Source organism: Pezoporus occidentalis, unplaced genomic scaffold (genome assembly GCF_034315485.1).
Source record: "Pezoporus occidentalis ecotype Australia unplaced genomic scaffold, CSIRO_AGI_Poc_V1 ctg155, whole genome shotgun sequence".
Taxonomy (NCBI): Eukaryota; Metazoa; Chordata; class Aves; order Psittaciformes; family Psittacidae; genus Pezoporus; species Pezoporus occidentalis.
Window position 1 is genome coordinate 602,785 of NW_026913372.1, and position 142,218 is coordinate 745,002.

At 44.3% G+C, this 142,218-nt stretch overlaps 2 protein-coding genes across 8 annotated transcripts; one reads left to right on the forward strand and one right to left on the reverse strand.

Moving 5' to 3' along the window:
• Window positions 1–1,771: 1,771 nt before the first annotated feature.
• Window positions 1,772–46,434, forward strand: SGPL1 (sphingosine-1-phosphate lyase 1). 4 transcript variants are annotated; one of them, XM_062611621.1, is made up of 14 exons: window positions 1,772–2,046; window positions 23,579–23,744; window positions 25,720–25,787; window positions 27,615–27,762; window positions 29,345–29,424; window positions 30,924–31,052; window positions 37,959–38,047; window positions 38,919–39,024; window positions 39,504–39,602; window positions 40,684–40,833; window positions 41,090–41,328; window positions 41,947–42,093; window positions 43,136–43,256; window positions 43,357–46,434. In XM_062611621.1, the coding sequence occupies exons 1-14, from the start codon at window positions 1,969–1,971 to the stop codon at window positions 43,495–43,497; spliced, it is 1,761 nt and encodes a 586-aa protein (XP_062467605.1). In that variant the 5' UTR covers window positions 1,772–1,968; the 3' UTR covers window positions 43,498–46,434. The 4 variants fall into 4 exon arrangements, with proteins under 4 accessions (XP_062467605.1, XP_062467607.1, XP_062467609.1 ...); XM_062611623.1 differs by lacking the exon at window positions 1,772–2,046 and adding an exon at window positions 14,844–15,048; XM_062611625.1 differs by lacking the exon at window positions 1,772–2,046 and adding an exon at window positions 17,877–18,013.
• Window positions 26,376–52,163, reverse strand: PCBD1 (pterin-4 alpha-carbinolamine dehydratase 1). 4 transcript variants are annotated; one of them, XR_009963407.1, is made up of 5 exons: window positions 52,002–52,163; window positions 48,914–49,045; window positions 48,479–48,559; window positions 26,791–27,668; window positions 26,376–26,514 (listed from the first exon to the last, which is right to left on the reverse strand). XR_009963407.1 is itself a non-coding variant. In XM_062611628.1 (4 exons), exons 1-4 carry the CDS (start codon window positions 52,146–52,148, stop codon window positions 27,660–27,662), a joined length of 369 nt encoding a protein of 122 aa, XP_062467612.1. In that variant the 5' UTR covers window positions 52,149–52,163; the 3' UTR covers window positions 26,376–27,659. The 4 variants fall into 4 exon arrangements, 3 of the variants coding, with proteins under 3 accessions (XP_062467612.1, XP_062467610.1, XP_062467611.1); XM_062611628.1 differs by having other exon boundaries at window positions 26,376–27,668; XM_062611626.1 differs by lacking the exons at window positions 26,376–26,514; window positions 26,791–27,668 and adding an exon at window positions 39,226–40,098.
• Window positions 52,164–142,218: the final 90,055 nt, after the last annotated feature.

Below are 142,218 nucleotides of genomic sequence, written 5' to 3' on the forward strand. Positions count from 1 at the left end.
TTTGCCTAGATGAAAGCAGGATGGAGCCAATGAGGACTGCTGCATCTTGCATCAAAGCCCATTGATTGCAAGCCTCAACCTGTGCGTGTTTCCAGGGGACTTTCAGGTGTAGATTCTCATAAAAAATGTCTAGTGGAAATAATGAGACCCAAACACTCCTTACCCAGGGGAATACCAGTACAGGCGGCCAGTCTCTAGGCTTGGAGACTGTACTGGGGTCTGAACTGGGGAGCCCACTCTACCATCTGAGGGTTTTCCAAACACAGCTGTTGTCTAGCTGAAGAGTTTCCAGCTCTTGATCACCCTGGGGCAGATGGGAAGGTGGAAGGAAAGACTCCCTAAGGGCTCTGTTCCTTTCCCATTTTTTGCATGTGATCTTTACTTGCACATCCACTCCAGCCTCTTATTCAGGAGTTTTTAGGAAAGACCTGGAAGCAAGTAGAAAAACAAAACAACAAAACCACTGATAAAATATGCAGATAGCCCGGAGGAGGAAGCAGGAGATAACAGAGTACATAACAGGCCTCAGGGGTAAATCTTTACTGGGTGACTCAGCGGCAAAGAGCAAAGGCAAAGGGAAGAGAATGCAGGCTGCATCTCCAGCACAGTGGAAGAGTTGTTCTCCTGAGGGATACCGCAGTTGCTGCTAAGGAAGACATCCCACAGCAGGTCCCCTTAGCAGTGAGAATGATTCACCATGGAGCAAACTATAAAGGGAGCTATGGGATGCTCCATTCCTTTGTAGCCTCAAAGCCAGAAGAATGGCTTTGCTGCAAGATATTCAGCAATGCAAGAACAACTAGGTGAAATTCTTCAGCTCTGACAAACACGGCAGATGATACGTTATAATAACCTGCAATGACTATACACCCCATTTGATGCCATTCATTTTTCTACTATGGACTGGAAGCTTGTGTAAGCAGATCCTGGTGTCTGCCTGTCTGTCTGTCACAGCCACCGCAGCTCCAGTTCTTTTCCAGCCACTCCAATCTCTTTTCCTTACCACAAACTCTTGCTGCTAGAAAGGGAAGACAGCTTGCCCTCCGCCAAGTGTCATGTCATGCTTTGGTCCTCATTTTCAAAGGTCTCTCAGCTTCTGCTCAAGTCACTTCACTCTTACTCTATGTCAGCTTTCCCATGCTCTTGTGGTCCTCGTTGTCTTTCGTCTGCAGCTGCTGATAAATCCTGGTCCGCTCTGGAGTGTCAGCTCTGCTGTGTGCTGAGGCAGGATCGGGCTCATGATTCAAGGCGGAAACGACTGCGTCAAACCAGTTCTTGGTTTGGCTCAAGCCCCTTCATTTTTGTTGCTAGAGGCATTGGCTTTGAGTAGTGAAGGCAGGTTTCCAATGCCAAGGGGAAGGGGTTCTCAGGGCTTCAGAGACTAAAAGTTTGTACATGATAAAGGGATGCATATTGCTGTTTCTAAATAGTCATGCAGGTGTGCCTGATGGGGGCTTCCTTAGTGCTTTTCTAATTCTAGTGCTTATAAATCTGTGCAGACTCTCTTCCTGCTAAAAGCCATGCTTTAATACAGAGGGAGCCTTCCCTGCAGTATCTGTGAGAGGGGGAGGAGCAGGTATGGCCCAGGTACTCTGCGGTTGTATGGGACATACTGGCCAGGAGAATCCACCCACAGGGCCAAGTGTGTCCAGTGTAAAGCTGAGGGCCTTAATGGCCCTAAGGAGGCTCACCTGGGGCCTCCATCCTCACCCACAGGCATATTTAAACTCAGCCTCCAAGTTAGATGGGCTTTTCAAACTGTGAGGTGGTATGGATATTTGTTCTTTTTGTCCTCTGTTTGCTGCTCTTGGACAGTACTTGAACCTGCTTCACGTGCTTGCTGTGTTGGGGAGTGCTGATGAAGACTTTTGTGAGGATCCAGCCTCAGATGCTTCTAGACAGACCTTGTTGGTGGGGGTGCTATATGTACTGGGTCACCCTAGAGCATCGCTCTGCATTGTATGGACTATGTATTCTCCAATAAGTTGCTGTTGTTCCCAAAATGTCTGCCTTTTCCTCCTGCTTCTACTTTCACAGGTCCCTAAGGTAGGTGAGATGTATCCTGTGACTTTGTTGTGTAATAATTTTTTGTTGGGCCAGCTGAAGTCTCACTCTGCCCCTCAAGTTCATCATATCAATGCAATGCGATATTAGGAGTTTGGGGACTTTTTGTTTTGTTTTTTAGGTTTTGGGTTTATTTTTATTTTTTAGAAGACAAACTGTTCAGGAAATGATGTAAATTCCTGCAGAGCAGCCTGTTGCATGTCCTGTGAGCAGGGACTGGAAAGTGTCTAGTTTTACCTGTTTAAAAAGCAAACAAGACTCAAAATAAAGTGGAAAAATTTGTGCTCAGGTAGCAACACTAAATATTTGCCTCTGAAATGTTTGGAGCTATTTTATTTGTGAATTTGTCTTACTTTCTGATACAGCTCTTGTCTTGGCCCAGCCCTTTTAAAAACAGTTCACACAAGTTGGGCCTGTTTCCCAGTTAAGTCTCTTATGTAGGCTTCCTTTTCTATCTTCTGAGAGCCGTGTATGAAGATCTGACTTTGAGGAGCCCATCCTGCTCCTTTTGCTCAAGCAACTGGCCTTGCAGTTTTTTTCATCTCCTTCTGTAACTCTGGTTTTGGACTTTGACACTGATGGGATTCCTTGGGTTAGTGCAAAGCACTTGTTGAAATGAAAAATATCCAAGAACTTTTCCTTTTTTAAGGTTATAATGCTTTCTGCAAGTCCTTGAGTCATGACCATATTTGTTAAAAAACAACAGTACAAAAGCACATACGTTTCCCCCTCCTGGCCCCTTGTATTCCATCTTCTTTCTGCATGGTTCATTAGTTTGCAATCTCAACAATTGCTAGGGAAACCTTTCTAATCTTGTCAATTGGCAATGCAACTGCTTTTTAATTTAGTTTTAAAATAGGTTTTTAAGTCACACTATGCCTATGCTATTGATTTGAATTCTTGATTTAGTAAGTTGCTGCTTAACAAGATCTTTGCTGTGCTTCTTTAATGCCTTTCTCCAAGGGTCAAATAATAATATTCACAGAGAGGGAAGAAGTGTTGCCCAGTGGTTGTTTATAAATGTAGTGTATTAAGCTAAGTTTCTTTAAAAGCCATTTTGTGTAACTTGCATTCAGTGAAATTAAAGCACTTGAATTACTTGGGAAAATGATCCATTTAGGATAGATCCACACAGTGAACTGTGGACAGATGCTGTTCACCTGATGTGGATGGCAAGCATGTCCTTTGATCAACAGAGGGCCAGTCTCCCCAAGAAATATCTCTTTTGAGCTAAACCCAGCAATGTAGAGGAAACGCAGAAGCTGTACAAGGTGGTGTGCTGTACACATGAAACCCTACTGATGTGTCTGATGTTCAGTTATTTCGGATCCAGCTGCAAACTGTGGAGGGGATGAGCTCCCTTATTGTTGGTTGGGTGGTACAGCCAGATCACTTCTGGTTCTGCTTAAATTCAGGGTAAAAAGAGAAAAAAAAATCTCAGAGGTGCCTCAAGTGAAAGAAGAGAACAGAAAGTTCGGAGCGTCACTGGCACAGTAATTGATTCTTCAGTGTCCCTGTTTCTAGTAAAACTATATATTCAACATAACTTTTTCACCACAGTGTTTTGGGATAAACACTGTAGAAAAACCTGACAATCTGGCTGCTGCTTCCCCTGTTCGATATTAGTGGCTAGTTTTCTTCATTTGCATGCTTTATTCTTGCTTGTCATCAGATGGTTTCCTGAACTGAGGTCCTTTGAAACGCTCAAGCTTTCAGAAGGTCAAAAGCCTTGCTTTGAGAGAACTTGAGGCTTTTTTGATGACATAGCAATAACTTTATTGAAAATCTTTAAAACATTGTGTACCTTTCCAGCACAATGGTGTGGTCACTTCTTACTTTGACATGAGGGGAGCAGATTGCTCTTGAGTGAGATCTGCTGGGAGCTCCTTTGCTCTGTGGATAGCTTTCTGCAAATGCTGGAGGTCATTTCATTGCATGTAGTCCCTGCAACCTGATAAGGAGGTGCTGGCATTGGGCTTGCAGAAGTAGGAGTATCTGGAGGGCATAAAAAGCTTCATGTCACTATGCATTCAAGTCAGTTATGTGGCCATTAATTTTTCGATGTACATGGTACCATCAACAATGTCTTTGTTTATGTGTTGAGATGTAACTGCCAGTCTCCTCTTGGTGCTGGTATCAGATTACTTTGAGCACCCTGATGTGGAAAGCAAGGTATTCTATTTACCAGGGTAATTGAAGCTGGCTGGATAAGAGCAGGCTCCACTAACAAAGACAAAGTGGCTAGAAAAGCCAGTGCTGAGGTCATCTTCCAGCTGCTCATAATCTCTGCTGCCACCAACAGCATGGCTGTCTTGCATAGTGAGGGTAAGGGAGAAAGTAATGGTTGGTCCAAGGGGGTCTTGTTCTTTAACTGACTTTCCTCAGACATAAAGAAATCATGGAGGCTTTCATGACTGATGTGTGTATCATGTTACTCATCAAACCACTGCTGTGCTCTGGTGTTGGATGTGGCTCTGAGAGAGCCAGAACTTGCTTACAATTAAAATGATGCTTGACAAGCCTCATATGCAGCTGAAAAATCTCTTGTTTCTCTCTCTGGAAGAGGGATGTGAGCATGAGGCATTAGGCCAATGCTTGCTGCATTTTATTTACATTCTTAGAATTAAACAAGGGGTTGATAAGATTGATAAGGAATATATGACTTAAGAGCTTGTTAGACAGCAACCTCTAAACTCTTTGAGTGATTTAAAGAACAGTAGGGTATGAAGACTGTTTTCCAGTGTGAGATTAGAGTAATCAATAATAACATGCTCACTGACATGAAAGTTGCTTCTTAAAAGCAATTTATCATTCATTGAAATGCAGGAGCATTTGCGTTTGACGAAGCCCCAGTGGAAGGATGGAGAATATTCCTGTCTGATTTCTCCCCCTTGTTGTGCCAGCAAGAGCAATCAATCATATTTAAGGAAGTGTTTTTTCCTCTGTAATCACCTGTAGTTTGAGGGGAAACAGTATCCAGGAGCATTAATTATTTAATCCGCATTTCTTCCTCTATGTGTGAGATTTGCGCATTGTGCCGGGGAGTGGGGCCAATAAAATTTCTGGGCTGCGTACTGGGCCTCGGAGGTCGAGTGATTCCTCTTTTCTCATGACGAGGTTAACACTCGGAGAATCAGCTCCCTCTGCGGTCAAAAGAGGGAGGTACACCTTCCTTCCCGAGGCATTTCCAGGTTATGCTCTTCGAGTTGGGTGTTCTCTGTTCAGTAGCTGAAGTCTTGTCTCTTCCTGAAATTGCGGTGTAAATCCCCGTCAAGCTGGTAAGTCTCCCAGCTGTATGGGCTCAGAACTGAACCATGTGCTTGGGCCAATACACCTACCATGATGTGACTAGAGTGCAAAGAGTGTTTGCAAATGAATGAACAATGATGAGGACTGGTATGGAAACAGTGTTCTGCCTTAAAAGACAATAGACCATGAAATGCTTTTGTATTGCACTGAAAATCTGGCAAGAAATGGAGGTGCTCAACCATGTTAGGCACGCTTCTCTGCAGCCTGTGTAGGAGCTGCTGGAGGTGGGATGAGGCTAATGCAGAGGAACTTTAAGTACACTCAGGAGCCTGTGTGGATTTGCTGCAGTTATGAGGTTATGATTTACCAGATTTAAATGGACCCCTTAAAGAATTGCAGAGGGATGTGGAGATAGGATTTTGGGTTTACATCCGCAGCTGCTGAGCGAGCATGGATTTAGATGCTTCTTAGCAGGGCTGTATGGCATTATGTGGGCAGCAGTTACTTCTCCATTGTTTTGGAGGCTTAAATTAAAATGCTCAGGAGCTTGATCACCTCTGAGCTGCTCTGTTGTGAGCAGGAGAGGAAGTGACACCTTGGAAAGCAACACAGTTTATTCATGACTGGGAAGATCCTACTGCTGAATCTTCTCCATCAGCTGCAGATAATACTGCTCCTATCTTGGACAGTTCAGTGAAGCGGGATAAATCCAGGCTGTGGTTTCTGTGCCACAGAGATAGCAAGGAGCAATTATACAGTCTTCTCAGGCTAATTCCCACCATGGGGCTGTTGAGAGTAGTTTGCTGTCATTGGACTTTGGAAGGGGACTGTAAGTGGTATTACATGTTTACAGACCAAGTATAGCGGTTGCAGCCGTGGCTGTGTTATGGGAGTGGGGCCCTTATGAGACTTGGAGATAAAATAATGTGCAGGTAACAGAAGGCTGTTTTCCAAAACAGGGACTACTGTTATAAATATGGGGCTGGTAGCTGACTTCCAGGTACCCATCTTGCTCTATGTTGTTTTGTGGGGGTTTCATCATGCTGACGCTCAATTTTCTGTGTAATATGGGACAGTCAACATTTTATTTCCCTGTTACTGAGTATATTTGGTGTCAGCATGTGAGAGGAGAGTAACAAATGTGGAAATCCTGGCATATACATGATGTGAGAGAATTTTGGCTCTGTTTGGGAAAAGCATGGCTTTTAATTTCTGCTTGTGTTCCTTGCAAAATGCTGGGGTTTCTGTGTTCATGGCAGAGGTCATTGCTTCTTTCTCCCCTGCCTCCAGAATGAAGCTAGAAAGTTGGGTGATGGTTTTTATTTTTTTTTTTTTTATTTTTTTTGCACTAACAAGAAGCTCTGAAGAAATTGGTGGTAAAAAAATTGCAGCACAAAAAGAGCAAGCTGAAATAACAAATGTTACTACAGCCACCATGAAGCCAGGACCATGAGGTACTTGTTGCAGTAATCCAAATCTGGTTGGAAAGGTGCCTCTGGCAGGAAGCAGTGCCTCTGCCTAGTTCTTGGCAAGCAGGATTGTCTTCAAATTCAGACAGCTGCTGCTGGAAAAGTGTTAGAAGCTGTCTCATTGTGGTCTAATTGTCCAGCAACAGCCTGTATTGCTTTCCAGCCTGGACTGAACTTCTTCTACCAATGAGTGGGAAGGCATTTGTACTCAAATACTGTAATATTTATAGGACTAATTCAGTCTGGTGGTAACATGGTTGCCATTACACTGGGAATTGTCATCTTGATTTTACAAGTCTGGTTTACTTTTAAAGTTTATTTTGCAATTCTCAAGACCATCACCTGATTGTAACAATATTGAAAAGAAAAAAACCCAACCAAATTTTCTGTCGTGATGCTACAAATGCTTGGATGCCTGACCAAACCAGTGTACAGTAGGATATGGTAATTTGTGGAATTGCTCCAAACTGGGCTGGATCCTGGTGCTCAGGGTGGTGAAGTGTCAAAGTGCTTATGTAAGCACCAACTGTTAAGACAGCTGCAAGCATGAGGATCTCTCCCAGACCTTGTCTGATGTGTCTTTGCATATAGCCTGTACTATGCAATTAAACCAGAATGTGATATAGTGATTCCCTAAGCTGTTTGAAGGACATAGTGCTGGGAAGCATCTCACAAATAACTCGAACATCTGAACTCTTGCAGCTGTGGAAGAAAGCCTAGGGTCATAACTTGAGCTCTGCCAGCTCCTGAGTGTCTCTAACCAGCTCCACATCGAGACCTGAGGACCAGCAGGGAGCCATGAGAGGAGAAGAGGGGATTTGTTAGGTAAAGTTTCCAGATGATATTTTTTTGTTCTGTGGGTGTTTCAGGTCTTGTTGTTGCCTTGAAGAGGTGACAGTAATAAAGTAGCTATGCAAAAAGCAACCCTCCTGCTTTGGGTGACGACTCTTTCAGCTCTTTGCACCTAGAGCACCCTTAATAGAAAGGGCAACAATGTGATACCTAAAGGCATCTGAGAATCCCTGGGCCTGCCTCCTAGCAGCAATAAAGACTTTAATTTTTTTGGTATATCTCAGTGCATGTTTAGAGGCTTTCTTGGAGCAGAAGAAAAGGGATTTATGGTAAAATCACATGCATGCAAATGCACTAGAAGGTAGTGCTTATGTTGTTTGGTCTATTTTATCCTTTATGACACTGATCTTTAATAAATCCAGTGCCTTTGGAAATAAGTGTGTGTCTTGAGCGTGGCAACTGTCACACCTATAGAGATCAGAGGGACGCAAAATCAGACACAGAATCAGGACAGGAACAAAGTCAGAGTCCCAGAGCAATAATGGTAAAGGGAGGGACAGGCTGGGGAGGACTGGAGGATGCCACTAGGATGTGCCTGGAGTGCTGCCATGGGGTGCTGCTTCCTAGCTGATCCCAAACATGTCACCCTTGGGTGCTAACTGGAGCAGGTGTCCTTCTAGCAGAACTGTCCTTTGGAAAGCAAAACCTGAAATGCTCTTGCCATAAACATTGTTGGAAGTGTCTGGGCTGAGAGTGCTGGGGTCAGCTCTTGCAAGAAACCCTCAGGCTGTCCAGAAAGTGTATATGTTGCAATCTGCTCTTGGATTATTCAAGGAGTTTAATATTTCCTGTTTTCAGCCTGTGGTAGATGGTGTCTAATGCTGATGGCTCTGCACCTGATAGGATTTTTATTTTATTTTATTTTTTTTGGAAAAGCAACAAAGATTTCTACTGGGGACCTGCGGGTGGTGCTGTACAACCGGACAGGAAAGGGGGGGAAATAACCCCCTGAGCAGTTGGTTGGTCTTTCTTTTTTCTTTTATTCCTAGAAAACTGCACCTCTTTGTCCGAGTTGCTATTTCCCAATCTTGTGGTGCAGTCACTAAACTAAGTCATTTCCTAAGTTTTGTGAGGGGGTGGGGTGGGGTGTGTAGGTATTATACTGTGCTCTTTAACTTCTGTAGAGTTTATGTAAACCCAGAGCTTTGTGTTTCTTTCTTAATACATACACAAAATGCATAACATAAATATTATTTTCCCAAGAGCTCTTATTTTAGCACTTTGAGTAGCTTCTGTCCTGAGCAACTTGGAAACAAGAAAAGAACTAGGATTCCTTTTAATTCCACCATTTTGGTGTAATTTTCTGAAGATGAGAACCTATGCCTGCCAAATAGGAATACTGCACAGTTGATTCAGGAACCAAGCCCATATGTGCACTATTTAAAGTTGCATCAGCGAAGATAACAGGAAAGAACTTTGTTAGTGTAGAAAATAGCTACTGTTCTTGATCTGTTTAGTTATAAATCAAACAGACTGGAAAATTCTAAGTTAACCAGACATAATGTTTTTTTTATGCACACCCATGTTATGCTTTCATTGTGAGAGTCCTTTGAGCTCGTTTATTTTTATATTGCCTTTTAAAAGTCTGTTCCTCTGATAGGTTTGAGTTTTCTTCCAGTCCTCATCCCTCAAAGGTGCATTCATGTGTTTAATTTTATGCACTGTAAATTTTATTAAGCTTGTGCAGTACTTGATTTAAGGCTTAGAGCATCTGTTCAAGACTAGACTTGCTTCTAGATCTTCAGGGTAAGCTGGGGGAAGGAAGCTCCTGTTGATGGAAGTCTAAATAACCACATTTCCATGGAGCAGTAAGGCTCAGCTTTTGCAACACATTGCACCCATGTGTGTATTGACGTTGCATGCAACATGGCAAACATATCTTACAGGGGCACTGATGCAGTTTTTCCTGGGGCAGTCTGGGGTTGTAAACAGCCTACATCTGGGCTGTTCTTATAACAGCATCTTGCAGTTGAGTTAGTGTCCCATGTAATATGGATGTGAGTAGTCAGCTCAGAGCATGCTTTGCTGCAATACATCCCACTCAGTCTTTGCAAAATAAAGATAATTCTTGTTTGCAAAAGCTGATCAATGAGTACATGAATTGGGATCTTATATGATGGGTTGTGCCCCAGCAGCCACTTGGCTGATCAGGCTGGGTTTGCACATGCTGTGGCCATCTGCCTGATGTGAGCCATGGAGCAGTGGAAGGGAAAGGGGGAGAAAATTTTCCCCTTTACCACCAAATCAATCTTATCCTCTGCTTTCCCAGACTTGTACAGAATCACACTAACAAAATAGACTAAATGACAGGAGAAGTGTAATTTTGGCTGTGTTAACATCATGAATGATGTTAACATTTTGACAGAAGTATGGGTCTTGATCCTCACAAATCACTTGTGGGGAACACTACATTTATTTAGTTTTGCTGCTTCTACTTTTGGCTCCTAAATAATGGCCATTTTCTTAATTATTTGATTCACTACATCACCAGGGTTGGAGATTACCTGCATTGCTGATGAGTACAGACTGCATGTGCTCTGTACTAGTTATGGACACTTCTGTGGTGCATAACTAGTCCAAGTGATACTGCTCTCTTTGTTGATCAGGCAGGGGGGTCAGTATCTCCCTCAGTACCGGTGGTATCTCCTTCCTGGGTCTTTTACATCCTCCAAACAAGCAATGGAATGTGGTCAGTAGACTGTATCACAATTTAAGCCTCAGATAAAACAACATTAGCAGGTGCCTCATGTGACTAATTCTATTGACACTGCTTTTATGCTTCAGAGGCATGTCCTCTTGAAACCAAACAAAACAGCAGCTCCATGCTCCTGCTGCACAACTGTGAACTCCAGATCCTCATGTGAACTTGTTTACAATCCTTTCCGGCAGGGTTGGGTCCTAGGCTGTGTGGTTTTTCTCAGTTGCATGCTCTGGATTCCTGGCTGTGAAGCACAGAGGGTTTAGTCAGTGCAGTGGGGTGGAGGAACATTTGGAGGTCCAGATCTGCTGACTTAACAGCTACTTGGTTCTCTTGGTGTGGCTGGCAGCTGCTACCCACTTCCCAGCATTGCATACTGTGGTCTTCAGTCAATCAGTAGGGAATGCATGGAAAGGAAATGAGTCTGGGGTGAGACACAATGTGCACATCGTGATCTATTCTAGGAAGCCAATGTGTTTCTCATTTTCATCTCTTACAAGCCACGGCTGGCTGGAGCACAGATTGTAATTCCTGGCTGTTGCTGAAGTAGGGAGCAGTACTTCTTGTAGGAGCACAGGCTTATTGCACTTTCCTTTATGTCTGAGAATTACAGCTGAAGGCTTGCTAATGGCTTACCTATTGATTTATTTCTTACAGTGGTGTTGGTGATATGCTTAGGTGGCAAAGTTAAACTGCTTGTAAATGACAAATATGAATGATCATAAGTCCTATGGAATAAGTAATTCAGTCTCTAAAAGAAGACCTGATTGGATGTAGATCAAGAACCTTAAATCTACATCAAATCCCATTACTTCTCCCCGTCTTTTAAAGGTTAGCCCATACCTTTTCTTTAGGATTGCCAGATCTAAGGAAAATGGGGTTGAATAGGTAGCGCTGTTGTTACCTTAAACTACCTCAAGAATGCAGTGTCCTTTTAAAATCATCATACAGATTTAAATCTGTGCTTTTCTTTATGCCTTGTGTGGGTGTCTCATCAATGCAAGTTAAAGATGGGATGCTGCTGACACCTGAACTGAGAGGTGATTGCTCCTCTCAGAAGCTTGCAGCTTCTTTTGTCCTGTCCCTCCCAGCCAATTGATTGCTGCTAGCTTGAAGGAGTGAGCAGGCAAAGCTGTGGCTGAGGGAAGGGTTTTTGTGGTTTTTTTGTTGTGGTTTTTTTTTTTTTACACTTAGAAAGTCACTATAATCCCCTCTTCACATTACTTTGTGGAAGGAAGAAAAAGCCCTAATTTTTCTTCATACTCAGCTGCTTTCAGACTTGACTTTTGCATCAGCCCTTGAACTGATTGATCCTGCTGGATTGGTCTCAATGACATCTCATCCCTTATAAATATGTAACTTGTAATACCCCCACACAATGTAATGCTAACAGCCCTGCTGGCATTGGAAAACCAGGACTCATTTGTTTTGTCATTTTGTTTTGTTTTGTTTTTTTTTTGTTGTTGTTTGTTTTTTAACTCTCCAGCCCCTTTTCCAAGGCAGCATTTAAAGAAGGGTATGAGAGCTCTGTTTTAGCCTGGGGAATGCTGGCAGCCATCTTGGTTGGCAGAATGGAAGTGTCCAGACTGCAGCTCTGTGGGAGAGGTCCTTTTGGCATTCCTAGGAGACTACAAGTGCTAAGAGGGATCATCCTCCAGCAAACCTACTCTCTTGGCCTTAGCCTGTATGAGGCTTCAAGTCAGCTCAGGCCATGCAAGTGACCTGGCTGTCCTGTTCCTCAGCCCCAGGATCCTCTTCCCAGCACTTCTTGGGTGCCAGCAGCAGCAGACATAGAAGACCAGGGCCAGGATCTCAGGCAATGGCTGGCTGCTCCTGGGAAAGGCGACTCCCTTTTCTGTGCGAGAGCAACTGCTTTGGCATGGCCACAACACTAATCCTGCCGCCCATGAAGAGAAGACAAGTTACTTTAATGGTTTTGTTCTGAATAGTGGCAAGAACCATTTCTACCTGGGCTGTGTGATGGACCAGAGGAAAACAGAAGCCTTCATTTAAATGAATATGGAAAACCTAATCTCTGTGGAGTAAGTCTCTCAATTTCAAGATAGGTTCTTAACTCTGATGTAAAGCTATGAAGAAGCTGTGGTCCTTTGTAATGCGCTTTAAGGAAGTGGCTCTATCTTTTGAGGGTTTCAAATTGTTATTACTGTAATGGAAAGGCTGTTGCAGAACCTCAGTTCTCATGGCTACAAACCCTCTTAATAGTTCTGAGCTTAAATGGGTTCAGGGCCAACCTGCATCCATTTGTTCTTGTGCCATTATTGTCCTTTCACTCAAATGACTCCTCTCCCTCCTTGGTGTCTCTTCCTCCATCACCCATGTATTTATAGTGGGATACAGTATTCCCTTCTACCTCTGCTTTTAGAGATATTAAACAAACCAAGCTCTCTGTTTCCTGGCATTATGTGAAGGTGTGTAAAGATTAGCAAGGCTTGAAATGATTTATCCTAAGAGGCTTTTTTTTTCAGGGTTGAAGGAACAAACAAGATTTCCTTTCACACACTTGAGAGGAAGATACTACGTAGACATAAATATTTAGGATATTTTCCAAATAGCAACATTTTCTGGAAGTTTGGGGACCTCAGTGCTTGTTGCAGAGGTTGTTCCAATTGGAAAAGACAGCTCATTCGGGGTTATCTCAAATAGAAGCTTTCTTGCAAGCACATGGGAAGAAGACCTACTTTGTGAGAGTGACAGTGGGTTAGTAACAGGTCTGTTTGTTCCCTTTGATATCAAAAAGAACATCGACATCTAGGGATACTTCTAAAAACAATCCCACGAGGGCAGGTTTTTTGAGACAGCTATTCCCTGGTGACTTATGTAAGATGCCATCTTCTGCAAGGACACAGCTTGGATGGCATGGTGACAGCCAACATTACCAGCTACCACTTGTAATGAAGCAGAGTTAAATATTTGTGCTACAGATGTCAAGAGTGGATACTTGTATACCCATTTCAAAACATTGTAAAAACAAAAGCGTTGGGAGGTTAAGTGCAAAGAGCTTGAACAGCCACACCTGAATATGTGCAGGAGAATGTACAGGTTTATAACTTTTGAAACAAAGCTGTGCTCTGGAGTGACCAGAAATCTTCAGCTTGTTTTAATGAACCTAATGCCTTAATATGTTTGGAAGCTTGCAGTAAAAGGTGCATCTCAAACGCTTTATTATGGATACAATGGGTGTCAAATAACTGCCAGCTTCAATTAAACTCTGGCAAACACATGCCTGATTATTAAACAAATTGAAGTTCACACTCAAACTAGACTGCTCTCCAAGATCTCCTGTGTAGGCCTGGGTGAAGATGGGCACTTTCTCCTGCTGCTATCTCCAAGGAGAAGGGGCAGTTGCTCCAGGTAATGCACCAGGCTGGTGGCAGAGATACCACTTTGTGGCACACTGAACTGCAGTTCCTCCACGCATTAATTTTTGGGCTGGAAACAAGCCAGATACTACTGTCATATTTGTCCAATTTGCACCACTTATCAACAATCAGAGAATCCACTTCTGTGCCCTGAAAACACACCCCTACTTGAAGCTAGGTTGCTTTGCTGTCACTGCACAAGGGACTACTTATTTGAAATGCTTCCCTTTCTTTTTGCCACTGCCCATCTCTCCCTCCTTCCAGGTTGCTTTTGGTCCCCCAAAGGCAACCTGCTGCCTCCATGCTGTCCTGCCTTGGGGTGTGCTCCCTGAGCTGTTGATCATTGCATGTGTATGAGAAGTGTCTAAGGAGCTGGGGTTTGTCTAGTTTGAAGAAAAGGAGGTGACCTCATGGATGTCTACAGTTTCCTGAGAAGGGGACACAGAGAGAGGGGTGCTGATATCTTCTCCCTGTCATCCAGTGATAGCACATGACATGTGGGAATAGTTCAAGGCTGCATCAGAGGAGGTTCAGCCTTGACATTAGGAAATATTCCTTTACCCAGAGGGGTGGTCAAACACTGAAGCAGGTTTCCTTGAGTTGATGTCCCAAGCCTGTTAGTGTTTAAGAGGCATTTGGAATGATGCCCTTAGCATGCTTTAACATTTCATCAACCCTGAAGTGGCCAGGCAGTTGGACTAGATAATCACACAGGTTTCCTTTAACTGGAACTACTCTAGTAATCGTTGCTTACCATGATTTAATTGCCCTTTGGATGTCTGCCAGTTGCTATTTGCCCTGGATTCCTAAAAATTGCTGTGCTTGTAGGAGGCTGGTCCCAAACAGCTGTTTCCTTGTTGTGTTTGAAACCCAGCCTTTGTTTTATGGGATCACAACTGATCCTGGTCATTTATGGAGGATGCAGTTCCTTAGACCTGGTGGTCAACTCCAGGCAGGGACGAGGGAGACCCTATAAATTGCCTTTATTATTTTTGCCCTTTTCCAGGCTTTTAAGTGGGAAGTTAAAAGACAGCATTTCCCTCTGCTGCAGCACTGATTTGCCACCTTTAACCTGAGGGAGCGGCTTCTCTCCCGGCCTCCATCCCGGCTTCCCCAGGCTACCGTGCCTCCTGCCTGCCGCTTCCCGTTTCGCGCTGCTCCGCCCTTTCGGCGGGAGCGCGCCCTGCCCGCGGCGCGCCCAGCAGGGGGAGCTGTCGTGCGGGAGCGGCGGGGAGGTGCCGGGCAATCTCGGTACCGGGCAGGGAGGAGCGGGGCAGGGCCAGGACCCTGCGAGGCGGAGGCCAAGGAGGAGGCAGTGGCAGTGGCAGCAGCGATGGTGAGCGGGGAGAGCGGGGTCGTGGGTCCCTGGGTCGGCCGGCGAACAGAGGGGTCAGAGACAGGGGTGCGCGGCGCGGTCTGCTCTGTCCCGGCCTTCAGGCAGTGAGGCCGGGGCCTTGCCCGGCGGGGTGGACCGGGGGATCTCAGGAGCCGTCTGGCCAAGCTTGGCTGTCGGCGGGGGCTCCCCCTTCCTGTTTCCCTCCCGTAGAAGCATCCTCGCCCCGGACCCCCGCCGGCGCTGCGAAGCCCGTGCTGTGCCCCTAACCGGGGAGGGGGTCCCTTTTGCAGGCCTACTAGCCGTGCAGTGCTTTCCTTGTTTTCCACAGGTGTCTAGTTTCAGGGCAGGGAGGGTTAGAAATGGTATTTTCGGCTGTGTCTGTGGGTTTACTTCTTCAGAGTCGGGTAAAAACTGTATTTTCTGCTTGTTCTGGATTTTGGGGAAGGTGTCTGAGCTCTGCTAAAAGTTATGTGGCTAATAGAGACCTTGTTCCATTTTTTTTTTTTTTTTTGCTTGTTTGGTGGTTTTTTTTTTATTATTTTTGGTGGTGGTGGGTTTTTTGTTTTGGTTTTTTTTTTTTTTTTTGGCTAGAAGTAGCAGCGAAGCAAACTCTTCAGATGCAACAGGGATTACCTGAGATATAGTTGGCTCCGGCATGCAGTGGTATGGTATGTGTTTTCTGACACCTCAAACCTGGAAGGTGTGGTACCCTTGGAAGGTACCTTGAAATCGTGGCTGCTACTGGGTGGTAGATAAAATTGCATAATCTCTGGCCAACTGCCTTTTCCCACTCAGTCACGGGGATCAGCTGTCCATGACTAAACACTCAAGTGCTGCTTCCTCTTCCCACTCTGGAATGGAGCTGTGCCCAGCCAGTGGGTCACCACCTCCATGTGGGGGACAAAGGCAGGGCCCACACCATTCCTTGTGTCTGTCAGCATGGGTAGCATGAGAGAGCATCGTAAGCTTGCATGGCTTGCGTTTCGGTTGCTTTCAGCTGCCAAAAGTTAGCTCTTTTGGAACTGAGTAAATACTGCACACCTTGTACACGGTGTGGTCTAGACTGGCCTGGGGTTGCTGGAAGCGTGCTGTGTGGTCAGGCTGTTCTCGCCTTAGTCACTCTGTGCCAAGGCTTTGCAGAGAAAACGGCTGCTTACTGTCTGGAAGACCTGCACAGGTCTGCTGTTTTATTTGTTAGACTAGACAGTAGCTACTGCACAGTGTTCCTCACGTTTGGAAAGCTACTGCGGTTGGCTGTATACTCGGGGACCAAAGCTTTCTCTGGACAAACACTGCATCACAGTTTTTACAAAATTATGATATTACTCTGAGATCCTTCTGTGACCTTAGCAATATGGGTTGCAAGGCACAGGAAATTTTCTTACCTAGATGAAGAAAAATCTTGCATCTCCCATGTAGTGTGCACTTCCAACCTACTAAGGGTTTGCCATCCTCTTGCTACCTTTAAAAGTTAGAGATGACATCTCCTGCTAACCTGAGGTTCTGCTGAGGTGATGCTTTGTTCCTTGCTTTTGATTTCTCCAGTTCATGTTTCCCCTGTTTGGTGGTAAGATAAACCTAATCACAGCATTTATTGTTGCATGTGGTTTGACTGGTGTGGCAGTGATCAAAACCTTGCTGTGACTAAGTTGGCAAAAGGGAATCAATAGAGCCCATTTTCATGAGTAAGGATTTTGAAGTTGCTGCTTGTCTCTTCTGCCAAACATACTGTTCTGGAAATAGTTCCAGTCAGATCTCCTCCTGCCCCAGCAGTATCCCACCACAGACCTACATGCAGTGCGGGTTGTTTCAGAAGGCCTGATCTGTTCTTTGGTTTTTGGAAATGGAGTGTTGCATTTTTGACCTAGAACTGTTGCTGTCATTCTCTGTATCCTAAATAAGCAAAGACATTCCCTTTCAAGTATTAGCAGACCTTCTTCTGGAGCATTTAGTACTGAAATCTCTTTGTATACTGGCTAAATGTCTATGTCCTTTAGTGGTTAGTGTAGCAATAGGGGCTTTGAAGTACATTTTGATACTGTCCTAAGAGCATGATGTGTAACTGAGATTTGGGGTCTGTCCACTGATGCAGGTGTGTTGGTCTCTTTGCAGTGGGTTATGGTGATTGTAATATAATTTTCTTTATTCTTTTTTAGGAATTGTTTGTGTTTCCTAGAAATTTACAGGTAAAAGTCACTTGGAAGCCCTTGTGTTCTGAGCATTTCAGTTTCCTTTGCGCCTCCTAGCTCACTGCAAGCCATCCATGAACAGCATGTGAGTAGGTGTCACAGAGACCAAAGGGTTTTTTGTGTTGGTGTTGTTAAGATAGTCTTTGAGGATCCTGCACTGTGGTTAGAGTTACCCAAGATTTGGGCCCTTAATGTCTAACAGCAATGTTCAGTTTGTGCTGATACTAGGGGCTTTGTTGGAGGCTTACATAACCCTGGTAGGAAACTGTGCCAGGTTTTGGTGCTGTCTTTGTTTGCAGATGCCAGTTCCTAGAACAATTGCCATGCTATCGTCTGCTTTCAGGCAGCTCCTGCCAAGACTTTGTCTTTTAATGCTGTGTGTACCTCTGAATGGCACTGAGCTACTTGTAAAATGTTTCAAATAGATACCCATTTTGTTTTCCAGTAGGCATGCAGAAAGGGCTGTGTGATCTGCATCTGAGAGGATGCCAGGTGGAGGAATAAACAAATATGTCCAGATGAGTCGTGGCACACGGGGAGCTGAGCCCTCCTTTTATCCTAATTATTGTGGATGCTGAGAGAGGACGTTTCCTCACAGAAACTGCACCTTCTTGGAGCCAGTTACCCACAAAGCGATCTGTAATGAGTTCATGTAGGGCATCTATTGAGTGAATCCAGTCTCTTACAAGATTTACAAGATCTGTGCTACCTGGAGCGTGCCTAGACGTTTGCAGAAACTTTGCTTTTATGCATTTGTTGAGTGAGCAAAGTGAACAGTAGATAACATCTTGTGCGTGGTTTTGGTTAAATGAAATTTGAAATAGCACCTAATTTTGGTGTCCTTTGAGCTGTTGTAAAACTACAAGCTTTCAGTCAGCCTTTCCCATCTTGTTTCAGTAATTTTACATTCCTTCTCTTCAGCGGAAGCTGGGATGCTGCTGCTCTTACTCTGAGCTGCTGCCTTGTTTGTTTTTGCGCTTAAGCTGTAATTAGCCGTTGTCTAGCCACTCCCCTTGTACTTTCAGGGCTGGTGGGATAGTATGTACATTCGTTTCAGATACTGTATATGGCCAAAAAGCCCCAATGAAAGCTGTCCCTCTGGGTGGGGGGAGGGGGAGGGAAACATTTCAGTATGGCGGTGGTGGAAATAAAATAAAACGCAGAAGAAACTGGTGGTTACAGGAAGCTGTGGTAAGACGAGCGTGACCTGAGCATGTTTTTGTGTCATGTAATTCAGCCCATACACCTACAGGTTCGTGTTTCTTGATTTCTGAGAGATCATGTGGCTGAATTTGTTCTGTGTGCCCATGTCCTTTGGTGAGGGGGGCAGCACACATTCTGAACCTTGAGCTGTAATTAGGACCTGACTAACAAATATTCTTTGCCTGGTGCTTATGTAAAGGTATTTGTCATACTAGGGGTGGTAGGGAGGGATGGAGGAGCAGATTCATTACTGGGGTGCGAATCAAAACACTGTAGGCACATGCAGCAAATAGCACCATCTGAAGCTGAGGTGGCATTGCTCAATCCCCTTCCCTCCCTCTCCTGTAGGAAGCTGGCTGGCTGAAGGCTGCAAGTCCAGTACTTACCTGCGGCTAGACCAGTTATGCAGCGTAGTTAGGCTGGCCAGACATGCCTTTTGTGGCCAGAGCAGGCACAGGAAACAAGGTGTTAGCTAAGGCACAGCTAATTGAAGTCTTCCTTCTTCTTACGGGCAGAATAAATAAATGAAGTTGCTGTGTCTTTGCTCGTTTTGTGTGGTTTATTTTCAGTCAGGAGGTGTTGTCCTAGGAAAAACTTGTTGCGTTGGAGCACGTGCCTTAATTATAGTGGCAATACCTGTATTCCATGTGTTATCGTAATCAGAGCAGACCTACCTCATGCAGTTGCTCTCTGCTTGTTTTACTATGTGCTGAATTGTGTGTTATGCTGGCTCATTCATCAGCTCTGTTGAAAGGAGAAAAAACAAATGGCAAATACAAACATTAAGGTTTGGGCATGGAAAGGTGGTCAGAGGGTCTCTGGTTTGGTAAAATGTGGATTCAGGCGAAAGGTGAGGATGAGGTTTGATCTTAGCAGTTCCTACTTGCACAGTGAACCTAAGACTTATTCTAGTGCTTAAAATAAACTTTCCTTTAAGAGCTACTTTTATTCTGTGTCCCACTTTAAATGCTCTTTGGGGAGAAGGAGGATTCTGCTGATAAAACCTTTTTTCTACTCTTCCCACAGATAAATGGTGGTTCTACTTTACAGTGTCAGAAACAGGAGGCACTTGTAACAAAAGCGTCAGGTCGTCCGGTTTACTCTTTCTCTCCCTGTCTCTTCCTAAAACTCGAATCTGAGGAAATGCTGTTCCGGCAAAACTGTAAACTGTGCTTTCATTAGCTTTGGCCTTCTCCCCTCCCCCCTCTCTTCTGTCATCTGGGACAGAAAGCATTACTGCAGTTAATTTGTCCTCTTTTGTTGTGGCGTAAGTGCTATCCCTGGATCATCAGCTAGCTAATGGCTTTTAGAAATAAAGTACTGAGGATGTATTCCTAATCTGTGGAGCTAAAAATTCAGTATGTAAACTGCTTGGGTTGCCACGTCATTAATATCTGTACAAATGAACAGTGTAGGTCCTAATGATAGCAATTAGTATTTTATCTGATACCTGGCTAAGTCTTGATCCTCTGAGAATTAAAAACAAATCCTCCAGTGGAGTTTGTTTCTCCCATCTCTCTTAAATCGGGCTTTTAAACTGTTGCTAAAATAATCCTGTGTCTTGTGAAGCTTTTGTGTGGGGAAGTTTCTTTTAAAGAAATAAAACCAATTTATCTGCTCAGCTGTAATGGGAAGGGAAACCTTTTATTTTTTGATGCCTTCACATGAAAGCAGATTATTGTCTTACATGAAATTCTGTCCTGTAGATAGGCTTAAAATCAGGCCAGCTTGTTTTCTTTAGTCCATCTGGAAAGCAGTAACAGCAGGGGCAAATGAATGGTATAATCCTGCATTGCTGAAAGAGCATCTTTTGTTACTGCAAGTGATGAATGCTTCTTTTGGCTGAAGTTGATCAGAAAAAAAATCCACCTGTTTTTTACTCTGTTATGAGCAGCTTCCTCTAGGGCTGTTCATCTTTTAAAGCCTTGGCTGAACATAAGCTTTAAAAAGAAGGAAGTGGTGTTGGGCCACAGCAGTGAGGCTGCAGTTACATGTTGCTGGATGTAATAAAACCAGGATACATTCACAAGCAGCCTTCTAAATGTCCTCTAGTTTCTCTAGGATTAAGTTAGTAATTCAGAAGGTAGATACTTGCTAGATACTTTGGGACAAAGAGGCACTTTAAAAACAGAGTGCATAGTTAGGAAGCTGAGAAATTGTATTTCACCTATTGGCATGGTCTTCCAGGTAATTTTTTTTTTTTTTAATTTTTTTTTGTTAATCCCTCCTTTTTAGTATTCTCCTAAATTGATCAATCTCATCCTTAGACTCTTGTATGAAAAGGCTGAAGAAGGAGAAAGTGAGAAATACAGAGAAAACTTTACCCCGTCAAAATGTATTCTTTGTGGAGTGATCTCATTGTTTTTTAAAGCAAGAAGGGCAAAGAAATTCTTCAGTGGCTTAGAACTAACATAGTGAAGATCTCTTATTTGTTCAAAAACTTGGAGGTATCACAGAGCTGCTATATGTCAGTGCTGGTGTGCATGCTTCTTGCTTGAAGTACACTTAAGGTAAAATACTTTGTCTTGCATCTCAGTAATGGAAAAGTGAGTGAAAGCAGAGCACAGTGCCTTGTATGTGGTGGGCTAAGAGCAGAAAGGTGGATATTGCTCATTCATCTGTGATGTCTTTATGCACCTGAGCCTTTTTTTGCTGGTAATGTGGCTGAGAATGTATTTTCATGCAGAAGCACTCTGGGGTTACACAGATGTTCCATCTGCACTTTGCTTGGTGTCACCTGAAGTTCATAGTCAAGCAGCCTGAATTTACAGACCAGAGCACTGCTTTGATGTGCTCTTGGAAAGGAAAGAACAGGAGGACCTTTCTGGTGGGTTTGCTTATACCTGTGACAGGATGCAAGATGTGCCACTGGTATTGGTTGTATCTATAAAAACAAGCTTATTTTTAACTCCTGTCTTAGTGGAGAGATGGTGTGCTGAAGAGTGCAGTGGTTTCAGCGGGGATTGTGTGATTTAACAGCAAAGTCTGTAGCTGGCTAGGGTCTTCTGTCCAGAGCTTTCTCTGTGACTGAGATCAGTCTCTTGCCAGATTTATTTATTGTATTGTAACTTGACCATTGACTTAAGTGACTGCTGTCTAAAAGGCTATGTTCCATTTTGATTTTGAGGTTATAGCTTATAGTATCCTCCACCTTCAGGAAAAAGAAAGCACAACCCACTTAATATTTGATGCTGCAGCATTTTCTTCCCATCAGTTGAGAACAGTTATTGAGACACATTAGTTTCCATCCTTTAAGTGCTGAATGATATCCTGGCATTAGCTCCTATGCAGTGAACCAAAGATGTTGTTGGTTAAACACTCCTTTCCAGGGATTTTTCAAAGAAGATTGTGCAAACTCGATGAAACTTAAGTACCACCTCTGGTTAGTTGGAAAAGGTAGCTCTTCCCTTAAATTCTAGGGTTAGATCAACTTTGTGGTGACTGGATTGAAGTACTGGAATTAGCTAGGACATTGCCTAATTGCAGTGGTTTATGTGGCTGCCTTGTTTTCAAGGCTGAAGTAGCTGGTGTGTATTCTTGAATTGCCCTTTGCCAAGTGGATGGGTGCTGATTTGGCTTCTCATAGCTGGGTGCTGCTTCTCATTGAGCAGACCTGTTTTTGCCCAGTTCAGTCTGTGTCCCTTCAGCCTGTCCTGGGACATGGGTGATATTAGTCCTCTGTGATGTGTTGACACTGTTGTTTTGCTGAGATTTTTTAGCTTTATGATTGGGTTGCTTAAATATTTTTGAACTTTCTCACATTATATGCATTTTACAGCTTTTCAAAAGTAGTGAATATTCATTAGTATTGGGGTTTTGTAAGGAATCCTGCCTTCTGTTGATTATTTGGAAGAACTTTTTTTTTTAAGGCTGTTTGTAGCCTCTCCAGTTGTATTAGAATAACATGGCACCTCTAAAGGTGACCTTAAAAAAAAACACAAAACAACAAAAAAACCCAACAAAAAAGTGAAATCTGTAAAGGGTCCTGAGAAGGAAAGTTTTAGCAGCTTTTAATTTAGTGATTTATTTATAGCAGTCTTTGCAAGTTGCTCTGACCCCACCAAGAGTGTGACAACATAGGTATCAAGGGTGTATTCCTTCTAAGGTTTATTAACAAATCTTTTGAGAAGACCCCGTGTACTTTCTGTGGCATTTGGAAGGTGAAACTTTGTAGTATTGGAGATCCCTCTCAGAAAGCTTCCCAGCAAAGCTAGGCTTGATGGTAGGTTAAAAGGGAAGAAGGGTTTGGAGGAGTGCTCTGGGGGTGGCTGAAAGAGCTTTAAAAAAAGGGAAGTAACATGCACAAGCTTTTGTCTGTAAAATGCAGCAACCCGAATACTTATTTTTGGTCATAGCTCCAAATAAGGTGTGGTTGCATTCTCTCTAGAAAACTTTTTCCAGAGAATTGCACTGAAGACCCCCATTTTGGGGGAAACAGCCTTTTTTTCCCCTTATGCTCTGTTGTGAGACTCAAGAGAGTGTGCTTTGAAGCTATTAATGAGGTACTTGGGCTTTGTCCCGACTGTAACTGCAAATTTGACATTGTAGTTTCTATTGCATCATAGTCTTCTGTTATGTGTGTTATTTATTTATTTATTTATTTTTGGCAGCAGCAGTGTTTGTTTCTTTGGTCTTCCCTTTGCATGGAAAATAATAATTAGATCTTAACCTTAAGGAGTTGCTGAGTACTTGCATCTTTAAGAATCCAGCCCTAGACAGGTAACAGACCTGTTTTGGTGGTACCTGATGAATGGTGACTGCTTTCTGACTGGTGTATTGCAGTAGTTAAGCCTTCACTTACCACCTGATAATTCTTAGGAAAAAAACATTAACAGTTGCTTCTCTTCATCATGGTAAGATCTTATGATGAGTCTTGGGACTGTGAAGCTTGCATTTTTCTTATCTGCCCTTTGCATTTCTCTCTGAATATAAGAAGTGTATTTTTATCAGTGGCTCTTGGCTGGAAGTGAGTGCCAACTATTTCCTAACCTGTTCTGCTTACAGGAATTAAGGAAAGCATGGGGGCTGCATACAGAAAAGCATCTCTTTAACTGATGCTAGACTCACAGACCTTTTTCATGCCCTGTTTGAGTGCATTTGAATTTTTCTCAGTATCATTCTCATTTTGCTTTACACAGGATGCCCTTACTCCATACAAGGAAATCCTCCAGATGTACTGGGAGAAAGCAACAGGCTTTGTGAATGCCCAGTGTGATGGACTTGAGCCCTGGCAACTGATTGGGTTGACGCTTTCTTCTACACTTATAAGTGTGTGGCTGCATGGCTTTCTCTTCCAGTCTGAAAGTAAGTATTTGAAATGGGGTATTATGTTTGGAGGGAAGTAAGAGGGGGAACAGAGTTGTTCCTAAGTAGTAGAAGGAAAGAAGGTGGAACAAGGCCAACGCTTGTTAGAACAGACCTTCTGCTGTCAACTAGTATCAACAAAAACCTCTTCCAAATTAAGGTCAAAGCCTGTCTGATCAATGAAACACCCCCATTCCTTTAGGGGGTGTGGTAGGCCAGCCGGCATGTGCCTGCATCTCCTTCCCTTCCTCTTGTCTTCCTTTTGCGTTTGGCTAAACCATTTACTTGTTGCAACACTTTCTTCTTGCTCCAAACCTGGGGAATTTATGAGAGCTGGGTTCTTGTGAACTTAGTCATACATGCAAAGTGTCTAGGAGTCATAAGTACAAAGCGTCTACAGAACTCTTGCTCTTGACTGCTTCCCTTCCTGCTGGAGGAGAAGGTGTGGTTTTGATTTAGTGTTGAAGGCATGCTTCATCCTCAGGATCTTCAAGATAATTGCATCTGGTGGTGGTGTGTGGATTCTTCACATCCCTGGAGCATTTACCTGTTTTGAGTGATTTCTGATATTGACAACTCTTCAAGTGTGATCTGTTTTGATGAGCCTACAGTTTTCTCTGGCTGTGTGATGGTCAGAGATAACTACTTTGCCCTCAGAGGAGAACATGGTGCCTTTCAGTTCTTGCACGCCTAAGGGTTACACTCCGATAGCAGTTTGTTAAAAACAGAAGTTTTCAACTTGATGTTTACTCCTGTGCCTCTCTGTTCCTTAACCAGCCTTTTTAATTTTAAGGATGGGAGTAACTAAATAGTGAGAAAATCTATGAAAGAGACAAAATCATATGAAGCTTTTGCTCAGTGCAGGACTAAGTTAGCTTCTTGGCTAGTATTTGTACTGCTGCGCAGTATTTTTAAAGTGTTGACTAGGTGCTAGAAGATTGGATTAGATTGTCTGAATTTTTCAGGAGTTTGCAGTCTTCTCGCTGTGGAAGTTCTTAATAAAACTGTGCACACTGAAATACGCAATAGAAATGTTACTGTCAGAATGTTAATGAGTATTTGCTACAGAATGTGCCGCACTGCAATTACTGCTCTTACGTAGCATTTCAAAATATATAGGAAGTGTGTGTGGGAAATATACATAAAATTGCAAAGTCCTAAAGTGGTCAATTTTTAAAGTTTGCTTACTTATTTCTTGGTATAAGCGTCCTGTAACTGCTGCTGCTTAATTGAAATGCCTGTAGGACTCAAAATGCATTTTTGGTGGCTATAAAGTATCTGTGTCGTCCTGATTTCATTCCTGCCTTTTGACCTAGCCTAGGGTTTGCTGGTGTTTGTCATCAGTGGCTTCTCTCATTCTAGTATGTGGGCTGTGGTGGAATTTCTGCTCTTCCCTTTGTTCTGTCCCCTTCCCCCGAGTTGCCTCGCATTGCATCATGTGTTTCCAGTATTGGATGGCCAGACACCAGCCAGATCCTTGTCACATTATGGCTGAAGTACTGTTTCCTCCTTTGTTCTGGGACCCTCATGTTGCTGAGTGTTTTTGTGTTACAGTACTATTCTTGTTTGAAGAGGCAGAAAATAACTTCAACCGGTATTTTCCTTTTTTTTTTGCTGGAGAACTTCATTTTAGCAAATTGTAAAATCTGTCTCTTTCCTGTAAAATTCCACATGTGGATGTAAGTTCCCTTGTTAGTAAAAAAACTGAGTCAAATTATTGTTTCCCATAGGTGGCTGCTGTTCTGCAAGCCAGATGTTTCTTTAGCATGGTCCACTTCTGAACCTCTCTCTTTGCTATGCTCATCTGTCTCACCATGTCCTCTTGGTCACTGCGTTATTTTAACTTGGATCAGAAATACCGAGCCTGTGTCATGGGCTGTATCTGAAGTATTGTGGTCTAAATCTGTTTTTTTTTTTGTTGTTGTTGTTGTTTCGTGAGTCATCTTAGGTTAATTTCTGACTCTTTGTTTTTCAGGTTTAGCATCCCGAGCTAAAAAACAGTTCTTTAAACTACTGAGAAAAATGCCATTTGTCGGGGCTATAGTGAGTATTTGAACTACTTCTCTTAATATTATCCCAGGTCCTTGTTTCAGCCTGCTTAACTTTCTCAGAGAACTTAGAGTTCTGCATCTTTTTTGTCATGTTACTGTGATTACAGTGATCTGAGGATATAGATCTGCTGCTGCCACCCGGTTTAATGCAAGATATAATTTCTACCTAGTCTTTTTGTCATAGTATCATTCTCATAAATAGGCGTGCTACTTTTTTTTTTAAACAAACAGTCAGTGAATGTGGTTACAGAATTTTCTAGTAACATTTCCTTGTTGTTTTAATTTTTAGAAAATTATTTTAACAATGAATGAAGGGGACAGGATTGAACTCAATTTGTTGTTTCTGGAACTGTCTTATTCTTGAGCAAGTGTGAGTTAGCCAGGTGTCTGTTGTGCAACATGGAAGGACAATTTTTTTAATCAGATGACTGGCGTGATTAGTTTAGAGCTCAGATACCTATTAGCAATACTTAGGATTATAGTTCAAGGTTATTGGTAGTTCTTGTAATCCTTAAAACAAGACAAACTTTAATGTTTGGGAGATGGGATTTTTTTTTTTGCATAAAAACTACAAAATGAGCATGTTTTAGCATGTTAATGATTTAATGATTGAGAAATACACAGCTTGGTTTACCTAGTAAATGCTGGTATCATACTTGATTGTGCTTCTTTCTGCTTGATGTGTTGCCATATTTACGCATTGAATCAGGGGGTCAGATCTGTTAGAGGCAATTTTGTCAAATGAGGGTAGCAAAGAGGAACATTTTCCTTTGGCTCTGGACACAGAAGTGGTTGTCAAGTTTTTTCTCCAGCCCTCTGAAAGGGACTTGCATCCCCTCTTTATGTCTTATCAAGTGCTCCATCTTTCACCTTCTGACTTGAGCAGCCTTTGATCAGATGAATTAATGAATTGTTCTCTTCTGCTTGTATTTTTGTCTGCCTGTTAGAAAAGTTCTGGGCCCCTTGTAAGCAATCCCTATTTTGTTCAGACTTACCTTCCAACCCCTAGAGCTGTTAAGCTGTCCTGTGCCAGACGACTCCTGGTGTGCCCTATCTCTGTACTCTTCCTGCTCTTTGGTAGGCTGATACCTGATAACCTCTCAGTTGCTTACAGAAGGCCTTGGCTTTGAGGCATTCCAATGTCCAAAAGTCTTTAAAGCTGATAATATCTCAATCCCTGTGTTGCCTGGAAGAAGAATCTCAACTTTGGAATGTGTTATGAGAAGAAGTCTGGGCCTCCTGAATGTAAGGTGGGGGTGGGAAGAAAGAAATCTCCTGTGTAGTGGAGATTTCTTTATTGCTTTTATTTTCACAAGTTTCTAAATATGTGTGGTGTCCTGTCTCTGCTCCCTCCCAGCTTTTTGCACCTCTTCTCACTGGCAGAGCATGAGAGACTCAACAGTCCTTGATCAGAGTAAGCATTACTTAGCAACAACTAAAAATCAGTGTGTTATCAGAATTGTTCTCATGTTAAAGCCAAAACACAGCACTGCACCAGCTACTAGGAAGAAGATTAACTCTATCCCAGCTGAAACCAGCTACCATTCCCACAGGGAATTCCCAGGGTGGTTTAGAGACTAGTGTATGCCAGTTTGCTATTCTAGTCAGCTTGTTTTTGGAGGGAGAGGTTGGTAGGAAGGGGAAGTTGAACTGTGTAGCTGTGAAGTCTGCTATGCTTTTTGCTCATAGAGATGAAAAAGTTCCTGTCTGTTCCTCTCGATAGTATGGATGTAGCTAGGGAGTTCAATCTTGCATGCATTCAACAATTATTTATAATATGTCCAGTGCCTTTGTTGATAGTATTTTCCTTTCTTTGTAGATTCAAAAGAAGATTGATGAAGCCTTGAATGATGTCACTTCCAGTTTATCCTTCCTGAAAGATGAAAAGGATTATATCAAAGCACTGCCGGAACAAGGCATGAGTCAGCCTGAAGTACTGAAGAAGATGAAAGAGTACAGCTCAAAAGGTATGAATGTGAGTCTCTACTGCAGCAGAGGTGGGTCTGTTTCATAGCTCTGACATTAGGCTTACTTCTTAAATGAGTTCTAATGACTCCTGCTCATGGTTTAATCGTAAATATTTCTTCCCTGATGTTCTTTGCTTGCAAATTTTTGTCTCTTTTCTTTCTGGAAATAGTATTCATGACTTCTAATACTGCACTTGGGTATTTACATTGAAATTCTGTTCTTACCCCAAGAATACTAGACTCATGATGGGAGGAAGTTACTTGGATGTATTTTTGATTAAGTTTCTGAGGAGTTGCCTTGATGTTTGACTTTACCAGAAACGTGTTTTCTGTGAAGCTCCAGGGAATACTCACAATTAAAAACCCCCCAAACAAACCAACCCAACCAACAAACTTCCAAGTAGGAGTTTTAGGGAATTTCCAAGACTGTCTCTCTTAATCAAAGTCACAATGGTTTGCACCTAAAAAGCCATTTAAGGAAGGCAGAGTCATTATGTTCTTCTAGCTTCATAAGCAGTCTGCAACTTGAGTTGCCTCACTCATGTAAATACCTCCACACCAGTTTATGTACCTGTTACTCCCAATAAGCAAATTTGGGTGATTTGCTGTACAGAGAAGATATGACTGCCCTGCTCCTATTCAAAATTTGAGAAATATCTTCAATTTTCTGCTAGAACAGTGCATCTACTCCAAATTCAGAAACCATTTTGTAGTGAAGTATCCTATAACAACTTCCTTCTTTTCTACTTTTATGTAGCATCTGTCTGCTTTTTCCCTCAAATCATTATTTCCTTCCTTCACCTGGTTCTTTCCTTTTTAATTTTCCCATGTCCCCCCCCTTCCCAGACACTCCCCTTTGAAAGCTCCTTAGAAATGAGGGTTGGATTGTGACTATATTCACATTGTATATGCTTGTGAAGCTGATGCCCTTGAGTTTTATAAAGGCTAACAGTTAGGAGAGGGGAGCAAATAACCAAACAAGTGGAAATACACTGCTGGGGTGTTTGGAGGTAGAAAGCTACTTGTTTTAAGTAAAATCACATTGGACAGGGGGCTGAAGCACGTTTCAACAGTGTGTTGCTGATGCTGTTCCATCCAGCTGCTCTCATTTGTTAAAGCTTCAGCATCATATCATTTTAGGTGAAATTTGAGGTGCTCAGCACTGTAGGTTTTAGCAGTGCAAGCTTGGCCTTCCCATCTCTTCTCAGCTTACAGTGGTGATGGGTGCTCTTTGAAAGTGTCTTTAGCTTTAGCCAAATTAGAGTTCAGTTGGTTGGACAGCAGTTTGGGGAGACTAAATGGGTATTAAGTGGATTACGTATTAATATAACTGCTTGCTGCAGCGAGATGTTTATGTTTTCTTTAGTCATCATTTATTTGCAGTTTGCTAAGTTCATGGGATATGTGATGCCAGAGGCTTAGTGTCACACACATCTATCTGTGTGGCACAAAAATTATACTTGTTCCTCATCAGAAATATCTCAAAAGCTGAATCCTCATCTTCAGAGGGGACTTCTCTGTGCAATTCTATGTGCTTTCTGCGAATGGCTGTGTTTCCAAGCAGTGTGGTGTTCTCTTTCAGGAGATGTACATTGGCAGGATGGGAAAGTCTCTGGGACTGTGTACAGTGGTGAAGAAAAACTCACCCATCTGCTAGTGAAGGTAAAGTGCAAACGGTATAACTGCATCTTTGAAGATATCCTTAGAGTTTTCAGGGTGACTGGAAACTCCTCAACACTGTTGCAGCATCTTTCAAAATAAATAGGGAAGAGCTGAAACTAAGACTGCTGAAATGTAAAGACAGAGCCTAGGACAAATGTAGGTGGAAGGTGAATTTAGGGGTATTAAGCAAAGCATTTAGGCAGGGTAAACCTGGGCAAGTGACTGTCTCTGAGAAAATAAAGATAACTGGAATCAAATCAGATGAGATGTAAAAGGTACAAAGCTGGTAACAAGTGAACTGGAAACTGGTTCTGACTTTCTAACTCGGGGAATGGTGGAAGGCATAGAATTGCCATAGATCAACTTCAGCCTTTACTGTGGGCTGAGTTGAAAGTGTCTTTGGCTGTCCTGTTACTGGGAGGCTGTGGAACCCTTGGACTGGAACAACTTCACTAAGCAATACTAAATTCCTCTTGGTTTAAGCAAAATACAAGTTTGAAAAATGTTTTTTGGCATTACAATGTGATCAAAATCATCCAACAATGGAGCACTGGCATGCTTCAGTGGTGTCTTTGTTAGGTCTGTTTACCTACTCGGGAACTTTTTCCTTTGAGAAGGTTGGAAAATAACCTAAACAGCCCAAAGGTCTGTTTTCAAATATATCTACTTCAAGAGGGGGTTTTGCTAGCAAGGGAAGTCTAGCCTTCTTGCTCCTGGGAAAGCTTTTATAACAGCTGTAAAGAGTGCTGTTTGGTGGTGGCTATTGCTGTTTTCTTCTGTGTGTTGACATTTTCTTTGCCACTTCTGGGGAAACATGAAGTTCAGAGCAGCCTTTCTAGGGGGGCCTCAGCTTGGATGGAATGTTGTGGAAACATTCCCTCTCTGCTGATTATTCGCTGGTTTATTCTTCTGTATTTCTTTTAACATCCCTGCAGTCACTTTTTGATCTTGACTGCAGGAGGTCGGAACTGGTCTGTTCCAGCCTTATCCTGTGAGTCCACAGTTGCAGAACAAGCATGAAATACTGGTTTCCACAGCCACTTTTGTTGTGGTGTGGGTGGGCATTTGTGCTTTTCTAGCTGCTTCAGAATTCTCCTTTAATAGTAAACTTGAAAACTGGTTCTTCAAAGTAACTTTTTGGCCTGCCTTTCCTAAAGAAATCATAGGGTGCATTTTGTGTTCTTTTTAGAAAACAGATCAATGGTTAAACCTGTCTTTAAAACAAGAAATGTTGCTGTGTTACAGAATCACTCCAGAGGTCAGAATGCCCTAGAAAAACAAATGTTTTTTTTTTTTTTTTTTCCCCCAACCCCTCAGCTGTAGCTTCCCGGCTTGTGGTATTTACTTGCAACAGGAGTTAAGTCCAAAGAGATCTGCAGTATTGTTATAACTAAATGCAGCTAATTTGCTTATACAGTGCATATAGTAAATTCTCAAATCTGCACTGATAATCCAGTGCTTCATCTGCAAGGCTAACTTTCTGTCTTTGTTTTCTGGAGGTGTATGAAGAGTTTGCCTGGAGTAATCCTCTCCATCCGGATATATTCCCTGGTTTGAGGAAGATGGAAGCAGAAGTAGTGAGGGTTGCCTGTACACTCTTCAATGGCGGCCCCAACTCTTGTGGTGCTGTAAGTAGCCAGTCTTCATGTGTCCCCTGAACATTTTGGATATTTCTGACTTTAAGTGCAAATACGCCTTCTGATATTCAGTCTAGGTGAAGGTCAGGCTTGTCCTGGTATATGCTATGCCAATGTAGTTGTATGGAAGACAACTGATAATTGCTCCTCTTGGTGAAGCTTTATGAGAGACTATTTAACTCGAGGAACTAGTTCTCTGGACAAGACTTATCTACTTCAGCCTTTTTTTTGCACTCTTAAATGATACAGGCTTGATGGCAGTTGGGAAAAGAGAGCTAGTGTGATGTAGCCTGTCTGGTTGTCAAGGATGGATGGTGAACAGAGCAGTGTCATTTTGAGTAGCTCCCCTCAGTTTCAATCTCTGAACTGGAAATCTGTGAGCCTGCCAGAATGCTTAGATTGAGGACAAGGCTAGCTGGTTGGCTGGCTAGTCACCAACAGCTCCAAGTGTTGGTGATCAAGCAGGCATGGCATTGTCATCTGTCCAGCTGGAAAGCTGACTTTCCAGGCTTACGTTTACGTGGCCTTTCAGTGTATGATGGTGGAAACCCGTTTTAAAGCCTTAATAGTGTCCATAGCAAGAGTCCAGGTGGGTGTTTATAAACTGATGTTTTCAGAGTTGGTCAACGAGCAAAAGATGTGAAGTTGCATGGTGAATTATTGTTATGAAAATAAGCTATGGCTTCTTATGCTTCTCTCTCTCTTGCCCTATCTTTTTAGTAAGGATCCCCAATTCCTTAGGCCAAATTTCCTCCCTGTTTATGTGGTGTGGGGGTCAGTGAGATCTTATCTCCTAGCATGGTGGGCAGGTGCAGCTGGCATACAAACAAGCTGCTTAATAACTTGTGAAGTAGTTCTGTTTGTGAGAAGAATCCAGACAATACTTTTCAGAGACTGGGTGTGAGGTGATTGCTGTCTGTACATATGTGAGGGAGGGAGGCCAGCAATGGCTGAAAATCAGTGTGGGAAGGGTGCTGACACAAGAGCTTATGAGGTGAACTGGCCTTGAATGGCCTTAACCTGACAGTTGGAGTCTTAGTTGTGTTAAGGAGATAAGTACTGGAGTACCATTGTAGTAAGTGTAGCTCAACCAAACTCCAACTGGATTGAAGATGAAACTTGACTGTACAGTGAGTGTAAAATGTGATTTGCCTTTGATAGCAGGAGGTTGCATCCTGTGGCCTAACTTGTCCTCCTAGGATTGTATTCCTTGTATTACCTTCAAGTTTAGAGAAGGAATGTGCCTTTTGCTTATGAAAAGCATTTAAGCTCACCTCATCTCCTTCCTGGCTTGCAGTGCTGAGAATACTGGTGAGATTATCCTTGGAGTGGGGAAGAGGCTGTGTCTCAAGCTGTTGAACTTTATCAGCAGCTGAGATGTCAATTGATACAACAGTCAGATAGCTCTGTGACACTTATTGCATGCTTGGAGGACTTTGCTTGCTGAAGCCTGCAACGTGTGTGTGTGCAGTTTCTGTTACGTAAAGCATGTGTTGTAAATGCGTCAGCCTTGGCCTTGTGTGCTCTTTCGCTGAAATCTAAAAGTAGAATTGTCTAAGAGGGGAAGTTCAGAATTGGTAAAAAACTGCTCCAGAACACTAAGACGGTGATCACAGTTAACATGATACCTCCACAGATGCTCTCTGGGGAATCCAGCTTTTCCCTGTCTTCCCCTCACTCTGGAGGATCATGACATAAAGCTATGGTTAAGATTCAAACAGAAGCAAAGTAAACAGATGAACATGCAGCCTGTGGCAGTTACATTCTAGTTGGTTGAACAGTCAAATCTGCATGATGTGAGGGAGGATTGAAAAGCTGATTGGCCGGAAACAGAAGATTATTTTTTACCTAATTGCATACCCTATTGCAATACCGTAATTGCATCCCTGTGATTATCTTGTCCGGATGAGTCGCTCCAGTGGACTTTTTGTCTTCCTCCCACGTTACCCTTCCTGACTGTGAAGTGTCCAGAGTTGCTACTCATTGATTGGAGAGATGTGGGTGAATATGTGGAGGTCACATGCTCTTCAAGTATCTGGGCTCAAAGAATTCTCTTATTTTCTTCTCCCCAAACAGAATTAACATTTCAGAATTACTTCTGGAGGCTGAGACAGTTACAAAGTCATTTTAAAAGAGGGTTGGTTTTTTTTCAGATTGATGCTATGCTTTCTGTCTCTGGAAGGCCCTGCTGTGGCTAGTTGCTCAGACTTCCATAGTTAAGCTTCAGTAACCAGTGAGGCTGTAAAACAGAGAAGATGGCTTAAACCAGGGAGGGCACAATGCTGTGATTTATCTTTATCTTCAAACTGATCTCTTCAGGAGGTGCTGCTGGCTTTTTCTGCTGAGAATGCTCCTTGTTTACTCAATTCAACTCTTACAGTGATGAAAACCAAGACAAATGTTTGGGGTGTTCTTTCCTGAATTTCATCACTGTCATCTCTGAGAAGCAGTGCATCTTAGTGCCAGATCCCCATCCACCGGATTTACTAATCTGATTTAAGCAGCTGGGACTGCTTGTCCAATTTTGCTGGTGCCTGGTGCTGGTCCCTGAAGGCAGATGGAGCTTGTTGGTGTTTCTGAAGAATGTATGTGTGGCTGTGCTATGTGGAAAACACCAAAAGTTTTTGTCTGTGCTTCTGAGTGAGGCAGTTTCACTTCCTTTGTGCTCTGATTTCCACACCGTGTTGCAAACCAGCATTTTTTGGTCTTATACTCTGCTGCTGTCTGGGAAAAACAGCAGTGACACGTTTGTGCTGTTCCCAGGGCTTTCAACAGCCTGGGGACCTCTGTGTGGTCCTGCTCTGTGTCATGCGGGCATCTTCCTAGGCAGGATCTCTGGAGAGCAGTCCCCTTACTTCCTCTTTGAAGGTTTTCAGTGTGTTTAATAAATGTTAAAATGAAACATGCCTTTTTAGATTTCTGAATGTTAAATCAGATGAGCAGCTTGCATTATTTACAGGAGTTGCCTTTATCTGAAACGTGGGGGCTATGATTCTCCTTCATTTAAACGTGGGCATAAAACTGCTAACAATGCCCTTGTGGTGAGGGTTGTGCTGGCATGTCTTTTGCCTTAAATTGCATGGAGAGATGTTCCACGTTTTAAGCAGTTTTTAAAAGTAATCATTTTCAGCAGTGGATGGATGCTTCCTATTTCTCAGTAATTGCTACTTTTGTTCTTGCTTTTAATCATGTTACAAGAGAGCAAAGAGGCGGGCATTGGTGATTTTCAGTGCCCAGGAGATTCTAATCATATTCTTGAGATGATTTGAAAGGACTAATTAATCGCAGCAAGTAGAGGAGGAATGGAGGAGTTTGTTCTTGTCTGATGTGTGCATATGTTCCTGTTCACAAGGTGCTTTGTTTTGCAGTGCTGTGGATTTCCCTTCTAATTTGGGGAGAACTCATCACTTTTATGCAAGCTTCAATGATTTGCTTTTTTAGTAGATTTTTGAACTTAAAAGGAAATGGCAGCTTTGAAGTTCAGGGAAATGTGGTGGGGGAATAAGGGGTGTGCACACGTGTGTAGTTGATGTTGGTTTCTCTGAATTCTTCTTTGTACTTACTCTGCAGCTGAAAATGAGAGAGGAGGCAAAATCAGCAAATGCAAACCTAAGCCTCTTGTAGAAACCATCTTGTCTCTTTCCCCCTAAACTCTGGGGCTTCCAAACTTTGTTGTAGTTCTGGCTGCACATGTGAAGTAGGGCTTTAACAATGCAGTGTGAGTGATGTGTCTTGGGGGGGTTTATACTCTGCAGATGTGTCAAGTTTTATCTGTAGTGATGAGTGGGTCACCTTGAGAGAGACAACTAGTGGAATTTACAACCTGCAGGTTTACAGAGGTTTTATGCAAGTCTGTCACTACGTTATGACCGTGCAGTGAATTGTGGTATATTTTTACTCCAGTGCTACCTTAGAAACAAATTGTAGTTTGCTTTCTTATTCATGGGGTAAAATACTGTGAAATTTTTGGTAAGCTTTGTCTCCAGGGTCTGAATGGATGTGTTTCCTAAGTTGAAAATACAAGAAAAAATTAGAGACCATGGACTAAAGTGGTTTCTTTACATCTGACAGTCTGACAGTGATATGCAAGTGGCATGGCCAAAGAAATCCCTGAACAGAGACTGTAGCTCTTATTGCTGGTTTGATGTCTTATTGATGGTTTGATGCAACAGAAGGGTTATACTGAGTTTAGAAAGCAGGAGAGATATTTTTCCATAGAACCATAGAACACCAGGTTGGAAGGGACCTCAAGGATCATCTGGTCCAACCGTTAACCGTTAGTGTATAACTAATCCTAGAATCACAGACTGCTTTGGGTTGAAGGGACTTTAAAGCTCATCCAGTTCCAAGCCCTGTCCAACCTGGCCTTGAGCACTGCCAGGGATTTCCCTGTGCTTTCTCCTTCACTCTCCCATTTGGAAAATAATAAATAAATCAGGAACAAAAGGAAGTCTGCTTCCCTTTTCCGTACAGTTTGCCTGGCTTTTGAAGATAGTGCAGGGTTAGAAAGCTGTTTGAAACAGTGCCTGTTTCCAGCCCCTTCTCCCTATGGCATCGCTTGAGCCTGTGGACTTTCATTTAGAGGAGAGAAAAAAATACTAGTGCGAGCCATTGGCGGGTGCTGAATCACTGCATGTTGGCCAGCTGCCGGTGCGCTGCAGGCTGTGGAGAAACTCCATCCCGTGACAGTGATTCAAGCCCTGGCTATAACTGAAAGAGTTTGCTGTTGAGAGCTAGGCTGACAAAGCCTCCTGTAAAGGAGCAGGCTCTTTCTCTGCAGGTATAAACCGCATAGACCAAAAGTGGTTTTGCTGCTCTAGCTACACCAAAGGTGCTGCTATAGATCAAGCTGCTCTGGCATACCTACTGTGGTGGAGACTGATGTTGGTACCAATATGGTGATTTTTGGCCAGTTAAGGAAGCTGATTTGGCTGAAAGTTAGGTTGGATTCAGTGGATTTTCGGAAGTCTGAATGAGCTTTCTTTGTGGTCATCTGCATGCCTGTCTTTGTGCCTGGGCATTCAGTAATGTGAATACCAAGATCCCCAAATCATGCCTAGCAAAGTTTTCATGATCATTGCAAAATTTTAAGCAATTTTGCAAGCAGTGTTATGAGTATGTAATAAACTCATTTTTCTTCTCCCACCTGGCAGTAGAAGGGCAATCACACCAGCTGGATTTTTTTCCCCAAAGGTAGTAGCTGACAACGTTGCAGATCTTTTCATGGGAAGGTGGAGAAGTGAGTGACTGTCCTGGTTTAAGTGACACAGCCCATAAAACTCTTAGGACATTGTGTTCCTGCTGCCATCTATTTCCTTCACAATAAATGCAACGATTTCTTCATCCAGTGTCAGGCTCTGTGAGGGTTTATCTGCAACAGCTGTTGCTTTTAAACTACCATAAAAGCAGAAATTGTCTGTGGTGTGACAGTCACTTTCACACTGCCTGTGGTGGCAGCTGTTGCTAGCTTGCATCATGTTAGGAACAAATGTGGCAGGCCTTTTTGTGTGCTTGTGAACTTTGTTCCTTATATCTGTACTTAATGTTTAGTCATTCTCATGCAGTCACACTTCTCCTTTGCATTTTAGGGATTTGCAGCTATGTCAGCTGGGAAAAAAAGCCCAAAGGAAAACCCAGACTAGCAGATGTCTTGAGGCATGCAAATGTGATCCTTTTTTATGTTTATTTTTTGGGGAGAAGAGGTTAAAAGGGGAAATTGCAGTTGGTTTAGCAGATATTGGGATCAAAATTAATCCTCTGTAAGTGCTGTAAGTAGCTTTTGATTCCTCTTTTTCACTTGAACTTCTGTATATCTGTTCCAGGTACCCCTAGTGCTCAAGCTATGGCTTGCCCATCATTGCAGTTGGTCAGTCCTGCAGGCTGCTTCTAAAAACCAACCTCACATTTTACTAGGTTAAAATTTTACCTTGGAAGGTTTATGCTCACACAATTTTCTGTCCCCTGCATGTCAGAACTTGTAAAGGCTTGCCAAGAAACAGTCCTCCCACTCGAGGAATTTCTTCCTGTGAGGAGTTTTTTTTATTTGTTTGCAAGAGCTCTTGAGTTCTAGCTTGCAACAGTAAACTTGATCAAATGGCTTATATGTGTACCTTCCTCTCTTCCACCTCCTGATGTAAAACTCCTTATTCTCCTATGGTCAGGGTAAAGAGGGCTGGGAAAGCACAGATGGTGGGTTGTGTGCGTACTGAGGGACTTGCTCAGGAGAGTAATGCAGAAATTCCTTCTGGTGTAAAATTTCTTGGGTCCTTGAGAGCTTAGAAGCTCTGACCTGGTGTGACCAGACCTGTGCTGGCCTCCGCAGAGAGAAGGTTGGAGGGAACTCTCTGCTCTGCAGTGTTGCAGGTTCTGGAAAGGTTTTGTGGCTCAGGAGCAGAGCCAACCCTGAGCTGGCTCTGTGCCCCAGCATGGCACTGCTCCAGACCTAATAAACCCTGCTGGACTTCAGTTGACTAATACAGAATCAACTTTGTTTTTTTTTCCATATGCATGGCATAATTAATCTGTAATCCAGACAAACAATCCCCAGGTAATCAAGAGCTAAGTATGTACTGGCAGTTTCGTGAGGTGTGGTCGTGTTTGCCAGCTAGTGATTGTGCAGCATGATCCCCTCTTGTTAGGCTTTTGAGTTGAATTTTGTTTGTTTGCTTTCCCTTTTTTCCTTCACCTTTAAATAGAAGAGTCAACATTTACTTAAATGTGCACTTTCAAGCTGAATGTCACAAAACTACCTTGAGCTGTTCAGCGGCTTCTGCTGCCCTTGAAAAACCTGAGTTGTCCTGTGCATCTCTTGCCTCTGAAGCATCTCTGGACAGTGATGCTGTGACGGCATCCATGTAAGTGGTTGTTTTTCTTCTTTGCTTCTTTTTTTTACAACAGATGACATCTGGAGGGACTGAGAGCATTCTGATGGCCTGCAAGGCATACAGAGACCTGGCTTATGAGAGAGGCATCAAACAGCCAGAAATGTGAGCAATAACTCTGCATCTTGCTTTTTGCTTTGGGGGCTTGTGGGATTTACTGTTCTGAGTTGAGGTGGCTGCTAGACTTTAATAATCCTTCATTTCATAGCTCATTACCATCTCCTCCTTGTCTATCTGTGTCTGAAGGAGAGAAACCTGAGTCAAAAGAGCTAGTACAGAAGCACAGGAAACTAAACAGCCTGGGAGACATGTATGTTGCGGGGGGGGGCTGCAGTAGCTATTCTGTGCAGATGTATTTTGGCAATACCTTTTGATATGAGCTGCTCTGGACAAAGCCTGCTCATATCAGCTTTGGGCCCCTCTTGAGCAGAGATTGACAGGCCCTTTGAAGTGTTTAAGGGTTTGGATTTATTCAGTTCAAAGAAGGTTTAGCCTGAAGACTCCAGGACTAAAGTTGGGGCTGGTTGGAGCTGAAAGGAAGAATTGTGCTAATCATTACACTGCTAATAAAGGGTTTGCTCTCTCTAATGTCCTTCTTTTTTTCTATACAGTGCATAAAAGAAATGTTTCTCTGTTAATTGCTTATGAGAGGAAAATATAAAAAGAGATGAAACGCTACGGTGTTCATCTTCTGTTGAATTCCTGCAGTTCTTTTCTTCCCTCTCTAAAACTTTAATGCTATTAAAGGCCCTGATAAGGTATGATAGCTCAGAAAATGAGAGAGTATTTTCCCCAACTTTTTGCATTTTTTGGTCTATATGATTTCGAGCCAGTTGAAACATGCAGTTGGGCTGTTTGTGACACGTCTATCACACACAAATATCTACAGGTTGAATTTTTTTGGTTTTCCCCCTTCTGTTCACAGTAAAGCTTAGGTGCTGCCTGTGTTGACACATGCAATCTGTTACTTTTCTAGATTGGTCCCAGTGAGTGCTCATGCGGCATTTGACAAAGCAGCACACTACTTCGGACTGAAGTTGATTCACATACCGTTGACCAAGGCTATGGAAGTGGATGTTCAGGTATTGTTTTAGGCAGCACAGCACTCTTTCTGTGGGAAATTAGCATTGGCATTGTATAGCAAATAGCAAGAAATCTACCTATCCAGGGAGCAAGTCAGTGGATAGAGAGGAATTAATGTTTCCTGGGAATAAAAATGCAGGATTAAGTACTTGTCATTGCAGATAATGTTTTGTTTGAAATAGTGGGATGTAAACCATCTCTTTATCCTGTGTGATTCATATAGAATCCAATAATTTATGTATTTCAGAAATAGCCCCAAATTTCTGATGTGGCAGAACAAAAGTGTTCTAGTATTTCCAAGTGGATGAGTTAAATGACTCAGTTGATACCTACTGATTCTGGTAGCTCATTGCTTTGCTTTTTACAGGCTTTTGTGCGTTGGTTTTTAAGACCAGACGCTGCATGTTTTCACTTTTTATCTTTTTTGGCAGGCACTTGGTAAATGGAATATGAGCATCTTCTCTCTTTAAATCTTCAGGCAATGAGGAGAGCTATCTCAAAGAACACAGCCATGCTGGTTTGTTCCGCTCCCCAGTTCCCTCATGGAATCATGGACCCAATTGAAGAGGTGGCAGAGGTATGGCACCCCTGGGACTTCTGGGTGCTATAGCAATAAACCCAGCTTCTCCTGTACAAGAGCATCAGGGGTGTTCCAGGATGTTAACCAGTGAATCTGGTGGGAGGAGCAGGCTGCCTGGGAGAGTAGTATTATTGTTCTCAGGTCAGGTGTTAACCAACAGCAGCATACATAGGACACAGTTTGGAGTGAGGATGAATATAGGACTTTTTTTTTCCCACCCTTAATTGTTGTGAAAAGGCGAGCTCTAAATACCAGATATTACCTCTGGGCATTGTTGTAAAGCTGTTTGCATGGGACTGGATTTTGGACTTGAGCTGGTGCATTTGGTGTGTCATAGCAAGGCAAAGCAGCAAGTCTTTTGCACATGCTTTGTCTCTGAACTCTCAAGTCTGACATAAATGTCTTCTGTAACTGAAGGTATATATTGTGTATGTGGCTTATTGCTCTGATGCACCCACTGTGAAACCAGCTGGAAGGGCTCATTCTTTGCTACCTGAAAGGAAATAACAGCAAAACAGTTCTGAAATGAAATAATAGCAAAATAGTCCACCTAGTAGAAAGGCTTTGATTTACACCCTACTGGTCATAGCAAACTTGGCACAGAAGTCTAAGGGATGCATGGAGGGAGTAGAAGTCACAGGGCTGGGATCTTATATTACAAACATGCCTCTTGATTTTTCTCTCCATGCTCCAGTTATTTATTTTGTATGTAACCAGCCAGGGCCTCTGACCTTCTTTTCTTTCTGGATCACACCATTACACTTTATTGCAGATATTCAGACCACATTGTCACATCCCTTTGGCAAATACAGCAAACTGCCAGAATGAGATGTTCTTTTTCCTCTTGCTGGCAATCTTCACATATGTGGAAGGCAGGAGAAGGTATCCCACAAGTAGCCAGCCCTTCAAGATCTCCTATCCTCAATGGCTAGAGAGTGGCATGATGCTCCCAAACAATCCAGGAAACATTTAATTGTGAATGCAGAGTACCTTTTGGTGACTGGAGTTTGGGTGCCCTAACCACGTCGTTTTCTTGCCTATTGCATGTTACTCACTAGAGTCTCTTGTTCGCACACAGCTTGCAGTGAAGTACAAAATCCCCTTCCATGTTGATGCCTGCCTGGGTGGTTTTCTCATTGCTTTCATGGACAAGGCGGGGTTCCCTCTAAAGCATCCATTTGACTTCCGCGTAAAAGGTGTGACCAGTATTTCTGCTGATACCCACAAGGTAAGAAGTGGGGAGAAAGGTCTTCCAGTGCTTTCACTTTTGGGGAGTGATTCCCAGTGCCATCCCTGCCTTTAGGCACATTTCTGCTCTGCTATGTGGAGAGGTACTGAAGTGCAGGGGTAGGGGCTGCTCTATTCAGGTGCTTTGTGCAATAACCTAGAGTACAAATGGGATCTTGGTGACTGCATGCGGTGAGTGCTTAAATGTGTTCCTGTGCCCTCTTCCTGCTTTTTAATGCTTTCTGTGCCCCTTGCAGTATGGTTATGCTCCCAAGGGTTCTTCAGTGGTGTTGTACAGCGACAAGAAGTACAGGAGCTACCAGTTCTTTATAGCACCCGACTGGCAAGGGGGCATATACGCCTCGCCCTCCGTGGCAGGCTCCAGGCCTGGTGGAATCATAGCTGCATGCTGGGCAACTCTGATGCACATAGGAGAATCGGGTTACGTAGAAGCTACGAAGAGGATCATTAAAACGGCTCGATTCATCGAATCAGAGTATGTGCGTGCCTTAGTGTTTTGATTGTACTGTTTAACCCTGTTCTGGACTCCTTCACCCAAACTGCATTTATTTCATGCAACTTTTCCCTGGAGCAGTAATAACGCCTTGCCTGCTAGGTAGGGATCTACTGGGCAGTTACGGGAGAAGATGCTTTTTTTTATTCCTGGGTGTTGCCCTGTGCCAGATAACTGTGAGGCACAGAGAGGAAGGGTGCAGGCATCTTTATTTAGCTGGCTTTGCTTCTAGCATTTCTTCTCCCTCAGCCATAACTAAGGGGGAGTCTGGATGACAAAAGAAGGGTTATGCTCTCTTGTTGGGATGCTTGTGTTGCTGTGTGAGCTGATAAGCTGTTTTTCTCTGCTATGATGTCTTCTCTTGCCTCTGTTTTCTGTCTTTTCCATTTCTTCCTGATTTTTCTTGATTTTAGGGCCTGTAATGACCTGAATCCTCTTGCCAGTCCCAGTGGCCTGGGATGGTTGCATGGTTTTTTGGTTTGAATGTGCTGTCATCTATTGCTTTCTGTAGCTTTTCCCTTAGGGCTCCAGAGAGATGGACAGAATGTCTTTTCCCTCTAACCCTGGTCAGTCATTTCTTTTCTCCTTTTTCTTTTCAAGGTTGAGAAAAATTGACAGCATCTTCATTCTTGGGAAGCCCGAGGTGTCTGTCCTCTCCATCGGTTCAGACACTTTTGACATTTATCGATTATCCAATTTCTTAGCTGCAAAAGGATGGAACTTAAATGTCCTACAGTTTCCATCAAGGTGAGTTTGTGGAGACCAGTGGAGTGATGTGCGTAGCCAGGATATGCAAGATGGTCATTTTCAGGCCATGTAGGTGTTGTGACTTGCTGAGTGGTGTTGTCTGTATCTGATAAATTGTTGTCCAAATCTGATAAACTCCCTCTATAGAGGAGGAGGAATTACTTTTGTAATTGCTGATGTATAGCAGTTACTGCAGTGAGGATAAGGCAGTGGTAATTTTAATGAGCCTGGCAGAGGGCAGATCTGAGGCTTGCTTTCTATTTGTCTAGTACAAGCAGAAAAATATAAATAGCCAGGGTGTTACCTCATGTTAGGTAACTGAAGGCTTGTAGATGTATTTATTTTTAGTATCTTCCTGCGCTGCCCACTGAAGATGAAGGTACTTGAAAGAACAGTGAAAGACTGATCATTTTCAGTGATCTTTCCATTTCCAGCTTGGTGTGAAATGAATGTTTTCAAATGAGACTTTCCTTAAGTAGGTAATTGGTTTTTCTGTGGGTGAAAGAGGCCAGTGATCTCAGATGTGGCTGCACTGAAAAAAATTTTGGATTTCAGTTAGCGTGAGGTGAAGCCTAGAGAGCCTGAAGCAATAGCTCAGAGGTGTAAGTAGCCCTGTTACTTCTGGTGGATGCTAACTTCCATGCTGTGCGTGGCTGATGGCTTATCTAAACTGGAGAGGAAGGGGAGGGAAACAAGGGCAAGGATTACTGTGCTGGCAGGCAGCTGCATTTTTCTCACTGGAAGTACCTGGAATGAGAAAATTATAGGCCTTTAACCCTGTATGTTGAAGTCAGGAAGGAAAGGAGGAGTTGCCATTCTGCAAAAGAGCTGAACTTTACACTGGCAAGTGTTTTGCAGGGATTTCTTTTAATTGGAAGGGAGTCCTCCCTTCTCCATCTTCTCCCATTATACCGCTGAAATGCTGTTTTAAGGAGATACACAGTTGTTGCTGGCTAGGGAAAGACTAAATTGCTGTCAGTTGCTCAGAAAATGTGGAGCTGTACATAACTTAAAATGGTTAATCTCTCCTCTGCCTGCCCAGCATTCATCTCTGCATTACGCAGTTGCACACAAAGCCTGGTGTTGCTGAACAGTTCCTGAAAGATGTCAAAGACAGCATTGAGGACATCATGAAGGATCCCAATGCCAAGACCACAGGGATGGTAAGGAGGCCAGCCATAGAGTATGAGAGTATGTTTGGGTGAGCATGTTTCTCTGATGGCATTAACGATCCTATGTAACAACCTTCTCTTTTCTGCTTAGGGAGCCATCTATGGAATGGCTCAGTCCGTCCCAGACAGGAGCTTGGTAGCGGAGATTTCTCAGGCATACTTGGATGGTCTCTACAGCACGGATGTTCCTTGCAGTGAAAAGCACATGAATGGCTCCCCCAGCCACCGCTGACTGTACAGCATCAATTGGTACCTTGCCAACTAGCACTGGGGTGGTTCTGAAGGTTTCCTAGGGGAAGAGATTGCAGTAAACCTTTGTTCCTACAATTACAGGTCTCACGGTGGCTTGATCTTGGAAACTTCCCCATCTTAGTCTGTGTTGAAATCTGCATCATTTTCATGCCCGACTTTAGTTTTAGGGCTTTTCCTCCATTCCCCCTGCCTATTTTCAACGTAACTATTGATAGTAAATCAAAAGTCCATTCCACAACTCCAAATTCCTCAGGTATTCTGCATGTCACTTCATTCCTTGCTGTTTCTTCTTCCACAGACCTGGTATTCAGCCGATGACCAGCCAGGTGTTAGATTTGAGTTCTCATGTTGTGTTCCAAAGCTTCAATCTTCTCTGAAGTTAAAGGCAGAAAGTAAATTGAAAATTTTGTTTTCTTTCGAGTATTCCTTCAAGCTACTGCATTTAACAGACTGTGCTGGGAGCCTTTATAGCTGTTATAATGCAGAGCCAATAAATTGGCAAAGGAGAGATGGTCATGTACTCTTTTTGAAATCCCCTCTAGAGATCTCAGACTGCAATCAATATCTGCTGAGGGGGGAAAAGTACGCAACACAAAATCCTTTTATGGAATCTCTTGGTTTACAGAACATCAGAAATAGAAACCAAGCAGGTAGTGTAAGGAGGGGAACTAGATGGTACTGAAAATCCTGGTACATAGTTAACTGGTTTGCTTCCCTGTCTCCTCTGGAAGACATGCATTTGCCACCTGGAGTGCTATTGTACCTTGCACAATTCTGGAGGGATATGCAAACCAGTGATTTCACTGTTCATAACTTGAAGGTTTTGCACTATCTCACAAAGCTGTAGTAGTCAGGCCCTGGCATGTGTCATGGCTCTGGACTTCATGTGCAAACAGATGACGCCAAAGCTGACGTTTTTTTTACCATGATCTTTTAGTATAAAAAAGTGACTTTTGTAATAGTAGTAATCTCTGCTCTTTGCACTGATTCTTTTAAGGCACATTCTCAAAAGGGCATTCACCATTGTGCCTTGATGCTTCTCTGGCTTTTTTTGTGGGATGCCAGGGAGGGTTTGAAGGTTCAGCTGTTGACCACAACCTTCGCTGTGGTCATTTTCTTATGGTACTATACTGAATAAAACCTCAAAGGCAGACTGGCCTCAGAGAACGTTCTTGTTTATAAGGTAGAATATTAGTTGTATTGAGCCAAATCCCTTCACAGTATTATAAAGGTGCTTGTATAGCTCCGAGAGGTAGATGTTAGATAGGATGCAGCAAGTGGGAAGCATTCAAGCCTTGGGCATGTGACTTACGCTTCCTATTTTTCTTCACTGTTTTTATGGTGAGAGAGTTTTTCCCAGTGCAGCTTGTGAGGCAGTTTGTGGCCTTAAGGACAAGCTGGAAAGAGTCTCTGTGTTATTAAATGGCAGTAGAGTTACTGCTGCAGGGCTTTCCCATGTGTTTCCTCTCAGCTTTTTGCATGCTACAGGGAGTTTCCCAGGCAGAGTTCACCACTTGGGAGAAGACTTCACGCCACGTTTGCACAGACTTGTGCAGGGTGTCTGAAGGCATTTGTCTCTCTGCAGTAGTGGGCTTGTTAGCCGAAACCTGACCCTTGCTGGCTTAACATAGCTGAAGCACACACTGGTACAATAGTTATACCTAATGAAAAGGTTACTAAGTTTACTTAACAAGTCTCTGCTCAAACCAGTGCAGCTTTGGGCCCAGTGACTGTGGGAAGAATACTTGGTTTTTAACAGGTTTGTTCTCCGGGCTAGGAGACAAAAGTATTTTGGCCATCTGCCCTTAAATTGGTGACTTGTTGAGCCCTTCTGAAAACATCTCATTTGAATTGCCTGATAGTCTCTTGATGGTGTTACCAGCTCTGGCAGTCAGCGTTTATGTTGGACCTATTTATTCTATTAATGTTTTGCTAATGTGACCATTACTGCATCCTGAGTTTGCAGTACTTTGGAGACAGTCTTAAGTGTCTGGCTACTGTGATGGTTCCCTTTTGAACTGAGATTTAAAAAACAGAACAAAAAGGGAGGTACTTTTTTTGTTTCTGCTTTAAAAGAAAGTGGATGGACTGGGCTAGGTGAAGGAGAGAGAAAACCTCTCTTCCCCGGTTGCATCCTCCTCCAAGGAATTAGGTGGATCTAACAGATCAGTGCTCCATTTCACATTTTCAGATGTATTTGAAGATGTTATTTGTAAATCAATGTATTCTATTCTGGGCTTCACTTGTAATATTTGTGGGTTTAATTGTTTTATGTGTATTCTATACTGTAAATGTAATCTTCTGATCAGGAATAGGCTACTGTAATTTACCGGTGTGTAGTCTTTATTCATCCTTGTCATCTACCATGTAATCTACATCTCCTTTATCATGCGAAGTGGTCTTGGAAAAATGGTGTGATTAAAAGATTGTATAATTATTTAAAAGACAAAAAAAGAATTTTATGGACTGGGTTATGATCTGAAACTGGATGATACTTTAGACCTGGAGGGGATTTTCGTGACTATTAATTCCTGTGAGATTTCTGACCTTCAGGTGCTCGAGTGAGACACTTAATCTGTGCTTTTACAAAGCGCTCCCAAGCGATTTGCGTGCTCCTAGGTACTAGACTGAAGAATATCCAATGGGATGGACCAAGAAGAGATGTATGTCTTCATGCCATGGATTTCATCTGCACTTTTCTGATGACTTCGGGAGAGGGGAGTGGAAAGGTTGTGTACGACACAATAATATCTTGCCCAGTAAATACACATTGACTTTTTAATGAACAAATGGGATGAGTTCATCTGATGGCAGTATTCTGTATTGCTCTAATTTGCCACTGTAAAACTTTAGGCTGAAATAGATGAAGAGATTGTGAAAATGGGCCTAGTTTGTATTAAAATGAAGCATTTAGTTATTTAGGCTCATTGAACTCTTTGTTTTTCTGTTTCGATGCTCATTTGAAAGAATGGAGACCTACTGCTCCTGGTCTTTGCTCATGCAGTCTAGTCTGTTGCAGGGAGAGCAGTTTATGAATGTTACAAACTCTGCCTGAGGACTACTTTTTCATTCTGTTAAGATACGGGTGATGTTCATGGCTACATCTTACGTGATGTTTAAAGATGCTAGAAATTGTCATTTAAGAGCTATGATTTTCTCTTAATACTTTATAGAACTTTAAAGGGTTAAAAAAAAAGACCAAAATCAAACACCAACAAACCTCTGCTGGGGCTTTGTAGCATTTTTCCTAGATGGTTCTACTTAAAGCAGCTACTGCTGGTTTCATAGCAAACTGTTCCTGTTGTACCAGAAACACAGAGATTTGGCTGCAGACTCCTTGAATGTAGTGATCATTGTTACTGGAGTAAAGATCTTACACCACTAAATCCACCTACAACCTTTTTGGGAGGTATCCCACCATAAGCAGCCCCTGGCTCCTTGCTATGCTGCTTTCATTCCTTTTGGTTGTGCCTTCCCTGTTTTTGTGCCTTGGCTATGGTACACTTCTGACTTCAGCACATGCAGTTTTTATCTGATCTGCTCTGGCTTTGATAATCTTATTCTCTTTCAGATCCCGTTCACTTTGAGGTGTAAGCCTGTGAAGGCACATGTCATTTCCCTGTGTTGCTTCATCAAGCTTTTTCCTGGCAGAAGCACCTTGAGAGCAGTCAGGACAGTACCTTCCTTGGGAAAACCTGTTGGCATAATTTTGACAGTGAGGCCTCATTCCAAACTGACATTGGGTTAACTAAGACATTTATTGTAAACATTTTTTAGTTGGTATCCTACTAAAGGCCAGTTACAACAGGGGTGAGATCACATGCCTGCTTATAATACTGCTAGAGAGAGGTTACAGTAATAACCAAATTGCACATCACATTTGCTGGTATGTTACAAAGAAACCAAAGGGTTCATGTACCATGTTTTGGGTGGAAAGCATATTCCAGCAGGTAAGAAGAAATAACACGGAAAGTGGCTAGATGGCATCAGGCACTGGAAAGATTTACTGGTGCAATTGTGTAACATGACTCCAGGTAAAAGGGCAGGTATGCTGAAAGCCCCAGAGGCTCAACAGCTTGCAGGCTGGTGGGGCTCAGCTAACGAAGGGTTTAAGAATGGAAGTGGCAAGATCAGAGATGGATATGTGCACAGTGCCCAAGAAGTGCCTTCCTTCATCTGAGCTGTGGCGTAGTGTTAGGCAGTCTGGATCCAGGAACTAGCTTGGAAGTGGGGGAAAGCTCTAGGTGCAGTTGTCTAGGTGAGATACGGGTTGTGGCAGCGGCACAGTTGATTTTTGGCTTTGTGTGTCTCTCTGGTCAGGAGAGGGATGCTGCAACCTGCTCAATGAAGCTGGCCAAGTTGATGTCTCGCTCCGATAAGCCTCCACACTCGTGGGTGCTCAAGGTGATGTGAACCTAAACCAGACAGACAGACCGACAAGTGTTGCTGGCAGAAAGAGCAGGAATGGTTTTCCCCAGCACTACAGACAGTTTGCACCTGATAGGCACATAAGGCTATTACTTTCTCTAGGCTTGTTTGCAAAATTTCCTGGGGTAGATAGAAAGAGGTGGTCTGGCACTTTGCCTGGTTTTCTCCTTCCTACAGCTCAACCTGGCCACAAGCTGTCACTGCCACCCCTGCCTTGGTCACAGCACCCGCCTATGCCCACTTTATAACTCACTCTTTCTTCAAAAACATTTCCCCTTGCTGCTGCTTCTGATACTGATTTAAAAACCATAACCCTGGTGCTGGCACCGAGGCAGCTACTGCTCAGCTGGACACATAAAAAGAGGAGGAGGAAAGGATCTGTTAAGTGACAGCTGTAGGCTGTCTGTGATATGTGAAGGGAATAGCATCTGACAGAAAAGGTCCCATTGAAGAGGACTTGCTGCTGGTTTATGCCGCAAAAAAGGATGTGCTCCCTGCAGATCTCCATTTCCCTCACCATCCCTGTTTCTTACCTTATTGTACACGTTGAACCATTCAGGGTGGTGATCGAGTTTTTCTGCCTGTAGAGCCACTCTGGTCATGAAGCCAAAGGCCTGCCCAGTGGAGTAAGAAGAAAAGCTAGCTCTGAACCTGGCAATATATCGTTTTTCACCCCATTACTGTTAATTTTACACCACGTTTCTAGGGAACCTAACCAAATAGAAGGCCTGGGATTTTCTGTATCTTTGCTAGTGTTTTCTATGGATTTTCCCCTTTTGGGGAAGCTTTTCCCAGAGATATCGTGCTGGTCAAGCACTTTGGTGTCTTGGGCAGTTTATATTGCTCAGTCATTACATTTCAGGAGAAACACAGAGGGGTTTCTTTTGCTGAGCCTTGCAGATGGAACTCCCTGCTCTGCAAACCAGGTGTCCCACTTTGTGAAATCTGCATACAACTGATGCTCATACCCGGTTGAAGTCCTTGAAGTGAAACTCTTTGAAGATGGCGTCTCTGCCTTCCACCTCGTTCCACCCCACAGCTCTCAGGTTTGGCAGCAGCTGCTCCCTCTCCTCTGTGCTCAGCCTGTGGGCTTTTCCTGCCTGACACCATAGAAAGGAAAGGGAAGAGGAGAAGATCAGTGTGGCAGAGGAAGTGAATGTTCAAAGCAGCAAGGCATCCCATTGATCAGGGAGTTACGGGTCCATGGAGGCAGCTGCAGGCTGGGTGGGTGGGTTAGTGTCTGTGTAGACCTGAACTGGTAGGTACTCATGACAGGGGATATCAGTGCTGTCCTCTGTTCCCTACCCTGGGTACACAGGTCAAGGGCAGTCCGACTTGCCACTTTTGTCCTCTAACCTGCAACACCTACCACTTTACTAGTATAAATGTGGATTCATTATAACCTGAGGTACTAAGAATGATAGCTGTGTAAGGTTAAGCTCCCGAATACATTACATAGAATTTTATGAAAAGAAAACCTGAAACGGCAATGGTTCAAGAACTAAGAATGGTTTGCATTTAAGGTTTGTGAAGTACCTTCTTAAAGCAGGAGGGCTTTATTTGCAGGTCGTCTGCACTGGAAGCTTGCTTTAGAGGAGAAAGAAGTGGTGTGAATCAGAGAGATGAGTCACGCTAAATTGGAGTTCAGCTCCTTTTCCTTTTCAATCTCCCTTACATTACGATGGAGTTTAAGAGGCTGTTTCTGTCTATAAGTAACAAAGGGCAGAGGGAAGGATTGTGATTTAGCATTGTCTTCTGCTCTTGGGCAGAACTGCTGTTATTTGGTTTTTTTTAAAGGGAAGGGGGGGATAAGGAAAGTTCAGTTCTTCGTCTTGGGAAGTGAATATAAGCAAAGATAAAACTAAAATAGAGTTCTTGGTGATGGGAGCTGACTGAGCCAGTGTATCTTTCAGCTCAGTAGGGAAGGAGTGAGCACAGAGGGCTGTTGCTCTACGTGACAGGTTATGTTCTGATAATTAAAATTCTTTCCTAGTGGGTGATCTGATCTTTCAAGTTGGTGAGGATTGTTGTTTCTCAGTGACAATGACCAACACACTGTTTCTGGTGGGTGTTTGGTCAGCAGCCCCTTGAGATGCTTGCTTGGGCATTGGTGCTCAGAAGTAGCATCTTAAGCAGCTGAGCAATTAAGGCAAATAGTCCTTTCCTATAGTATGCCTACTCATAGGCTGTACAAAACCAGAGGCAGCCACGGAGCTGATGTTTTTGTGGGTGTTTTTTTGGTTTTGCATGTTTTGGGGAAGACTGGAAAGATTATGTCCTATTCCAGTGTTATTGGATCTGCTAAAACATGGATCAGGCTGTGTGGGTGCCTAACTGCATAGCTGTGACCCCTATGCTTAAAGCTGTGAGCTGCAGAGCACGTCATGAAATGGGAAGTGCCAAGGTGTACGCTGAACCTTAGCTCAGGAGTGGCTGGAGGTGGGATGGTTCCTGTCCCCCTGGCATCGTAGCTGCATGCCTGTTCTCTTGCATAATGTCTGGGGAAAGCCTTCCTCACCTGCTCATACTCTGGCCTTGCTGGTAGCATTCAAACCACCCTGTGCTGCCCTTCAGTTTGTGCAGTGTTTTGGATGGCCCCCTGCCAGACCCCAGGTTCACCACCTCCCCACTAATGTCAATCCCGTCCCTTCCCGAGCTCTGGGTTTGGAGGGAAGGTAGTGAGTAAACATGGCTTAGTGCAATAAACTCTCAGCCGTTGCCCTTCTGTGCTGATGGTGTGATAAGCCGGGCGCAGGTAGCTTAGCAACTGGATAACGTGGGGAAGAAGGCTGGCTCTGCATGGGGCCACCGGCAGGGGGGCACCCGTGGGGGCTGCTCTGGGGGACTGTGCTGGGAATGGTGTAGGGACTATGACAGGTTTTGGAACCAGGGGCTGAGACCTCCTGCTTGTGTATTGGTACTGAAGAGAGGAAAGGCTATGTAAAGCCAGAGCTGTTGCTTGCCTGAAGTGGATGGATATGGATGCAGGTGGCTGGGTTCCAAGCCAGCCTTTCCCAGACAGAGCAAGAAACCAGGCTGCTTGGGAGGGACGTGGTTTAATTGTCCTCTGAACCCTTTTCTGCGGTTGCGACTATATGGGAGGACAGGCCCCAGGGCTTTTTCCAGGTCCAGCTCCTCTCTGAGAGCCTAGCACCAGTGGGAGGCGGGGCCACGCTGAGGTTTGGCCAACAGACCACACAAAAGCCACCTCCTCTGGCTGTGTCTTCTGATGACAAACTGCCTGGAGCACCCTCCATCCCATCCCCTTCCCCTCTTCTTTGCCCCAGCACCCCATTGGCCAGCCTGCTGGTTTTATCGGTGTGGCATTTAACTGCTTTCATGTGCACGTACTCCTTTAAAACACACTATTCTCATTAGGGAAATTTAATTATTTTGTTTTCTTTTGCTGGCTCTTAACTGCCAAGGCATTGGGATTTTTTGTTTTGTTTTTTTTACCAGCAGGAAACCAGTAGATGGATTGTGCAACTGATGGAAAGGAACCAGCACTGGAAACTGGGAGAGCTTTGGGTTTTCTGGAGATGAAACAACCCTCTCTGCCCAAACTAGTACCTTCCCTTTTAAGGGTGACTTGTCACCTAGAAGAAGGTAAAGGGGGCAGCCCTGGTGCGAGCAGGAGCTGCAGGCCGGGCTGGAACAAGGTATGCCACAAGCCCCAATGTCTTTTGCTCTTGTCCCCTCTGCACTGCTGTGAAGAAGCTGGTTTCCAGCTGTCCAGGGTGGATTGGACAGGCTGTGCAGATGGAGCACATGCCATGCAGAATTTGAGCAGGGGTCACACTGGCAGAGCTGCCTTGCGGGCGAACCCTTTCCCTCCCTCTTGCAGAGGCACGGAGCCTGGAGAGCGCTGGCTTCGGTCATTCAACGGCAGCAGCCGGCGGAGCTGACTGTTACTTATTAACCACAGCGCAGAGCTCTGCTCCCTTCTCCCTTTCCTCCTGCCTCTTCTCAGAGGCCGCAGCTGCTGCTCGAACCTTCCTGCCCCGTCCTTTCCCGCTGCCTGCAAAGCACCGGCCGGAGTTCCCAGCATCGACTTACCATGGCCCGTGGGTGTCTGCGGCCTCCGTCCGCGGTCCGGGCTGGGTGCTGCACGCAGAGCCGTAGCCCGGTGGTGCCGCGGCTTCTCCGGGGTGGCGGGAGGCGTGGCGAGGGGGCCGGGTCTACCCACGCCGAACCGCTGCCCATGCCTGCCCAAGCGCTGCCCTGCAGCCGCCACCCGCCGGCGGGGCCGTGGGGCTTGGGGGGGGTGTGTGTGTAAACCTAGGTGTCTCTGGAGCGGGGATGTGTCCACCCCGAGCCACCCGCCCTTCTCCTGCAGGGTCACTGTTTTCACCTGTTGAACGAGGAAAAGGCGGAACGGGATGGAGAGGGGCAGTGAGAACTGGGGCACCGCTGGATGCTGCTGGCAACACGTGGTGAATGTGACAAGCATACATGTGTGCCTCCCCGCCCTTTGAGGTCTGTGCGGTGGTAATCACAGGCTGCCGGCTGCACTGATTGAGGACAGCCTGGTTTGTGTTTCAGAGCTAGGGTAATGGGGGGAGTGTGTGCAGGACAGCACTCCTGAGCATTTTTAAGGTGCTTTCTGCTGTTACTGACGGAACCATGTCTGCATGGATGCCGTGTGCTGCTCCCTGGCCTGTTTCTGTGGATTTGTGCCCATGTCCCATAGCTCATCATGTGCTAAACCCACTTGTGTGACAGGCAATTTTCTAGTGTTGTCAACAATTCTGTACTGTGCTGATATACATGGTAGCTAAAAATTCAGCATCTTGCTATACCCTCATGGCTTTTTTTTTTTTTTTTTTTTTTTTACCCTTGAAGCAACTGATTCTGGATTATTTTTTAATATAGTGTGACATGCATGCCTTGTATATACTCTAGTGCACATTTTGTTTTCTACTGTTCGGGTTCACGTGTGCCACTGAGATGATTTGTTTCTCCAGCAGGTGAGTTGGAGGGAAGGAAATTACTCCTTTCCTTTTTTTTCCCCTCTATAGATTTGCTTGTGATGGTAATGAAAAGGAAAATGAGCATCTTTTGTATCCTGGGAGACCGTGAGTGTCTGTCCAGGGAGAAAAGACTTGGAGAGCAATGCAGCACCTGGGAAGAAAATAATTGTGTGCAGATATGAAGCTGGAAGCTTTGATATGGATGAAAAGAAAGGTGTACTACATGGTTGCCAGCAATGAAATTGGGAAGTGGGTTTGTTTGTAATGGTGGGAAAGGCCAGCAGAATATTTCCTTGGCATAAGTTTAAATTGCCAGGCCTGGCACTTTCATCAACACAACTCAGCAGAAGTGCCCTTGTAAATAATGGAATAAGCAGAGGTAAAGGAAGGCAGTGTTGCTGTGAAGTTGCAGGTGGAGATACGGGGGTTGCACATAACAGCCATGGTCAGGGGCTCTGAGCTACAGTTTTCTCAAGAAAGTGCAGTGAGAGTTTTGGTGGTGACGTGTCAGGGCCTTGAATGCACCTTGGCTAGATGACAGTGCTGCTGCTGGCCTCCTCCTCTCCCTTGAGACCAGGGAGGAAGCAAATGCTCCATCTCTTATGGTATCCTGCTTTCTCTCTGCTGGATTTTGTTCCAGCACAGCTGGGAGCCAGTCCTGCTTACCTTGCCAATACATGTGCTGCCAGTACAGAACAACTGACAGACACCTCAGCTCATTAGAGGTAAGAATTTCTGTGGTTGAAGCGATTAATTATACTGATTACTTAGCTCCTTTGTTAATGGCATTTGCTTTCCTAGGTTATAAATCAAGCCTTAACTGCCAACCGTACATGTGAGAGATCTCTGATGTGCTTTTGCTGAGAGTGTCAACAGGGCAGTTGAGATTTTTCCTTGGACTGTGGTGTGAAATTGTGTCGAGGGGATTCTTTCGCTGACTTAACTCCTGAACTTCTCTCTAAGTGCAGAAACTCCCCCTCTGCCCAGCTTTAATTTCTCTTTTTGGGATGGGACCCTTTAGATGTGCTTTTAGTGAATAACTGAGTGATGTTGGTCAAGGTGTTTACTCAGGGCAGGTTGCAGCCCCTCTGTAAGGGGCATGTATTTCCTAGGAGCAGATTTTTGCTCTTTTTTAACCTCCTTTTTTGTCTAGTCAAGAGCTGTGCTTCTTTTGGCAAGGTCAAACTGACATGCATGCATTACTGTTACATACCTGCAAGGGCTCCTGTGTGTTTGAAGGGAGCTCTCATATGACTTGCTTACTATTATTTTTATTTAGCCAGTAAATTTTCAACAAAATGTATCTGACCCTGAAGGCTGCTTTGGTTAAGAGCTGTGTACTGTCTCCCATCTCAAGATCTGCCTTTTGAATTCCACCCCCTTTCTCATTTCACGCTCCCTGAAACATTTTGATGGTCCCTTTGAGGGAACAGGGATGCTAGCTTCCTTCCGTGAGAGTGCTGGCTGCAACGGGTGACTGCTTGCAATCACTGAAGAGATGTGGAGAGTGTGGGCCTTGCTGCAGGGGGAGGGAAGCTACCTGCAGGAGCCCATGATTCTGCAACACAGCAAGAAGTGTTGCTTGGGTTTGGTTTTATTCTCCTTTCCTGCTTCTCCTACCCCCAGCCCTCTCCATAGTCTGTGTTGGCTCCTCACTTGAAAGTATTAAAAATGTGCTCAGTGCCATCATCCCACAAGTGTGCTTTTCCAGACATCCCTGGAAACCCATGGGGTTTAGCATTAGCATGGTTCAAGTCATGGTAAATTCACTCTGAGTTTGCTTCCTGCACCCTCTCACGAGGCTAATGGGATTAACCAGCCAAGTGGTAGCTCCTGACATCTCTTCTGCTGCAATGCAAGTTTGCGTTGGAGCAACTGTTAGCAGAGCTGCTGCCTCAGCAGCAGGATGTTTGCTTATGACACTGGCAGAAGGAGTCTTTATCACAAGCAAGGTGCGTTACAGGGCTAGGTGTTTGGTTTATGTTGTGCTTTGGAAGAAGGGTGGGTGTCCTCCAGCACTACATGGGAGAGGCTTGTCTGTCATGTCTGGGAGCAACCCAGCAGGGGGTTGCTAAGTAGAAAACACATCATGTGAAGATCTGGGCTGTGAAAGTAGGTGAAGGTAGGAAAAGGGAGGAGCTGCTTTTGTGCTTGCTCTGTTCTTGCATTTCCCAGCTCCACTTCTGGTTGCCGCTGGGGACAGGGTGTGAACTAGATCCTATGTCAGTATGTCCCTGCTCCTTAAAGACCTTTGGAAAACCCTGGGTGTACTGGTTGTTTTTTTTTCCATTTAACTACTGTGTTTGGCTCTTTTTCAGGTCTGGCACATTCTGCCATTCCCTATTCCCTCCATTCAGGAGGGAGAAGGGCTTCCTATGCTTCACCTCTCTTCCCTTAATGGGGAGATGCAGGGCCAGAGAATTGTTAGTAACCCATGAGATGTGGGAACAGATTTTTGCCTGGTGGGTACTGAATTGTCCATGTATTTATGGCTTTGAGGTTGCTCCTCTGATGAGACTGAAACTCATGTTGTAGGCAGGGGGGAACAACTGCAGAGTCAGCAGGAAAACAATTAAACAGCTGCCTTGCCCCAGGAATTCACCAGGAATATGTTTTCGGAGTTTGCATCCATACTAAATGCATTTGAACAACTAGCTTGGGGACAGGGTCACAATCCCCTGGTGAACCTCAGCCCCCACAAAGGGTTTTTTTAAGCCAGGGTGGGCCAAACTCTTTCATCATTGACTACTTGCTGCTATCTGAAGCATTGCTCTTGTGGCACAATAGATTTAATTAAAGAGTTTGTTTAGCACTGGAAGGGATTTATGGCAGTTGTGACAAGTTTAAGTTGACAAAAGGGCCCAATAAAGAGAGATGAATTGTTAATTATTCCTGTGTGAGACTTCCTCTTGTAGCATCATTTTATCACAGTCACTGAGGGCTGGGAATTGGCCTCAACACAGTGAACAAAATAAATTGGAGGCTGGTAGAAATTTGAGCTTCTGTGGTCTGCTCAGATAAGGAGCCTTGATGTCAGGTAATGTGCAGTGGCATAACCATTTTAAATGTGTAGAAAACGTGGATATCAAAGTGGAAGATGACTGTGTGCAAGATGGTGGAATATCATAGTATCTAGGAGTGGAGAAATGTTGTGCTGAAGGGATGTTTCCCAGAGGAGTCCAAAGTACCTGAGCGCACATTGCCATGGGTGCCTTCTCCTGTGTCATACTGGTGCAGGAAGAGACAGCCCTTTGCTAACTAATGCACAAAGAAGCCTGGCATGAATTAAATTTAAAAACTCCAGAGCTGGACCAGAATAATCCTGTTTTGACTCAGTGTTTGTCCTTGAAACCAAGTGGCATGACAAAAACAAGGGCCAGAGGTGCTGGCAGCTAATGTACTCCTCTGTCGCAAGTGATGTCCTTCAGGTCCCTGGGAGTTTGCTCCATGGTCCGTTGCAGATGGTGGTGAGATCATGCAGTTTGCTGCCCTGACAAGGCTGCTCAGTTCCCTGCAACAGGATGCATTCGCCCTTGTGGGAGGGTAATGTGTCAAAACTGCCTTCTCCCCACCCCTTGTTTTGTCCAGTCTGTTGATGGATTAATCCTGTAACTCGGCTTCCCTGGGCACAGCTGGAGCCTGGTGCAAGGGAAGCTTAATGTATTCAGTTTGTTTCCTGACTTTCAGTCCCAATTTGAGTTTCTCTGCTAAACAGGTTGGATTTTCCTGCAAATTTGCAAGGGTTGCTGAGGGTAAGTATCTTGACAGATTTGAAAACCTTTCTCCCATCTTAAAGAGCGAGTTTTGCTCCTTGTTTGTGCAGAAGAGTTTGGTTCTGCATTCAGAGGCTGCTGTACAGCCACGTCTTGTCACTAGGGGTCAGGAAAATGCTGATAAATGGGACAGTTCCCTGAAACCAGAGCTCCTGGCAGGAGGGCACATGGTTGAGGGTCTTGGAAACCCGTCTGATCCTAAAATCCAGGAGTGATTGCTGACATGATCAGCTCTGCTGAAGAGTGGTAGTGCTCAGCAAAACGGCTCAGAGAAGGTAGAGAAGCTTATGGGCATACAAGCCCTTCTGATCAAACTAGAAACAGGAGGCTTCAGAGCCAAATGAGCTGAAAACACTTGCTGAGAGACTAGTGAAGTATTTAACACGTGTTGTTGCTTTATGAGGAAAGAGTGACTGTAATGTACAGGAAATGATGACAGGTGAGTGGAGAAAAAAAACGTGCCAACCAGTGATTTCCTTGGAGACAGGGATGGGTAATTGGCCATGGCATATGGTGAGGCTGCTAGAGGGGTCAGTGGCATGGCAAGGAGGGGAGAGATGAAATGCTACAAACTATCAGTGACTCACAGCATAGGCTGGCAAGTTTGCTGATGTGCCACAGCAAAATGGAGCTGTGCTTCATTCCATCCACTGCCGCTCCTTCCTGCACCAGCTGTATCTCGGAGAGCCTTTGGGCTCAAAAGCCCTGTTACTCATAATGGTTTGCCCTCAGCTCCTGTACGTCTACTTAAATCCTTATGAAGTGCTGTTGAAGGTTGTCTGAGTAGTACCTTGAGGTGGTCTTGGAAATTGCTGCTTGGTGTAGGTTGGCTTTATGACCTTGAAAGTGTTGAAGCTGGTGGGAAGGAAGGAAGGAAGGAGAAAGGGAGGTGGTCAGTTCTGACCACAAGTGGAAAATCCCTGGTGCTGTGAACTCTGATGGGACTTTGCTTGGTGGCACCAACTGCCCTGTGTTGTTACCTCACAGCTAATGTCCTGTGGCAAGAGAGCTTTCACTGAGTGCTGCCGCAGCCTGCTTGAGGCACAATGAAGACTCAAGGTGCTGGTGACAGTGCTGTAGTGCTGGGAAGGAGGATTTGGCTGGGAAAGAGGCCTGACTTCTACTGAAAGGAGGATGTCTTGTAGGACTGCTTTCAACCATGAGCCCTCCAAAGGGTCTTTCTGAGAGCTTGGTCCTCATGCTGGTCATACAAAAGGAAGGTGAGGAACAGAAGTGTGCCCCATAATGGGGGGACAATGTTTGTTCATGGGATGGAAGGGTTTCCAGTGCAAGGGTGTATTGGGGGATCCGCATCTGACATTATTAGGCTCACATGCTTTATCATCTACTGGTGCTTTCACTTCCTCAGCCAAGGTGGTGGCTATGGCTTTGTCCAAGCTGCAGAACAGGGAAAACAAACCAGGACATTTTCTCCCCAAACTCCTATTCATGGATCAAGGAAGTTGCGTTAATAAAGGGATCAACAGCAAGCTCACTGCCTTGGACTTCAGGAGAGCAGACTTTGGCCTCTTCAGGAACCTGCTTAGTAAGGTTCCATGGGATACAGCCCTAGAGGGCAGAGGGGCCCAAGACTCTTGGTTGATATTCAAGGATCACCTGCTGCAAGCTCAGGAGTGTTGCATCCCAACCAGAAGGAAGTGCAGCAGGAGGGCCAGGAGACCTCCTTGGATGGATAAGGAGCTCCTGAGGAAAATTCAATTGAAAAAAGAGGCTTATAATAAGTGGAAGCAAGGACAGGTGGCATGGGAAGAGTATGGGGATGTTGTCCGGGAACCTAGGGACCAGGTTAGGAAAGCTAAGGCCAAGTTAGAATTAAACTTAGCTAGAGGTATTAAAGATAACAGGAAGGGATTCTACAGGTACATAGCAAATAAAAGACTAGGGAGAATGTAGGCCCCCTCAGGAAGCTCTCAGGAGAACTGGCTACACAGGATTTGGAGAAGGCTGAGGTTCTGAATGACTTCTTTGCCTCGGTCTTCACTGGCAAAGGCTCTGACCAGACCACCCAAGTCTTGCAAGGCAGATGCAGGGACTGTGAGAATGAAGACCTTGGGCCCACTGTGGGAGAGGAACTGGTTCGAGACCATCTTCAAAATCTGAACATGCAGAAGTGCATGGGTCCTGATGAGATCCATCCGTGGGTCCTGAAGGAGCTGGTGAATGAAGTTGCGAAGCCACTGGCCATCATATTTGAGAAATCATGGCAGTCAGGTGAAGTTCCCGACAAATGGAAAAAGGGAAATATAACCCCCATTTTCAAGAAGGGGAAAATGGATGACCCGGGGAATTACAGACCAGTCAGTCTCACCTCTGTGCCTGGCAAAATCTTGGAGCAGATTCTCCTGGAAGGCATGCTAAGGCACATGAAAATCAACAAGGTGCTTGGTGACAGCCAGCATGGCTTCACTAAGGGGAAATCCTGCCTGACCAATTTGGTGGCCTTCTATGATGGGGCTACAGAACTGATGGACAGGGGTAGAGCAGCTGAAGTCATCTACCTGGACTTGTGCAAAGCGTTCGACACTGTCCCACATGACATCCTTGTCTCTGAATTGGAGAGACATCAATTTGATGGATGGACCACTCAGTGGATAAAGAACTGGTTGGATGGCCGCACACAAAGAGTTGTGGTCAATGGCTCAATGTCCAGCTGGAGACCAGTAACGAGCGGTGTCCCTCAGGGATCAGTGTTGGGACCGGTCTTGTTTAACATCTTTGTTGCTGACATGGACAGTGGGATTGAGTGCGCCCTCAGCAAGTTTGCCGATGACACCAAGCTGTGTGGTTCGGTTGATACCCTGGAGGGAAGGAATGCCATCCAGAGGGACCTCAACATGCTTGTGAGGTGGGCTGATGCCAACCTCATGAAGTTTAACCATGACAAGTGCAAGGTCCTACACCTGGGTAGGAGCAATCCCAGGCACAGCTACAGGCTGGGCAGAGAAGAGATTCAGAGCAGCCCTGCAGAGAAGGACTTGGGGGTGTTGGTTGATGAGAAAATAAACATGAGCCACCAGTGTGTGCTTGCAGCCCAGAAAGCCAACTGTATCCTGGGCTGCATCAAAAGGAGCGTGACCAGCAGGTCGAAGGAGGTGATCCTGCCCCTCTACTCTGCTCCTGTGAGACCTCACCTGGAGCACTGTGTACAGTTCTGGTGTCCTCAACATAAAAAGGACATGGAACTGTTGGAACAAGTCCAGAGGAGGACCACGAGGATGATCAAGGGGACTGGAGCACCTCCCGTATGAAGACAGGCTGAGGAAGTTGGGGCTGTTCAGCCTGGAGAAGAGAAGGCTGCGTGGAGACCTCAGAGCAGCCTTCCAGTATCTGAAGGGGGCCTATAGGGATGCTGGGGAGGGACTCTTCATTAGAGACTGTAGTGACAGGGCAAGGGTAGCGGGTTAAAATTTAAACATGGGAAGCTTAGGTTGGATATAAGAAGGAAATTCTTTCCTGTAAGGGAGGTGAGGCACTGGAATGGGTTGCCCAGGGAGGTTGTGAATGCTCCATCCCTGGCAGTGTTCAAGGCCAGGTTGGATGAGGCCTTGGGTGATATGATTTAGCGTAAGGTGTCCCTGCCCATGGCAGGGGGGCTGGAACTAGATGATCTTAAGCTCCTTTCCAACCCAAATGATTCCATGATTCTATGATTCTGTGTCAACAAAAAGTAGCAAGACCTCTGCATTTCACTGATGCAGAATGATAATCTGTGGCTCAGGCATTACCAAGATGTTAGATGCTGACATTATGACCACTCTGTCGGATTGGCTGGACAATTCTTACTCCTAAGCTTTCCACCAAGATGACTTCCAGTGCTTGGAAATTAGTCTTACTCTGCAGAGCTGTCAGTGCCTCACAGCTGTGTCAGTATGCTCTCTAACAAATGTGTATATCTATGATATAGCTATTTCATCCTCATTCCCAGCACTCCGCCAAACGCCTGGGAAGCTCATCTTAAGTGCAGCCCTCCTCTCCCAAGGGTCACTTTGTTAATTCTTTTTTTTTGTGTTTGTTTGTTTTCTAGTAGTGCAGAAAAGCCCTAGAACAAGCTTCCTGTTGTTTTTTTTTTTCTCCAGGTTCTGTAGACACATAGGGAGAAAGATTTCATGTTCTGAGTAGGTTATGCTTGAAATGGGTGTAGGGAGGTTTTATTTATACAGGTAGGAAACTGAAGCAAGGAGAAATCAAGACCTCGGAGGTGTTTAAGGTTCAATTCTTAGCAAAAGAAAGCTTATCCTCAGAAGTCAGAAAATTGTATAGGGCAGCTGTGGTGAGGTCTGTTGGGCAGGTCTTTTAAGGGTTGCAGGTCTTGCAGAAAGTGCTTAAAATAACAGATCCTTTGAGAAACAGAGTGCCTGTCTGCTGACCTTACCCATTGCCCATCTAGAGCCACATGATTGGGTTGGCAGAGAGGGGCCACCTCCACCTTGAGGGCACTGTTCCTCCCTGAGGACACCTGGCCCTGTAGCAGCTCGTCCTGGACACATCCGTTTTTTAGCAGGAGGTGGGAGGTCAGAAAAGCCCACTGGGAGAGTTTTTGCCTTTGTTGTTTGCTGTGAAGGTGAGCTGTGAGCCTACAGTTACCTCATCACTTGGATACATTCCCCGCCTGATTGGGGCTCTATTATTAGTAGCTGACATGCAGTACAGTCATTCTCCTCCTTACTCTGCTAATTAATCAATGCACCCCACGACAGCTCTTGACCATCAAATAATTCTCATTACTATCCAGACCCCAAGAGCATGGATGAACCCATCTATCTTCATTAGCTCTCGCATTTCAACACCAGAACAGGAGCCAAAAGTGACATCAAAAGGGCAGTTTCCCATCTAGTCCCTTCTGCATCCTGGTGAAAACTGACCTTGCTGATGTTTTTCTCTCTCTTCCTCTCCCCGCTGTTGGTTGTATGCTGTTGAAAGGAAAAGATACATGGTAACTTCAGCTTCTCTCCTTCATACCCCAAGTGACTGTCCTTGGGGAAAAAAGTGGACAGACTTCTTTAAAGGTGGATAAATAATGTATGATTATCCTAACTTTGTAAGTAATCTGAGAATGTCTCTCAGGTCACAAAGGAAAGAAAATGACAGCCAATGCTTTTTGATGTCTGAATTACCTTCTTCCATTCTAAAATACAACATTGCTAGTGGTGTAGCTGCATCTGCACACTGGTAACCCTAAATTGGCTAAAATTGTATGCACAACCTCAAAACCAGGAAGGAGTTTCCTGATCTCACCTAACATCTGTTTTTTTTTCCTGGAAGTGATGAGAAGCCACTGCTGTGTGCTCAACCTTGCTGTCTAGAATGACAGGGCATCACTGTCCTCGCTCATCTGCGAGGTTATTTCCTGAACACTGGTGTAAGATGGCAAATGTTCGGTCGTGCTGTGGAGTCATGTAACTTCCTTCCTGCTAGTTGAATATGCCCTGAAACGATTCTTCCTTTTCTAAGGTGAACGTGTTTAAAATGACTAAAAGGACTCAGGCCTCTTGAGATGGCGAAGTTTCTCCCCTGCTATTGGATTATATGATGTAGTCCTCCATGAATGGTGTAAGGGTGGTGGGTTTGGCCCCATTAACTTCTCTTTCTTTTAAAGCACATCCTTTCCTGTTGGCTGTGGAGATAAAAAAAGACAGTAAAGGCCGAGCTTCGAAGAGCCGAGCTGGCTGAGCAGCTTTCCTGCTGCCGTCACGTGTTGTGCACCATGAGGAGGGGTACTCTGTGCTGTCCAAAGACCCATTGGCCATTGCGAATGGTGGCAGTCTGTGGGGCTGGGAGCCCCTATCCATCTGTTTTCAGTAAGAACTGCAGAAATGTGAAGTGGGCTTTGTACGAGGCTCACCAAACCAAGAGGAGACGGCTTGTACTTGGCTGCAGTACTTACAGGGTGAGTTGCTCAAATAAATCACTTGAGGGTGTTTCGTGGGCTCAGGCTGTTTCACCAGCCTAAAAGTGAGAGCTCCCAGAGACTTCTGGAAATCTGAGGAGGCAGAACAGCAGAAAGGTGCATTTTGAGCACAAGGAAATTTCTGTGTGCTCCTTTGACCTTTTGCACATTGAATTGATGTGGTGGCAGAGGGAGGGATCATGCAGTGGACGATTGCATTGCCTCTCACAGACCAGTTTGGGCCTCGCTCATTCTGGCACTGTGGGTGAAGAGTTATTTTTGCATCTTGCTCCTTCCAGGCTGCTGTGTGTAGGCACTGCTTGGGCTTCTGTGTTTTCCTCTCTGTTTTTTAGTGGTGTTTCTGGGATTCTATTTTCCCCCTCTTTCTGGAGAGCTTGGAGTCACCTCCATTGGTATGTGTCTGCATCTGCCTGAAGCCACCACTGTAAGTTATTTATACAGTGATTAGTTAAAGCTTCAGGTATTTAATGCAGCCTTTAAATCACATATCCATCAATAGCTATTGGTTGCATAAAATTTCATTGAACGGTATCCATCCCTTACTGTTTTTCTCAACGTGTGCATATATTTCTATGTATGCAATGTATGCATATATATTTTCTACAGACCTCTCTTGCTGATATTTTCTGCTGAGTAAATAGTAAATTGAAAGACTTCAAAAAGTGTTTTGTTGCATTACAGTGGATGAATTACTTGTAAAAGGAACAAAATACAAAAAGACATCCTGCAAAAATGTTGCCCTGCTGTATAAATCCCATCTCTTCAAGTTAAAACAGATTCAAGCCATAAAATGAAATGTATTTTCACAGCATATGCAGTTAGTAAGGACTCTTCCAACCAGACAGCTTTAAATATTCAACCTTGTTTGGTTTGCTTCTGGTTTTTGCCTCTTCTGCCTCAGTTTATACTGTGCTTATAGGACAACATCTGTTTTGTACTAGGGGTTCAAAACTGTACATGTAAATGCTTGAATTCAAAGATACAGTCCAAATTTAATACTTTCAAGTTGGATCAGAAAGCAGATTTCTTGAGCTTATCGAAGGAAATGAAACTTGGAAGAAAAACGGTAGAAAATGTGAAGCTGAAGCCGAATGAACTTCATTTTTTGATCAAGTAGTAATTAAAAGAAGTGAAACAAGATTATGCCTGCATCTTCAAGTGAAGTAGGAGTATGTTCCAGCCCTGAAAACCAGCATAGACCCTAAAGTGAAGCATCTGGGTACCTAATCTCACCTTGCGATCAAGAGAGGTGGACTGAATGAGTCTGAAGGGATGATTCAGATCCTGGGTGCATTGAACTGCTCCATAAAGGTCTGTTCATGACTACAGTTTAGGTTACAGTGGCTGGGACTGTGATCAAGGAGCCTGGAACTGGATAGGCTGGATGCCAATCTGGAGATTCAAATAATTCTGTGCATGTACAATGCAAATCCTCCTTTTCAGGTGTGCAGGTCAGTTTGGAGAGCCATGCTTGATTTGTGTGTCCTCAGCTTAGAATTTGCTGGTATATTCTGCTGTGCATCTAATGTTTGTAGTTCAGTTAGTCTGGAGTAAAATGTTGCAGTATGTCTGCATAACAAGGTTGTGACTGGCTTAGCCAGCTTGGAGTGAACAAGTCTCTCCCTTTCTGTAGATTTCTATAGGGTTGGTAAGGAGAGGAGGCAGCCAGGGGCACTGAAGGGGAAAAGGTATGAGCTTCAGCTCTGTGTGCTTTGATGGGGACCTGTCAGCCTTCCCTGCTGTTGCAGAGCTGCCTGGATAGTCCCACAGTTACTCTATATAAATAGAACATCACGTGCATCCTTGCTCTTCCAGTTGGAACCTGCAATCTGTTTGGTAGTGAGCAATGCAAACCCTAAAACAAGTACAGAGATGGGGAGTGACAGGCTGGTGTGTCAATTTCTGGGAAACAGCTGGCAAATTTGGAGCCCCATCTGCTTGTGGGGTTCAATGGAAAGGAAGGAGAAAGTTGCTTGTGAGTCTGGTGCCAAACAGGGGACATCAGTGGTCACAGGGTCTCGCCTTGCACTGGAGTGCAGGCACAGCCTCACCTTGGCACAGCCCTTTCCCAGCCCAAATACGTGGCCAGCACTAATTTTTCCTCCTTTAACCTGGTTATAGGGAGCAGAGGAGAGGAACGGGAGGGAATAAAAGGAGAAGCTGAGGTTGGGGAATGGTAGAAGAGGGCTCTTGATAGGCAGTGCGGATGGTTGGGTCGTGGGACATCTCCCCACCTGAGCCTCACCAGGGCTAATAATATTTTCTCTGAACCCTGAGTGCTCATTGCAGTTCATTAACTGATTTGGCAGAGCAAAAGGGAAAACAGTAGTGACTAAGTAAAGTGAAACCACAGATTTTTAAACTGTCCTCTTGGATCTCAGCAAGATTTTCTTTACCCTCTTTGGAGCTGTTTATTGTGTCAGTACCTTGCTGTTCTGCGTTCTTCTTGCCCAAGGTTTGATGAATGCTGAGGTCTTGTCTTTGGCCAAGAATTGGAATTTCACTCATCCTAGTGGCAAATTTTCCACCAATTCCCATGGCAAACAAACTTCAGGAAGAGTTAGTTTATGCCATAAAAGCAGCAAGGGCCTCAGTTCTAATTTGAGCTGTACTTAGGTCATTAATTAAAAAACAGTGAATATTTCCTCTCCCCCTTTTCTGAAATATGGATGGAGTCAGACTTCCATTTGGCCCAAGGGTATTTAGTGGGGCTGAGTAATAAAGAGACAGTGGCAAGTAAATACAGGTGATGGAGAGTCTTACCTCTGTGTCTTCTCACACAGCTGTTAAGTACTTGACTCCAAGCCTTGTTATAAATAGGGGTTTGACCTCTTTTTAACCACAGTTAAAAGCAGAATAGCTGCTTCTCAGCATTATTTGGTTTGGCACGAGGAAAAGGAAAAATCCTCCATGGACTTCAGTGGACCCTTTCCAGGTGTGAGGGAGCTCCTGCTGTATTTAAAGCTCAGAGAAAAATGCTATCTTTCAATACATTGTATTTAACTCTGTCCAATTCTGTTCCCTTTTTCTGCAGTGATAAAACTACTATTGCTCTTTCATCTCTCCTCTTTTCCTTCCTGAGTAGGTTCTATGAAAATGGTGTTTGGGGGCAGTAAATCACAAAATGAAAGCATGCATTCATAAAATGCTTTATACCTCCCTCCATCAATATTTCAACATACAACACAGACACCAACATTTCATTTTAATTACACTGCAAATTTCCCTGTCAAGGAAGAAAGCTGAACTCTGCAAGGCAGCCCAGCCCCTTCCCCTCCTTGCCATGGGAGCACTGCAATATCCAATTACCCGTGTCTTTTGTTCATCCGAGTCACAGGGCTGTATGTTAGCATGGTGCACGTCTCTCCCACAGGAGGAAGACATCCAGCTGGGCTGAGTCTGGCCTGGCTAGTCTTTTTCTTGCCGCAGGGTGAAAGGAGGTCTTAAAGCCATTGGTGTATGTACCTGTGGAAGCTGGTGTGATGCCTGGAGGCCTCCAGCGGGCAGGAAGGTCGATCCAGCACAAACAGAAGGTTTTGGGAGATAGGCTCTGACAGTGATTAGAGGCAGGTGAAGGCTTCCCTGCTACAGCAAGCATCAATATTTTTTAAAGCTGTCCTTTTCTGAGGTTGCTTTGGTTGCTAGGACTGTTTCCATTTGCAGAAGAGAAAGAACATGACCATGATGTGCAAGTCGCTAAATGACACAAGACACCCCATGCCCTCTTGTGGCCCTTTCTGGAAGATCTAAGAGATGGCCACTTGCAACTGAGTGGCAGTATAGGGGTCAATACATTACATACCCATTAATATGCTAACCTGCAAAACTCCTTGGCAGAAGATATTCCCAAATAACCCCCCAAAAACCATAGAAGACTTAATGTGTAACATTCGCGGGTATGCGAGCTGGGATAAAAATATGCATGACAAAATGCTTAAGGAAAGGAGGGGGTCCCCTAATGCAAAGGAAACATGTCCCGTGTGGTGGTGCTGTTCCATCATTGTCAATTATAAAGTGTGTTAGAAGTTCCTCTGTAGCAGCTGGTGTGGGGTATTACTGTAGAGAGGGCATTAAATTAGACACATTATCAGTGTAATTCAATATGACAATTTCTGTGGTCATATCCTGAAGACAGTGGAAAAGGTGGGGAGAGGGAGCAGCACCCATGACACATGCAAATGCTAACTGGAAGGGAAAGAGACATTCATTTCTTGTTAGTGCATACAAATGCCAATGTACTGATTTATGTAACTTCCTAAAGCTTAGCTACTCGCTGCCTGCAGAAGCATTCTTAAAACACATATCCAAATTAAGATGTCACTTGTCAGATAAATTGCTCTGTGTAAAACCTTTGCAAAGTCAACGTTTTTCCAACAGCCTTTTAAAAGTCCTTAAAAACCCCCAAACAAACTGTAGGGGGAAAAACTATCTGTATGTTGCTGGTATCAAGGTCCAGGAGATGGTTTTGGGGCTGCCCATGTCAGAGAAAGCCAATGTCGAGGTGTCAGTACAGCCTGGTCTTAGATGGACAAACATTGGCATCTTTGGTAAAGTGCTCCTTAAAATTAGTTCAAGTCCAGGCAATACCAAATGAACAAATGAATTGCCTTATTTTGACCTGCCCTGAGCACAAGAATTTGCAATTCTGTATTGGAGGGCTACATGTTTCAAACTGAGATGGGGAGTGTGGGATGTGTTATGCTCCACCCAACATCTTAATGCAACATTTCCTTTGCTGAGGGAAGGTGTGAAAAGTAAAGTTAAAGTTGTGATGTCTTCCCCCCCGCCCCCCTTAGGACTGGTGTCTCCCTTTTGCTCAGAGCTATAACAGATTTGCATAAAGGAGCTCTCAGGTAATGTTATCTATGGGGTAATTTTCCTACTCTGTATGTATACTTAATAACACTCAAATGATGCTAGGACAAGAGTAGTTACTGATTTGGAGAACCTTTTCTAGGACCCCCTTGAAGTTCCTCTGAAAAGAGCTCTCCAGGAGTCCCACTTATGCAAAAATAAATCTAATGTCTTTAACAACAGAAGATGGGGATGTACATACAAGGCAGAGGGCCCTGAAATAAAGTTGATTTGCAGCAAGACAGTAACAGGTCAAATAGCAAGTCTTCACCTGTAAGATGAAGAGAGTCAGTTGTAGGAGCTGGAATGTGTTAGGAGGATGTGCAATGGAATGAAAGCAAGGGACACCACCAAAAAGCATTTCTGAAGAGATGGAACTGCTGGTCACCCTGTACATTAGCAAGAAAGATTTTCTTACTTGGTCTTGAGATGACACAGACCATCTTAGCGGTCAGCAGTCTGGAACAGGAGGGTTTAAAAAGAGCTGGAATATATCTGTCTTTAAAGGAAAGGAGTGCTGGCAAGTTTAGGTTGATCGGCAGGAGAAAAGAGGAGTCTGGATGGGAAGAGGTGTTTTGCCAGGTTAATTTGCCTCCCTATATGGTGCAGCAGTTGCTTTAAGTCAATCTCAAAGAAGTTGTGACTGATGAACATGTCTTGTAGATGTAGTCATCTAGGCTTTTTTGGGTGAGACCTTTCTATCTGCACCCTGCACAAGAAGACTATTAGAGAGCAGGCAGCAGGTAAAAAGCAAAATGGTAATGTTTTGAGAGTATCCCCTCTCCAAATACACATTGGCAGCACAGAAATAAGCAGAAGGGATCTATTTATGTGGTTATGGGTTTGTTTGGATCCTGTTTGAATATACTCCATCCCAGAGTTGTTTTGCATTTCACCAGGGAATTTTTTGTCTAAAGGGCATCGCTGCTATAGCAAAGTGGAGCGTGTCCCTGCCCCTGCTTTCTCCAGTGGATATCACATTTCATTACCCTGATGAGCCTGAGTGAATTCTCCCGGTTGTGTTAATTTGCCCACAAGCCAGACTGTGTCACGTCTGCAAGAAACCTGTGACATTTTCTAGCCTCCCCCATCCCTTCCGGATTCAAAACCTTGAATAATAATCACAGCCTTTTCCCCTTTTCTACTTATTGTTTCTGAAACAGAGGGGAGATGAGGCGAGACACCCCTTCCTGTTCGCACAGATGTGGTCAGCCTCAAGCTGGGCAAGCAGGGGAGGCATTTGCCTCTCAAGGCTGTATGTGTGCCCAGTCTGCTGTGGTGCTGTAATAACAGCTCATGGCAGGGGGAACAGAGGCGGTGCCTTTGCATGACCTTGATCTTTGTGGTCTGGAACTCATCAGTGAAATGGAAAGCCGGTGGTGGCCAGCGGGGCAGCGGTTTTGGCATCATTCTACCCTTTGGGCTGCTGTGTGTGGAGTGCTCTTAGCTCTAATGCATTTGCTGCCTTCACCAATACTTTTTCTTATTGTTGTTTTTTGTTTGTTCCTGGAGCATGGGTACATCACTAGGGAGAGGACCATGTAGTGTGGACAATGGAAGCTTTAAACCCAGGATCTGAGTTTCAGAGTGCCCTGCAGGCAAGGTGTAGAGGAGGATTTAAAATTAGATGCATGGGGGCAGGTGAAAAGTAAACTATTTGTGTTCCCAGTGTAGTGCTGCTCTTTCCCCACATCTTCAGTTTAATCTGTATTTTGGATTACATTGATAGTACTGGTGAGCTGGGGCTGTTTTCCAAAATGTAGTTACCCGAAAGCATGAAGTGAGGTGTGCACGTATCACAAACAATATTCATGCATTGTTGGTTGTTTTTTTTTTTCCCTTTATATAAGGAAACTATGGCTTTAAGTAATGATACCTCTAAATGATGATAATTTTGCTGTTCTAGCAGCCCTGAAGTTGAACCATTGAAAAATCAGTGGTGCTTGTATCAGCCTAACCTTAAGGACAGGTATTAATTTCTCAAGTAAAACAACGTCTAACAGGACAGAGAAAATTAGCAACTGATTATGGGTACTTTTAAGAGAGATGAAGATGCACTCTTTCAAAATACTTCTGTGATTATGTCCCTCATCAAACCATCCGGGAAGACAATTCAACACTCTGCAAGGCTTATCTGTGCCTCATGCTCTCAACTGGTTATTAGGCCTTTTGGATAACCATCACTCTCTGTATTCAGTTTTCTGAGAGGAAAGGTTAATGCACGTTGGCTCATAAACACCACTCTGAATGCGCTGAGAGGCTTTGTATTGAGAGCATGAGAGCCTTGGTCACGTGTGGACAAGAGTTACTTGCATGTGGAGAATCGACAACTGATTGAAAAAGAGTTTCAGGCTAAGTGTATGAAGGGGTTTTTGAATGGATTTGGCTGTAACACAAAGCTGTTGCTGGAATGCTCTTTGGCAGAAGGAAAGAGGCTCCAACTAAGAATTGGTTGTGTGTTGTAGCAAAGACGAGGGGGTGGGGATTGGGGTAAAGTGGATCTTATGGTCAATGGATCAAAGATAACAGGACACAGAAACTAAAGCAAAAGATAATGAAAGGTAGGAGTTACCACTAATGAAACTTGAAGCCCTGAGTACTTAAAATGTGGTGAAGAAGCCCCAAGAACTTCACTCAGCCCTAAATGACCAAGATAGGTGAGAAGTGACCTGTGATGTGCTCCTAGGCTGGACAGGGTGATGGTCTAAGTGGCTAAGGATTGCAATGGTATTTGAAAGGATTTGGTTGCATATAGCATGGATGCAGAATTCCTCAGACCTCCTCAGACCCATTTGGTAAGTGAAGTTGCTGGGTTCTTTTCCAAGAAAAAGGAAGGCTAGGACTCCCAGGCAAGCTTGGTGTGTAGTGAGCCTCCAAGCAGTCATCAAGGCTGTTGCTATTATCACTTGCTCAGTTTTCCTCACACCTGAGGTCAGATGCACAGCACCGTGTATCCTGTGGATGTTGTATCCAATGAATCAGAATGTAACATAATATTATATAATATGATACAATACTTACATCATTCAATTAAAACCAGGGTGGTAGAAGGTTTCAGATGATGCTAGGGAGAATGGGGTAATTGATGAGGATATTTAAGTTGTCCTGACTGAGGCCACCTTTTGAGGTGTCTGCTTCTTCCTCCAGGAGTCTGTGATCATAACCTCACCCCTTTACCAGCTGCTTAATGTCTGGGGACATCAACATACCTTTATGGGACAATGTAAGTTGTACCCCAGCCTGAGCAGAAGCTGATCCAAACTATCTTCAAATACTCCCAGCCTGGCCAGAAGCTGCTGTGGTGCGTGATTTCTCTTCCAAAGGGAAATTTCTTTTCCCAGCATTCCTCTGAGACACTTTTCTTTGCTCTGAAAGGATTTCTCCCTGCATGTTGAGTCATGCTTGAAGCAGTACTTGTTCAATAAGTACTGCTCAGCTTTGCTTAAAACAAATGAAGTTGATTTAATATGGCTATAGAACAGCCAGGTATCTGTGTTATTTAAGAGTATTGGCACTTTGAAGGCCGAGCGCTAAAAGCACTTCATTTTTATTTCAGCTGTTAATTGAAAATCAGTTGGTTTGTTTTTTTCTTTCTGCTACTGCTGCTTCTCCTTCTCTGTTCCCCACTCTCGTCTCCCCAGTGCCCCTGTGACACAGTAACAGTTGTTAATGCAGTACCCCTGCACAACGTGCTAGTAAAATTGTGGCACAAGGCTTTCACTTGTGGTTTATCAGTTTAATTAACCAGGGTCTTACAAAGACTTCTTTGTAAGGAAGAAATGAGAGAATCTAATGTTTCTTGGGCTGGATCCTTACATCATTTTAAGGCACCAAGGTAAAAACTTGGTTTCTCTGATTAACCTTGACTGAATTCAATAATACCTTGGAGTCACATTATTGCTGACCTTGTGTTTTGGTACCTTCTCATCTTTCTAATACGACTTTTCTTCCGCCTTTGAAATAACAGTCAGAAGTGTTTAAAAAAAAATAACCTGCTGTCTCGTGGGAGAGCTCCTCTACTTGCAGTGATTTTTAAATTATTATTTCTTTTAACTTTTCAGTATATTTCTTGTTGTTGGTGTTTTTCTTACATTTGCACAAACATTTGCATGAGAATAGCTACTTAAGAGTTGCTTAGAGGTGACCTTGTAATTTTTCAAATTATGTTCTGTGATGATGTGCTGAATAGTCCCAGCCAGCAAGAGAATTTGCCATTTGTCCACACAAAAATTGATTCTTCCTATGTGCCATTTTAGGAGATGATCTTGGTAATGTTCTTGAAGAAAAGCAGTGTTGAAGCTGGGATGTCCATTAAGAAAAGCCAGGAGGCTACCTGGCTTTATTTCAAGTGATTTGCTATTTTTTACATTTTTTTTTTTTTCACCCCATGTTTCTGCTGTTCTATGCTGTTGAAGATGTGTGTATATGAGTTTGCGTGAGGAATGAAACAGAGGGTCTGAGCACTCATAGTGATCTGTAAAGCCTCTGGTACCTGTTCAGAACAAACTCCAGGGTCTTGTTCAGAGGTATTTGTGTAGAGCAAAATTTATAGATCAAAGGACAGTAAGGCCAGATATTAAAATCCTTTAAGGATTTTGAATACTCTATCAATATTAACTAATAAATTGCAATACTAACCCTATTGCAATTCCAGTTTTGGAGTAAATGCTGTTTATACTTCCTTCTTGAGCTCTTTCTTTTTTGATTCCTTTTCCTTTACTGATACCTAAAAACATACTCAGTTCCTGTGGCCTGACCTAAAAGGTGGCTGCAGTAATCCTTTCTTATTCCTTTCTAATGATCTTGAGGGTGATGGTTGCATTTTGAAAGAAAGAACATTGATTACTCTAATTGTCAGTTCTCCCTTACTAGGATCTCTCCAAGCCTTTGGCAGGTCACATTCCAATGGGTATCCAAAACATGCTGTTAAGTTCTCACAAATTCTCTCAAAGCATCTGGTCAAGTGAGTAAACGGTTTATTAACCTTCCTGCAGTGATTTTTCCATTTAACTTCAAGTTTTCTATGCAAGAAATGCCTCCTTTACTAGTAATTTTGAAGCAGAAATGTGCTCAATTCAGCAAGCAAAATGCTTATAAAATACCAAAAATTGGTATGACGCTTGATAGAGTGGCTTCTGTGTCTGGGTGTGTGAATGGCTCTAAGACCCAGGTCCAGGTAAGTGGGAGTGCAGGAGGATCTCTCTAAGCAGGCTGCTGTAGAAAGGTGCTTGTGACCTGCCTGAGACATGAAATAGACTACAGGGTGTCTCCAGAGCTTCTCCATAATGTAGTCCCACATCTATAGTGTTTGCCTTTGTCTTCCTTGGCATTTTTGTGGAAATCCAACATTGTGATTCTGTGAGTCATGGGCAATTGAAATAACACCATCATCTGCTTCATGGATGATAAAAGCTAGATAGGCTTCAGCTAGGTAAACCACATCATGCTCTGTCTCCTCTCACCTCCTGTAACTGCTCTGACACCACACAAATGGTTCACCCAGTTCCTGACAGTGATAGAGCCATGTATAGGGAAATGACTTCAGTCGTCTTTGGAGTTTATAGCTGTCTAAGGCACATAGTTGGTATTTCTCCTTCAGTTCTGCTGTTTCAACTACCCGATGCAACCAGATGATTTAATCAGTACAATCATCTGTGTGATACAGAATTGGCCAGAAAGTCCTTGCTTTTAGATGTAGACAGGTGGGGCTGACAGGTCCAAGTTGTTTGCTCCAGCCCCCTGTATTTGTGGGCAGTCTGAGAAAATGTTGAGTCCAGGAGGGTCCAGGGAGCTTTTGTTGTCCAAAGCCATTGCACAGGCACAGAAACTTATACTGGCTGCTAGCTGTGACCTGTCTCTGTTTATCCCAACCTTCGGCACTGGGAGCAATCTCTTTGTGAGACTACTCACAACACATTCCGAGATACCAGCAAGTATAAAATTGGGTAAACACATCACTTTGGCTTTTATTCCTCCGGAGCACGTTGAAATGCTAACTGTCCTGTTTACTGTCTTGTGCAATTTTAGGTGTTGACTGGAAGTTCAGTGTCTTAAATGAGATGGTTGCTAGCTACCCAAAAGATTATCTCTTTGCTTACATTACACTTCTCCATGACAAATCTAAGTCTTGGTAGAGTTCATAGCCTGATGGATTTGTGTAGGGCCATCTTATTTAGAAATAGATTTAATCTCTTGGCTAGCACTCTGCTGGCCTGTCAAGTGCGTTGTAGCTTTTAGCCATTTCTCTGGCACTTTGGGAAAGGGGTGCTTACCAGGTGGGATGTTTTATCTTTCTTTGGGAGTGGGTTTAGTCCAAAAATATTATGGAATCTTCTATCTGCAGGTCAAGAGGAAACCTACACGTATTTTTAGAAACAGGGACAGCCACACTATTGAATTAATGTGTCTTTGCTTTAATAAAAACACTCCTTGCCTTTAGAGAATGATAATGGCACTAGATTAATGTATCCGGGAGTGCCATTGTGAGTGACAGCCGGAGAATGAGAACTTGATGGGATCTAAAATGAAAGAAAAATGTTTGCAATCAGTTTTGTGCTTCATTCTCCTATTACCCCAGCTACCTGAGATGTTCAACACACAATTCTACAATTATGTAGTGTTTTTTAAAGAGAGGCATTGTAAGTCTTCCATAAGAAACTCTCAAGATGCTATTTTCATGCAAATAGCTTTGTGCGCTAAATCGAGGAACTTAAGAACCACAAAATATAGGAAATGTGGGCAGAATGCATTTGAAATGTAAAAGTTTCTTGGGAGTTGTCAACAGCTCTTTAAGAAGTCTATTGCCCTCACCTTTCAGCAGCTTTTCTTCGTGATTGCTGGGGAATAAAAAAACCCAACAATTACCAAAAAGATTGTGTGTAGCTGTTACACTGAGTAACAACTCTCGAGAAGTGATAATGGACCTGACCCGTGTTCTGCATTCGCCTTTCCGGCTTTGTTGAAAATTGAGATGACAACAGTGCTCCAGTTCTTTTTCTAGTTCTCAAGCTTACAGCAAGAGGATACCAGGTTTTCTAGATGACTTTCCCTTAAGGGTTCTCTGACACCTTCTAACACGTATCCTCATACCTGCTTTTCTTTTAGAGGCAACCCTAGCAAAGAAACCTGAATTTCCCTGTGGATTGATTCGCAGAAAACTCCAGGAACAAACTCGCCAGCAGAGTTTCCAGTTGACAAGCAGGTATTCTTTATTGCGGCGCCGGGAGACACGGGGGATAGCGCCTCCTAACGTGCGTCCCCGAATTGCTGTACAGGTCATCCTTACATGGCCACTGAGCATATTCCATCATTTTCCAAAGAGTTTCCGGCATGCATACTCTGCCTTGGTGAGGCCGCATCTGGTTACCCTGCTCTTGCAGGAGGGGTGGAGTGAACTAGATGATCTTTTGAGGTCCCTTCCAACCCTTAGGGTTCTGTGATTCTGTGATACAAAAATGCGGTGGTCTTTAAGGGTCGTTTACTTTTCCCAACAAGCTTAATTAACATTACAGACATAGCAATCATCCTGCCCTTCTACTTACCAGTTACTTTAACTGCTCTCATCCTGGACATCTGCTAGTCCGGGATACTCCCCAGTAGATGCTTACACCACCTTAACGGGTTTATTAACACCCCAAGCATAGCAATCATCCTGTCCTTTTACTTATCAGTTAGTTTATCTGTGCCCACCCTGGACATCTACTAGTCCCAGATATTCCCCATCCCCAGGTCCTGTCCTTCTATTCTGCTTTTCTCACACCTTTTGTACTGAGGTCCAGAGGGCCTGAAACTATGTCAACTACCTTCAAGCACCGCAGTTATTTTCCATTACAAAGCCATCAAACTTAACATTACTTAGAACTGATTACATTTTGTATTTTTGTGCCTTCTTGTCTCAGGATGGATCCTTATTGCTCACACAGGCTCGTACAGAAGATGAGTGTATAAGCCTTGATTCATGAGGGTAAAACCAGTCTGGAAAGCATCCTTTTGAAATTGAGTGTGGTTTGAATAAAGCAAGTGACTTTTCCACACCACAAAGATGAGTACTTTCTACTTCACTGCTGTGGATTATAAAGGAAAACAATTGCATTCTGACAACATGCATTGACATTTTAAAATAAAAAAGAAATGAAGAACAGATTCTGGGAGGCTTGCCATTAATGATAATGGATTTCCCTGAATGGGAGCCTTTTTAAAAGTCCAATTCTATTTTTTTTTTTTTATATATATATATAATGTTGTCTAGAACAGGCTCCCCGTCACAGGGAACAACTGGTGGGTCAGAGGAGTTCAGAGGGTAATCCAGGGAACAAAAGTGGCTCTACACATACACTCGTGAGCCCACTTAAAGGCAAAACAGAAAAATGCCTGAGAGGGCAAAGAGGGTAGGGTTTGGTTTTGGTGTCATCCCCTATTCCCCTCAGTCCCCGGCCTGCAAGGTTGATTCTTCTTTGACATAAAGGAAAGTGTGAAACGTTGACTTTAAATGATAGGCAGATACACACAGTGCCTCCTTGGCAGTGCATACTCCACATCAACAGCACAGCCCTGCTCAAGCATCTCGCAGGGGGCTGGAGCATACGTGATAACACAGCACTGAAGGAAAAGCTTTACAGACAGGTGTAAAATGTATTGTGGTTAGCCATTTTCCGTAGGATTGTTTTGCTCCTTCTGATACTGTCTTCCAGCTGCGAGGTTGAAACTGGGATGTTTACAGCTGCATCTTTTTATAGGCACCATGTGATAGGTAATTTTATGTGAAAAATCTATTTAGTCCCCTGATGGAAGAAGTAAACTTAGGTGAGGCTCAGTCTCCAGTGAATTCTTGGCATGCCATAAAAAAAACCCTCATTCTCCAGTTCTCCAAAATATTCGCTGTAAAACTTGTTCCTTGTTAAAGTTACAATCAGAAGATGTAATAAATGGATTATTTCAGCATACATTACCATATAATGTTAGTCTCGGGGCACGTGGATTTTGACTCTGTACTTCCGTGCTTTGCCTGGCAATCTCATGGTGGCTGCTGGGGTGGAAAACACAAACCCTCCTTTAAATAATGCATCTCTTCCCTGCTGTGCCTCTCCTCCGGTTCAAAGACACTCCCCCTTTAAAGTTTAATAAGTAGTTTTACCATTGCTCCCAGGCAATAGGTACTGATCCACACACCAAAAAAAAAGTGCCTTGGGATAGAGAAGTTTAATACTGGATGGAATTGCACCTTCTCCTTCACTCCTGCAGGTTTTAATTGATTCTTTGTAATTGTGTGTATTCATTTGGATGGGGAGGCCCAAGGAGGGTGACGGGAGTTTGTGAACTGCTGTTCTGGCAGACATCTCTACCTCTCTGAACCCATCCAAAGGGGAGCTAAGCTCTTGGTGGATCTGTGCTGGAACTGAGCAGGGAGCAGGTAGTTTCTTGTGTGTTTGGTTGGGTTGTTTTCCCCAGAAGGCTCTCTGAGAACAGGTTCTGCCCTTGTAAAGTACCTTTTGGCTATTTTTCTCTTTTTTTTTTTTTTTTGCATCCATCACCAGTCAATGCCCCTAAAACACTAAAGGGGTAAATGTGGGGGAAGGTCTCTCAGTGCTTTTTGTGGCATTGAGCTGATGCTTTCTCAAAACTCATGTCAGTAATGCAGTCGTTTTTCAGAGCTGTCCCAGTGGTCATGGGCAGTGATTCAGCTGGAGGGGTCCCCCTATCCCCTCCTGGGGGCTGGAGAATGGAAAGCACCAGGGAGCAAGCAGCAAGCTGGGAAGGCAGGGACATGAAATGCAGACTGCATGAATCTGAGCTTGTGTCTGTGCCTGATGCTCCCTGTTGGCTTTTCAAGGACATTCAGAGGAGCCTGTCTAACAGGAATGGTTTGGCACAAGTTCCCAGAGGAAATTTAAACCATCTCAGCCTATGCCTTAATTTTCATGAGTACTGTTTGGTCTAAAGCCTGCTTGGCCTTTTGAGCTGAGCCTGCATTAATCTTGGCTACTTAAGGGTACTTCATTACTTAAGGAGGATAATATCAATTTGTTGGTATATTGGCATCAGAGGGAAAAGGTTAGCTCTTCATGCTTCACTGGCTTCTCTTAATGGGAACACCAAAACAGTTGGTCATTTCCAAACTGAAAAGAGGAAAATGCACCTCCCTCTTCATTGAAAGACCAACACTATGGACAACCTGTGATGGCAGCATCTGTGGAAATCCTCTTCAGCCTGTCCTTCTATATGTTCTTGCTGCTGCCATTTTTTCTCTGAGACCCCTGCAAAGCCAGTGTATGGTAAAAAGCTTGTTTTTAACTCTGAATCACCAGTGCTCTCTGGAGTCTCTTTACAAGCCTAAATTCGTTTTATAAATCTGGTAAAAACAATCCAATTTAGGATGCTCAGTGTGTACTACCCTGGCCCTTAGTCTTTTTTGCTGTTCCAACAAACATTTTTCTTGGTCAGTCTGGCTGCCACTTCAGATCTCTAGTTCTTCTGTTTGAAGAAAGATGCAAGAAAATCACCCCACAGCAATCAGGTCTGTGAGACATTTCCAGCCTTTGAATAAGCTGTATGGGATTTTACCTTTTTTTTTACTTCCGTGACTGCTGTCCACGTAGGTGAAGCCAGGCCCAGCAAGTGTGATAATTCAGATAAAATGCACAGCATTTAGGCCTTCTATTGTTAGCTGTGGGGATGAAAAGAGGCGTTTAGTACAGCTTTGCAGTGGATTGATATGGAGATGGAAATAGAGAAGTCTCCGGTGTGGGGTTTTCTACAGAGCTTGGTGCAGAATTTTTATGCATGGCTTCCTGGGTAGCTGTACAGGTATTTATCCACTATATAAATAGGAGATTGACATCTTTATAGATCTATTACAAACGTGTTCTCAGCTCAAGGTCACAGTTTTCTTCGTTTCTTGCATGTAGCTCATTTGCTGCTTCTCTCCATGCCTTATGCTTGCTTTGGGACTGGCGATCCATGCTACGAACTCTCCTGTCTCTCATACTTCAGGTCCTGTTTTGCTGTCTTTTACCTGGAGGGATTTATCCTGAGAGCCATAATGTACTTATGCATTTCCTTGTTGCTGTTGGTGCTGCATAGCTAACATTTAAATATATATATATTTTTAATTGTGCAGATTTGAAGGGTCCCTGTATTATCCATCCTTCCCCTGCCCCCATCATCAAATAAGTTTGAGGCTTTTCTGTTGGTGGGGAAGCACTGAAAGTCTTTTTTGTACCTCTTAACAGTGTTCCCCATTCAATGGGATGGGTTACTTATGAAACCAGTTGTGTTGCTCCTTCTTTTAGCCTGAGCTTGATACCCAAAACACGTCAGGTTGCTTGAGGCTTAACTGATGATGCCCAAGCTCACCATGGGCTGCTCACTTACCTCTTTGGGTTTTGACTCCAGTTTGAAGCCAAAAGCTTATCTGCCACCTCTGAGGCATTCTGAAGATAGAGATTTGTAGCTCTGCCATGGGAACCTACTTCTTCTGGAGCTGTGCTCTTGTGTGATGGGAAGAAGCCTTTTGCAGGAGCTGTTTCTACTGGGCAATGAATTCCAGTCTGGTTTCTTCTGTGTTGGGAAAAAAGGGAAGGTTGCTGTATGTGGGTGGTGAGAACCAGATGAGCACTTCCTGCAGTTAGTTTGTTCCTTTAGGGTGTTGGTGTGTTTGTAGGGCACGTACCTTGTTTCAATTTGTGTGATTAATTTTTTTTTACTCTCTCTAGGTGAAACATTCTGAAGATGACCGCAGTTTCCACATGCTCTCATTTGTGATTATTTGCAAAACAGTGATTTTTGCTTGCAGATTCCAAAGCACTGTCAGCTTCTGATACTCAAGACCTGTAAGTAGAGAGGTGACTAATTTTGCAAGGACATACAAATCATGTGTTCTTTGGTTTAGAGGAGTAACTTTTTTTGGAATGGCATTTGTATCATTAATGCCCCCTTCTGTCAATTCAGATTGCATTTTGACAATGTTCTCTAATATTCCTGTAGAATTCAGTTTCAGCAAATATTCCTTCTGGGAACTTTGGCTTCTGAACCATGCAGAGAGACTGAACACTGAAAGAGTATCGGCTGGAGCAGAGAATTACTGAAGGTTGCTAGAAGGCACTCTTGAGAAGCTGGAATTCCCTATAGGGTTATACCAAGGAACCCAAGCCTCTTGAGCCTCCAAGCTATTTAAAAGTATTTTTATGCAGCCCCAAAACTCACCACCTTCTTCACTTTTCTAACCTGTAGCCTGCTTCTCCCCACCAACCTCAGCCTAGTCCCCACACCTCCCTGAGCAATGCCTTTCTCACCTAACCTTCAAGGATTTCTCACCTGCAGAAATTCCTGCAGGTGGAGCTGGAATGACATCCTGCTGCTGGAATAAGTTATGAGGCATCGGTTGTCACAGAGTAATTGCTTCCCTGTGGTTCCCGGTTCTCATGCTTGCTCTTGATATGCTTGTGCGTGCAGCTGCCCAGACTGAGCATCCTGCGTGCCCAGCGTCCTTGTGGTCTGCAAGCAGTCTGAGCAGCGGGTGGCCAGCCTGCCCTTCAGCTCTTGCTGAATTGTGGTGGTTCAGCCACCTCCACATCTCAAACCTGGAATATCAAAGGATACTGTGAAGCAGTTCAGTTCATTTTCTTGTAATAGGTGTCCTGATTTAATTCTGACGGGAGAGAATCTCCTTCCATCCTTGTCCCCTAAGAACTGCAATGAAAGGCACGGTCTATAGTGGAAAACAATTTGTTACCGGATTCAGCTGTGTAAATATTACCCATGATAAGATTGCCCTCACTGTGGCTTTGCACTGATTTATCTAGAGAGGCTGGTTTGGCTCCCGCTGCACCTCCACTGTGCTGTTAGATCCCACCAGCAGAGTGTCTCCCAGGCTGAGAAATAACAGCTAAAGCACAGGAGAGCTTCAAAAGGTTGGGAACGTGCTGAAAACACCAGAAAATATCCTGTACAAGATTCCAGCTGTGGCCATGAGTATGAAAGACTGGAAACTTGTGGGAGAGAAAGGAGGCAGTCTGGGTTGCATGAGAAGACTGAAATAAGTTGTAAGGGGGCTGGGATATTTTCACTGCAAGTCGTTCACCATCCTGAAAGAATCCAGTATGTCCACTCCGAAAAGGCTGTTGAAATCCGTGCTCCAGCAAAGTGATCCTTACTTCTGTGCAGAATTGTAACACTATCACTTGTAATGCACAGTTGCAGTGCTATAATTGTGATGTGTCTTGAAGGATGGGATGTAATGTGTCATGCGTTGTGTGACAGGGTTGGAGATACGTTTCAGTAATGCTCCAAAGTCTTTGTTTTTAATGGTACGTTGAGGTTCTGTTACTTCCAGGGCCTCTTGCATCTCCTGACCTGTCTCTGGCAGGAGAAACACCTTGTAGTCCTGCTTCTGAAGTGTTTTCTTTCCTCTGTGTACAGTCTTGGACAGGGAGGTCTGCTTCCCCGTGGAGGGCCGCAGGCCAGGGCTGGGGAGCTGCTGTGCGGACTGTTGAGCTAGTGCTGGGGTTTGGTGCAAGTCTCACAAGACTCTGCTTGGTAAAATGTATGTTCTCAGCTCTGTCCAAAAAGCAGAGCTCAGCTCGAACAGCTGAGCTAAACCAACAAGGCACTCCCCCTTTCCCTGCTGCTCTGCTTTCACAATGTTTCCCTACGAATATCTGCTGCAAGACCTCATGTATGTCCCATCTCAACATCTACCTGAGCATGCCCATGCTCCTTGTGTGCAGAGCTGATGTTATCACAGTTCCTCTCCCCTGCATGTTTTCTTTTTTACTTATTTTTCATTTCTTGCATTTCAAGAGCCCACATTATTTTAGCACAGTAAACATTTTTTTTTTTTTGACAGTTAGTGACATGAATAAATCCTTTTCCTCTCCTTCCCATAGTTTCTTATTTAAAAGGGGAGAAGGTGATTAAATCCAGCAGAGCTGATTCGAATTTTCTGTTAAGAGGAAGAGGGCGGCCAATGGGGGTCTGTCAAGCCGCAGAATTTGAGTTCATCAGCATCTTGGGAGAAACAGAGATGCCAGCTGCTTGGAAACATCTGGTTTTAGTTGTACTCCCTCCGCCCCCACCTTTTTTGTGTTCTTTCTCTGTTTTTGGAGACTTTAGCATTACTGACTCTAAATGTTGGTTCTACTGGGGTGGGAACTTGGTTTCTCCTCTTCTACTCAAGTGCTAGAACTCTGCCAGGGTACTGGGTTGGAGTCCAAGTGAGGATCAGCCAGAGCAGTAAAAAACTTACTGGATGGGTGCAGGTTTCTGAAAGACAAGCTCTTTATGTCTGAGGCCAGGCTTTGCACCTGAGGGTCCAGTCTCTGGTTAATATAGTGCCAATGTGAAGCAGGGACCTCTGTGCAAAGGGAGAAGGTGTTTTCCTAACCTTGATGGCATGGAAACGCAAGCAGTTTAGAGTGAAGGAAGCCCCAGTAGAGTTAATTAAGTATTGCATTTAAAAGGTGGAATCGAATGGAATTGCTTTGCATTTATTGAAGTTAGCTTTTTCCACTCTTGAGAGTTGGACGAGGATTGAGTACCTGTGCTGTTTGGATTGGGAAGGCAGTCTGGAGTGGTGCATTAGTGTGGGCTTGGTGGTGGGGTTTGAAGGAGTGGCTGTGAGCAACTCTGAGCAGTGTGTTTTGCTCACCAGCAAGCCATTAGCCTGCCCAGCGTAGGCAGTGTACTATATGTACAGTGAGGAAGGATGCTAATGTGGAGGGTCCCCTCCTGTCTACTCCTTTTCCCATCATCTTGACTAAAAGTCTATGAAACTGGAATCTGCTGGAGACTGAACTAACCAAGCTGGTGCATCTGCAGAGCCAAGTGTCATCCTATGCTCAGGTCCTGCTATGTTATGTTCCAGTGGTGCTCATCCTAGCTAATAAAGGAGGAGCTAAATAACCCAGACAATGCCCTGTGCTGATGTGGCTGGCAAAGCTTGGTGTTGGATTGCGTTCTCCATCAGTCAGAGGAATCAGTGGCTGTGCAGTGCAGACATCCCCTAAAGGCTGTGGCTCAGCCATCACTGGGGTTAGGAACCTATGACTTAAAATAATCAGTGCCATTTCCTGTGGTCTGGATGCCATCAAGACTGGAAAATTCAGAGTAATCTTGTTTGGTGCCTGCCTGCACCTTGCTAGAGGGGACTTCTGTTCCGCTAAAAGAATACACAGCAAACGTGTGCCAAAATGAGCCATTTAATGTATAAAGCAGAACAGACTCCTTCTCTCAGCATCGAAATGGGTCTCCTGGCTTCACCTGCTCATATCCTCTGTTACCAGTATTTTAGTGGGATAGGTTATGTCTCATGGTATTCTGGCAATAAGGGATGTTTTACAATATTTCAGGTTTTCTTGAGGTTGTCCTTTCACCTGCCTGTCTCTGCCCTTCAGTCTTCTGCGCTTCTGATGACTGATTTTATTATCTTTGCTATTTCTAACCCTCTTTTGGTCCCCATCGAAGCCTGATTTCTGCTGTGGGGAAGATGGAAAAGGTCAGGCTTTCACTAGTGAAGCTTATTTAATTTGTTTGCTGTGTCTGTGGGCAACTTTGCATGTATGTTGCTGGTATGGACTATCAGGACCCTCCTGGAGACATGGGCCCATGGTTGCTTTTTTGTTTACCTCTTCTCTGTTGTTCTTTTCTCCCATCTGCCCAGTATTCCCAGTTTTACCTCTTACACAAGAAAAAAGCTTAGGGGACTCAAAACAGTAAATAAAAATGACATTTGCAGCAGTCAGTCTGATACAACAGGACTGGGATGCAGCAGCACTTCTTTGTTTGGGCTTGTTTCCACTCCTTATTTAAAGCCTCTTTTAATCAGGAGCTAATGACAACTTTTGTTTGCAAGAGCCGATGCACAGGAAAAAAACAGTTTCCATTCAAAATAATGCAAACTGTTATAAATAGGAAGATCTGCAAGGACATAATCAAGCTAAATTGCCCATTGTTACTCTTGCTATAGATGATTTCTTGCCTCTGCTATATGAGCTGGGTTGTTGTCTGGATTTAGGGAAAATGTGTTCTCTTTTATTCCAGTTATAAACCTATGCAGCAGCAGCTGGTTGTTGCAAGAGTGGGTTTTGCTCCATTTTTTGTGCAGATCAAGCAAGTATTTCAGTGGCTTGGATGTTGCCATTTAAATTGTCTCATGAAAATTGTCTAACAGACTTCTGCCAGTTTCTTTCTGCAGCTAAACTGACCCTTTAGGGTGGACACTTCTCCTAGGGGAGTGTGTTGCAGGCAGATGTGAAGTAGTCTTTCAACAGGTCAAAGCAGCAGCCAGCCAGGAAAACAGCTATGACTTGCGAATAGAGAAACTGTCTGCAGATGGTATGCAATAAGCTCTGGATTTTAGTGACTCCATGCAATTTATCCTATTGAAAGAAGCTGAGCCCATAAAGAATTTGTAGCTGATGCTGAAGTCTCCAAAAAGATTATAATGCATTTAATACTTGGGGGTTTGTTTTTGTTCTAATTTTCCTCAACTGTGTTACACATGAATGCGACATAAAAGCTGCACGCTTTTCTGTGCTTTCATTGAAATGCTGTATTATGGAGGTGGCTCATAAATTGGGGAACAGTATTTTCCATCCTTCTGACTTTTCTGTTAAATGATCTTTTTAACTTTTTTAATAATTTGGTCAGTTGTTTGTTCATTGGGCAGTTCTTGGAGAAGTGCAGGTGTCTTCAGCTATGACATGACAGTGAAGATTAACATGAGAATATCACAACATGATAAAGCCTTCACAGTTATGGATGGCAAACATTGCTTGATAATGTCACTTTTGTCCCCGAACACAGTCTTTTGCTCACTTATTCCGCATGTCTTTATTTTAAAACATTTCCCCCTTTGCTCCATTCTGTGTGGTGCAACCTTTGCTGAAGAATGGTAGCGTCCTGAGGGTTAAGAGACCTCATTTCATCTGCTGCTTTCTAATTTCTAGCCTCAGAAGCAGAGACCCTGAACTGCAAATTATATAAGAAGAGTCTAATTAGGACAGGACAAATAATAAAATAAGAAGGGGATTGGGTTTCATTTTCTAAATTAACAAAAGGGTAGAGTTAGACAAAACCACAATTGCGGCACCTACTTGAATGCTCTGCAACATCTTTTTTTTTTTTTGGCCTAGTTCTTGGTAGGAGGGCAAGGGGCTGGTTGGAATTACAGCTCTCATCAAAGAGTTGTTTTGTTTGGACACCTTGACAAGTCACCAATGTCCTTGTCAGCTGTAAATGTCAACCTAACTGTCAAGAGGCAGCTATGTATAAGAGAGGTGAAAGCGTCTGGTCTCACCTTCTGCTTCCTTGTGTGGCCCACCTGTGACAGGCAGGAAAATCTTGCTTAGGTGAGCAGTTGGGAAGGCCACTGGCTTGTGGCTGGGCATGGCATCAAGTCTTCTGGGATACAAAGGGGTTGTCTCCACCCTCTTCTCATAACAACCTTGCTCAGATGGTCCCAAAAAGTAGGAGCTGCTCTTAAGCTGCCTTCAGCTTCTCTTCTATAGAAGACAGATGCCTCTAGAAAGATGATTTTTGGGGTGGCCAGTATTGGAGAGCTCTTGGAAAAAGGTCCTGTGCACCTGCGACTAGCCAGATGTCCTAGAGGACATCACAGCTTGTATCATCTTTGGCCAAATACCTGGTGAGCTGGTACATTTTTGCCAGGTTGAGAGGAAGAGTTTTGCTGGGTGCTTGGGGAGCTCTTTCCTCCATCTGCAATTGTTCACTTGAACCTTCATTCATCTTTATTGCTGTTTTTCTCATTCTTGTCTGGGTTCCTAATGACAGTGATTATACCAAATGCAGCACATTTCATGTACTTTGGAAATCATTTTCAGGCCCAGCTCATTCTTTCAGTGCTTGAAGGATCATTAAAAATACTGCTTTTTAGATGTATGGTTTTCTATCCTCCCCATTCTATTTCCAGTCCTGTGTTAACTTGCAAAGTAATAAAATAGCTGACTTTATTATGTTGCATTAATTAATTATCTCTATAGCAACATACACTGATGTCATAAATATGGGAATTCAGCAGCACAGCTGGATGGAAGAAGAACTAATAGGGGAGAAATACTTTTTTTTAAATGCTCAAATATGTACAGTAGTTAAGTAAACAGAAGATTGCTAGTAAAGCAATATTTTGCATCATTTCTCTCTTGCTGCCTCATTCCCCTTTCGACTGGACCTTCTCTGTTACATAGGTACTTCATGTTCCTGCTAAAGAGGTTTTCCAAGTTGTTGATTTGCATCCCTACCTGCTCAAACACTGGGTTATCTGCTGCTTGCTTTTATACCGGTACATGGAAATGCAGGTGGGCAGGGCTCCTCCTTGCAGGAGAAATCCCTTCAGCTTCAGCAAAGCCACTGTGCTAAGGATGGTTCTCCATGGGGAGGGAAGGGTATGGATCATGTAAAGGGAATGCAGTTAATTTTGGCACTGTGGGAGGGTGACACAGTGTGAGACAGGGTATCTCAAAAGGCAGAGGAGCTGAAAAAAAGTGAATTTTGGCTCTGAAAAGGCTGGGATGCTCTGCTCTGCTTAGTGTGTGTGAGTAGTTACGATTTCCCTGGTTTTGGGGAGTCCTGCGTTATCTCTGGAGGTCCTTGTTGGGCTGTGCCACTGACTTGTTCCTGTTTTGGTGCTACTGTCTTGGCTAAAAGGCACTGGAGAGGTGTTTGTCCTAATGGTGCCTGTGAATCGCACTTGCAATGCGCCCTCTGCAATGGGGCTCAGAGAGGGGCTGTCTGTCTCCCAGGAGTTTGTAACAGGTACAGTATCCTTAAAAAACAGCATCAATGGTTTGCGATGATAGCTGCAAAACCAGGCTGTGAAGAGGACTAAGTAGTTGTTTCAAGGGAAGAAATATGGTAGGAAGAGGCTGTAATTGCACTGCAGGTCTAAAGCTCCCCAGGGGCTTATACCTGGTGCTTTTGTAGCTCTTTTTTTTTGCCAGTTAGTCTATTCACTGAACGGCTTTGTTTTGCTATTTGTTTGCTGCCATCGGCTGTGAAGCTGATCAATTCTTACCAGTCCAGTGCAGCCCTTGAGGAGTAAAGACACTCTCCATTGAATAATTTATTCAGTTAATCTATTTTGATTTTTGGCATTTGACAGGTCCTAGGCAGGACACTGTATGCCTGTGTGGAGGAGTCTTGGTACTCGGTGCTGCTATTTATACAGCATCCCAGCTATGGGAAATACGCTGTGGATGTGCTTGGCAGGGTGAAAAGCTCTCAGAGAGAGCATTTTAGGATGCAAGACACTCTTGCATTCTGCTCCATACAGAAGGAAAAGACTGGGATGTTTGCTTAGTTTTGCACTGAGATAGGGCAGAGAAAATTCACAGCACAGACGTGACAGACACTGACAGGTGAGCTGTTGGGCCATCCTTTGCGATGAAGACATTGGAGGTTAAGAAAAAGCCCTTCTTTGGATCAGCCCACATCATTTGCCATGCAGAATCTGCTGGGAAAATGAGGCCCAACATATTGCTGGTCTGCTCGGTATTTAATTAACTGCCGTACCCAAGCCAGGGAAAGTTTAACTCTGGGTGCAGGACACTGCACAAACCTCACTTTAAAAAAGTCAGTGTTCTCTGCCTGGGGTAAGTGCAGAAACAGTTAAGCTATCAAACAACCTCCCCTTTTGGATATAAATTAAAGAAACTGTTAACATGGTAATATTTTTATTTCCATAGGAAGTGTTTATTTTGGTAGCATGTACAAAGTTTTAGCTATTCTAAAACACTGAGATTTCACAGCTGAGCTTTCATGTTCCCAGCAGAGAAGGAGGTGCGATACTCAAAGAATCTCTGTTCTTATTTCAGCACTGCACTTGCCAGCCAAATTTTCAAAAGAGCCCAGTTTGCTGACATAAATGGGGTTGCTGATGTGTCGAAAGAGAAGGAAGTGCAGTAGAACATATTCCTCACTGGGTCCAAGTCTCTCCCATTTTATCTTTCTCTTCCATATGTTTCCCCTGTAATGAGAGGAATTATTTATCATTAAAGTGCTATATAATTTAAAAATTAAAGTTAAAATTAATGAATGCTTAAATTAATTTACTGACAAAAATAAATGTCTGTCCTTCAGATCCTATAATTTTAATTGGAGTGGGCTACAGCTTAATTAACATGTATTGATTGTAGTCCTGTGTGCATCTATAGGTGGGTGGGCTGTGTAGCAGTGGTGTGAGAAATCCTCCTCACAGATGAAGGTGCCTTAAGATTTGCTGATAACTTTCTGAGTAATTGTCTTGTGAAGAGACAGAAAAGTCTTTGGTATCAAGCTGTTTTCTCTGCAGGAAGCTTAAACAAAATATATTGTTTAAAATTTGGGCTAAGAATTGGCAAGTCCACTTTATAGATGGGAAGAGGATTCTGCTCCAAGAATATTAATGAATCATTAATTAGATGCATGAAGAATACAGAAAGTTGGAAGGAAGCTGGACCAAATAAAGCAGCTGATGCAAATGGGATTGGTTTTGGGAAAAAGGAAGGCTTCAATTTGATCTTGGCTCCCTACACTCTTTCCCCATGGGCAGGTGTCCCCTGTTTCCCAGTGGGTGCTGATGGGGAGGAAGAATGTGACAGCATGGGGTGTCATCTGAGGGAGGTGTTGGCAGATTGGCCTGAAAAGGATCGCCTGCTTTGGGCCAGTGGGAGGAGATGACATTCTGAGACCCCTCCAACCCAAGATGTTCTGGGAGCCTGTTGAAGCCTTGGGGCAGGCACTGTGCAAAGCCCCTGCAAGCAGGAGCCCGTAGGCTGAGGAGGGAGAAGGCAAGCCTTGCCTCTTGGCACAAAACCCTCTGCCTGATGCTGAAGGCTTTCTGCCTGACCTGTTCTGTACGGCAGAGGACCCACTGCCAACCTTTGCAAATCCGTCTCTTTAAAGAGAACTCTGTATTCTCTGGCGTTAATATTTTATGTTTTGTCAATATTATGAATTAACAGAATGGAAGATGTGCCACATCTCACCTTGCAGTTGCAGCCCACAAGCTGCCTGGACTCCTCTGAATGATTCAGGGTGCTCATTCCTGGGGACCCTCTGATATATGTATCATGAGAGGTACCCACAGGATTCTTGTTGGCCCTTTGGGGCAGATTTTGGTGTGCAAGGACCATCTTATTAGGCGAAGGGTTTGTGTAGCACAGGCTTTGTAGCATGTCTCAGTCTCAACCTTATGAATGCAGGGTTGTCTCTGGGAGGTCTGTGGATCCCTGGGAGTGTAGGAGACAATTAGCCTGCTGTAATGGGCAAGGTGATGTGCCAGGCTGTGAACAGAGTATTCCCACACTAAGCTGGCAGTGCTGTTTGCTGCCTTGCCCTCCCCAGTTGAAGGCAGAGGAGATAGAGGGCATGTGGGAGGGGTACATGATACCTTTGGTTCCTGTGCTCTGCTTGGCCCTTTAGAGTTTGCTGAGCCCCAGTGATGCCTCTGGACTTTGCACTGTGGCAGGACCTGGTGGCAAGCTTGCAGCCTCCTCACTTCTTCCCTGCATTGGTTTCCTTGGCTGTGGTGGGCACTGAGAGTTCCTGAGCACAAGGTGGCATGAACTGGAAGTTAGCTAAAATCAGCCTTTGGTGGGACAATTTGTAGGATGGTGAGCCAGCATATCTCAGAGCCATCAGCTGGCAGTCAGCTATTGGTATGTATCTTTGGCCCTGTGCTCTCTGCAAGGTAAAAAAGCCATTAAGCGTATGTGTTCTCTCAGCCTTGAATTTGGGAAGGTTTAATTTCCACAGCACAAGCTCCTCTTTCTCCAGACAGTTGTGGTTTTCTTTCTTGTTTGTTTACTTTTTTGTTTTGTTTGGGTTGTTGGTTTTTTTTGTTTGATTGTTTGTTTTTATTGTTATTATTGAATCATATAAGTGCAAAGAAGAAAAATCCCTCTAGACTTGATTCACAGCAAAATGTTTATAAACTCAGATTCAGGTTGCAGAGGCAAAGCGTAAAATAAAGGGAGAGAGAGGTTTTTTTTACAGCTCATGAAGTCCCATCTCCCCTGAGCTGGAAAAGCCTCACAGCTTTCTTCTGTTACTGCTTTCTGCTCAGGGGATGGGGAAGGAATGAACAGCAATGCTTTGGGGAGCCCTCCACCCTCTCTTCTGCAACTAAATCCAGTTTGCAGCTCAGCATGCTGTTTCTTGCCTTGCAGTGGGGTAAAAGTATTAAAAATGCAGCCACAAACCGACTGGCTAAATAGGTGGTAACATTTGATATCATGTATGAGTCACAGGTGAGCCACTGGCCACTTCCCTCTGTGAAGTCCCTTTGCTGCTGGGGCGTGGGAGCACCATTCCTTTCCCATAAGTGATTATCCACTGCTTGCAAATACAGTCCCAGGCAGGCTGCTGTATGGACTGCACACAACAGGTGATGGGTTTGCTCTCAGGTTTCTTGGGTGTCTGAGCATTTTTGGGCAGGCATTGTATTTTACCTATGTTGTCTTCTCATATATCACACAGCATGACCTGTTGCCACGTGGGGTAAGAATGTACTTCTCCTTTGAAAGTTTGCTAGTCAAAATCCTCCCTTTGGCCTATATGCCCTTCAGGAGGGGTATTTTAATTCATCCAGTGGGGTTGGGAAAATGGAGACTCCTCTTCCAACTTGTCAAACCCATCCCTTGTATTGTCCCTTCTTATAATGCAGTGCACAGGTAATGCCTTCCTGGAGACTTTTTTTTTCTCCAATATATTGAATAAATTCCACATCAGGAAGGAAAGTAACTTGCAATAATGAACCATCAGTGGGTATTTAAGATTGCTTTAATGGGTCACATTGATGTAATCTGCACTTTTTCCTGGGAAGATCATACTGGGCCATTACTTTAATTCATATTTATGTCAGAAGAAAATAGACAGTGTAGATAGCTCAGAAAGAGCATTTCCCTGCTAAGCAGCCAGATATAAATGTACAGAAATACGCCAGGGTTTGGGGGGAGTAGGGGAGTGCAATACCAGGTGTTTGGACATTTATCTCTTGCATGGAAATGTTCCTCAAAAACTGTTTTCTCACCTTAGGCTGTAACCCAAGAAAGATGTGCTCATGGGCCCAGAAGTGTGCAAGTTTGAGCAACTTAAAAATTACCTTTAAGAGCATTTTTATCACACTCATCTCTTTTCAGTGCTCTGCTTTGCGTGTGGCTTACAGAGTCACATGCATGGGCATGAGAGATGCCTGTAAGTAGTTTGGTTGGTTTAAAAATAGGATCAGAATGGAAGGGGAGGCCAGTCAGAGTTATACAAATAAAAGCAATGGAGGTGAATATAATCAATAAGGTTCAACCTTCCAACCATGTGCTCATGTCCATTATTCTTTGTTGATCAGACCCCTCTGAAAGCCAAGAGCCAGCCCAGGCTGGGGTATTAGTGGCATTTAGGTTGTCTGCAAGAGAAAAAGACGAAAATTATATGTAAACCCATTTCTCTTGGCCAGGACAAGCAGTTCTGTCTTGATCTGCCGCTGCAGGAAGATGAGATAAAGTTACAAGTTCACTCAGTCAAGATAGATGGAGGTATCAGGGGAAGGCAATGAAAATAATACAGATTACTGGAGCTGCCTCTGTGAGGCTGGGAGGAAGGAACGAACATGAGTAATGCCATGTGAATGATTTGCAGAAAATGATTTCTTCGATAAAATTTGCCTTTATAGAGGTAAACTGTCAAAGGCCACAAAGCAAGTTTTCTGATGTGTTCTTGAGTCAGGATTATTTAAAGCAGCCGTCCCTCAGGCCTTGGAGACGGGTTACCCAGGGGACTAAGAGAGAAAGAAGCTCAAACACTGGCTCCAAGAGAAGAGTGCTTGTTCTTGAGGTCACTCCAAGCTCTTCCAGATAAAATTAGGCTCCTTAATTTGAGGCTTTTCAATTACAGGGAGGATCTATGCAATGCCAAGGGATGTGAAACCTAAATGCAAAAAGGGATTTGGTAACGCCACCATTCCAGTCTTGATGCCAGTGCTGTTTCTACAAATATTTTTGGTGGGTTGTATCTATACAGACTTTATATTTTTCCTTTTCTGATACACTGTCTTATTATATTGTTCTTTCTTGTCTTTTGATACACCTGTGAGAAGAATCATCTTATTCAACCTTTTATTTAGTGTGATTATCTCTAGAAGAAAGCCAACAACTAAAAATCAGTGGTTTTGCACAAATACAAGCTAAAGAACTAGACTTTCTTTCTTTTTTTAAGCTTACATAAACACATTTGTTGAAAAATTGGGTTTCAGGTCAGCTGAAATTATTTGTGGTGAAGTCAACAAGAAATTATAACAGAAAGTAGCAATTTTAAAAAAAATCAAACCACTTCTTTGTGCGTTTTTGAAATGAGATGCTCTGACATCTTTTCAAGCAAGTTTGGAGCCAAAGTGAAGCTAATGCTAACTTTAAAAATATGTTTGGCACTTCCCTGGTGAACGTTTTTTCCTCATTTACTCCCTGCTTTAAGTTTTTTTTTCTTTTATGGAAGAAAAAGCAAAGCTTTGTCTGGAGCTGCCTCAGAATGTCCCCACCTCCCTGACAAAAACCAGAAAGTAAAATTACATGGTTATTAATTGGTTGAAACCCCCATGAACAAAAAAACAAGGCAAAAAGGCAGAAGCGAAGCCACCAAGCATTTGACATTTTCACTGTAGTAAATATTTGCTTTTTTTCATTTGGTCAACCAAGCTCTAATGCAGGAAAACATTATGTGCATGCCTAATGGTAAGTATGTGCTTAAATCCTTCTGGCTTCTCTCCTTTCAGGTGAGTCAGGCCATTTCTACCCCCTGACCTGGGAATGCTAAAAGGCTCCTTCGTGGAGACCATTTAAACCTGCAGTCTGCTGGAGTACCTGCAGACTCAGAGGTGAGGTCCAGCTGGGGAAGTCCTCCCATCTCAGGCGTCTGAGCTGTAACCATCTGTTGGGGTGCAGGATGTGTCCATGGAACATTACTTGAATTTTTGCTGCTCTGAAAATGGAGAATAAGCTGGTGAAAGCCAGGAGAAGTGGGAAAGATAGCAACATCAGAGCAGTCCCCAGGCTGTCCTAGTACAGAAGAGGAGTGTCCTACAGTAACTCTTGACAGTGTGACAGATCCTGGAGGTATCTTGGATCCCTTTTTGCATGACAGGGGACACAAGGAAACTGATGGCACAGGGGCTTCTGGAGGAATTGCATCTGGAGGGGAGGTGACACATAGCCTGTGGGCTACAGGATAGGTACTACGGACCTGGGCTTTTCAGCACACCCGCTGCAAGAAGGCTTTGAAGTTTCCTCCCTGTTCACTGCACAGATACACCTCCCATTACCATGTCCCAGGAGCAGCAAAAGGGCTTATGCTTATTTTTAAATGCTGGTTTGAAGAATTAAGTGATAAAAGACCACGGTTTTCCTCGCTTTTCCAACCAGGAGATTCATGAGGTGGCTGGGTGAGTTTAAGGGAACTTGCAGTCTTTTAATCATATTGATGGGTGGATAGATTTTGTTTCTTGGAGTATGTTTAAGACTTTAAATGAGGAGCACACTCTCTGCAATGATTCCTTGTTCCTTATCAGCCTCTTAAGGCCTTGTGTGGTAGGTTGACCCTGACTGGCTCTGTTCTGCCATTGACCTCCACGGGCTGCAAGGGAACAGCCTGCCTCACCGTGTTGTGGGGCACCTCCTGCCCTCCTCCTGCACTGACCCTGGTGCCTGCAGAGCTGTTTCTCTTACATATTCTCACTCCTGCCTCTGGATGAAGTTTTTGTTCTCCCACCCCTCTTCCTAAACATGTTACCCCAGAGGCACTACCACCATCACTGGTCAGCTCTGCCTTGTCCAGCAGCAGATCTGCTGTGAAGCTGCTGGCATTGGCCCTGTTGGACATCATGGGTGCTTTTAGCAGCTTCCCACAGAAGCCACCCCTGTGGCTCCCCCACTACCAAAACCTAGTAATGCAAACCCAGTGCACCTTAATTCATAACTCAGTATTATTTTTTCAGCCTAAAATGAACTTTAAAGACCTATTATTGGAAAGATTTGAGTTATAACAAACTCATATTCATGTTGTTTTTGCACATAAGATGCTTTTAATATCATATTTAATGTTCCAAACAAAACCAGTGCTTATAGGGAGCTTTGCAGAATGGATGCCTTTGATTAGGTAGATATGGACCATGGTTGATCTTGCATTATTTGGGGCTTTTGATTTGTATTTTGTGACTATTATGTTGTAAATAAAGACTTCTTTATACATCTGTAGATCATCATGTTGCCCACGAAGCGCTGCGGAAATGTAAGATGGCTCTGGAGGGTGCAAGACCACAGGTTCAGGGCCAAATGGAAGTCCCGCATGTAAAGCACTTTGATGTCAAGGTTTGGCTCACCACAGTAGAGATGGAGGAACTGCTTTGTTTTCCCTATGTTCCATTTTGATTTGTTGAAGATGTTCCAGACTGCACTGTAGGACTTGATGGGGTGAAGCCACTGCTGGCATGATTGTTGCTGGTGAATTGGTTGGAAACTTGCAGTGCCTTACTCAAAAGGCAGAGAGGTGCAATAGCTGCCTCTGGTGCTTGGCCTCTGGGTATGGTCCCAGTGCCAGAAGCCAGGGAAATAAATACCCCAGTCAGAGCTAACTTCAGCCCTGCATCAGGGGGCAGGGAGAAGAAGAAAAAGGCAGTGCAGAAGAGAGCTTGTTCATTTGTTTGCTCAAGGGATGTATCATGCCTGGAGCTGTGGGTCATATGTGGGTGGTTGTTAGCTGAGGGCTCTCAGTTTATTGCAGGCTTGCTCTTGGCCTGCAATGACTTGAATCATTGGAAAGCTTGCTGCTGAGAACTGCTTAGGAGGCTTTCTACTTGTGGCTGATGCCTGTTGGAGAGGAAAACCCAACAGGAGCAATGGGGAGGCTCTGAGAGTCCTGCTGCACAAGCCACTTTGTCTTGTGCCACCAAGCAATGTCATGGACATCCCTGGAAGCACAGGGCAGCTGTGGGTGGCCTCCAGTCGTGAGCCCTTGAGTGACACTGCCCAGTGCACAGATACCCCTTGGTCCTCTGAAAGGCAAACCCGCGAAAACCCACCCTCCAAATTTGGCTGCCTCCAAAGCCACCCCTATGTGGTGCCAGTGCTGTTTTGTGAGGCTCTCATAGTAGCAACCAAAGCATCCGCTCTTTCAGTACATGTGCACAAATGGGAGGGCACAGGAAGGAATCAGGCAGTCGCTGCTGATGTGTGCGAGTAAGTTTTTCTACTGTGGTTATCTCTTGTTTCTGTAAGGGTTATAAAAGTAAATAATCCTGCTATAACACAGTGTCTTGCGGCCCCTGCACAGCTCCATGGATAACTCTTCCTGAGGCTGACTTGTGGTGATTAATATGCTATAGAGGGAAATTATTTATGTTTTTTAAAGGCAGCAAAGAACTAAAGCTGAGAACGTGCTTTAAAGAAGCTTGTTCCATTCATGTCCCCTGTGCTCGATGCTGATTAGCTTTTGTTTCTTCCCCCGGCATTAAATGAGAGAACTGCTGTGGGTTTTTTTCTCCCTCCCCTGCAATGCTGATCCCCAGTACTGTGAGGATTAGCAAGGGGCCACATTCATGAGGGGTTGACCTTGCTCTGCTGTAAGATCCCTCCTTGCATGCCTGTACTGCTGGGCTGCCATGCAGAAGCAGGCAGCATCCCCATGGACCAGGTAAGCAACATCAAGCCTCTTTCTGCACCCCATACAATGCCTGGGGTGTCTAGAGAGGGACTGGGTCTGAGGAGAGAATGTGAGCAGGGATGAAGCACAGAGCTGGCCAGGAGGGATGCTGGCCCTGTGCAGGAATGGCTCAAGTACATCACTCCCTCCCTCCCTCCCTGGCAGTTGTGCTGTGCTGGATTAATATTTATGCTGGTCCTGTTTCTGTAATGGGTCTTTTAGCACTCTTCCAGATAGCTGTAGTGAGTAGTGCCTTAGGCTGTAGCCAAGCAATGGGAGACCACTGGGAACAAGGCTGGTGCTGCCCAACGTTTCTCTGAGCAATGTGGCAGGGTACCAAGTACATGTAATACAGCTGCCAGGTATCTTACATCCTCGGTGCATAGCAGAATGCACCTCTGTAATATTAAGACCCGGTTAATTGGTTACCACCGTCACAGTCTTCTGCTGAAAGCACAGCGTGGGGCATACGCCGGTTTTACAAAAACAAGGAAAATAATGAAAACTGTCCCCTTTTCTTGAAAATTCTCAGTATTGCACTCTTGTCCCTCCATAACACATGCTTAAAGTATCTTGCATGGAATTTAAGTTCTCCAGCTTGCATTCCCTAATTTACCAGAAACAATTTCTGTGGATCGCAAATGTCCCTCTGAGCCACCCAGGTCTGTTTGCTCCCTGCAGGCGTGGCTTCTCCAAAACTCTCTAGTTTGTGGTGAAATCTCTTTTGACCTTTGAAAGCTTTGACTTGGGAGGGAAAATATTTTACCCCAGGATGGACGCTGCTTCCTGCACAGGGATGCTGCAAAATAAATTCCACCGTGAGGAAGGGAGAAGCATCAAATCTTCCTGCTCCCTAGATTTAGCTGTGCTGTTAGCTGGACCTTGCACATAAAACTAATTTTATAATTTGTAAATGTAGCTGAGTGGGTTTTATAGAGGAATATCGGGAAGTGATGAAATACCTTTAATAGATTTATGAGGAAGGTTAATCCATAAAGCTCTCTCCCCCCCCCTTCCACCCTCCTTCCTCTGTCTTGGAGTTGCATACAACAGAAAGCATGTCCACAGTAAGGGCTTTGTGGCCAGTACTCAAACATTTAATTTTGCTTTTACAAGACAGTTTTATAACATCAAGAAGAATGGAAAAGCTGCAAGGCATGCATGCTCAAGACACTGCTCCTGGAAAGCTTTGGATGGTCTCCAGGCAATGTTTGGTGGCGAAGAAGGATGAACATCTTGGAGAGAAATAAAAATATCAGCATAGCCCTCATCCCACAATATTCCTGTTCCTGTGAGCTGGGAATGTCATTGGAGCATGAGAAGGACAGAAAAAATGCATTCCTGCAACATCATGTGTCTGAGGGTGAGTTTTGATTGCATCAAGAATAGCTGCTTCTGTTCCACCCTATTGAATTTTCCTGGTGTAGTGAAAATAAGCCCATCCCACGACCTGCAAGACTAAACCCCTACTTTTTCCTTGTGTTTGGGGTCATCATGGAGTTTCTTATCTGTGTGGTTTCTCCAGAGTTTAACAAGGGAGAAATTCCAGTTGCTGTCTATTCCTCTGAGTCAGAAAAAAGTCTCCCCTGTCTGCTTTCATCAGGGAAGATGACATTGTGGTACCCAGTGATTTTTTTGGAGGGGATCTCTTCTGTTCCTTTTGAATGTGAAATGGATTAACAAATTTGGAAATAATTTGTGAAGGGATGGATAGATGGGTGCTGTGACTGTGTGTACCCAGTTTCCTTAGGAAACCAGGCTAGCAAGTGTGCCTGGATGTGTCACAAAGCATCCACAACAAGAATGCCTGCCTCAAAAAAAACTGGGCCCCATATGAGGGCCTTATGGGGTCAGGAAAAGGGTTATGGACTTGGAGGTCTGGATTAGCAAGCTGCATCCAGGCTGATAATCAGCATTCATAGAGCAGCCTTATCATAACCAGCAGCAGCCCTCTGCTCCCCCTGGCTTTATCGCCCAAGGACTGAGCAAATGTGTTGGCCAACTTTCCTCCTTAGCTCTCTACTGGGAATTATCAGAAGATCTTGCTTGGTGTGGTGAAGGCTCCTCCCAGGCCAACTTGCCCATCTCTGGCTCAGCAGTTTGCAGATTAATCTCCGAGTTAAGACCTTACATACCTGAAAGGTGTCAGGGGGCGGCTTAGTGCTGAAAGGATCACCTGAATGTATTTTTCCACTCCATCATCTCTGGTTTTTATGTCCTTGCTTGGATTACTTCCCTGAGTTTTCTTTTTTTTTTTCTTTTTTTTTTTATTTATTTTTTTTTTTCACTGTCTTTCTATTGAACACTGGTGGAAAAAGAGAATGTTTTCCTCCTGCCTATTTAAATCTTTGGCTGACTCGCATGGAAAAAGACACACTTACTGCAGCTCCCAAAGCCTTCACATCAACAGGGGAGAAGGGGAGGAGGGAGCTGCAGAGGAAAGGAAATAATTTGTATAGGCATAGAGTGAAGAATCACCTTCCTTTAAACTTGTGATCTGTCTGTGTTCGTACAGATTGCTGTCTCTGATCTTTTCTTCTCTGCTCAATATCTCTTCTATTATCTTTCCTCTGCCTTTGCTGTCAGATCTGTGGTGTGTCGCTTTTTGCTGGGACATCTTGCTCCCAGGAGAATTTGAATAAGGACACTGGGACTTGAAGATCCATATTATTGACAAGAAATCATTACTAAAACCTTTTAATGCATCTTCTGTAATTGATACAGCAATGTGAGGAGTGTTTTTTCCTGTAGATGCTGGGTTCTCCCTCCCCACCCAATGTCTTTAAAAGCACTAAGTGTGGTGTCCTCCAGCCATTTACTGATTGGCTAAATGTATTGATGCCAGATGCTTTGGAGGTCTGTAAATATTTCCCTGTTTGCTGCTCATAGATTAATACACTTGCAGGGAAGCAGATGGAACCCAAAATACAGAGCAACAGAAGGCCCTGAGGGCTCCCTCCCAGCTAAGCATCATCCTATGTATAATATTGGGGTCTCCCTTTTAGCTACCAAGCTTTGTTACCTGCGCATGGCTACAGCCCAAATTGTGGTCCTATTGCCCTGAGTTAATCTGGGTACATCCTGAAGGGAGGAGAGCAAGAGAGGTGATATGAACCGGGCTGAAAATACCCAAACATCTTACTCGGGCCACTGCGAGGAAAAAGCAGCATGGCTGGGTGACAGCAGTGGTGTTGGTGTCCATCAGGAGCCCAAGGAGGGGAGGGGTAGGGATCCATCAGGGTGAGACTTGGCAAAGCACCTATTTCCTCAACCAAGACTATCTTCTGACCATATTCCTTGCCTCTTTGCTGGCATCCGTTGCTAGGAGATAGAAAGCACAGTTCCTTTTGAAGCATCTTCAACTGCCCGCTGCCTTCCTGGAGAGCTTCAGTTTTGCACAGTCTCCTTCCTCCTTTCTTCCTCTCCCTTTATCTTTCTCCCCTTGCCTCTGTGTGCTGGTCAGGAAGGACTAATTGTGCCCTCCTGCTGTAACGTGGCACTGTGCTTGCTGAAAGGTGCTTGCTCCAAGTGCCGCTAGCCCTCTCCCCAAACCTGCTTAATTAACATGGGATTCAGCAGCAGACACCAGCCTGTGAACTGAACTCCTGTGCTGGATGCTTGTGTTCCTCTCCAATGATGGAGAAGCCAGGACTAAGGAAAAGCAGCCCCTCTGGCATGTGTGCGACTCATTCTGCGTACAGATATGGACTACATGGGGAACACCAGCTCCTTCATCAGGACTTCGCCTTCAAGGTGTTGAGCAGCTTCTCAGACCTTTGCAGTCATTTCTCTGCTTGGTGGACTTTACTTGGGCATAAGCCCTGCTTCAGATAAAATCTTTATGGTGCTGCTGTTAGGAAGCCAGGCAGCAGGCAGGGTTTCCTTTACAGGGTTAAAATAAGGAGAGGTGAAGGATACTGCAGCGGCACAGATGAGAACAGGGATGAGTATGTGCGTAGGGACTTTTGCCCCAGTTTTGGGCTCTAAATCACTCTGTGTTCCGTAAAAAAAAAAAAAAATAAAAAATCAATCACAATGTATAAAAAAGGAGAAACCTGTTCTCAGTCATACAGACACGTGCTTGCAGCTTGCTCCCACAGCCGCAGAGCTGCATATGCAGAGCAGGTGGTCACTTAGGGCAGCAAAATGTTTAGTGATTGCCTAGCAAGCAAGTGACATTTTTCAGCTTGCCTAAGGATGCAAGAAAAATGCATATGTGTCTCCACCGGACCCACGAGCCAGCACTGACCTATATACGTGCACAATTATACACACAGGCAGATGCCCACTTCCCCACCTCATAGCAAGGGGCTGAGCCCGGTGCAGCTGTGTGCCAGGAAGAAAAATAGCCAGCACAGATTTTTTCCTGACAAACACTCTGGATTCAGGGATGTGAGCAGAGGGCAAGGGCTCTGCAGGAGCTCAGCGGGGTTGGAGTGATGTGTTTAGCCAAGCTTCTGTTTATTTGCCTTTGGAGTGAGGGATGCAGGCAGTTTGGAGGAAGCAATGAAAAATCAAGCCAGTCTCCCCTCTGCACATCCACTAATGCCCACTGAGTGAGGGGGTCTTCACTAGCAACCCACCATGAAAGCAAAAGGGCTGGTACCCCTCTGCTGCTCTTTCCTCCCCCTGTCCATGCTGATTTACCATTTCCCATATTTAATTTCTATTATGGCCCACGGCAGCCACGTTTAGTGATTCCTTCACACATTCATCATGCTGTGGGCGTCACAGCATGATGGCTAGTGCCTTTGTTTGATTTCTAAAAATCCTCCCCCTAAACCACCAAAAGCCAAGAAAAAACAGTTTTGACCTACCTTTAAAGCTGAGATTGCAGGAGAATTTTCCATGGGAAGTGGAGACATTTTTAGTGATTTCTTACTCTTCCCCTTTGTGGCTTCACTGTACTATTTGTTTGCAACATTATGGGCACTGAGTTCTCAGGCAATGCTTTATTTTGGAGTGATATAGCAATCTGAGCATGAAAAGTAAGGATCAACCTCACAAGCTAAACTGAGCAGTGTAAGTTAGAAATAAACTTTTCTGGGAACATTTTCCTTTGGGCCAAGCTGTGTAAGTGTTAACTCAGGACGGTTGGAGTCAACTCGGAGGCATGTCTTGCTTCGTCACCAAGAGGTCCTTTTGCTGTGCCACACCTGGCCAGCATCAGCTGTTTGAGCCTTTATTCCACCTGGGCTTCATATATAGAAAGGGGAAAGCTCACTACAGAAGTAACAACAATAAAATCAAATTTACCCTATGAGGAAGGGCTTATCCTACCTGGCTTCCCAGTTGTGATGCAACACATAACCCTTGCCATAAATGTGCTAAAGTTCCATGCTAGAAGCTGCAGGGGCTTTATGCTCCTCTGTACCTCCTCCTGCCCACTGTCACGCTTGGGAACATATTGCTCATGTTGAACAAGACAAACTGCTCTCCCCCTACACAGTCCCTGGGCCGCTGTTGGCTGTGTGACCACCCTTCCGTCCCACTTAACTGCTCAGGCTAACCAGAGAAATCAATCATGCCACCTGGGGCTGGACATCCATCTCTGCCAGCATTGCCCTGTCCTCGGCTGCATTACAGGAGTCGGGGGAAGCTTGGCCACCCCTGTGGCACAGTGGACAACCTGAGCTTAGGTTCCTCACGAGCATCTTGCAGGAGAAGGGTGCAGGTTGTAGGGAATTGCAGCACTGCAATTGAAAGTTAATATTTCAAAAGCACTGGATGCTTTGCAATTGCTCTCATAGTATTAATAATCTCCTTTTACCTAAGAGATGTTTGTGCTAGATCTGCTTGTTTCTAGCTGAAAGAAAACCCATTACAAGACCATCTTGAATCCTCTGTAGCCTGCATTTCTCTCTTTTAGCAGAAATTGTTGGGTCTGAGTAACCCCAGCAACCCAGAAGTGTAAAGTCACAAACGAAGTGAGTTGTGTTTGGAGGACACTAGACATTTGCTTTATTTTTAACACCCAATTTTTGCAAATCCCCTCTGGAGGTGCTTGAAAAGAACCTATTTCCTCTTCTCTTTTCCTGGTAGTTTTGTTATTCTGACAAATAGTTGAGGTGTTTCTTATATTTCTAATGCTGCTGGAAATGGTTATGGCTTTTGTGTCTTTGTGCCGGCACCAAATGCGATTTCTGCAGAGAAATGAGAGTGAGTGCCTGTAGGTAACTGTTCTTCTGGCCCTATTGCACTCCACTATGATTTGCTCTCCTATGAATAATACCTGCCTATTTTAAATCTTGACAACAGCTTTCCTTATTTATTGAAAGACAAGGGATTCTTTGAGGATATTTCCATTTTTCTCTGCTATTTCTAGCTGTTGTGCTACAGCAAATTGGTCTCCAGCTGCACTTTTTCTCCTCCGTTTTGGCTGGAGGGAGCCTAACTTGCTTGCTGGGTGATCAAAAATCATCCCACGAAATGGTACCCAGTCCTGCAATGACCTGTTGGGGGTTATAGTATTAAAATAATACCTTAGTCAGCAGTGGTGCAATGGAGTGTGGGGACAATATCATGTTCCTTTGCACTGCCTTATAGAGTGCTGGCAACTCCCCGGGGTTAATGGCCACTGAAACAGTCATGTACCCCTTCACCTCAGCTTTTGGTGACAGGAAGGACAGCTTGCACTGGTTGCTCTCAAGAGGAGACAGATGGAACGTGGGAAGTTTGTGACTCTGTATGGAGTGCAATGAAGCTGTTTTGAGCTGGAGAGCTGGTCTAGATCATCAGTGAGCAGGGGAGAAAATTACGCTTACAGAAGGCAGAAAACAGTCTTTGCTGGGTTAACAAACACTTTTAGATAGGTTGAAAAGAACTTGCTCTTTGACAGAGCCTTTTTTTTTTTTAGTGTCAGCCTAATACCAGCTGCAAAGACACTGAATTTTTTGTGCCTCTGCTTTTCTTAACGTGTCATATCCAGGAGCTAACCACCTCCCAGAAATAGCTAGGGTGGCGATTGCCTCATAGCTGGGTTTGAGCCATACTCTGGGTGAGTCTTCAAGCAGTTGGCTGTATTCATTAATGTGTCCCTTTTTCACTCATATTGAAGGAAGGCCGGGGTAAGTACCAGCATGTAGTTAGAAAATGAGAAATACTAGTGGCAGGAAAGATCTAACTTTATTAACATTGTTCATCAAATATTGAAAGAAAATAGTGTAAAAGCTAGTTTTGTTAAAGCTCTGTGGGTTTGCTGACCATACACTATGTATGTATACTGAGGTGATGTTAAGTTTTCCCATCTTTTGAAAGCTTTTCTGGTATTATGGCTCTTAATAAAATTAGCATTAAATGGTCCAAATAGCTCCTTGGCTGGCTGTCTTTAAATTCTTGAATCCAAGTTCCCCAGCTGTGATCACTTAAATATATCATGCTGTTGTAGTTGCCACATTTTGCCACTTTTACATTATCTTTAGTTGTTACAAAGTGCATGGATTTGACTTATTCCCCAAATGCTAAGTGAAACAGCAATATTTACATCCCATGCAGTCTGCTGACAAGTTCTCTCTTTTCACAAAAGAAAGCAGAAATGAAACCTCTTATTGTCTTCCACTTCACTGGACAAAGCTTTCTCCTTTTGCAATATGGGCTGCTGTCTAACACCAAATAGGATAATATTTAATCTGATGGACATCATATGGTTTCACAAAGCGGTGTAGTGTAATTGGAAAAAGAAGAACGGTTCAGGATTAAGGTAACACGACTCAGCCAAAATGTAAACTGAGTACTACAGGACCTGCTTGTGCTCCAGAACTCTATTTATGATCTTTAACTGACTCAAAATAGCTGACAGGATAAAAGATGAGCCTGTCTCTGTTAGTTTGCAATTAGGCACTCAGCTCACAAGTCTGTTTTCTAGGAGAGATCACTGCTGGCGATTGTGTGGCTCATGTTTTCCTCGAAAGGTCACTGGGGCTGGACCAAGGAACCGGGGCTGGAAAAGGGCTGCTAACATGCTAAAAGAAACAAAGTTCATGTTCAGAGGTAAGGTGAGGAAAGCCTGACTTAATTAAATTAACAAAATGAAAGCTGAGGAAGATAGCTTCTTATAAATACATTGGCAGCAGATGGGGAGGGGAGGGCATCAGCAAAAGAGAACTATTTATGCCTGAGGACAGTGTCGGCACAAGAACAAATGTATGTAAACTGGCCCAGAATAAATTCAGCCTGGAAATTGGAAGATCTTTTCTGACAATTAGAGAGCAATCAGACGCTGGACCAGCCTTCCCCCAGGAATAGAAGGGATAAAACCCTTCCTGCTTTTAGTGAGAGCTTGCAGGAGGGCCAGATCTGATGAATCAGGGATGCTGTGTAGCCCCACATTCCTTCTCATTTCCTTATTTTCCTACGATTTCTTCCTTAGCCTCATATTTATGCCAATTCTCATCACAACGCACCCTCCTCCCTGCCCCCTGGTATGTGTCTTGGTTCCTGGCTTCACTTCCTTCTGATGCAGGTGGGTTTCTTCTAACTGTAATAACTTGCCCATGTGGTCAGGAGCCTGTAGTATTCTTGGTGCTTGTTAATTTTTTATCTATGTGTCCAGTCCCTCTTTGTCCATTTGCCCTTCTTGCATGGAGAAAGCCAGACAGGGGACACACAGTGTCCTCTAATCAAGGTGGTTCTGCCAAAACCCACACGAGTAAGAGCCCCTGGAAGGGACTCTGCTATTTCCTGCTTGGTTTAAATAGGCACAAAATAGTGGTTGGAACCTATTTCCAGCCCTTGCACAGTATGACCCTGAAAATAACTCATGCCACTGATGGAGAAGGGCTTTTTGGAAATCCAAAGTGCTCCTATTTGCACGCCTGGGAGCTTTGGATGCTGAACAGCCTCAGGAGACATGGCAGTAATTTGCAGTCTGGGTTCTGGGAGATGCCCTGTTTACACAGCTCTTTCTAGGTCTGGGAAATGAGAGATGCTTTGTAATACCCTGATCACCTTTTTGGGTGCCTTTGCTCATGTTTCCCTCAAACCGCTGTGAGGGGATGCAGGCAGCGAGGTCACTGAGCTCACTTTGTCTGCAGGCATGTTTCAAGGATGGCCTCAGTGATGCTCTTGAGTCATGAGATTGGATGCTTCTATTTGGTTTAATGCAGCAAAGAAGTTTATATGTTTAAGTTGCCCTTTTGCTAAAAATATGGGCAGTAGATGGATGCAAGCAGGTGTGAGGAAGGGATTTCTTTGCTTGTAGGTTGCACCCATTACACGAGGCTGGAGCCTTCATTTATTACCATAATAACTAGGAAACCTGCCCAAAAGCTGGAGGCCTGTGAGGAGAGGGGCAAGATCAAATTCCTCCTGTAACCAAATCACAGTGTTGAATCCCAAGCATCCCTAAGAGGAGAAAGGAAAAAAGAAATCTCTGTAAGGTACTATGAAAGCTTTCTGGATTATCTAAAGAAATCTTTTCAGCAAGATAGTTGAAATACTGTGTTTTCAGTGGAATCAAATGGCTGCCTGTGGGTGTTTTGGGCACCTATTTTCTCTAAGGCCTTTAGAAACACCTGCCTTCATTCATATTCTTCAAGTGTCACCACTTAACTAGCCTTAGCTGCACGTGTGCTACATCATATACTCAAACAATTCCTCTTGATGAGGGAGCAAAGCTTTGTGCTAATGTTTCTATTCTGCATGCACACGGCTCTTGCAAAGACTAGCAAGTGCATCTGTTTGAACTTTACACTGCCTTCATTTCATTTCCATTATATATTTAGTTATCATTATCAATTTTATCACATGGGGAAGTTGGAGAGGGGGGATGTGGAAGTTCTCAGGCAGACAAAATAAAACCCCTTCGCTGTGACGCTTCACCTCATTTCCTAATGTACTGCCTCACGTCTCTGAAGCATTCATTTCTAACCCCAATAACGCCTACCTTTTGTACAATTCTGTTCCCCTTCCCTGTCTTTATTGCAGGTTTTAGATTCATTCTTATAAATTCTGTTTTTCATAAAGCAAAATAGAAATCTGATTGGGATGCATTAAAAAAATAATCCTAAACAATACAACCAACTAAACTAACCTAGGAAAGCAAGTTTACACACATCAAAGTTTTTTATTCCTTAAATATAGTTGTGCTGAATGTAAAGTTGAATAACCATTTACAGAAGGATAAAAATGTGGTCTTTCTCAGCAAAGGAAATCCTCTGTTCATTAGGCCTTGCTGGGCTTCCCTCCATGCTGAGGGGCAACCGAGTGCTGAAATCTCGTGGATGGATCACTGAGGAAGGACTTTGAAGCTGTCTTCTCCCAGTTGAGATGAGCCAGCCCTGCAGAAGCCTCAGTTTGCCTCCCTAGCAGTATCAGGGAGGAATTTGGGCTGTGAGATCTCAAGCTCTGGGACACTACCTGGGACAAATCCCAACAGTGGGGTGATGCCATGGGGACAATGTTGAGGTGGGACTGGTCAAACTCCTTTTTTGTGGGGGAAGAACTGGTAAGAACTTAATTTGCAAAACTTATGTCTGCTCCTTTAAACTCTTTGCCACCCCATTTTTTTTTGTATGGGCCCATAGGATATGTCCCCAAGGCAGCTTTATTGTTGTCAGAACTATACATATTCTGATCCAAAACAAATCAAACCTTATATGCCAAGCATGAAGTGGTTGGGCTGTGTCTTGTGCTCCCCCCCACATCAAGCTCCTTCCCTTGTGCATCTGTAGAAGGACTTCAGAGTGCTGTGTTTCCTATTTTTTCTCAATTCCTGCCTTTGTTGATTTGGGTTCTAAACCAGCAAAATAAGGATTGAAATTCTCACGCTTTCTCTTTATTTATATAGCATTACCTTGGCTCTGCTCAGTCACGGTGTGTCAACATTAAAGTTTTACCATTTGAGCATTGCTGTACAGTGCATGGGAGCATTTCTACTTGCAGCCCCCTGAGTGCAGGTGTAAATTGATAGTTCTTCAGTAACTCAAACACAAAGGCAATGTTGTGCACAACTCCAGCTGCCCTTCCATGCATGGCCAGTCCATTCTCATCTCCTCCAACTGCCATTGCCCTAATGCGCTGCTTCTGAGATACTGTCCTAAAAGACTCTTTTGGGGGGGAATATGTTAGATAGGGTGGAAAACTGGGCTGAATTCCTTGTTGGAGCTCTCAGCTGCCTCCCTTCATGCCTCTCTGGTGCATCTATCTGGTAGCATAAAGGAAAATGTCATTAATTTTCAGCCTAATCCCTACTTAAGCGTTGTGGTCCTTCTGATGGCCAGCAGCAGTGTAGGAGGTGCCAGGACATCTTAAGTGTTGGTCAGAGCTGCGGGAAGTGGTCACCCTGCCTGACAGGTGCAATTTGCTCGCAGATGCTGCAATGCAGCTGCCAGTTTGCACTGGGACCAGACATAGGAGGCTTTTTGCGGTTGCATTTATCTCATTTTAGGAGCAATGTATCCCTGTTCAGTAATAATTACTGACTCTTGTCCATGGTCTTGAGATGAGCCTGCCTCTTAATGCCAGCACTACCAGCTCTGCATCCCCTCTGGAGCTGCCTGGCGATAGAGTGGGTGGTGGGGAGCCCTAGGTGTGGCATTGGCTGCCGCTCTGCATGTGAATGGGGAAAGAGAGGAGGAAGATGAAGGAGAAGCAACCGAGGCTTGTACTTGATACAGCCACGTATTTATCAGCAACCCCTTCAAACCCAGGCTGGCATCTGTTGCTGCTGGTGTTGTCCTGGCAAAGGGGCCATGCTAGTCCCTTCTGCAGTCGTCCCTGTGGCATGCTTCCAGGAAAGTCACTGGATACTAAAAATAACTGGGAAATAGCTGATGGTGTGTCTTCTCTCAGTGTATTAGTGGAATTAGCCAGGAGGCTGATTCCAGCCAGGACCACTGCTCCCTGTGGCTGGCTGCTCCTGGGTCCTGCTGGGCAAGGACAGGAGTCTGCTGGTCTCCATAACAGGACTTGGAAGTCACAGCACCTTGGCATCGCTCCATGGCTTCACTGCCAGGCTTGGTAGGTTGTCAGAGGTGGTTTTCCTCTTATGCTATGAAACCGGGCATTGACAGGCATTTATTGCCTTTTGCAGGCACAGCTTTGTTTGAGCCTCTGGATGAGGAAGCTATGGATTTAATTCACATCAGAGGGACTGAAGTCTTCCAGCTTTGTTGCTCTCCTCATCCTCAAGTGGGAGTGAGGATCTGGTGTCTGGAGTATCTGTAGTCTAAAGTACAGCTCTCCTTCTCCTTATCTGTGAACTGATGATGTGTGCAAACACCCTTAATTTTCTCCTACAGGACAAGACAGAATTTCTGGAGTGCCCCACAGGAGAGGAGAAACCAAGAGCTTGCTGTGTGTGCTGCAGTGGTCTTCTGTCCATTGCATAACCACAGAACTGGGCTTGCAAATCCCTTTGATGCTTTTCTCCCTCTCTGTATCTTTATTTGTTACTTGTTGTCATTCAGGAAATTGTTCTGTTCGCTGGCCTTTGCTGCTAGATGGTTTGAAGACAAGTGATACAGCACTCCAAGTAGGATGGGTGAGCTGATGTGGATCTTGCAGATTCAGCTGGGCTGCTTTGGTGGTGAGGTCTGGAAGTTACAGCTGCGGGTTTGCTCTGGTGCAGTTGTGGGGTATAACCACCTAATAAAACGCCTTGGGTGCTCAGGGTGCCCTGTGTCAGGTGGAAGAGGTAGTCTGGACACCCTTCTTTGTTAAAGAGTTGTTTTATTCTGGCCTCCATCTGAAGGGACCTGTGCTCCATGAACTTGTGTCCTGGGTTGCAGATAACAAGATGCCCTACCTTAGCAAAGCTCCTTCACTTCTTTAATCAGTGATAGTGATGTCAGTAACCTTGCTTCTAACAGCTTTCTGAAATGGCTGCACTTCATCATCCATGCTAAACATATTCAGCCCTGGAAACTAATGATATGGGGAGACATCTCCCTCCCTGTTTGTGGAAAAGGGGCTCTTCCTATGTCTTGCTGGCGTGGGGGACTGTGTGCTCAGGGTTACTCTGTCAGCTAAGCCCTTGTCATCTCCTTTGAGTCCTTCAGCTGGAAATACTGAGAGCTGTGGCAGTGCAAACCAGGTTCAAGGACTGGTCAAAAGCTGCGGCTGGGCACATAGATGACTGTGCTCAAGCTCTGCTGCTCTGCTCTAGACTTATCCATGCTTTTAATTCAGCTATTGTATTTATTTATGACTCTTGCCTTCTAATTATAGGCGATACATTTCTCAGTTTCCCTTTCTGGGAAACTTGTCTGCATGTGTGATTGGGGCTGTGCCTCCTCCATGCCCGCCTTTGTTAGGAAGCAGAATGTGATTCCCCTTGCCTTTTTCCCTTCTCACAGATGCAGCTTTTCTGGTTGCAGCTCTGAATAAGTGTGGAGTTCACAGAGGGGACAGCAACCAAGATTCAAGGGGAAATGGGTGTCTACTGTCCTTTATAACTGCAGTTGCCTCTTATTTTTAAGTGCAAGCCAACAGGTGCTAAAAGCTTCTCTCCCCCAGCTCCATCTTCTGCACTTCTCCTTGTGCTGCACAGTTAGACTCTCTCCCAAGATGCTCTTTTCCCCCCAAAGCTCATTCTGTATTTCTTGGCATTTCTGCAGGGACTTGATTTATCTATTTATCTTTCCATGCCACCTTCTTCATTATAACTGGGGTTTAGAGCTTGGGAAGAAGACAGGGTAGAGTCATCTTTGACCTTTCTGCAGGTGATGTGGGGATTAGAGGTTCCCTGGTCTCTTTGGATGTTGCATTTCTTCAGCAGGGTGCTGTCTGGCATCCTGTGTCCGGTGTCACATTTTAGACTTGTGAAGGATTATGCTTTCCCAGAGTTAGTACCTATGAATCTCTGCTTTGGTGGTCTTAGTTTGCTCGTTCATGTTGCATGGGTGGACCCTAGGGGTATTGATTCACCCTCAGAAGAGCGTTGCTTTGGAAAAAGGTTTGTGTATATCTTCTACATGGTGTGATTCCTTAACCTTTCTGCTCCAGAATAACCAAGAGAACCCTCATAATTTCCTTCAGATACTAATTCTGGCTTCATGGTGCATTTTTAACTTCTAGATATGCTCTCTTGAAATGTCTACTTTGTGTTAAAGCAAGACCTCATCAGTGTCTTTGGAGAAAAATGTATTCATTACTCTTATTATTACTATTTTTAGAAAAGATGCAATCTCACCTCATGCATAAAATTAGTTTAATGAAATAGCAGGAATGGGAGGGAATATTGGCTTTCCTGTGCTTGTTTGTGAGGTGAACGAACAATTTCTTTGCTCCATCTCTGGCCTTGGATGAATGATATGTCATTGAAACAGCATAATGAATTTGAGAGCTTCTAAACATGGTCCTCAAGCACCCAGTAAGGCTGAGACCTGAGAACAACTTATGGAGAAAGAAAGAGGATGGCACTGGGGCAGAAAATGGGTTTTTGCTTTTTCTTGTAAATCCTCAAATGAAGAGGATACATTTCATCTTCATCTAGTGTGGAGATAGCAAGCAGCACCATGTCAGTAGGTTTTGGGGGCCCAGACATTGTGTGTCCAGCAGTCTTGCCTGAGCTAAGGTTGTACTGTGCTTCTCTTAAGGTTGTCTGCTGCTTTTAGCTGCAACAGTGGCTACAGGCAACGGTAGCACTGTTAAGGTGCACTTGTGCTTGCCTGCCTCTCTGAAAACTTATTTTTTCACTTAACTCTGGGAATTGGAAAGGAGAGATGAGAACAGAAGTGATGTCATCTCAGGGCATTGAAACAGTGGTGATGACAGTGTGCTGCAGGAGCGCCTGTCCCCTCCAGCAGTCCCATGCAGCTTTGTGCTTTGACTTATTTGCCTTGGGACTCCAGGTTATCTTGGGGATTTTTTCACTGAGAAATGAACTTTAATTATTATCTCCTCCTGTGGAAGCACTAACTTCATAAAAATTTATAACCAGAAACTCTTCCTTCTTCAGCAGCTGGAGCATCTTCCCTCCCTGTGTTTGGAGGGACATTCTTGATCAAAAACCTGAGCTGAGTGCTGGCAATTGGGCTTATCGCAACTTCTAGCCTTGGGATTTAGGCGGGACCAAGCCAAGCCCTTCACTCAAGAGGGTAATAAAAAGGGGGATGATTTTCCTTGAGAGAGGCAGGAGGAAGAATGCAAGCTGTGTTGTGAGCAGCAGGAATAGCAAGAGGGGAAGGTAATAAATAACAAAACTGATCTTCTCCATCACCCTTGTGGACCTTTCTTGTACCACACTCCTCTGCTCTGTCTGACCATGTCAAGAGCCTTTAGATACCCTTTGCACAATATCACAGCTCTGCTGATGTCCTTGTCTGGGTCTGTACTAGTCTAGATGTAGATTTTCACGAAAGCTGGTAAGAACTGTGTATCCTAGGGAGCCCCATTGTCTTCTCAAGCTGTGGTGGAATGGGTTAGCTAGAATTAGGGGCTCTCTGAGTGAGAAAAAAACAATTAATGGGTTGGATATAAGTGTGGCAAGGAGGCAGTTACAGGCAAACTCATGTTATTTCTATCAGTAGACATGAGTCAAGCTTGGGGTTCTGTATATCTCCTGATTCCTTCCTTCCCTTGCAGTTTGTATGGGATATTTACACTTTTTTCCATGCAAGGTGAGTTTGGTTGGTTTTGTGTTAATCCTCTCTGGTGGTGCCAAGGCTCTGAGAAACACTAAAGGACTTTGAGGCTGGTTGTGTGCAGTGTCATTTTGTTCAGATACCAATCTCCAGCATTCCCTGCTCCAACAACCTTACTTTATTGTGACGGTTTTCCAACATCTCTTCACCTTTTCGCTACTGCAGGTCCCTCAGCACTGCTTGCTGCTACTTACTCCAATCCCTTTCCTCCCTCCAAGCTGTCTTTGTTTCATCTCCTGGCTTTTCTTTCAGACTGTTCTTCAACACGTCTTCACTTTGCAGCTCTTCAAATGTTTCTTCTCCTTTCCCCACACCTCCTCCCCATATGGAGGTGCAGATACCTCCATGCCGGTGTATGGCCCAGTTCCCCACTGCCCAGCCCCTTTCCAGAGGAAGCAGTCACCATTTTCTTATAACAGTAAATATCACACACTGCAGAAATGTGCTTGAATGAATGTCCTACTGTTGATTACCATTGGCCTTGCCGACCAACATCTACCATTTACACTATGTTGTAGTGGCAGAGGACAAAATCTCCCTGAAGCCTTGGAAGCAAGTGAAAATACCACCATGAGCAAGCTTCCTGTGTTCTGGGCGTGAAAGTAACTCCACTGGTACACAAAAAGGAATATATATATTTTTCCTTTAACCTGCTTTTCTTCCTTCTCTCTGTTGCCATTGTGTGCTCTTTGCTACCAGTGCTTGTTTGTGGCTGCTGTGTCAGCTGTGTCAAGATGATGGAGGCATTGATCCAACTTGCTGCGTGACCCTGCTCAACACAGTGATGTGCTGTACTGTCAGCATTAAGGTTGTCTCTTAAAAGCTTCTGTAAGCCAGGATCACAGGCCAGATTGAATTGGAGGAAAACCTTATAGCTTTCTGCAGAGCTTCTGCTGTCTTGGGGGAGAAAAAAGGGGTATTCCCAGAGCATACAGGGACTTGTTAATGACATGGGATCTTGAGTAGAGAAGGCTTTGTTGGGAGATTTTATCTATTTTTACAGCTAGCACAGGTGGATTTTCCTGTGATAAAAGCAGTAAATGCCAAAGAAGCCAGAATGCTCCTTCCTGGCTGGTAATAATCAGCTTCTAGCTCTGAATCACCCCAAAGTAATAGTCTTGCTGATAATATGGCAGAGGTCAAGCTCTGTTTGTAGGAGATAAGGGAGTCTAGCTTTGAACCAGTTCCTTTGGAGGTGAGCAGAAGGAGCTGGGCAAAGAGGAGGTGCTGTCGGTGGCCTATCAGGGGAGAAATTTGAAGTCATCCAACCCTTAGCACACATCAGAGAATCCACCTACACCAGTCTCTGATTTACTGGAGACTGTTTTCCTAGCTCCTGCTAAGAACATGGGCATTGCTTTGTAATACCTTTCAATATCAGCTGCCTGGTGCTGTTTTACTTGACAGTAGCATAGTCTTTTTTGCTGTCTCTCCTTTAAACCAGTTTTGAGTAGGAAAACAGTTCCTCCAAAGGTTACTTAAAAAGTTCTTGTCAAAATAGTGACAGCCGTGGCACTTGGGGTTTGTGCATCGATCCCATAATGCAAACAAACAGACCCATCTTAAATCCTGCACCAACTATAAACCTTATGCTTTTTAATTGAGAAATTGATTTTAAATCCTACCCTCTTTAAAAATCTAATTAATTTCCTTAAAAAAAAAATAAAAATAGGAAGAGTCTGTCTCTCTGTCATGCTCCACCAGGCAAAAGAGAAGGAGGAGGAAATAATTCTTGGCTACATCTCTGCAGGGTGCCCTGTTGATAACCTGGATAATACAATCTGATTTTGGCCTTGAGTCTGTTCCCTTGGATTATCACATTTCTTCAAGGACCAAACGCTGCACTAGTGATTCAGACCTGGAGGAGAATGTCTTTTTTAGTGGTAAGCGTCCATTTATTTTTTTTTCTTTCCCCCAGCCATCAAAGCCTATAGTGGAAGCTTTTATCACGTTACCAGTGGCTGCTTTATACAAAAGAGGTTGCTGGCATGCTGACCGGAGCCCAGTCTCCTTCTTTCACAGTGAGGAACCTGCTTGTTGGGTTAAAAGGTGGGTAGATAGGGGAGGGAAGTGAAAGAAAAGGCTAAACTTTAAGAGGTGTTTTGGAGAGAAGCATGCATGTGTGTATGCCATCTGCCCTGTAAAAAAAGTTAGATTACTTTGGAAAGGTGTTTGTGTGTATAAAACCTAAGGTATGCTGCACTTAGTGTTTTGGGTGAACAGTCCATCAGGAGCTGCATGCTGGATGTGAAGTCTCAGTGTGTTGAGCTGTTTGCATTTAGCTGGGGGTGTGCAATCTGCTTTCACCGTTAGATGCCTATAGGTCAAGGGTTGAAATCCTAACTCATGTGCCAGAGTCTTCTCCCCCACCTTTTTTTATTTTTAATCTTTATGATCTAGGTTTTATAACACTCACTGCAAGACTGGGTTCATGAGCCTACACTGGAGCGGTGAAGCATCCTGACTTTTTCCTCCATGCTTTGGCATAGCTGCAGCTGGTTTTGCTCTGGAGAAGAAAAAGAGGTGGGTCTCTGCAGCTGGCTAAGGATGCAAGTGTATATGTCCCACATCCTTGTCTTTGCAGAGGGGTTTCATTCCCTCCTTGGTCTGGGTGAGGTGTTTCTCCTGGAAGCCTAGGTGCTGAGGGATGCTGGAGCAGAAGGATGCCAACTGGCCTGCTTCCATCGGTCTCTCTCCTTCCCTTCGCTGCCTGTCATGCACCTACAGCCACCTCAGAGCCAGCTTTGTTTATAGAAACACTGTCAAGCAAAAAGTCTTTTCACCAGCTCTGAGGAGTGAGATGCTTTCAGCTACTCAGTCACCCTCAAGCTGTGAAGACGAGACTACCAGCTGCATAAAATTAATTTATTTAGTTAACGGAGGTGTTAATTAAGAGATCTCATTTATTGTGTCTCTGCAGACAGCTCTGGAGGGCCTTTTGAATTGCCAGCTCTGGTGACAGCAAAGCTCATGGTGTTGCGAGCTAATAGTGGTATGATTCATGCTGAGGGATGAAGGGGGAGATTGTGGAAGAGGTTTGGAAAGGAGTGAAGGAGACGTGGCGGTGGAGGTTTGGGCACACCTTGCTGGAAACTGACAAGTCAGGATGAGGTGCTTTGCCCTTTGTTAGCCTACCCCAGTAAATCCTGGCAGGGGGAAATGCCCTGGCTGCAGGAAAGCCCAGGGTGTGCAGGGATTTGCTGGTGGAGCACCTTAGCAAGCTTGTGGATGCCAGAGCATGTGCAGCCACAAACGTATTTGTGTGGATTGACATAAAATAACTGACTGTCCCTGTGATCTGAACTGGATAAGAATCTGGTTTATTTTAAATCATCAACTTTTCCTGTACTCTGAGAGGTTAATGCTCCTTGGTTAATCAGGATGTGTCAATCTGATAACTGAGTGTAGGCCTAAACCAAAGGTACAGGTTTAAATTAAAAATCTCTTAGAAAATAATAAATATGCTTTATCTGAAAGAATTACAAGCTTCAGTATAGATGTTTATAGGCATCTCCCTCAGTAAAAGCTGCACTGACACTTTTTCCCCACTTTTTTTTTCCTTCTCATGATCTGTATCATGTTGCTTTTGGGTGGAAACTGAAATTCTTTTGATGCAGAAAATAGGCCACAAAAAAAAAAAAAAAACAACAAACAAAAACCCTAAAAAAAATAAAATAAAATAGTCCAGGAGAAATTCTAGATTCCCTGAGTAGGTGGGGCTGCCTTCTCCTAGTCAAAGATGTTTTGTGTTTTCAGCTACCCAGTTCATTAAACAAAGGCAGTATTGCTTGTGCTTAGTAAATCAGCCCCATCTCTTCTGGGCTTTCCTTCTTGTGTGTCCTCAAAGCTTACAAACCAAGCTCTGTTGCAAAGCCAAACTTCCAGTTTCTCTCTCAAAACAAGTGTGAGAGGCGGAGGTCGACAGAATGCCACAGCCACTTTCCAGCTGCTATCTGAGCCAGGAAGGAACAACCTCCTGGACTGCAGCAAGCTGATTAAACAAGTTAGTATTCAGGTAGAACGTGGGGCACCTATAGAGAAATATATGGCTGCCGGAAGGTTATTTTAACCAGTTCTTGTTGCACATACCGGGCTAGTGATTTTCTCTAGGTTGCCGATTTGACTTTCTTTAACCCTCTACTAGTGAATGTGTATTACTTCTTCCTTTTTTCAGTTGACTTGCACTGGTTTAAACAAGGGTAAGCGTAAACCTCATATAGTCTATCATTAATCTTGTTTTGTATATTTTACAAGTTTTTTAAAATTCTTTTTAAGCATGCGGGGGATAGCAATGGCCGTGTAGCTTGGATGAGCCCCTGGTTGTGCCCCTTGCTGGGTGAACTCCGTGCCCCTGCTGAAGGGGATTAAGGTTTTTCAGGGTAGTTTTTCTGCCATTGTGAGCTCAGGGTTGGTTTACGTTGTGCTCAGCTGCTCAGGAGTGATTTGAAATAGAGGAAAGGCATTTTTCCAAGCAGGCACTGCGGGGATTCCAGTCTGAAAGCATCACTGGGAGCCACAAGTGTCAGCTGCCTGCCTCCCCAGGGGCATGCTGCATTTTCCTGTCCTGTTCTCAGAGGGGAAAGAAACCTCAGCTTGCCCTTGGCTCCCATCACAGCTAGGAAACCCATTTCCTTCTTTCCTTGTGACCCTCTGACAGAGATGGGCAGGAAGGGAAAATGTGGTGAGAGACAGGTTTTGTTTCTGATATAACTCCAAAGTGATGACAGGGCTTTCCTATGGTGGGGGCTGTAGGGTGAGGAGCTTTTCCCTTTGGGAGCTGCATGCCCAAATTTTTGTCTTTGGACTATCTCTTCTGAAAACATGCAGGATGTGACCACGGCTTTTCCTGCAGCCACAGGTGTAAATTCTCCACTGCCTACTACTGTTGTATCCCCTGGGCTGCCTCGCCCTGCCTGGTTCAAAGCTGAACCACTGCCATAAAGCATAACCCCTGTTTGCACCAGAGGAACAGCAAAGCAGTGGTCCAGCTAGCATAAATGATGGGAGATTGCCAGGCTGGGAGGCAGAGGGGAGCGTGGATATGTCTCCCGTCTTGCCTGGGAAGAATTGCTGCTCCTGTGGAGTGGGCATGCTGGAGCCTGGAAAAAGGGGTGCTGCAGGAGGGGGAATAAGCAGAAGACAATATCATTATGGATTCATTTAAACTGTAGTGTCAGATCCTATAAATCTGAGGGCTTTTGCATATTTCCATATTTATATATGAAAATCCCACAAAGTGGCTTAAAGGCAACTGAAATAAAAACAGGTCTGTCACAGCTTGAAAAGTACCGGCAAATCTCTAACAGACCATTTAATACAAACACATGGGCCTGGAAAAGCTCCAAGCTGGTTTAAGACTTCTGCATGCAAATCCCTGGCCAGTCCCACATTGGTCCCAAATGCTGGGAGGGCACTGATGTCTCAGGTCACTGTGGCTCTGCTGGTCAGGAGGATGCAGAGCAAAGAGGCCTTTCAACCTGTATTACAACATACAAGGAGAGCACTGGAATGGACTTTGGGCTGCTCTCTTTTCCTTTGGGTGCTTTCTTACCACTTCTGTGTGCTGTGATTGTTTTGGGGTGGGTGGGAAGTTGATCTTCACGGCTCCTTGCTTGCAGTATCCCAAAGCTATCAGCTGGGGAGGACTGCAGGACTAAGCATCAGTGTGGGTGATGCCAGTGGCAGCACTGGAATGGTTCAGTGAACCCATTGAAACAAGGCACAAAAATACAAAATGTAATCAGTTCTAAGTAATGTTAAGTTTGATGGCTTTGTAATGGAAAATAACTGCGGTGCTTGAAGGTAGTTGACATAGTTTCAGGCCCTCTGGACCTCAGTACAAAAGGTGTGAGAAAAGCAGAATAGAAGGACAGGACCTGGGGATGGGGAGTATCTGGGACTAGTAGATGTCCAGGGTGGGCACAGATAAACTAACTGATAAGTAAAAGGACAGGATGATTGCTATGCTTGGGGTGTTAATAAACCCGTTAAACTGGTGTAAGCATCTACTGGGGAGTATCCCAGACTAGCAGATGTCCAGGATGAGAGCAGTTAAAGTAACTGGTAAGTAGAAGGGCAGGATGATTGCTATGTCTGTAATGTTAATTAAGCTTGTTGGGAAAAGTAAACGACCCTTAAAGACCACCACATTTTTGTATCACAGAATCACAGAATCCTAAGGGTCGGAAGGGACCTCAAAAGATCATCTAGTTCACCCCACCCCTCCTGCAAGAGCAGGGTAACCAGATGCGGCCTCACCAAGGGAGAGTATGCATGCCGGAAACTGGAAAATGATGGAATATGCTCAGTGGCCATGTAAGGATGACCTGTACAGCAATTCGGGGACACACGTTAGGAGGCGCTATCCCCCTGTCTCCCGGCGCCGCAATAAAGAATACCTGCTTGTCAACTTGAAACTCTGCTGGCGAGTTTGTTCCTGGAGTTTTCTCTGAATCACCACAGAAGCTGTGGTTGCATGCAGACTGTTCTATTTTCCAGTGGAGACCATCTCCTCCCTCTGCTGTGAGCGTGTGTGCCCTTTTCCTTTCTGATCTTTGGTTATCAGTCAAAACAAGAATTCTCCAAACCACTGGTCTGAATCATCCGTGCTGACCTTATGCCATGTCTCTTCCCGTGGATTAATTTGAAGAAGCATTGCAGAGATTTATGCTTTGTACCCAGCATGGGGCCTGAGTGTGTAGAGTGGCCCTCCAAGTTTGAAAATGTACTCTTTAGATTACCCATCATATCCTTTTTTGAACACCTCTAGATGTTGTCCTCCTTGCCCCAGCCTGGGTAACCTGGTCAGTGCTCCTTGCTTGAGGACCTCAATTCTTTCTGGTTTCCTCACATCTGCCCTAAATCTCAGTGCAACATACTGTAGCTCTCAGGTCTGGCCTCTAGTTTTCATGTGCACCAAATGCCTCTAAAGAGAAACTCCTGTTTTTTTTTTTTTTTTTATGCAAAGACAAGAGTGAGCTTCCCTCTTCTCCAAGTCCTCTGTCATTCAGGGCTTATTTTGCCCTTCTTCAGCCCCAAGAGGGGTAGCTGGAGGCCACCACTGCATCTTTTCTTCAGAAGTTTCCAAATCAAAGGGAAATAATTAGCTGAGGACAAGAAAGCTTGGACAAAAACAAGCTGTCAACAAGAAGAAGGTGCTAATGTGTCTGTCATCCCTCTTCCCTCTTGGCCAGTCCTCAGAGGTGGAAGCCTGAGTGCTCCGTCTCCAGTGGAGGAGAGGGCATCTCTGCTCAGCATCCTTCACTCATCAGCCACAGCTGTCTCCAGACATCAGCTCCCATCTTGCGAAGATGTGTCTTGCTCTTGGGCTGATTTCTTCTGTTGTTCCCTGTTGTGTGGTTGGGAGGGTTTTACTCCACATACAGCTTGTATGTTGACGGCTGTGACTTAACTGGTGCGAGTGCTTTCAGCTCAGGTTTTATCCACGAATGGATGCTTAAAATCTATTTGTATCCTAAAAGTGCCTATTTCTCTTCATTACAGAGAGACAGGTGTGCAGAATGAGTAGCTCAGATGTAGGTGTCTGCAGTTATTAAGTTAAGCAAGACAAATCCTGGTGTCAGCATCTCCCTTGACTTTGCTTAGGGGTTTGCTCCCTCTCCTGTAGGGACTCCTCGTGGTGACTTTGATGCAGGGTGACATTCTTGGGAGTCTTGAAACTTGCTAGATATTTGCTGGCTGAGATGTGACATAGCTTCCGGGGGGGGGGGGGAGGCACGCTCTCAGGCCATATTTCTGTAGCAGCCCCACACTGCAGCTTCCTCCTGTATAGCTCTTTGCCACAGGATGTGTTTTTAAATGTTATTCAAACAACATGTAGGGTGTTGGCATTTCAGATTGTTGCCTGTCCTGAGTCTCTGAGAGGGTGATGAACAAAACTTGACTGGGTCACAATTTTCAGTGACAAAACACCTTAGTTATTTCATTCCCTACCAATTTTGGGACTGAGGAGCAAGCTTTTGATTTTTGGAGGTGTTTCTTGCAGTGTCCTTCCTTTGCCTTGATGAGCAAACATCACATGTAATTGCATCTCTAGGGGAATTTCAACTAGACATTTGTATCTGATTTATCTTTAATGTTGCTGTTGGCTGAGGTGCTTTGGGGTGATTCTGCTTTGTCAGGCTGGAAGATGAAATTCCATGGAGGTCTCCTCTCTTTCTCTGCCCCCATCCCTCATCCCTGCTACACTAATACTGCTATAATGGTACAAGTGGGGCCACTTAACCCCAGTTCCCTTGTCACCCATGTTCTCCATGGCTCCAGCCTCAGGCCTCCAACAAAAGTGCACAAGTTGTTTCCATCTGTGCAGAAGAAGCTTCCGCTTGAGGGAAGGACCCTGGTGCTGGGGTGCAAGGGGCAGTGGTCCTGCAGAGCGTGGCCAGCTCAGTTCATTGCTGCCACCTATTGCTGGGTGAGGGGAAGAAGCAGGGCTTGACTGCCGAAGTCGAAGGTGAAAATATCTGAGGACCATTGCTCAAAGCTTACACAAGCATTGGAGTATAAATCTCCCCAAAGCTATGACCTCGATGTGGGACTATCACTCTCCATTGCCCTGCTCCACGAGGGACTTTCTGGTGCCTGGTGCCACCAGTGAAGGGCATTACAGAAAGCAGGTTTTAAGGCTGGCAGTGAATTTCTAGGAGGGTTTTGGAGACCAGGGCTTGCTAACTTCTAAATGAATTCTTGCACACTTCAGCCTTGGTGGTCTTGCTGGTGGTAAGACTTGAAGAGTCTTACTTTCCAATGCAGGGTAGTTTGCCTGGCCAAAAGTGAGCGCAAGCATGGGTGAAGCTTCCAGTAGCTGGAGTGGAGAAAGCATTTACCCCAGCCCTCAGCAAGACTTTTGTCCATAGCTTCTCTGCAAGGCTGATGATTTCTGAGGGAAAAGGAGCATCCCTACAGTAACAGTGGCCTAAAATACCCCATAACAGCATACAGTGCAGTGGTGCTGGTTTGTCCTCCAGAGAAGCAATTCATTCTTTGGTCTGCTCTTGGGCTCCATGAGGTTTATGGTAGCATCTCTCATGTCCTTGTGAGGATTGCTTCCAGACGTTGCTCACTCCCGGCAGGCCCCTGGCATGTCCTCCAGCACCCATCACTTTTTCCTCTACCTGGCGTTAGAGGGCAGTCAAAGGAAACCTTGCCTCTTTTCCGGCTCTGCAGGCTGCCAGCCAGTGCCTGCACCCATCCCGGGAGCAGAGGGTTGACTCCAAAGTGGAACCCAGCCGCAGCCTTTGCCTTGCCCTCGCTGCCTTGTTTTGGGTTTCTGTCTGTGCCTTCACCTGTCAGACACAAACTCGCAAACTTGTGTCTGACATTGGGATACAGCATCTGCAACGCTGATAAATCCCACGCACTGTTTCTCCCCTGCCTTGGCCTCCATCTCTTCCTAATTGACATCTTTGAATCTTGTCTCTGTTTGACAAACCAGGCTACTTATTATAAGTGATGACATATATAAATATTGCAGGCATTTGTTTAACGTCTGGATACCCTGATAATAAAAGCTATCAGAACCTCTTCCCCCTCTCCTTGCATAGCAATTACTACCAAAGAGTTTTCTCCTCCATCACCGGAGCAGGATGTGGAGAGTGTCTGTGACAGCAAGATTTCCCTCTTGTATTGGGGGAACATGGTTTTGGGCAGTACAAAAGCTTTTTTAAGTCTAATGCAGCAGCAGCACAGTGAAACTGTGCAAGCTGTAGGTAAGTAACCAGGGAATTTTGCAGGAGCCCTTTTGCTTGCAGAATTCTGGGTTTGGTGGGCCATGGTGTCTGGAGTGGCAGTGGGTGCCATCGCAGGTTGAAGATGCAATCTTGACTCATGGGTGCTGTCCTTGTGCCTTACTTGAGCCAGCTCGGTGCTGCGGGAGCCTGGAGCCAGCACCTGGTCAGGCTCTGCTCCTGCATCCTTGCTAGCACACTGGTGGCTCTCCTGGGCTGAGGTTGTCAAATTGCAGGGTATTATTTTTAGCCTGGTTTCCTGAGGAAAAGAAGCTAGCTTATGTGATTGTACTGTCTGTCAGTGCTTTTCCTCCCACCACCCTCCTCTTAATGAGTTTTGAACCTCTTGTCAAATTTACCAGGATGGATAGAGAGCTTCAAGATGTGAAGTTCCTGTACAGCTCCCTGCAGATTAGCAGGTGGGGCCACCTTCTTCAAGGAGGGCATGCGGCTGGGTCACAGCACTCAGGACAGAAGGAGATGCTGGGGAAGGTGTGAGACAAGAGGCTGGGAACGGCCTCTCCACTGAAGGTTTAGTACCTCAAATATAGATATTAAGTGCTCATGCCTTAATTAAAGTCGATTTCAGAGAGAGGCATTTTATTACAAAAGATTCCTCCAGCTCAGGTGTGTCCACGCCATCTGCTTGGAGCTGGTGGTGGCAAAGCCCTCAACCCCGCCAGGAGCGGGGACCGGCTGTGAGAACCAGCCGTTCTCACAAGGACAAGCTCATCAGAAAAGCCTCTTTTCTTCCCCTTGCCTCCTAGTCCAGGTTATTATTGACAGTAATTTATTAGGGTTTTTTAAGAGCCAAGTGCTGTTTCTGGCAGGGGAAGGTGCAGAGCTTAATTTCCTATGACTTTCCTTGGTGTGGGTTCTCTGATGGCTAACAGTGAGGTTGAGCAGGCTGTCCTTTATGGACAGCCCTCTTTATGGGGCTATCACTGTCTCCTTTGTCCAGCTATTTATTTTCATTGAGCTTTCAGAAGCATAATAGTTCGCTATTTCTACCCTATGTCAAAACTGGAAGTTATTAAACAGTGGCTTCGCTGAGACGGGCATGTGTGCACAGACACATAGGAGCTCCCGTTTCATAGGAGGCTGGTCTTAATGAGAGGCAGCTCCTACTAATGCTTGCTTACATTTTTGGTTGAGTTTTTTTCTGGGAATGGAATTTTTATGGGAAATCCTAAGCCAAACAATGATGCTAATAAGCTGTAATCAAAAACAGGGAGGGAGGGAGGGAGGGGACCTTTCTCATCCCATAGCCCTTCCAGAGATTTTGAAAGAGGTGCTTATTCTAAACCAAGATGAATACAAGATACTTTTTTATTACTTTTTTTTTAACCAGAAGATGAGGGTGAAACTCCCAGGACTGTTTTGTGGCTGGGGCCTTGGTGGTAATGTTGGAGACAGAGGTACAAATGCCTGCTTTGAAGGGCTTGAATCAGAGCCATCTGCATCCCTGGCCAGCACCCAATGCACTAAGTTATTTGTGCTCTGTGAAGCTACTTTTTTCTTGTTTTCTTTTTTTTTTTTTTTTTAGTGTTTTGTTTGTTTGTTTGTGGGTTTTTTTGTGTGTGTTTTGGTTTTTTTTGTTTTGCTTTTTTAGATTTTTTTCAACTGCAGACAACTCTGCGATGATGCTGAAAAATCCCTGACCTAGGTAAATAAATTTGTCATTTGAAACAGACTTTCTTCCTCCTTGTGAGATCTTGGGTTTGGCAAGTTGGCATTCTCAACTAAATCCCATTTTTGTCTCAATTTCTGACCATCGTTAAATCACAATGAGTGGGTTTTGCCCAGAAACACAGATATTGCTGGGTAAACCTGAGTAATTCTCCTTTTAGGGGCCTTTGCTGCTGCATTCTCTTCCCTCAAATAGCCACCTGAATTTTGAGGCTTATTGTCACACATTTTGATGTAAAACCTGGATGTGGCTTTAGATATACTTGGGAGAGATCCAAGTATACTCAGAACAAGCCCAGGATTCCTCATGAAATGTTCACTTGCCTAAAGAAGGCTTTAAAAAAAAAACCTTTAGTAAGAAGGAAAAAACAAAAAGAAGGAAAAGTCGTTTTTACCACTTAACACAGTGTTTTGGTTTTGTGGAGTTATTTTAGGTTTTTTTGTTTTGTTTTGTTTTGTTTGTTTGTTCTTGTGGGCAACCTTTAGATACAAGGGACAGAACTTCTAATTACATTACTGAGGGAGGCTTAATAATGTTTGAGCAAAGTATCTTGTGAGAATTCACCAGAGTATATTTAGTTTAATTTCTGCTGAAATTCCATTGCTTCATCCCTTACTGCTTTCCAAAGACTTTGTAGGGCTGCCTGAGGAAGGAGAAACTACAGTTTTGGGTGTCTCCAAAGATGATTGTTGCATTTGGAGAGGGCTGGTGAAGACATGAACTTTGGAGATGCTGTGTTGTGTGCCTTCTGATGCTGGCAGGGCATAAGACCAAGCTTGTACTGCAGCTGTTTCTTAGTGTTTTGCTTTTTGAGATAGCTATTGATATCTTTATTCTTGTAAAGTCTTCCTATATTGAGTGAGAGGTACTTAACTCCAGACTAAATTTGGCTGGCTCAGCTGCAATAAGGACCATCAATCCCTGAGTAAGCCTCAAGTTTATCTGTTTTGGATCTGGGAAAACACTGGGGGGGCTATTTCTGAACACCTTGAAGAAGCAAAGCCCAGAAGCCCTTCAATGATGTTTTGGAAAGCATGTTGGACTCTTGGAAAAGCACTGCTGAGGGATGAGAAGTGCATCTTCAAGCTGCAAAGGGTCTCACCTGCTTCTGGTGAAGTGGGCAATGAGATGCCTGCAAACTGGTGCCACCAGAAATTAATTATAAGCTTAATCATGCTACTGCCTCTCCGTGTCCCTGTGTCACACCACAGGGATTTGGTGAGCATGCTGATGATGATGGGCATGGGGCCAGCTGGGGAATGTCCTTGCTGCCCTGATAATTACTGGTGTTTTACAGGAACATGATACTGGCAGGATCTCATGGCTCACTGTTTCCAGTTTCTTGCTATAACAAGGAGCCACTCACCATACCCCTTTGTCATAAACTTTATTGAGAGCTATCTCAATAGCAGGTGGGTTTTTGCTCTTGCTGTTCCCATGGAGGCTGTTTCAGGCCCTGGCTCATATGATAGTGAATAGTAATTAGCCAACCTAAATGTGCTGATGAGTGGTTTATATCTGCTCTCTCCAACCTCACCACAGTACTCAGGATATGATTGCTCAGAGATGTTCTTCATTAGCAGTTAATAGGTTTTTCTCTTTGTCTCCTGGAAATACTTTTGAATTGTAGATGCCTTTTTATGTGTCATCTTCCCCCCAAGTCTGTTGCAGGACACCTAAACCACACAGTCTTTTGTTTGTCATGTCCACTGAGTTTTCATCCTTGCCACCGACCTTTTAAACATGGCCTTGGACTTTTTACTGTTGAATGTCATTCCATGTCTATCATTCTGATTCTCAAACTCATCATTTCCTTCCAAATGATGTCAAAACTCGTTGTTGTGGGTCGTTTTGCCTCCTAAGCAGAGAGTTTGATGACTGTTGGTACCCTGTCGTTAAGGGAGTGTTGAATGTGAGCGGTGACTGAGCAGTCTGCTCAGCAAAATCCCTCCAGACTGCCTCCTTTTTTTGGTATTATCTATTGTAATCTTATTTTTTTAGGCAAAGCTTTTCTCTGATTCATAATTCTTATTGTAACGTTCCCCTCCTACAGTTTAACTAATCATTTGCCCGTGTGGCACAATATCAAATGTTTTTCTGCAGTCCAGATGGTCAAGCTCTCTCACAAAAGACAAAGATTGGCTTTTGTGTAAAAAAAAAAGAAAAAAGAGGCTGTTATCTCCCAGAAAACTGTATTTGCCAGGCTTGCCTGGCAGAACCAATCTGTGTGAAATCCAGCCTGTGTTTCACCCTTTTTCTTCATTTTTTTACTTTGAGTTGTTTCTCAAGCAGAGATGTTGCTCAGACTAGCCTGAGCAACCTGTAGCTGCCTGAAACACATCCTCCCACCCCAGCCTTAAATACTCTCTCTTCTTTAATCTTATATCCTCCTTCCCCTCCTGCTCCCCCTTGTTAGGTGAATTTAAAATAATCTGTGGAGAAAGAAGTCTCTGGGAAGCAAGGCAGCGCCACTGAAGTGATTATTTCCACTAAAGGTTGAAATCTAGTTACAATTACCACTCCTAGTTTTACATGCTAACGTGATTTGCCTTTGGGGGATTAAGCTAACTATTCCGTCATGCAGGTGAGTGTTTTGTTTTGCTCCTTTGAACCATACTTTCTCAGGCTGTCAAGGAATTTGCTGGGGAAGATAAAGGATGCCATCGTATCCCGCTTTCCGAAGTCCTGACCATGGCTCGGTGTGTGCGCCTGCACAAGAAACGCTTCTTTGCCTTTGCAGCAGCCCAGGTTGGAGAGATTCATTTTGGATTGTTTCAAGGTCATCTCAGGTGCATCTTTTTGTGGAGTTCACTTGCACAGCTTGAGAAATGCAGATCCTTTTCAGATTCTTCCAGGTGATATAGCTGTGAATCAAGGGGCATCAGGGGAAAATAAACCTGGATGTTTCGAGAAAATAGAAATCAAGAGACTCCATCCAGACTCTATGCAGTACGAGGACAGTGAAGCTTTCAGGTTGGCACCATGTGGGTTCTCAGACTGAAAGCAAAGAGTTTCTCGAGCCAGGAATTTTCCACTTAATTTTTCATTTTGACAGAAAATATCAGTGTAATTGACTTTTTTGGACAGGACTTTGCTCAAACCATCCCACTGAGCTCTCATGACTCTTTGTGAATGGAGCCAGTGTCAGCTCCTGTGCTGCTCACCTCATACTAGAGAGCTTCACTAAAAGGAATACGTAACTTTGTGCCAAAAGTTTAGGGGATGGAGCTGCTGCCTCTAACTGATGCTTCTTTATACAATGTGGCATAATCCATTGGTGTCACATCCGAAGGGCTGGTCCCTGATAATGCAGAAAAGGCAGCTAATTATGTCAGTAAACCACCATGGATAAACAGCCTTCACATCTCTGCCTGCTCTGCCAGTGCAGAAGACATCAAAAAAGACAGACAGATGTGCTTAATTTACAAGGTGGGTGCGGAGTTCCACTTCACAGAAACAGCCAAAAATGGGACCAAACCAGTGCCAGACCAGGACCTTGAAGGGAAGGAGGAAATCCTGAGACTGGTTGTGATTTTGGAGAAAAATATCCAGTTTTGCCTTAGAAAAGTGATCTAAGGCTTTCAACAGTTATTGGACCAGGTTGATACAGCCAGAGAGCAGCACAATGAATGCCAGCAAGAGATTTTATTACAGAAGATGGTCCTGCACTGTAAAATTTGTGTCCATTTCCACATCTGAACTGTTTAAAATTAAGGGATTTAACTTGTGCATCGCTCTAGGTTTAAGAAGATAAAGACGTTGCAGTCCCTAAAGGGTTGTATTCTGCAGATGTCCATCCTCCTAAGTACACAACATCCTTTTGATCCTACCAGAGTTAGGACTACCTTAAACACTCCTGGGTAGACAGCCCTAGTATCCTTTCACAGCTGATGTAGGAGAAAGGCAGGACCAGAAACTGTTTTTCTCTTGGCTCTATGGGGAGGCTGTAGCTTTAGGAGATTATTGGAATGAAACAAATCCCTAATGAATTAATTGAAAGGGTCAATGTCTGTAGTTAATAAGTTAAGATTGCTGACAGTTATCCAGCTGTGTCTTTCATGTCATCTGGAAGATGTTGGTGAAGCAGGAGCCATCTAATATGTAGACTGGGTTTGTTGATGGGTTTCTTTTTCCTCCCTGCTGGCCAGTGGTTTTTCAGTGGTCACATGCACAAGTATGTTTTTGACATTTATCTGTGTTTATCTAAGATCTAGTTTTGCCTCTATTCCTCCTTGTTGATTCTTTTTCTCAGTTAGGTGGTGGTTGGAATAACTTGACTTAATGACATATTTTCAACACTGATTTCAGTGATGACAGTTATTAATGGATTCATGATAAGAAACAGGTGTTTCAATATGGTCCATCAGGCAGAAGAAGAACAATGCCTCCCCAGTGTCATTGTTCATGATGTATTCAATGACTGCTAGCTTTTTTTAATGAAGATTTTGTTCAACCTCATAGGTAGCATTTACTATTTAGTATGCAGGCTTTGGGCAAGCTAGTGGAGTGGAAAAACTTCTAATTTCTTTTTAATGCAAACATGGATCTTGCAAGACCTTGTCAAGTGACTGGAATGGGCGCAGGCTCTTGCTTACATCTCTGAGAATCACTTGGTGGTCTTCTGCAAGAAAGTCCTGGGTACTTCTCATAGAAGTTGTGGTTCAAGGGACAGGTCCGAGCCTGAAGGAGTCACGGCAATTCTCCTGGCTACCCCTGTTTTGCAACAAGGAGACATGCCTGAAATGGTTTGGGCAGAAAACATCATTAGGGTAACAGGAGCATTGCAACAGTTCCTGGGCTTTGCTGCCACTTCCCATGCTTTCCCATGGATGGGTGGGTAAGGAGTGATGTTTTGGAGCACAAGGCTATCAAATATTCTGGGTAGTTTTTCAGACAAGCTGTGAACACGTGTCACTTGCCCTCAGTATGTGAGTGGGTTTGGTAGTCATTTTACTTGACTAAGATCACTTGGCCAAGCAAATGTACTCTGCATTTCTGCTAATCCTCTGCTCCCTCTTTGCTGCTGTTTATGGTTCTGCCATATACACTGCACCTCTATTCTCCATGCGATCTCACAGCAAATAATGCAAAAGACCTCGGGCTCAGTGTAGGCACCTTGTAAGCCCTTTTCCACATCCCGTGCAGGAGAAGTTCCCAGGGAGAGCTGCTCTCTCTGTGATTCAGTGGGGCTGGCTGTCCAGACACTTGCTCTTGCGCCTTTATTTTGTATCACAACCTATAGGTTTGTTCTGTAACCTTTTCTACTTGCCATTGATGTTTGATATCGCAAAGGGGTGGATCAGTGCAAGGTTCACCAAAAGTGCTTGATAGGTCCCCAGTGCTGCCTCCCACGCCAGTCCTACGCTTGGGCTTTCTAGTGAACAAGGAGAAAAAAGATTAATTGGTGATAAATAATGCATTTTGTTCCCACCTAAAGGTTGTTTGATCTCTACAGTCTTCATTCCTCCAGTGACAGGGAGCTCAGTGTTAATAGCTCTTTGTTACCCATCACAAGGCTTAAACAGCCTGAGCAGAGCTGTACTCAGCTAATGCATCCGTGCCACAGGCAAGGCTTCCCATTACTTTCTTTACAAAAATCAAAAAGAAAAAATCTGCTCTCCTGTGGTGACTTTTCACAGCAATTTCTTGAAGTGAAACAATTAATGAACATTAAACATACTTTTCCAGGGAAAGCAGCAATCAGCAGAAAAGATATTGTATCCCTCTAAAATCTCCCTCTACTTATATACATGCACACAGAGCCCCTTCAAGGCTGAGTAGAATTGGAAGTGATAGTTACTAGTATAATATTTAAATGAGTGCTAATTACCATAAACCGTTTGGATTTTTATGTCTCCTTCTGTACAGTATGTAAATCAGGGCTAGAATGGGTCTGTGAGCATGTATTGGGCCCCTAGTATTGTGGATTAAAGAGCTGATTTTCGGTACTGGGATTTAGCTGCCTGGGTTCCATTAACGTTAATGGGAGCAATGGGGCCAACCGTGGCCACTGTGGGGAAGGTTTTCCCTCATCTTCAGAGGTGGCTCTGCCCTGCAGACCACATTTCCATCCCAACTCCCTACCTGGAAAGGCTTCCTGAGGAGGATGTCGATTGGATGCTGAAACGACTTGGATTTGGATCTAGATAGAAGGGTGTCTTGCCATCAGCGTAAAGTAGCAGTTTTTATATATTTTATTGGGTACTAAGGGCTGTTTATGGGGTTTCGGCATCCAAACTGTGAGTAAGGTAATTCCATGGTGCGTGGTTTGCTGGACAGTGCTGTACTTGCATCCATGCCTTTCATCTCCTATTCTCCATTCTTCCAGCCTGGCCTGCAACCCTGAGAAGAGGGAAAGAGACTTTGCATGAAGCTGCTGGAGATCGGCAGATCTTCAGGCACCCTGTGATACCTCCCTAGCCCCCTTTTTGTCCTTCTACTTTGCCCCCTCTCCCACTGTGGGGACCTAGTTTGCCTTGCAAAGTGGTCTCATTATAAATGCATCAGCCTCTGCCAGTCTCACATGCACAGCTTTCGTTTAGCCCTGAAGCTCGATTACATCTGAGGGTGTCTTGGGGTAATTAAGTAATATTAGAACATTTTATTTTCTTTTTTTTTCCCCTTCCCTAATGCAGCTTTCAAAGCACAAGCCTCAGTTCTCACCCACTGGAGCCCACTTCTCCGAGCCTCTGAATTCTCCCTAATGTACCTCGCCATGAATGAAGGCTAATTACATTTCTGAAAGATGTCATTAGTGTCATATTCATGCTGGATTTCAGAGAGCTGGCATGTAGCAGGGAATGCTCCCTTAGGTGTCTTTCAGCTTCACCATGCGCAGTGCCATCAACAAGGAGAGGGGTTCAAACTGGATGGGCTTTCCAGACAGCAAAGGGGAGCTCAGCCAGCAAAGAAATATGCTTTGGGCTTTGTTGTGAGCAATCTCTTTCCTTGGATGTTTTGCATCCCTCATCTTCGGAGCTCATAGTGGTTTACAAATATTAACTAATTAAGCCTCTCAGAGCTCCTGTGAGATAAGTAATTGCTACTCTAATGATTGGCATTGTATCCATTCTCTTCTCTAAGCATTGGACAGTGATTTTCACTACAGAGAAATAAGGAGGCAAATCTTGAGTATGCAAGAAGATAAGTCATACTTTTGGATTACCTGGCCATCTAACTTGCTGGCCAGAAATCTGGAGCTACTGTAACAGGTACATGTGGCATTGCTTTTGAAGCCTACAGCCCACGTTCCTTCCTGTTAGGTCCATATAAAACCTGCTGAGCTCTACTGAGTGGAGGCCCCTCAGAGGGAAGAGAAGCCAGAATTTGTCTACTTGGATAGCTCATTGTTTGCATCATGGATGGGATGTTGGTTCACAAGGAAATAAAAAGTAAATGGTCCCATTCATGTTTTGTTTTCTTCTCACTAGGTGGTCACAAGGACAACATTCTGGTTTTACACTGGTTCTGCTCTCCTGTTCGGTCCAGTGTGAGGTGGCCACCAGGCTCCCCCAGGTAAGTACTGCTTTCAGGGGGCATTAGGTCCTCACAGAAAGAAGTCACACGTAATTTAAATTGCCATGAAAATGCTTGTTCACATTGTAGTATTGGATTTTGCTGTTCTGGATAGATGCATTATCTCTGTTAGTGGGCTGGAGTTTGCTGCCTCTGGAAGAGGCAAATCATTACAGATGCTCCCTATCCCTGAGGGGAGCTTGAGGTCCCCTTCTGCATGCCTGGCTTTTGTGGCACTGTCATAAACAGTAATGACAGGGCACTGCTGCTGTGGCCCAGGCTCACTGCTGACCAAAGAGGGTTAGTAAGGGATGCTGCAGCCCAGTATTGTGTGCAGACAGCAGGTAATATACTTGGCTCTGTATCTTCCCATCTTCCACTTCAATGACTGCTTGGTTTTATTCTGCTATTTGACCCCGATATTGGATACCTTCTTGACCCTCTATGAAAGGGTACATTGCAAGTCAGGATATACCACAAGAATTTATATATTTTTTTTTTTTTGCTTTATGTTTTTTTTCACTTGCAAGTATATTTTTGTCCAAAACAATAAGCAAAGCTTTTATGAAGGCATAAATTGAGGAAGAAGGAAAATGTCTCAAAGACGGGTCAGAGGCAGAACTCAGGTATGGCTGCTGCAATTTATTTAGGTTAAACACTAGTTTGTGGTCATTGGTGGGCACCTGGCTATGGAGGCATTGTAACAGAGGCAAACAATGCAGAGCTGTTTTCATCCTTGGGCATCTCTGTTGTTGCCTCCTGGGTTTTAGGAAAACCTGGATTTGAGAGGCCCCTGGGTGCTGAGGTAGGCATGAGCTGGTTCACCTCCTCTCCTCTTCCATCTCTGTGGAGGGATCTCTCAGCTACCTGCATCTGCTATGGTTGGTTTCCAGCCTTGAGTAAGAGGTCTCCCTTGTTCCTTCTCCCCGAGCAGGAGCACGGTGAGACCAGGAGCCCTGATGATATCCCAGGAAGGGCTGTGTGTGGCTGCAGTTTGCAGGGACAGCTAGGCAGACCAGGTTTTCTGTTTCGTGCGCTGGTGTGAAAATAAAAGGATTTTGGAGAAAAAGGCTGCAATAGCAAAGCTAAGCTGCCCTGGGAAATGTACGGAGAAGCTAATTGTCCGAGATGTGGGAATCCCAGGCTTTCCCACAGACTCTGCCTTTCCAGTCCTGGCCAAGCTGCCAGCTCTCTCTTGTCTGGAGAGGGAGATGGATGATAATTGAGAGGCTGTATTTAATTTTGGGAGTGAAGGTAGGATGTGGGCTGTGAGACAGCTGCAGGGGGAACTGCTGCATGCAGAGATGGACCAGGGCTGGCTCCTGGAGGTGTGGGTCCAGCATGTGCTCCAAAAAGAAGAGGAGGCTGAAGGGAAACATAGCAAGGAGGTTACTCCAGGTGAAAGGAGGAGTGAGTCACACACGCAGAATTTAGGGCAAAGAGAAATCTGGGCTGTACCAGTCTGGTAGGTAGTAGAGTACTACAACAGTTCATTTCAGTACTCTGAGATAAGCCCAGGAACCTGCATTCTCTCTGGCCCCAAGTAGTTCCATCTGTGATAAGCTGGCAGGGCTTTTACATAAACCCAGACTGACTTTAAAACCTCTGTTTTCTGTTTATTGATAGCTGTGTCATTCAAAAAGTGTCCTACTGAAGCTAGAGTATGGCAGTGCCAAGTAGTGAAGGGACAGGAGGCAGAAGCTGAAACCCTGTAGCTGATCCAGCCACTCCTGGGGTAATGGTGTCTATCCAAAGGAGCGCTGTGACTTTACTATGAGCACCACATGTTATTTGGCCATCTGAATGAGAAACAAATTTCTGAAAGATTCCCTTAGCCTTTAATTAGCTGCAGGCCAGGGCTGCCTGTGCTTCCATGAGTGCCACATCTATCCCACATCAGGGAGCTGTGGATGGCTGGACAAGTACTGAGGAGCTGGCGACGTTTCTCAGCATGAGAACAAGTACCTGATCTCTGTGTGGTCACCTAAAGTTGAGGCAGGAGAAGCTGGAAGATAAACAAGAAACTCCTCTGAGCACATTTAGACCACTTGAGGTTGCCCATACTTTAATGACACATTCTTCAGATTACAGAACCTAGTAATTACAGCTAATAAGTCCAAAATGTATAATTACCCTGTAAGCACTTTGAGCTAGAAAGCAGAAATAAGCATGGTCATTACACACTTGTGAGGTGATCTACTGCTTTCCCCGTTCAACATGCAAAGTCCAGGAGCAGTAGAAAGTATAGCTGCTCTTTTCCCCAGCCTCCATCCTCGTCAGTGCTGGGTGAAAGAAGGAAGCCAGCTCATATTTGTGCATCCATTGCCCAGCCAAAATAGCTCCAAAATCCAGTTTTCTTTCCTTAAGAGAGCTGATTCCTGATCTGATTTTCAGATCTGAAGTGGGAAGCTCTTGAGGGAAGGCTGTTTGTTTTTTCTTCCCACTACTTTGCTTTCCTCCCTAATTAAAGTAGCTCTTTTGTCAGTCCCTGAATTTCTTTCCACCCTCCAGTTTTCCCAGAGAGGCTTCTTAACATTTTCTGCCTCTAATCAATACACAATTTATATGCAATAACTTTGTCCAGAGAATAGGGAAGCAGCTATCAGCGTTTCTCCTGTAATTCAAGTGTGCTGTAGCCGTCGACTGAAGGTCAATGCAAGCTTGACTATGACTGATTTTTACTGTCTTTGGGCAACCCATCAACAAAATGAAAGCTTTGTAATACCTCAGCTCAATGTGGGCCATAATGCATAGTGCTATGCAACCTGCCAAGCACACTATGAAGCTGGCTTGCTTGGCAAAGCTTCATCTTATGCTCATGTTGCCCTTTCTGGTGAAAGGAGGGGACTCTACACCCCTGTGAAGCCTGATAGACACCCTGATAGATGTTATTTTCCCTGATTGTGCGGGTAGTGGGTGCTTTGATAGCAAGTGAACCTTGTGCCTACTCAGTGAGCAAGAAGAGGTCTATTAGTTGCCCCTGGGGATGGCAAGACATTGCTGCAGAGAAGACCTTGCACTGGGGGAGTGGGCACCTCATTTAACCTGCCTCCAGCCAGGCTCGCACTTCTCTGTCCCTTCCACTTGACATCCTGCTGTCACCACTTTAGCATCCTTCCTGTGGCCATACAGGAATGGCTCCTACTGGGAAGGGGACAAAAGAACAGAGAGCAGGAGGGGCAGGAGAAGGTACTAATGAGGATCAGAAATCATCCTCTGTGCTTGTGCATACCCTAACCCTCCCATGGACATTGCGTGGGAGCAGTGTATATGTCCAATGGGAATAACTAAGGCCACTCCACACCATTTTGAGTGTCCCATGATGTCTCACAGCAGTGTGAGAGCAGCCAGGGATGCTCCAGCTGACATGCTTAACAAGCAAGGAGGCACAGACTAGCAGCCATTTGGCATCTTATTAATCACATTTAATGTGTAGGTTGCTTTAGCATTGATAATTTTAAAATTCCTTGTCGGAAAGGTTACCTGTGTAATTACAGGTATAAATCTCAGGGACGTTCTTGCCAAAACAAATGGAGCGTCTCACACTCAGGCCAGGGATGAACCCAAAGAAACGTAAAAAAGGTTTGCAACGATGGACCAGGAAATCTGCACCCAGCACAGAGCTGAGAAGAGCTGTGTAACTCCAGAGATAAATGAGGTATTTGGGTAGTTGGGAAGAGTTCCTGCAGTTGTCCTGACTTGTGCAAAAGGAGAAGCTGTTGTTCTCAGGGCTTTGGGTGTTAAGTGATGCCCGAGTAGGTAGGGGCAAGGAAGACATTTATTCCCAGCCACATGGGTGCTGCAGGGAGGGACTTGGGCGACCTCACCATGTTCTGGCAATGAGCAGCTGTGCCTGCTACTGGTTTCTGGTCATTGATGGCAAAGTTGGCTCCAAATCTGCCTTGCCTGCTGCCGACTCCAGCAATACCCAGGCCCACATTGCAGTCAGAACTGGTGTTGACAGTGCTTCTCAATGGTGTCTTGAGCATCATTTGATGCAGACTTGGGAAAGCACCACACAGTGCATGGGTCCCAGCTAATGGGGCTGGATGTGGCTCAGATGGCGAGGGTCTCCTGAAGGTTGAAGAACCTGAGGATAACCTGTTTATGAAGCAGATCTTCTGGGAAGTGTAGGTAAATATCCTTGGTTAGCAGCAGAAATCTTCAGTGTCTCGAGTCATAGGCTGAAAAATGCATGTTATTTGGTCTGCTAGTGAGGAAAATGGAGTTGGGCCTGTCTGCCTTTTTTGAAAAGTCTATCAGATCACCATTAAACTCACATGTGCCCTTAGAAACCTGGCTGTTGGGAGCTGCCTCTCCCCTGCTGCAACACCTTGTAAAGCAAAGCTCACACCTTGTCATCTCTCCATATTGCAGGTGCTTCCTAATCACAGCAGGTCTTGGATAAAGCTAGTCACCCTGCTTCACACTCTTTGTCTTCTGAAGACCACATTTGTCCACCTCCCATATTTCTGGAGAGGATGCTAGATGAGTAGTTGGAAGGAGAGATGCTGATTCGGATTTTTGGTCTGTGCCTGTGCTCAGCACTCAGAAGGATTAGTCATGGTTCACACTGTCATAATAAATTAATGTGCAAAGACAACAGTATATTAGAAGTAAAATGTGCTGTTAGCAGTAAGAAGAAATATTAAAGACTTCAGTGTTTTGGATTGCTAATTGCAGGATGTGTTAATTGCTAAGTAAGCAATACAGGCTGTTATATAAACTCCAGTGCCAGCAGCTTACATTATGAATAGCAAGAAAAGTACATGGGACATCATCTTGATGAAACCAAGACAAACATCTAAAAACACTTAAAATACTCATCTGAAACATCGTCATGTCTCTGTGGTATTCCAGTTAATCACAGCCCTTTCTAAAAGCACTGCCTGGGTTTTGTCTTTTACACTTACATTAGTTGCTTCCAACTTTCTCATCAGCCTCATCTATAAATTCAGACTGTTCTTAAATAAGACTGGTGCCACACAAAACCACTTCTCCCATCCCCGTGTACTGTCTAACGATTATTCCCTTATCCCTTTATATAACTGAATCAAGCCTGACACTTAAAGCACTCCCTTAGGGAAGTTATTGAATTTAACAGGGCTGAAACCAACAGGGTTCTAGAGAAATGCTCTAAAAACCTGAGCAAGATAATGGAAAACAATATCCTTTCTATAAGTTTTTGAACCACCCTATAAAATTCTATGGCAAGAATGAAATTCCGTAGGATATTTTTGCCCATAAAGACTAATTGTGGGTAAATTTGCCCTGGTGCTTTTATTGCTGAGCCCCAAAACCTCAGCAGGTACTGCTATCCTGCTTTTACTTTCCCAGGCAGAAGGTTGTTTTGGCTCTACTCCTTGGGAATTCAGTGTCATTTTGATCCTAGATGAGATCTTGTCTAATCCAAACCTGTGGTACAAAGTTCTGCTCTGACCTGCACGTTGACTAGCTTTTCCCTGTGGGTCCCCCACCTTCCCACGACTCCAACAGTGAGAAAGCTTAACCTGTACTCTCTGCTTATGTTCAATGGAGAGATAGTGGATGGATTAGTCCCAGCTGCTTGGGATTAAAAAAAAACCAAGAATCAAAACCCAAAACCCTAAACCACAACCCCCCTCAAAACCCCCAAAACCAGCTTGAGCCCTCAGCTCTCAGGAAAAGATGTTTTTCATTGGACAAGGAGGCTTACAGAGTGTCCAAAGCTTTGACACTACAAGGGATTTTGTATTACTTTGCCTGATAGCTCTTCCAGGAGCCTGTGCAAAAATTCTTGTGAATGAAAACTACAGAGCTACTTCACTGGTGTTTGCAGTTCCTTTTACTCACAATGACTTTTTCTTCCTGAGATTTCTCACACAAAGCGCAAATAAATATTCAAAGTGCTCCTGCCTAAACTGGTCCTGCCAATGTTATGAAATGTTCTTTTTATTATTTTTCTCAGTGCATTCAAACAATTTCAATTGATGAACCTTAAAAGAAACTCCTGTGTGTAAGGGAAAGGTGACTCAATAAGGGAAGAGAAAGGGCACATGGTGATAGTAATGTCATTACCTATTCACCAAAGTGAAAAATACCCTGACAGTGAATAGGGGACATCCGAATATTAATCGAGAAGCTGAACTGAGTTCATTTAACACTCCTTGCACAGACAGTAAATGTTTCATCCCGTTGACTTGTTTGTATGCACATTTTGTTTTGTGCTCCTTAACAAGAGAAGGAAAAGAAAAACAACAAGAAAAAAAAAAGATTCAGCCAAAATCCTCACTGTAAATAATTCAACTTGCTCTGCTCTCTTTAGAGCAGTGGATATGGTGCCTACGTTTGAAGACACAGCTCAGGCTGTGTCCCCTTCTCTCCAAGGCATACCTTAAAGTTGACTTTCAGCTCAGTGTGATGTGAACAGAGATGACATCGCATTGTTCCTGGGACAGGGTAGGTAAAAAAAAAGAGATGAAAAAGAGCTGTGAAATCATGGCTTGGCACAGCTAAAGGACCTCAGTGGGATGGGCTGGGCTTTCTCAGTGGCAGGAAGCAGATGTGTCTCTTTGCATCAGTGGTACTTACGCATCTCCATTTTAGTCCTAAGCTTTCTGATCCAGTGCCGTGAACTGGGAAAAGCAGAACTGGCTAAAGAGACCCAGGAAATTGTCCCGAAAACAGCACCAGTCTGCATCCTTTTCTGTTGGTGGGCCGAGTCCTGGGCTGCTCAAAGTCTGCTGCCTAACCTGTGTCCATCGTTTCTCATTGTCCACCCCATGCAAATGACACCAGTGGGGACAGATGCCTAAAGAGATCTAGGCAGCAAAGCCATGGAAATATTCACTGCATGGAAAAAAAAAATAAGGCTTTTTTTTTAAGTAGTTGATAGAATGCCACTTCTGTTTCTGGACTTGTTTTTCAAATAACTCTTAGTCAAAGCATCCTCACAGAATCCAGCTCTGTAAGAGGGGACAGACTTGTTTTGCCCAGCCAGAATGTGGGTCCTGATCTTCACAAGGGAACCCCCTTGCTTGAGGGCACCCAAAATAAAGCTCTGCTCTCTTAAGATGCGCCTTCCCCTCTGGAGCATGCAACAGGATGCTGCCATGATCTTCTGCACCAAGTCTGAGTTCCTCGGTTTGGAAAGGAGGATCTAACACCTTGGCTACAAGTGGATCCTGGCTCTGGTCAGCAGAGACACCCTGAGTCCCCAGTGCATCTGTATCCAGGGCTGCAATAAGAGGGTGGCAGAGGCATCAGGTGCGTCTTTTTGGGTTGAAATGCAGAAGTAAGCCAGCTGCTGGTAAGCTGTGCACAGCCTTTGGCTGGTGTGTCCTTCCTGCTGGGATGAGCAAGTCTTACCACATGCCTCATTATTTCTGCTTGCCTTTGAACCAAGTGAGTTCTCTGCTCCTGGCTCCATAGAAGTAATAGATTATGGCAGGTGGTAGGAGGAACAGGAAAAATGGTGGCCTGATAAGTGCTAAAGAGACCATCTGAGCAACTTGGGATGATCTTCCCAGTGTGACCTGTCAGGCCAGGTCTGGCAGGGCCACACCATCTCCTCATTACTGTGCCTACAGAGAACTCAGATGTCCAACCTCAGCTATCAGTATTTGGTGTTTCCAAGGCAACTCTAGCTTTAACAGCCTTCATAATGACATCATTTGGTTGAAATGAACATGCATGATCTTTTGATTACCACTGGAAGTATAACTTAGGTTACTCTGCCCACCCTCACCCACTTGAAAAATAAATGCATTGGAGGGAGGGGGGAGGAAAAAAAACCCTCAGAAGAGGGTAAATGGAAAAATCAATTTTTACATTAATGGAGTCATCATTCAGCATTTCTTCTTTTTATAGATTTAGATAACGGTGATATCTTAGTTTCACAGAGCAAAGAAATTAATTACTTACTAATGGTGCAATTCAGAAATTAATTTATGTTGTCCATTTAAATGTGTCATTATTAATCAATTTAAAGGAAGGGACCGGTAAGCCAGCACCATCTGAGCTGACTTACGTTGCCAGAGGACTCCCCCTGTCCCCTCCTTTCTAGAAAATACTTCACTCCTGCTACCTGCAAGTTGCTGGACCTCAAAGTGCTTTGGCATCTGTGATGCAAGTCAAAAAAGGGATTCCTCAGTCCTGATGGACAGGCCCAACCTCAATGAGTTTCCCTAGGTATGGGACCAATGTCAGGGTTCTGCAGAGACTTTAAGGCTCTTTTTGTTTGTAAGTTTACTCAAATTTGTGGTGAAGTACCTAAGGAGGATGTGATCTTCCAAGGCAGCTGCCTTGCAGAGATGTTTTGCTGGTGGCTTCCCCAGCAGATCTTGGCCAAATCGTGGGGTTTTAGCACACTATGGGCTCCATAACAGGGTCGGGTTATGGCAGCTGCCTTGGGAGTGTGATAATTAAATTGTCACAGATCTGATTATCTTGTTTATACTGCTGCATTTTGGTAGGAAGAGGTAATAAATTGCACAGGACTCTTCTGTTTCTGAGTAAGGGTTGTCCCAGGTTGAAAAGGGAAACCCCATATCATGCAGTAAATCATGAACAAACTAAAAAACACTGCTCAGATTCTCCTTGAGACACCCAGGATTTCAGTAAGTTGCTGCTTTCCATACCCAGCTGCTCCGGCTTTACCCTGGCAGGCAGGAGGCTGATCTAATGGTTTATGCTGTTTGTGTTATTAATGCCTCCAAAAATGTCAGATCTGCCATGTATTTCTCCTTGTGTTCCTTGGAGCAAATGGCAACACGAAAGACTTGGTAAGGCAACCTGCTGAAAGATCCTGTATTCAAATCCTGCTTGGGCTGCTAGTATAAAGGTGGGATAGCCATTCCTTTCCTGTAATGGTATATCCTTGTGTTAATTTTGACGATATCCACTGTAAAATAGATGAATGTGAAAGCCTGCAGTTTGAGAGCCTACCATGGTACCTGCCTGTCTGTATCTGTATTTATATACAGGTTATTTCTTCTCTGCCCCAGATGCATTTAGCATCTGCTGTAGTGATAATGATTCTTTATTAGGTCTGGAGATGTTTAGGTATGTGCTGATGGTAAAACAAAGCCTTTATCTAGCTGAAAGGGTTTCAGATTAGTTTCATGTTCTTCATCAATGTTTTGTTTTTCAAACCAATTGCTGCCCTGATGCCCACATCAGGCAAGTTTCAGCCTGAAAGTTCTCTTTGAGCTAAAAGACTTTCTCTGTGAAACTCTGAGCAGTCGGGGCTAGAGGCAAGTAAGCAGCAGGCTGCAGAATCAATCAAGAAATCACTTAGTACCTGCAAATAAATACTTGTATCTGAAGTTTTTTTTTTGCTTGTTTTTTTTTCTTTCCCTCAGCTCCCCCTTTAGTCTGGATAAATCCCTGGTTTCAGAGCAGAAAACTGGGAAGAAGCAGCTGAAATTGAACTATCTGATTTGACTTTGCACTGGAGCAGATTATGGAGCATCCTCACCCTCCTTTTTTCCAGTTCTGGTTGGAGTTCACCAACTTCTTGCAACAGGGACATAACCCAGAGCTGAGAGATGGCAACAATATGCCTTTTACAACCCTTTCCATAATGCTCACCTGCCTATGCATGATAGAGGTCATCCTGGCTTGTGTCTTTTGGAGCCAAAGAAAGCCAAAAGATCCTGCACCATCTAGCCCATCCCTTGAACCTCCTGTGCCCACAAGTAAAAACTTTTTTTGGGGGATTTCTACCATAAAATCATAGAATAGTTAGGCTTCGAAAGAACCTTAAGATCATCAAGTTCCAACACACTGCAATGGGTAGGGACACCTCACACTAAACCGTATCACCCAAGGCTTTGTCCAGCCTGACCTTGAACACTGGCAGGGATGGAGTATTCACAACTTCCTTGGGCAACCATGCAACAATCCGTTTCTCCCATTGTCCATGAGATAACCTTGGTAGTTGGTTTATGGAATGGGCTCTGGAGGGTTTGATGTAGAAATCAAGCCTTTATTCATTGCCAAGCAAAAGAAAAAAAAAAAAAAAGGTGTAAAAAATGTCAGTATAATAGAGCATTTGGAAGATTTTTGCTTTCTCTGATGTAGAAATTGAGAAGGAAAGATAAATCCAAGTTTAAAACCTTGACTTTCAGATGTTTACTGCTGATGATCTCCTCCCAATTTTCAGAATCCTTGTCCCTTTTTAGGGTGAGAGAAGAGTAGTCTGGAGCATTGGCAGCCTGATTTTTATTTATTTTCCTCCTCTTTCCTTCCCTCTCATCGTGTGACTGCAGAATACTTTGGCTGTGTTTTTTTTCTGTTGCCCTAGACATGCATGGAGGCATGCTCTGATCTTTCTTTTGTGTGCTGACAGCAACTCCATAAAATTAGTGTGTAGGTCCTTGGTCACCCTTATTGCTACAACCTGTTGAACTGATTTTGAATTACCCTCACTCCTGAGCTATTGGATGGCTCATAACAGCCCTTGTGGGATGACATGTGCGGATCCAAGTCTGTCTTTTCCCTAGACTGCTGTGGCAGGTGATAAATAACTCCAAAACACACAGCACTAATGGGTTACTTTACCTTGCCACTGTGTGGTTTTCGGAGGGCTGGATTTGGGTGGGATGGGATCCCCTGGGTGGGCTGGGAACCCCTGGCATGGGAACACAAGCCCTTTATACCCCAAAAAGTTCATATACTTGGGATTTGGCAGATTCCATTATAAAACAGCTGTGAAAGTCACTGATTGATGACGTGAGGACAGAGTAGGGTGTTTCCTCGGCCTTGCATCTCTTCAGCTGTGCTGTTTTCCTTTGCCTCGTCTAGATGATCTTGCCTCAATTTTTCTCACATTTGTGGTGTGTGCCACAAGCAATCCCTGCTGCAGGGGAGTACTGAATCCATCCCTCCTCTAGCAAAGATCCAGAGAATACTTGGGCCCTCTGTGTCTGACAGAGATCCTCTCTTCCAAAATACAACCTATGCTACGACCCACAGCAGGGTCTCAAGATCCTTACATATCCCCAGCTTGGCAGCTGCCTATTGTCTTGGATGTAGGACTCATTGCCAGTATCAGTGACACACAAGGAAGTCAATTGCAATGTTACACTAGCCCAGAGAAAAAGGTATTTCCAAAATTGCAGTAGCATGGGGAAAATGCATTGCAGTAAGCTAGCCTGCCACTGTTTTTAGGCTGCAGGCAGAGTTCTGCAGGCAGAGTTTTGCAGACAGAGATGCTCTTCCCATGTGCACATCCCTGCCACAGCATGACTAAACCTGTGAGAGAAGGGGTAAGGTCATACAGAGCTGCCCTCTCCTACCTTCAGTCATGTTGCTGCCCTCAGGTGCTTGCTACCATTAAGGCTTGAAGTTTTAACCCATGAGGAGATACATCGTTTGAGCTGTGCTGACTGATGAGCTGCCTCTGGGCTGGGCAGTGTGCCCTTAACCCTGCAGCCCCAGGGTAAGAGGTGATGGTTCAGTTATTACCTTAGCCTCAGTGAGCTTGGCCACTCCGTCGCCGCTGCACTCACCTGTGGAAGAGGATGTTATGGGCATTTCTACACCATCATCAGTCACCTGGAGAGAGGGGGTGTGGGCAAGGGCTGCCCACAGAGCATGATACTGGTGCTATTTCAGCCCTCTAACTGAAAGCTCTTGAGAAGTAGGGAAGAGGTATGAAGGGGTGAGAGGGGAAGTAGAAAACAAACTTGCAGCAAGCATGCCTGGGAGGTGGTCTGCCAGCAAATAGAGCTTTGGTTAGCAAGAGCGGATGGCTGCACCTCTTGACAACTCTTCTGATGGTGACTGGGGGAGTAGAAGTAAGTTTTATGGTCCTTGCTGCCCATCCTTCTTTGCTGTTCTGTTAAATCAAGTCCTGCTGCAGGAATATAATCTTGCCTGGCCAGGAGGCTTTGAAAATGCCGCTTGTCTTCTTCTGCAATGGGTGTCATCATTGTTGCAAGGAACAGATCTTGATAGAGCTTCGTTTCCCTCTAATCCCGTACTGCGTCCCAGGTGATAGCTGCACGGGTGCAGAGCAGAGCCCCACGGCAGGAAGGCTTACGGCAATTTGCTCCCTAGCTGATGCTAATCCCTATAGATGGTAACTGGCTTAAGACATGAAAACAGGGTCTTTTTATAACTTCCTAGGCATTTCTTTCTCTCCTAATCTTAACAGTGCAATCCACAAGGTCTTCATACCTATTGCCACAAACTGGCTTTACCCACTTCGTAGGTGCAACGTGTGGTGGGTTGACCCCAGTTGAATGCCAGGTGCCCACCAAAGCTGCTCTATCACTCCCCTCCTCAAGTGGACAGAGGAGACAAAAATATAAGGAAAGGCTGTGGGTTGAGATAAGCGCAGGGAAAACTCATTCACCAGTTAGCATCATGGGCAAAATAGACTTGATTTGAGGAAATTAGTTTAATTTATTACCAATCAAATCAGAGTGGGATAATGAGAAATAAAACCAAATCTTAGAAGCATTCCCTGCAAACCCTCCCTTCTTCCCAGGCTTAACTTTGCTTCTGAATTCTCTGCCTTATTCCTCATAGAGGCCTGGGTGAGAGGGAATAGGA

What these genes read in the sequence shown, in the direction of transcription:
- SGPL1 (XM_062611621.1), top strand. Translation starts at nt 1,969, where the DNA reads ATGTATTCTCCAATAAGTTGCTGTTGTTCCCAAAATGTCTGCCTTTTC. An exon ending in CTTTCTCTTCCAGTCTGAAA is followed by an intron (nt 23,745 to 25,719) that starts GTAAGTATTTGA and finishes TTTGTTTTTCAG; the next exon opens with GTTTAGCATCCCGAGCTAAA. An exon ending in TCACCCATCTGCTAGTGAAG is followed by an intron (nt 29,425 to 30,923) that starts GTAAAGTGCAAA and finishes TGTTTTCTGGAG; the next exon opens with GTGTATGAAGAGTTTGCCTG.
- PCBD1 (XM_062611626.1), bottom strand. Translation starts at nt 52,148, where the DNA reads ATGGGCAGCGGTTCGGCGTGGGTAGACCCGGCCCCCTCGCCACGCCTC. An exon ending in GCAGACACCCACGGGCCATG is followed by an intron (nt 49,046 to 52,001) that starts GTAAGTCGATGC and finishes CTATGGTGTCAG; the next exon opens with GCAGGAAAAGCCCACAGGCT. An exon ending in ACTTCAAGGACTTCAACCGG is followed by an intron (nt 48,560 to 48,913) that starts GTATGAGCATCA and finishes TCCACTGGGCAG; the next exon opens with GCCTTTGGCTTCATGACCAG.